This window comes from Sceloporus occidentalis, unplaced genomic scaffold (genome assembly GCF_023333645.1).
Source record: "Sceloporus occidentalis isolate IW3139 unplaced genomic scaffold, rSceOcc1.0.p SCAF_50, whole genome shotgun sequence".
Lineage (NCBI taxonomy): Eukaryota > Metazoa > Chordata > Lepidosauria > Squamata > Phrynosomatidae > Sceloporus > Sceloporus occidentalis.
Genome location: NW_028317030.1, coordinates 4,249,348 through 4,352,893, shown reverse-complemented (window position 1 = coordinate 4,352,893; position 103,546 = coordinate 4,249,348). Strand labels below are relative to the sequence as shown.

General features: G+C 41.4%; 2 protein-coding genes across 2 annotated transcripts; one reads left to right on the top strand and one right to left on the bottom strand.

Moving 5' to 3' along the window:
* The first annotated feature begins 4,487 nt into the window (after positions 1-4,487).
* On the top strand, positions 4,488-39,631 carry LOC149288673 (cytoplasmic polyadenylation element-binding protein 3-like). Its single transcript, XM_089491504.1, has 10 exons — positions 4,488-5,345; positions 18,691-18,781; positions 21,159-21,215; positions 30,275-30,298; positions 31,704-31,865; positions 32,328-32,417; positions 35,489-35,607; positions 36,107-36,221; positions 36,370-36,551; positions 39,404-39,631. Exons 1-10 carry the CDS (start codon positions 4,488-4,490, stop codon positions 39,629-39,631), a joined length of 1,926 nt encoding a protein of 641 aa, XP_089347630.1.
* A 7,884-nt stretch (positions 39,632-47,515) lies between these two features.
* On the bottom strand, positions 47,516-76,369 carry LOC149288672 (TATA-binding protein-associated factor 172-like). Its single transcript, XM_089491383.1, has 38 exons — positions 76,329-76,369; positions 66,232-66,355; positions 65,754-65,868; positions 64,830-64,976; positions 64,411-64,568; positions 63,860-63,996; positions 63,333-63,462; positions 62,845-62,913; positions 62,423-62,512; positions 62,089-62,184; positions 61,539-61,715; positions 61,164-61,304; positions 60,794-60,918; positions 60,152-60,272; positions 59,545-59,649; positions 59,301-59,450; positions 58,798-58,940; positions 58,132-58,306; positions 57,194-57,397; positions 56,505-56,931; positions 56,172-56,359; positions 54,884-55,037; positions 54,570-54,679; positions 53,504-53,705; positions 53,122-53,270; positions 52,580-52,732; positions 52,263-52,384; positions 52,005-52,172; positions 51,733-51,810; positions 51,527-51,656; positions 50,468-50,609; positions 50,224-50,354; positions 49,927-50,052; positions 49,626-49,778; positions 48,981-49,192; positions 48,599-48,758; positions 48,050-48,220; positions 47,516-47,662 (listed from the first exon to the last, which is right to left on the bottom strand). The coding sequence occupies exons 1-38, from the start codon at positions 76,367-76,369 to the stop codon at positions 47,516-47,518; spliced, it is 5,571 nt and encodes a 1,856-aa protein (XP_089347509.1).
* Between the last annotated feature and the right edge of the window lie 27,177 nt (positions 76,370-103,546).

Below are 103,546 nucleotides of genomic sequence, written 5' to 3'. Positions count from 1 at the left end.
AAAAGCTAGCGCCCCGTTCCTGCAAAAAGTCTAATCGCGTTCCATGTCCTCGCATATCCCTGCATATCGAGTAAATTCAATTACTCCTTCATTCCTGAAACCTGGAACCAATTAGCCACAATAATATTTATGCTACACCAAGCGGAGGGGCGAATCCGCTACGAACTCCGTGTTTGGAGGAGTGCGGGTTGCTTGCGCCAAGCCCACTGAGCCTGAGATCAATGGGAAAGCTTTCTGTGCATGCGCATGGGGGGTCGGAACCATAACTGGGAACACTCCGGGTTTCGCCAGGAGAACTACAGGGCAAGCGCTGCTTCTCCGGGTCGACCCCCAAATAGTCCAGGTCACAGGATCCTGCCACGCCCCACTCCCAGCCCACTTACCCCTTTGAGCGGGGGTGTTTCCCGTGATGTTGGCAGGAACGCCCATTGATGGCGGTGGCAACGCCCACAGTCTTGGCCGCATCCCAGGTGTGATCTGAACAGACACGTTTGGCCCAAGACTCCGGGTGAAATGTCACTTCTCCGGGTCACTAAGCGGATACTCTGGGTCGCCCCACTCCCCCTTCAACAATGACGTGTGTCCCGCGACGTCAGCGGGATCGCCCATTGATGTCAGCAGGACCTCCTACCCACATCCCCCAAGGGGGGCTCTAGTTAGCCAGAGCCAGAAACTTCCCAGGTATGCGCGTGAGGCTCACAAGACGACCACCAAGCGTTATACATGTCATATTATTTTGTATAGAAGAAAATCTGGATGCTATTTTGTTTTGGCATTTTTGGCCGTAAATAAATGGTTAGAAGTGAATATCACTCGCCCCTCCTAAATAACGAAGTTTCAAGTTTCAATTCAATTCAATTTGTTATAAACAACAAGGGACAGTTGTGTCGCCCGAGTCAGGATTTTGCCCAGGGGTACAACTACAAACCAATGTACCCTGGTGCGGAAATTGCCCCGGGGCCCTCAACTCCACCAAGCAACATGTCCCACAGTGCCACCTTGGCCCTAAATAGCTTGTGAGCACCAAGCTTGTGAACGCCACCTTTACCCCAAACAGCTTGCGAGTGCCTTAGCCCCAAGCAGCTTATCAGTACCATCCTAACCTCCAAAAAGCCTGTCAGTGCCCCAAACAGGTTATCTGTGCAATCTTGGCTCCCCCTTCCAACATGTCTGGCACCCATATGTAAACACACTTACACAAATTACACACACATTCACTCTAACACCACTTACAAATCCTTGCTTTTTACATGCATGCTCATTTATGCTCCCATACATACATATACACAAACAAACATGCATACATACATACATACATACATACCTCCACCCGCCCCCACTTACCTCTCACCGCTGCTGCTGCAAACCGTGAGAACTGCCTCTGTTTCACCCCAACGTGACCCTCATATGTTGCTGTCTACCGGTGCTGGTTCAAAATCGTTTAGAAAGGGATGATATCCCTGCTTGAATGCAGGTGACTCAATTAAGTGTATCTTTAAATAATGACAAGTCAAGGTTTCCATGAGGACCGCATTAGAGTCCCTGTGTAGAATTTTCACAATGGGCTATTAAAGGGTTACAATTGAAAGAGTCTCAGGGTCTCCTGGCTATGACAACGGCAGACAAAAGCGAACAGACGCACACAGAATCAGAGGCGTGACACAAAATCCTGGGCCCTCTCCCCATCGATGTCATCTTTTGGATGAAATGTCTTTGAACATGTCCTCCGTCACGCATAGATTCAGTACTCGGCTACCTAGAACACTAGAACAGTAGGACAGAGTCTACAAATCAGGACGGTCCCGCAAAACCCGGGATTGTTGGGACGTCTGCCGACAAATGCAAGGTGCAAAGAATTCACAAACGTGTGATATCGCAACACCTTGTGTGCGTTACTAAAAAATAATTAGCCTTTAGCAGCAGATGTCATTAGTGGCTTCAAAAGGCCCACTGGAGACCCCCCACATGCCATGCATCTAATTGAAAGCCCCCTTAGCTCAAAGCCCCCCATGGACAGTTATCGTAATGTGCAACATGATTCCACTGGCAATAATAAAATAAAAAAATGCGATGTCCTCGTATAGCATCGTATAGCAGTCTACCTTTCCAAGAGAAGAATGCAAGATTTTGGCTGGACATTAAAAAAAAAAACACCCATATTTTTAAATAACATTTGATCATTAACTAGAGTTTTTGGATATATCTACTTTCTTCATATTAAAGTAAATGTATCTTTATTGGGTATATGAATACACCGGGGAGAAAAAAACATTAACAAACCCAGATACTTATCTCATAGAACCGAGTTGCAGACAGTTAAACACAAAGCCTGTTTGATGGGTTTCTCTTGAGTAAATAGCGTAGAGCAGTGTTTTTCACACAGTGATATATTTACCCTTACGGCAGGGCTGTCCAGGTTTTTTCCGCAGTGGGCCGCTTCAACAGAAATGTATGTGTGCGAGGGCCACACTCACTGAGAAAATATACAGCTTGACTCCCATCATTATATCGTGATCCACACACAGACAGTGGTACAGTATAACTCCCTTCACTATATACTGAGCCAGACCTTGACGGTGGTACAGCATAACTCCCATCCCACATCATCATCATTTTTGTTTGCATTTTGTTTTTTCACTCTAACACACTCACTCCCTCACACATACTCACTCTTGCTCATGCTCTCTCACACTCTCTCTCAAAGTCTCCATACCATCTCAGCCAACCGCTTCCACGTCTGTCTCTTTTCCTGCAGCTCTGCCTCTTTTCTTGCCTCGTTCTTCTGTCTTCTTCTTCTCCCCATGTCCTTTTTCTTCCTCCACGAACGCCTCCCAGAGCACTTTTCGTCAAGAAAAGGGCAGAGCTTCTGGGCGCATCCACTTCCCCCATTTGGAGAAATGAGGGAGAGGCTGTCACTGTTGTTAAAGTACTCCAAGGGGCCAGAATACTGCAGACAGATATGAGGAGAAAGAGAACCCGGAACCTTGAGACTCTGGGTCAAACCGGAGAAGTCCCAGGATCTGTCTGGTTACGGAGTTTGCTTACTGTAAGCGGACCTGGATCCTTTTTTTTTTGTGTGTGACCAATATTCAGCATTATACGGTAAAAAAAACCTTAGATTTTGGGCATATTTTTAACTTTTGGATGTGCTACGTTATAAAATGTAATTATTAACCGCTATGATAATGCTTAATGCTATTCTACTAAGGGTTTTATCTCAGTTCCTCACAATTTGTATTCCTGCTGGCACCAAAGCGTGATCCATGTATTGGATTATAGAAGATAGAATGTGGGGTGACGTAGCTTAGGCTTTTGTGACGCGAGTGACCGCTATCCCGTGCCTAAACACGCTGTCACCCGGTGGAGGGTCTTTGACCCTGGGGTTTGGGACCCTATACTGGATCACAAGGAGCCTGTCACTGGGTTGTCACGAGGTGGCCCTGGGCTATAAGTCCAGCGTCTCCCCGATGATGTAAGCGCGTGCCGAAGGAGCGCTTTTATAGTTTTCCAAATATGTTTTAAGCCCCTCGTGGACGGACTTGCCTTGTGGGCCAGAACTTACTGTCCCTACCCCCTTAGCGCTGGCTTCATGTGTGACGATGAGGGTTACAGATTGCAGAACGCGGCGTGTGAGTGCAGGATGGAATGGAGAGCGTTAATGCACATGATGGAACGGAGAGGCTGGCACACGGCGTGTAGAAGGGGCGATGGAGAGAAGGTTGCAGCATGCGCGGCTGCATCGGATAGGCAGGATGGTGCTGCATGTGTGTTTTAGAGAAGGGTGTGTTTCTGCCCATCGTTGTGTAATTAGCAGTATATGTTTTATTAGAACATTATGCTGCCTGTGCGTTCGCAGTGACCACACCCTATAGCGCTAAAACACGAAAATGGGTTTCATGAATGTATGGGGTGCTGCATGCAGCGCAGTCTGGGGTGTTATGGGGTGCTGCATGCAGCGCAGTCTGGGGTGTTATGGGGTGCTGCATGCAGCGCAGTCTGGGGGGATGTAGGGGGTGCTGCATGCAGCGCAGTCTGGGGGGATGTAGGGGTTGCTGCATGCAGCGCAGTCCGGGTGTTATGGGGCGCTGCAGACCGCACACACACCGGGCAGCCGGGGCCGGTAACCTTGCTGAAGGACGCTGCAATCCTTATTGACGTATGCAAATTACACTGGGTGTGGGCGGGGCCTCCAAATAACAGGAACCAGAATCAGGCTCGGAGTGCAGCCTGGCAGCACACAGTTCCGGTACGGGAGCCGAGAGACGTGGCGGAATAGCAGTGTAATGAGCCCGGGGGCACGGGGAGGGCTCGGTGCCGGGGAAGTGGTGGCAGGGGGTGGGTTGCACCGGCTGACATGCTGCCTGAGGTGGGTGGGGGTTTTAGTGTTTGCATTGCATACAGTCAATGCCGGGGGGGGGGCATCAGCTGACAGGGAGAGTCCTAACCCACATCTGCCCCTTTTCTCTGCTCTTTCAGCTCTGCAAGCCATGCAGGATGATTTACTGATGGACAAAAGCAAAGCTCATCAGAAACAGCAGCAGCAGCCAGCCCTAACTGCACAGCCACAGCAGCAGCAAGAGCCCCCCAGCTCAGACACCCCCAGTGCTGCAAAGCCCCCCAGCCCAGAGAACAGCCCCAGCGACCCCACCCTCAAGGAGAAGATGCAGATGGAGTCCCCAATCCTCCCAGGTCTAAGCTTCCCCCAGCAGGAAGCTCCAGCTGCCCTGTCCCCATCCTTTGGCAGCACCTGGTCCACTGGAGGCAGTAGCAGTGCTGTGGATGACAGCTTTTTCCAAGGAATTACCCCAGTGAATGGAACCATGCTCTTCCAGAATTTTCCCCACCACCATCACCACCACCATGTCAGTCCAGTTTTTGGGGGTACCTTCTCCCCCCAGATGGGGCTCGCCCATCAGACTCCGCAACAGCAGCAGAGAAGGTCACCTGTCAGCCCCAATAACCAACCCCATTACCCTCCGAGAAATGCTTACAGCCACCAGGCTATCCTAACCAACAAGCCTTCTTCCTCCTCCTCCTCCTCCTCCTCGTCCTCGCCATCACCTTCTAGCTGGAATAACCAGCAGAATGCAGGCTGGAGTAACCCTTCCAACCCATGGGGGGGCTTGCAGCCTGGGAGGGACCCCCGCAGGGCTGTAGGAGTTGGTGTAGGGGTAGGCGTTGGGGTCCCCTCGCCACTCAACCCCATCTCTCCACTGAAGAAGCCTTTTTCCAGCAATGTGATTGCGCCCCCAAAATTCCCTCGAGCCTCTCCGTTGACACCCAGACCCTGGGTGGAAGACAACACGTTCAGGACAGACAATGGCAATACCCTCCTGCCTTTACAGGTAAGTCACTATTACTATTTACTATCGTATAGTTTGCATTCGTGCTGACGGAAAATGATGCCCAATCGACCTTTGTATTATTAAAGCCTCCCTTCTACCTGCTCTCTGCAGCAGGTAAGGGGTTAACAAGCTCACAGGCTTCAGTAGGACAATAGGATGGGGCAGAGCGGAGCGGAGCTCACCGCCGCATTGTTTACGGCTCATTGTCCTTGGATATCCGTGTGTCATTTGGTACACAACCCAGAACTTGCCATTCTGCTGCGTGGGCATATTGAGTGCTTAAAACACCTTCTCGCCAACAATCCCATGTCCAGAATCACTAATATAGTATGAAAAATCCCCCAAAATGCCCCAAAAATCCTAATTAACGCTAATATTCAGACTAAATTCCGTTATTTTTTATATATATAAACCATTTAAACATTCAATGACAAGCGGTAATGGGAGTTGTGAATGATGCCCCGTCTACCGATTTTTAGCACATATGGTACCGTTTTAAGGTACATGGTAGCCGCTAAATTGCCGCATCATACGTCCCCGTACCTTTTTGTTCTTTCTTTTTCTTTAACCACGATATGTTAATAAGACGCAAAGCTTCAAATGCCGCATGCCCTATCTGCTGTATAGTCAAAGGGTTAAATAGCATTTTATTTTACATTGGGGGGGAGGGGTGGTATCAATTCTAGGCTGATATTGAGCAATAGGGATATATTGATGAAACATGGATTTAGTCGACAGCCAATCAATATCCGGCATCCCTTTTTTTTTTTTTCTTCAATCTCTCCATTGGCGGCCCATTTTATTGTGTACATTTTAATATGTATTTAAATGGAGCGGGTATTTGCGACAAAAGACAATATTGCAATTTTATGTGAATTTTGTATATATTTTTTTTTTTATAATGTTTTTTTTATTTTATTTTTTACATTTTTTTTTTTCCCCCCCTTGGAAATTGTAAGAAAAATCTATTTATTCTAGTAGTGTATTTCCAGACAATATTTTTGCCTATTTATAACTACTGTGCATAACATCTTTTTATAAAAAAATAATGCATATTTAATAATTAACTTTATAATTATTGCCATAAGGTTAATTGCTAACACAGGTTGAATCCACATGCTGCTGATTCATTGTACTATTTAAGATCGCCGTTCTGTTTTGATCCGATTTCCATTCAAGCTTTTAGCAGAAGCAATCCTGGGTTTTTCCATACGGGGGAAAATTTGTTCTTGTTATCAGTCAAATAATGACTTTTTTCATATCTAGGTAAATAATGGAGTCGTTCCAAATTAAATCTGTTTATAACGAAAAACGAACGCGTTTCTCACAATACAGATTCTCACTGGATTATTTATATTTATTATTTTTGCAGTTTATTTATTTATTTTTGTTTCAAATCATACTTTATAGCCAAAGATAATAAATAAATAATCTATGGATTCCTATTGTTAGAATTTCTCGACGAGTTCCGTGTGTGAAATATTCACAAGTGATACAATGTGACATGTCATAAGCCTTTGTGATGTCGTTCTAGATTTGTGTGATCACAGGACCGGTAGGAAGGAACGCGTGTTCTGTAATGGTGTGTTCAGTACAGATAGGCGTATATGTCAAATTCTACAAACCTGTTTTGTTTTTTTTTTGATAAAAAAGCAAATATATTGTCTGCTAACAGCTGTTGGGAAACGCGCTCCTGGAAATTGACGTTCGCTGACAAACGATGCGACATTTACAGCAGATTCTGGATTTGGCTCGGAGAATCCTTTATATCAATTACTTTCCAGACGCTTGCTTGTTTTGTTGGGGGGGTAACTTGTTTAAGTACTGGAATGGCAGAGGGGCAACACCTTTGGGGCTCACTGTCGGCCATGGAGTAAACATTTTGCCCACTCGTTCCCAAGACGTTCAAGTAGTTTTGGGACCAGAGTTGTGATATACACACCACTGTTCAAAAGTTTGGGGTCACCTTGTTTTTGAAAGCCAGGAAAGCACATTTTGTCCATTTAATCCAGCTTAGACAGGGTTAATGTTATAAATGACTATTGTAGCTGTAGAATCTCTTCATAGGCGTACAGAGGCCCTTTATCACTCCCATCACTCCTGTATTCCAATGGCCCTTTATCACTCCCATCACTCCTGTGTTCTAATGGCCCTTTATCACTCCTGTGTTCTAATGGCCTTTTATCACTCCCATCACTCCTGTGTTCCAATGGCCCTTTATCGCTCCCATCACTCCTGTGTTCCAATGGCCCTTTATTGCTCTCATCACTCCTGTGCTCCAATGGCCCTTTATCACTCCCATCACTCCTGTGTTCCAATGGCACGTTGTGTTTGCTGATCCAAGGTTATGTTTAAAAGGCTGATTGATGGTTACAGCGAGAAATGTCCTTGTTTGCCAAAAGCTGAGTGACCCCAAACTTTTGTGTGTATGTGTATATAGCGCATATGGCTGTTTTAATACTAATATACAATATACGGCTGTGATTTTATTTTTTATTTTTTCTGTGCTCGTTTCTCTCCTGCTGTCGCCTTCATCGTACGGCGTAGACTTGCTTACGCAATAATAGAACAAAACATGACAGTAGCGCTATTTCAACCAGAAGCAAACGGCGCCGTCATTTCTATGCCGTGTTCTCTTAGCCGCTGCTTTATAGGGACAACGTAGCGGTTAAATCGCAGCCTCGCGTGGAAACCTTTTAGGTTAATTGCATGACACGCATGGGTTTAAGAGTAAGCCATTAACTCGTGTAACGGTTTCTCTTGCATTTAAAATGTCTAATTTCGAGAGAGTGCCAATAAATTCAATAAATCACTAAAAAAGTTCTAAAATGTAACCTTTTTGGATTTCTAGTACCCTTTATAGGGGCTGCGCATCAGATAGAGTCCTGCCTGCCGCTTCTTATCGAAATGGAGACTCCAAATGACCTCCACGTTGAAAATAATATTTTGTTTTGCACTTGAAAAAGCTGGATTTTGTTCTAAAAAAAAATGTAGATTTTATTAAACATCTGCATTATTTCTTGCTTTGCCTTTAGCTACAAAATAGCTGTATTTAAACATTTTACAACAAATTTATTTTTAATATTGACGTGCATCCCTTTTTTTTTTTTTTTTTTTTTTGCTAATGTCTTAAAATACCTCTTAAATATATAATGGCGTACTTCACTGTTTGGGCAAATTGTGGCAAAACAGACTAACAGAGAAAATAAAATGAAGGGTTACATATTCCTTTGGCTAACAAATAGAATTGCGGCATTTTCATCCGGTATCTTGGCACGTTATTGCTCGGATGTCAAAGACGGATGTATTCCAAAGAAAAATGTTTTATTAAAAAATAGTATTATGTTAAATGGGATTCACTTGATTTTCCATCACCTGCCGGATCCTAGTTTTTGTGAATTGTTCTATAAAATTAATTAAGACCTTGAATGGATTTAGAGGTGCAGGAATTTAGTAGCCTTTTTCCTTTTATTTAAGAATTGGCATAATCATTATTATTTATTATCTTTTATTTATATAGCGCCAACGGTTTACGCAGCGCTTAATACAATACATAAATTCAAGGGGTCTGACAAGACGAGAATTGACAGACTAAGACAAACCGATACGTTAGGTGAGGATTTTTGAAAAGTAAAGTACGTGATGATTGTGATGACATCATCAGGCAGTATGTTTTATCTACCTGTGATACCTAAACCTGTCTGAGCTGGTCCATACACCAGATCAGATACCCTCTAGGGTTAAACGTGCGCTCTCTGAACTTTATGAGCTGATAAATGCTCTGACCTCAGATGAACTTTTTATAATGGATCTGCTTTGTGGTGCCAAAACACATTCGATGTGCTTCCTGAAAGCTCAGATTACCCACGGAAAGGGCATCCCACCCGTCTTAATATCGGGACAGGAAACTATGATAATTCTAGGTCGTCGTAAAGGAGGGTGTGACGTAATAAGCGCAGGGCTTAAGTTTACTCTTTAGGGTTTTAGGCCTAAAAAAGATTCATAAAAATCATCTGATTCAAGAAAAAGTAATTTTTCTCCTTGAGCATTAAGTGCAATAAACGCCCTTTATCTGCAGAGCCGGAGGCAGCCATTGTTGTCGGTCATGTGGTATTGTGGGTGACTTTCCCTACTGAACCACCAAGCTGATGCTTTATGGCAGTGCTAAGGAAGTAAGGGTTGCGCGTTGAAGTGCGCCCAGAAAAATGCCATGGTCTAGTCTGGTAGAGTAAAAAATAGTCACCGTGTGGCACCAATTGGAGTACTTGGGTTTATGTTGCGGATCTTATTAAATGTTAAATATCTTTTAGATGGGATTCAAAGAGAAGGTGTAAAGTTTGAAGGCCAATATTGTGTCTGATGGTAGTGTCCTCCTCGTGGCTGAAGTGTGAGGATCTCCTTGTTGGTGGAAAGGCAGGGGTTGGCAATTAATACAGAAGCCGTTGTGATAGATATTATCTAAGGAGGCAAAAGTCCATATCTCTGTTCTGCCATGCCAGTCATTGTACATACGTGTTGACGTAGACTGTCCGTTTCATCACCTAATACAATGAGTGGAGCAAAGTGGGTTGTCGATGGCAGATGTATGGACCCATAATGAAGAACAAGCAGCTGGTTAAGGGTTATGCGTTCATGCAGGGATTTGGACCTTGCGGGCTCCTGTCCAGGTAATCGGCCTTCACATAGAAATATTCTGCAGAGAACGCGGAGGCTGAAGGCACATTTTTGCTATGTACGTCATATTTGCTGACATGTTACGTGGAAGAACATGGATACCTGGGGTTGTGTCCTGCAGCTTTGGTTGGGTTATGGCCTTCAAACCAAGGTGATGGGGAATGTCTTTAAAAATCTGAACGATCCAGAGTTTGGCCGCGGTTAGCGTAGAGACCAATGAAACGCGTTGCCGTTTAATTTTTATTCCTTCACGTTCCGTCCCCTGCTGCTTGACTTTTTACGTTCCGCTACTGTATTATTACAAATCCGAAATGTTTAGTCTACTTTGGCTGTTGCAGTGAACCAGCAAGTAGGTCATAAAACGCGCTTGCTTGAATATTTCATGCGAAGCCATGTTTCTGTAAAACTTGGCAGGAGATTTATAAATAAATGAGGTTAGAAGATATTTTTTTCTGGCAAATCAAGGCTAAATTTGTAAAATGTGTGCAAGTGTCGAAATGAAGAATTTGCCATTCAAATAGAGAGCTTCCTGGGCTTTGTCTCATTGAGCGGGGGAAGCTATTATCTGTGTTTGGAGTTACTGGCAGGTGGAAATTTTAAAGGAGTAGTCCCACAGAGAAAAAAATAAAATACTCCCCCCAGCACTGTATACACTAATAGCCCCCCAGTGCTCTGTCCAGTAATGTAGGTTGGTATCTACAAAAACCTGCTTTTATCCAGTTTTTCCCCCATAAACTCCCTTTATCTGCAGACCTGGATTCGGCCATTGTTGTCAGTCGTGTAATATTTTGGGTGACTTCCCCTGAACAAACACCACGCAGATCTGATGCTTTATGGCAATGCTAATGAAGTCCGTTCCTCCATAGACTTTCATTAGTCAGAAAGTCTTGACTGGGCAATTAAGACTGAGCCGTTCTATTGTTTACCACAGGCAGTATGATAAGGAGTCAAGGCGTTTGTCTAGTAGATTGGGCTCAAATAATGCCTTCATTGCTGTGGCCCAAAGACTAATTGATGTGCCAACAAAGTGCAGGCATATCCATGGGGTCACAGCATAAACCCTTGAAGGTGAGACGGGGCCTGCGGCAGATGGTGTCTCGGACTTCGTGACTCTAGAGGGCCGAGTGACACTATATTTAATTGTAGCTTAATGCTGACATTAATCATATCCTGAAATAGTCTTTAGGAAAGCTTAGCTTTAGGTCTGTTAGAATGGCAGGATATTAAGGGAGATCCTTTTAAATAATATTCCATAAAAATATTTTATGTAAAAAAATAAAAAATTAAAAAAATAAAATAAAATAAAAAAAATATATAAATATCTGAAATGTATGTTGAGAACTAATGAATTTGTTGCATTTGACGCAGAGCTGAGAAGATCGTTGTAGATTTACCTTTGAACTTGGCACGGTTGGCTGAGTCATTTAAAAGTCGTTTTATTGTTTATTAAATGCTCTTCCGTTGAAGGCTGTTAACCCGTGTGAATTTAGATCTAATGAATAGACCTTTAAAGTGAATTAGGGTCTAATGAATAGATCTCCGTCATCCGTGTAATATTTCCAAAGCTATTAGGCCTTCAATCGTTAATATTAGCGTGGGTCAACCCTGCCAAACCCTGGTCTAAGCGCCCCCCCCCCCAACATTAAATGGCTTGATGACCCCCGGGCTCTTTCTTTCCTTTCGAGTAAAATCATTTTTATTTCTCCTTTCCTTCCTCCGCTCACAAGAATGATTGATTGTATTCCTCATTCCAAGAGCGGTTATTTCACCGTTCTCATCGTGTCTGGGTGGGTAACCCCTTTCAGCCGAATCCCGTTAGTCAGCCGAGAAAGCTTTTAGCTTTTGTGTTTTTACGCGGTGGTTGGGAAGGTCATAGACGTCCGCTTGACGTTTTTCATCAAGTGTCGTGCATCTCCGCAATTAGAAAGTGCTTCTCCGTTTTATTTCTGATTGAAATCGCCTCTGAAACTTTCTGATCCGTTTTGGGTTCAATTTATAACTTTACAGAACATAAAAAACGTGGTCTTGGATGGAATTTCAAGCCATTGTATAACTTGAATCTCAGCTGGTCTGTGTTGGGAGGTGTTTGTTTGTTTGTTTTGTTTGTGGATTTGCGGCGGGCTTCTTGATTTTAAGTGTTTAAATGTTTTTTTTTTCTCTAGTGTCCGATTAGAAATAAGGTTTCTAATATACTGAGCTGTTTTTTTTGTTTTTGTTTTTTAATTCTAGTTTTTGCCCCATAATATATTTTCAGGCAGCTGCATATGAGTTCTGGCTCTGATAGACAACCACCCTGACTCTTTATCCTACTGCCTGTGGGAAATAATAGAACGGCACGGTCTTAGTCACACAGTCAGACTCTCTGACTAATGAAAGTCTATAGAGGAACAGACTTCATTAGCATTGCCATAAAGCATCAGATCTGTGTGGTGTTTGTGCAGGGAAAGTCACCCAAAATATCACATGACCGACAACAATGGCCGCCTCCAGTATATGCAGTATAGTCACTTTATAATATAAATAGTAGCATAAAATTCATGAAAAATCTCCCTTTTATTAAAATAAAGCACGCTATTTTGGCAGCTGTGGTCATAAACCAATTTCTCGCAATTTTTTTTTTTTTTTCCTTTTGTTTCAAGGAGAGAAAGTCCTTGAGAAAATAAAAGGCTTTGTTTTCTATTGTTTTTCCTCTTTGTGTCGCAATCCACATACATGATTTTCACTTCTTACCTTTTTTTTTTTGTCACAGCGAGCAGAGGACGCTTTGTTAGCGAGCAATAACAAGAGCGTGAAGTGGTTATTGTTACATCAATATAATTTGCTTCAGTATGATGTCCACAGAACAATGTTTATTAAAGTACTTAAGCTCCCTGCCTCCTATACGGTGCAGCAATTCTTCGCACCGATTGGTTGGTTGATGCATGCGCATCCAAGCTTCACTATTCTAGCGTAAAAAGCACAAAGTCTCTAGATTGTAAGCTTGCCAGTCGAGCCCTCTATACCTAACGTATCGGTTCGTCTTAGTCTATCAGTTCCGATCGGTGGATTGGTGGCACGGATCTGAGGTCTGAATATAAGATGGTCATTTTTTTTTTCTTTCTTGAATAAACCCGCCCCCCCCCGTTTTTATAATCGAACAAATTCGGTAATTCCCCCCCCCCCCCCCCAACAATATTTTATCTTCTTCAGGATGTTCTCTCTGGTTAATCCGCGGACTCAAGGGAAATCTCACAAAGTGTATTCTGAGGCTGACATTTAAATGAACGCCATCTCACGCTCCGTATTATTTATACAACTCTTCCATACTCAGCAGCATTGTGTCGTGTGTGTATTTATAACGCGAGTGTCCGGACATGGATACAGGCGTGGAATTCTCCTGTCTACTTTGTGAATGGATGAACCATATTTGATTTAGAAGGAACAGTCATGACTTTTTTTTTTATTTTATTGAAAAAAGTAGTTGCCCGGGCTCGCTGAAATTTGAAGTAGAGGGTTTCGCAAGGTGGGAACCGCTCAAAAGCTAGCAAAAAAGATCAAAAGCGAGTCATGGGAATCTGCAAACAATTTAGTGAGTTTAGCCCTCGCTTGGGGTTTGGTTATCAAGGCATGGGTTTCAGACTGAATCCGTGAGGACATGAGACGAATGTAAGCTCCGTGTCACGTACGTACCGGCACGCAGGGTTGGCGCCGGCTTTCTCCCGGATCCCTGGTGCCGGCGTCGTCTCGGCCGGCGGCTTCTTCACTCCCCACATCCACGTGGGGAGCTGGGGAAGATGGCATCGGGTGCCAAGAGAGGGGCGGCGCTTCTTCATGCCGCCCCGGTACCTCCCCCTTCTGCCGTCTGTGTGCAGGAGAGGGTGGGAGGTGAAGCCGAGGAGGCTGTTGCTAGAGGGGCGGCGCTTCCAGCGCCGTCTCCCTCTAGAGTTCACATAGAGGGCGGTAATAGGGCGGGATCTACAGGCGTGACGTCATACAGCACACCTGTGATCCCTATAAAAGCCCCAAGCACCCTCTCAGCAGTGCTCAGATATTCTGAGACGCTCTGTATGTTACATAGCGTCCCAAGTGCTGTGCTCCTTGCCCTATTTTGAACCTGTGCCTGAACCGGTGCCGGAACCGGTGCCTGGGCCTGAACCGGTATCGTTATCCATACCTGTACCTGCACCTGTATTGCTACCTGTGCCTATACCTGCACCTGTGCCTATACCTGCACCTGTGCCTGTGCCTTACCTGTGCCTATACCTGCACCTGTGCCTGCGCCTATACCTGTGCCTATACCTCCACCTGTGCCTGTGCCTGCACCTGTGCCTGTACCGTCACCTGCACCTGTGCCTGCGCCTGTACCGTCACCTGTACTGTCACCTGTACCTGTGCTTGATCCAGACCCCTGGACTTTACCTAGTAAAGTGAGTCTGAACTACACCTGTTTTTGCGTCCCTATTCCTTTGGTCGTCCTGCATATTGGGCTCCTTCTCTGAACTGCACACAGACACCTAGTGGTGTCTGACACTCCGACAGGTCACGGTTTGAGATCTTCTAGTTATTGAATTCATGTTGAAGAGAAGAAAATCTGATGATTGAGCCGGGTTCTGTTGGTTTCTGTGCAGCACCCTGCAGTTTAAAAATACAGCTCAATATGAAATCTTATTCCCTGACCTTCTCTGATGGCCCCATAATTAGGACAAGTCCCTCCGTCTACGACTGGTGCAGGCTGTTAAATCAAGAGAGACTGAGCCAACGATCAAATAACTGGGGTCACAGATGGATGGAAGAGGGGTCAGGAAAGGCAAAACATGAGCAGGATCCTGGGAGTAGAAAGATACTTTGTAACCAGTATACAGGCACCGAAACAACGGAGGGCGTTCCTCCGGAGGTCTTTGTTGGGCGTTCCTCCGGAGGTCTTTGTTGGGCGTTCCTCCGGAGGTCTTTGTTGGGCGTTCCTCCGGAGGTCTTTGTTGGGCGTTCCTCCGGAGGTCTTTGTTGGGCGTTCCTCCGGAGGTCTTTGTTGGGCGTTCCTCCGGAGGTCTTTGTTGGGCGTTCCTCCGGAGGTGTAGATGGTTGCTGCAAATGTGACACTTTGTGTCCATCCTATGACAGATGGTGGCCACTGAAAATGTCTCCACAGGTACCGGTGCAAACCAGCAAATCCTCTGAACACGGGAGTAGTTGTTGGCTTTTGTTGCGCACGACAGCAGGATGGGAATCTGAAGAACATTTTAACAATGACAAATCCTACAGTAGTAGGGACCTGGTATAGACCCTGGTATTAATTTACCAATTAATTTTCTTTCCCACTTCTGAATACAATTTACCCTTTTGTCTGTTCTTGAAGGACACGGCTGTCTTTTTTTAAACTGCTTACAATGAAGGCAGTTGCTTGGTCATGGATGCTCGTGTTGGAGATCATGTCTTTTCCTGCGCTGTTGTCACTCTGCATATGAAATCGTGTGTGATTTCTCTAAAATGAGCGACTTGCTGATCTACCGCGTGCTTTACCATGTTCTTAGTCCGTGCTTGGGGGGATAAAAATGGTGAGAGAAGCTCAGTTTTAAGCACTATCCCTCTTGATGACATGGTAATTAGCTGACTCTTTCCTACCCTCTGATATTTGTTTGAGTACATTTTAAAGCCTCCTTTGACGAGAGGAGTATGAGCTGCTCCTCACCCTTAGTATTTTGATGATAGATCCAGACGGCTCTTTCTGACATTCGCTATGTAGGTCTGGCTTCGCCCCAAACCCGATCGGATACGCGTCGGGTGCGTGCTGGCAGATGTCGTCACCTGCCGGCGTGCACCCGGCCATATCTTTCAGATCGGCTGATTGTTTCATATTCTTACTGTTGTAGATGACGTCTGATGTGTGTCGCCACAAGCTAAACAATAAATCCCGGCACGCTTTGTATTTAAGCACAGTGTACAAGGGAATCTTCCGACGTGCGTTTCAACCAAAATTTGGGTCTTCATCAGGGCGACAAAGAGAGCAGCTTTTTGGAGCTCAAGGCTTCCAAAGGACCTCAGTGCTAGCACTTTAAAAAAACATATAAAATAAAAAAATATAATAATTAAAAAAGCAACTTCGTATCCCTTTAGATGATGGACAATGTGATGCCCACCACATTTTTGTTTGGTTGCTTAAATCCTTTACGAGGCGCGACACGGACCCGTTCTTTGTACCTGCGCTCTGTCTCCGTGTCTAATTATATTGCAGAGAAGCCGCGCATGGTTTAATTTCTTGTTTGTTTTGCCGTATCTGATCGCTCTGCCCTGGCGTTGCCGGCTCAAGCCTCGGGGTTACTCTTCAAAATGGCTTTTCCTTCTGATTCTGCGGGGAGATAATAGTTTATTGACCCGGGCTGGATTCGGAGGTTGAAGATGGAATGTGTGACTCGAATGAGTAATTTCTGATTTCGCTGGGAAAGCTGGCAGTTATTCCGATGGCGATCGACGGGACAAAATGTTCCGTGAGGTTGATTGCTATTCTGAAGAAGGCGCTCGCTCGTCTGACCTGTTTGATGAGGAAACTTGAATCGCGTGATATTTTTACCATTCCTAACAACAACAACAACAACTATGATCTTAACATTAATCGCTAAATTTAATTTAATTAAAAAAAAGAGGTATTTATTTCGTTTTGTGGACATTTTTAATGTAAAAAAAAATATATATCCGACATTCTAATCTTTTATAAGGAGATCTTTATCAGTGTTATTCAGGGTAGTTTGGCTGTTCGATGTCCTTTTTTATGTTTCATATTCGCAAAAAATAATTTAAGTATTTTATTTATATTTATTATTATTATTTGTATTTGTTGGATAGACTGCGAAATCGGGACTGTCTTGTCCAAAGTGGGACAGTTGAGAGGCAAGTGATAGGGAGTTGCAGGTGAATTTTTATTTTTATTTTATTTTTTTGCCCGGCACTATAAAATTTAAGCCTTAGGGAGAAAAAGAATGGCACGATTACGGAACGGTGTTGAGAATAAATAGAATTTTTTGTTAGCCTGCGACCACCCATTGCTCCTCGATCACGTCCTGATCACGTTCACATCAAAGGCAAATGTTTGAATAGCGGCCCGTTTCCCCAGAGCCTTTTCATTAAAGCAGAATACACATCTGTGTCGCATTTAGCAAAGGTCGAGTCCTACGTCACCTGCTGTAAGAAGTAAACCGTGCCAGTCTCTTATCATTGCCCCATCGCTGCGTTAAGCGGATCGCGCACAGTCTGTGCCAGCGAGATCATTGAATGTTCCTTAGTTTTGACATCACTCGGCAAACAGCACACTTATTAAAGGTCCAAGAAACACCGGAGTCTGTTAAAGCGGAAGCTGCGCGGTCACCCGGAAGACGGTCCTCTTCTCAATCTGTACCGAGCATTTAGTTTGAGAACATTTTAGGACACATTGTGACACACAGTGCTATTGTTCTTTATTATTTGATAAGAGGTTCCCTCAGTGGACTTTGTGAGTGGTTTATCGTACATTATATAAAAAAAAAGAAAAAAATGCTAATAATAAAGCACTTACACTTAGTCAGTGTTCTGACTGTTCTTGTCTCTGATTGGCTCTTTGAAGTAGCCAATGGGTGGCCGATAAGCGATCCCCTTGAGGAGCATCGGGCAGATGCAAATTGGGGCCATTCCTTAGAATCCCTCCATGCGTTTGCAGGTATGGCGCCCTGGAGATTTAAAGGGGCCACGGAGATTTAAAGGGGCCACGTAGCCGTCCGACACATTGAAGTGCACGTGAGATTGTGACGCCGAACACATTTCGTGTTGGTAATTCGTTAGTTCAGTGATTGCGTCTCCTCAAATCCTGCAAGCGGCGGGGATAAATGTGGGGTTTTTTTTGATACACGATGCTTTGTCGAAAATTCTCGCTGGATTTTAGACCACAAACTGCTCAACACAATGAATCTGTACTCTTTGCAGTCAAATTGCAAGAGCTTGTGTGTGTGTGTGTGTGTGTGTGTGTGTGTGTATATATATATATATATATATATATATATATATATATACACATCACACACCGTATATAGTGTGGGGGGACACTCATACATTAGTATTGGCGTAATTATTAGTATTAATATATCCCCTGCATCTGAACGGCATATGAAGGTTCAGAGATTTCTAGCTGAAGAGGCTGTAGCTGGTAATCCTGCGGAATTGGCTCTTTGCATTATTGCGCTGGAACATATTCTGTATGTGGAAATCTGGCACTCCGGGGACCATTTAAATATTGGGGGGGGTTATTTATATATTTTTTTTGTACCCACGGGGGCCGTTGAGATGTTAAGCCGTCGGACAGGTTGCTGCCTCCGGGAACGTGAGAGCGCCGAGTGTGACGTATGAACAACGAGGCTTCCGCTTTTAAACAGGGATGTCGCTGATGAGCAATGAGGCTGTAGAATCTGGAAGCCAACTTTATTTATTAGCCCCCCCAAAAAAAGAGTTGTATCGGTGTAGTTTAAATAATAATAATAACGCCACACGACAGCATTAACGCTATAGGACGTATTCTGAAAATGTTGGTAACCCGGTAAGGAGATTAGTTTGAATACAGTTGCCGCGGTGCTTTAGGTTAACGGCTACCTGTGATTGTATTTTAATGATGTTATTTTTAACTGTAACTATACAATTTTATCTGTTTGTTTTATTTTTTGGCTTTCTCTTCTAGGATCGGAATAGGCCGTATGACTCTTTTAATTTGCACTCTTTGGAGAATTCCCTAATGGATATGATAAGGACGGATCATGAACCTCTGAAAGGTAACTTTTACTTTCCATGGGATTTGTTAGGATTGATTTTTATTCAGCAGACCCCGCAAAGGACAGTTGTTAACGGCTGCACATGTAATGAGGCTCCGGCTTCTCTGCCGCGCAGGGCTAAAGTGTATTGTGATAGCTACATTGTCCTTAAACGCTGGCTTTTCGTATAAAAAAAAAAGGCCATTTGGAGCTTATAGGGTGTTTTGGAGGGGAGTATGTGTGAAGATTTAAAGGGACCAAAAAGGGGTTATTTTAAACATTAACCTTCCTTTGAAACAGTGAATGGCTGCTGAACGACTTGTATCCAAATAAATCGATAACGCCTCCCCCGGCGGATCTCATACATTGTGTTCCAGAGCAAATATTCTCTTCAAGGGCAAGTTAAACATCTAGAGCTCGAGACACGGCATAAAAAATGAATCTCCAGATCACCCGAGGCTCGAGTCGATCTTCTAAAACCTGTTCTGCTTCATTCTAATTCATTATTACAACAGAGCCAGACAAAAAGGGGACAATAACTTTGCTTCTGCCTTAAAAAAAAAAAAAAAAGCCTTAATAGATGGCACTCGTTCTGCTTTGACCTTGGAAAACCTTCCAGTTTCTTCAAAGCTAATTTGCGGAACAGACTGGCCCTTGGCAGAGAGACGGCGTAACGGGACGCGTGGCTCCAAAGAGAATTTTCATAGATGACTAACAACCTTATAAACTTTGGGCTGTGGCTATAAAAAGGCAGCTCCGGGATAACGGTCTAAATGTGGTGCGGTTATGTCTTTGGTGTAAGCGTGTGTGTGTGTGCGCGCGAGTTTGTGTGTGTGTGTGTGTGGTTGGTTGTACTGTGTATCCTAGCATTATTGCTTTATTTCTTTGCATATTCAGTGGTTCGCTAGACAGCTGACGAGAACGATATTTAAAAATAGCAGACCAAGGGCAGGTGACAAAATGTCACAGAGACGGCACCTGGCACAGGGACCACACGGAAAATATAATTTCCAGATGTCACACCCCGTTTCTATTTCGGTAGCCGTCTGAACCGCGCTGTTCCTGCTTGCCTGATTTAAAGTGACGGTTGCCTAAACGTAGCGGAGTAACAGAACAGATCGCACGTGGAAGGCTAAGGAGGCATTAAAAATGTTTTATTGACACAGAAAAAAAATAGAAAATCTAAGCTCGGCTTTTAAAGAGACCGTTTAAAATCCTTGACGGTCCCATTAAAGAAGAATGTATATTAAATGGGGGAAAAAATTATATATACAGTATATATTTAATAAACACCTACATGAGCTAGAAGCTGCAGCTGCCCCCCATCCTCCGTGGTCTGACATTTCTTGCCACTGATTGGGTGTTTGAAATAGCCAATCAGTGGCAGGGAAGTGCTTCAGTATCCATTTAAGTTAATATTGTTTTAAGCTGTTATATTTAATGTGTTTACACTATATTTTAATGTTTCCGGGACAATAGCACATTTTTCATTCATTCATTCATTCTTCATTTTTTTTTTTCTTGTATTGATCTATTTTGAATGACGTATTGATGTCCACGTGATGAAATAAATATATATATGATCATGCATTGTGTACAAGCTCCCCTAAATTGTCTTCCTATTGAACATCCTTTTAAAACTCTATAACAGGAGGGTCTTATTTAAGCCATTTTTTTTTTTGCTTTACATTAAGAATGATCTAATTAATCCTACTGGAATCATTTTAATTGATGAATTAGAAATCAAACCTAATTGCAAATCTTGGTTTATCCCTCATATATCGTTACATTTACTTGCATAGCGCCAACAGATGGCCCGAAAAAATACCATGGCCAGTATTTATTATTATTATTATTATATATATGTTATGTTATTATATATATTATTATATGCGTACAGACAACTTAATGGAAACCTACAGTATTGGAACCGGCAGAAAACGGCAGGCTCCTATGTTTAAAAACAACAATGGCGGCAGGATTAGATGTAAAATGCTTTTCATTCCGCGGGTAATATTACACCGCTTGCCGTTCTTGACATCCGTCGGCAGGCAGAGCGTTTCAGTATGTCCGTCTTTGCCTCCCTGCCTGGGTTAATACTTAATACAATGGCCGGTATTAGAGACATTCCAGCACGAGCGACCAAATTAAATATTTACTAGTGAAGAAAACCCTCTGTAGTGTTAATATGTCTCCCGGATGACCGTCAGGCTTTGTTTCTAAGTAACAGAGTAACTCGGGGGGGGCTATGTATAATTTAAATGATTAATAATGGGACAATACCGGCGTTATATTACCCTGGACAGTACATTACTGGTATAAACTGAAAATAATGCAGGAACTGAGAAAATAATCCTTTCTACCGCAGAATCCTAAATCCTTATTTTTATCCTCACAGCTCGAATGGGAATGAATTTCCATCACCCCGGAACAGATAACATTATGGCGCTTAACAGTAAGTTGTGTATTTTTTTTTTGTTTGTTTTTTTTTGCACTCTGTTCTCTTGCATCTACGGATCTGTCTAAATAGATCTGCCATACGTCGGGCAAAATAAAAATCAATGCTAAAAGTATTTCCGCCCCCCCCCCATGAATAATGAATGTTTATTCTACATGCTTAGAATTCCCCGGTGTTGAGAAGCATGTAGAATATTTTATATGTTTTATAATAACCGTGCATTTAAAGTCATTTTTTTTATCTTATTTGCAATTATAGCTGCATCCCAGTACATGGTAAATGGGTAACTCTCCTGTTTGACAAAAATACCTTAAAACCTTAAGAGAAACCAGCACCTGAAACTGGTCACTAATCACTTTAAGAATTATTATTTTTTTTTTTTAATGTTCACTTTTAAAGTTAATGTGGTTTATATTTTCAAGCCGTTGCATTTCGCCGATGTCATAGGACATTTAATGCAATTTTTTTTTCATTTCCTATTATCCCTCATTAAAGACCGCGTTGGAATCTTGTTATTCCACAAAGGAATTTTGTAACATACACCCGGTCTCTCCGTGTATTCATCTCATTGCTAACTCCATGAGCCTCGAACACTAGATATCCATACGTATGTGTGTGTGTGTGTATGTATGTATGTATGTGTGTGTGTGGATATAGATATAGAGATATATAAAATATATAGATTGAGAGATATATAGATAGATGGATATATATAATACAGATAGATATATGATATAGATAGATATATAATGGCGATAGAGATAGATAAATGATAGAGATAGATGAGATTTTAAGATGGTGGTTCTTATATGCGTCGTTACCGGTAAATGCATGTGCGTCTTCGATTGGGCAGAAACCAGTCGTTCTGCCGGTGTGTATGTTATACGTTTTAATGCACCGATAGACTATATGCATATTTTAGAACTCTACGGTAGTGGCGCACAAAAAAAGTATTTAAAACAAAACCTTTTTCCATGTGTTTAGCTGCAATCGACCCGTTAATAGGGGAAGACTGAATATTGAATTCCGGGTAATGTTATTGTTGGGTTGGTACCGTTAACCTCAGGACTTTACTTTGGAAATCTGCCAACCCTTTGCCTCCTATTGTCCTCCTAGTAGATCAGACATTCAGAGTTCTTTAGGAGCGAATACTTCACAGTTGGAGGTAAATCCGCTGTCCTTTAAATCTGTTATGGCAAGTCTTGCGTACACATGAGTTTGGCCATATTTTCCTGTTTTGTTGTTTTGAATCCAGGCGTCTGGCCAGAAGTTCCATTAAAGTGCACTGAACAAAGGTCAATTGTGACCTGTTAAGCTTCTGTTTCATCTTGGTATTTAACCCCTTTAATGTACACCAGGACCTGACATCACCTGAGATAGCTGTATAATCTCACATCGGGAAGTAAAAATATTTGGTGTCGCACTCATACTTATCACAATTGGATGTATAAGTGTATGTGTAAGCATGAATGTATATGTGTTAGCGTGAATGTGTGCCTGATGTGTGCTTATGTGAGTTACAAAGAAGCCGATGGGATCACTTGGCTATACTTGCCCCTCCAGCCAGAAGGTGCCAGCCTGTATATATTCCTCCACCGACACCTCCGAACAGTCATGTGTAAAATAGATCTGCTAAAGAACCCCTGATTAAGGCCTACGACATACGCGGCTCCACCACGAATATGTGGGCGGCGGCGTGACATCACAAAATGTCTCCATCCATGGAATGCCAACATGGCACCTCTGCAGAGCATGGAGAGCTGACGGCAGTACCAAAGTTATAGTAGTTGGGGCAACGCGGGCATAACTCACACTTCAGGAGTGTTAAAGTAAATCCAAGACTGCTGACAGTTATTTATTTTTTTTTTTTTTTAACTACCTCGGCTCTCAGATTTTTATTTTCTGAGTTTCGCGAGTTCTGCCTTTCCTGTATGTGTTTATAATGCTTCAATATGCGGTTTCATAGAAAACGGATTACTGAATGCAGCCTTCTATATTTACACTCTTTGCATAAATCAAACATCTGCTTCTTTAATGAAATTTCTAGCAGCAATTAGTTTCCCTGAATTGAAAAAACAAACAAAAAAAAACAAACTACAAATTCCTTTACGATTATTTTGGCTTTTTTTTCTCGTTGGCAACATTATTTTCATGTTTTTTTTTTATTATTAATTATTTTATTTATTAATATTTTTTTGTTGCTGTTGTAATCTTCCCTTTTGTCCGTCCGTAAGCTACGCCTCCTGCTGTCAGGTTAGGCTACTGCGGGTTAGACCCAGAGCGGGAATCTGTATTTCTATATCTTTTTTTCAGCGTTTTGTAGGCTATTGAAATGTTTCCTCTGCCTCTCCAACCCCGTGCCGTTCTCGGCTGTACTTCCTCCCCGGTTATCGCAGTAAATTATTTAGGAGCGGAGCGCTGGTTATTTTCCTTTGTTGATGTTCTATATCTGGAAAGGATTATCTTGGTAACGCAGGAAAACGTTTTGATGAAGCCGACGGCTAATGAGTCCTCTGCTTTCCTGTCTCAGGTGCATACGTGACATAATCCGCAACTATACGTGGTCTGGAGATGCCAAAACTTGCTGTTCAGTACAGTAAACGTCTTGCATTATGAGACAAATCCACTACTGTTCAAAACTTTGGGGTCACTTAGACATTTCCTTGTTTTTGAAAGAAAAGCAAATGTTGTCCATTAAAACAACATGAAATGGATCAGAAGACCAGCGCAGACAGGGTTAATGTTGTAAATGACTATTGTAGCTGGAAATGGCTGATTTTCAATGGAATTTCTTCATAGGAGTACAAAGGCCCTTTATCACTCATATATACTGTACTGTGTGTGTGTGTATGTGTATGTGTATGTGTATATATATATATATATATATATATATATATATATATATACTCCCGAAAAATACTCCTAGTGTTATATTGGAGGTCGTCTTTTATAATCAGATCTCAAATTGAGGTCTGACTATAAGACTAAGATCCAGATCCCCCACAGCACTGCAGGGGACCTGGATCCTTCTCTCTGGCAGCCGGTGGGTGTCTGCACATGGCATATAGGGGGTTAAAAGTCATAGCAGGGAGGCAGAGTGGCTTATAGGAGTGTATAATGCGTATCTGGGGGGGCCGAGAGGCAAATAAGGGGTTAAAAGGCTTATCAGGGAGGCATAATGGCATATAGGGGGGTAGATGTGCATAACTGGGGGGACAGGTTGGCAAATAAAAGGAAATAAAAACAAAAAATGCCTTTTTCTCAATCATAGTTTTTATTAAATATGAAAAAATAGTTTACATGTGAATTAATCTTTTATTTTTTTTTTTTTATTTTTTATTTTTACTAAATATAAACATTTTGGGGGGTCGTCTTATAATCGATCAAATAGGGTGTGTATATATATGTATTGCCATTGCCATCTTTTTCCATTTAGACTGCATAAATATTGCCCAGGTTTGCAGACATTTTTCTTATAATATACGGGTCCGAACATTTTGATTTCTTCTTGCTCTGTGACTTAAGGAATCATTGTAACAATATCCTCTCTTTTTTCCGTACCTTTTAAACTTACAAATGAAATAATTATTAAGTATGCGGAGCAGCTACAATGTTGTATAGAGGGAAGCTTTTTCTTTTTTATTTCTGGATTGAGCCGCGTTCTCCTCGGCCTTTGAAGTGTTATCACGGTTATTCAGAATTCTGCACGTTTACGGTTTCTTCTCCCTCGGCTGCTTCTTTCTGATAAGCGCTCACTTTTTCGGTGTTACAAGCGTACAACAGTTTGGCGTCTTCTATATATCACCTCGCCACCATTCACTTTTTATTATTTTTTTAAAAGCTCCTACAGCTTTTTCTTAAAAAAAAAAAAAAAAAAAGAATGTTATTCCCTCTGTTTTAAAAGTGCATTTTGAGCCTACGTTGATGAAATGGTCACTTTTTAACTAAATGCAGCGTTACAACGATGATTGCTAGTGCTGTTGAATGCCCAAACCAGAAATAATTCATTTATTTTGCCTTAGTCACCATTTTTCAGGGAATGCTGATAAAACATAAAGTAAAGAATAAAGTGATAGATATGCTAAAACATTTCTCATCGCCATAATAAATATATATATATTTTTTTATTTTTTTTGACCGCATCAAAAAATAAAATAAAAAAAAATATATGAAATGCGAAGGATATTTTCTCTTGTAGTCAGTACAATTTACCTAAATATGAAAGTCTATTGGTGTTCCAAAGAAGAATTCTCCAACCTCCAAGCATTAATATACCGTGGAAGATGGGGGTTTGTTCCAGGCTTTTGTTCCAGCTCGATGAGTCTGGATGGAGTCCATTGCTGAGCAGCAAGAGCCTTTGGGACATTACATTATAAAGTCATCTTGCGTCGATGTTTCCACCATTTTTCCAGTATGACAGCAGATTGAGTTAGGGTTTTTTTTATTTTTTTTTTATTTTTTTTGGGTACAGCACTTTGATTACACTGGAGGTCACTGGTTTTATATGCTGTTGCTCCAAAAAAAAATTAAAATAATAAAATATATAGTGTATAATGGTTCCTAGGTAAAATCTGATTTTTTATTTTTTTTTTAAACCTGTTTCTTCTTATGTTAGTAATCAGGGGCGTAACACAAAAAAATTCCAGGGCCCTACGGTGAGGTTTACTGTGGGGGCCCAAAGCTCCTCCCCTAAATAGATACCATGTGACCCCACATATTCACGCAAATGTGCTGGGTCCCAGACTTTAGATGATCTGTTGGGCAATTTAAAAAAAAAATAAAAAAATAAAAAATGAATGAATAAAAAAGTATCCCCTCCCCCGTTATGCCAGTGCAATACGTTTTTTTTGTAATCCTATATTTTTGAAATGTAATACCTCTTACTAGTATACAACACTCCAAAACTTTTTCTGGAGAATTCTGGATTTACCTCTAATCTATTTTATTTTTTCTTCGCTCTTAAAAACCTGCTACAGATTTTTAAAAAAAAAATAAATTGTAAATAAAAAGCCAATTATGACAAGGTGTTCAGGTACGTTCTGGGATACACTTATTTTTCTCAGCACAAAAAGTAACTAATGAAAATGCTTATTTTAAATTAAAATTCCTTTTTAAACTATTAGATTTTCTTACATTTTTTTACACCACGTTTAAGTTGGATTTTATGGTCTGTTGATTCAATCCAGCGTTATTTCCACGGGACAGATGGGCTTTAACCAAATACACGCTGACTTTTTCCTCCCTGTACCTGGAGTAGTGAAGCCGACTGCACTCTAGGGCATACTAAAAAGCAAAAAGTCTACGGATTATGCCCCAAACACATCATGGATACAGTTCAAAGTTCAGTTCTGCTCTGTCCCCGATGACCTGGTTATTCATTAAATACATTCGGTAGGTTACATAATGAATGGATCGTTTTATTTTTTTATTTTTCTGCGACCCCTTGTGCAGTTCCAAGAAAGGATTACGTTGAATGTCTGACCTGTTTTAGTGTGCCGAAGGTAACGGAAAACAATATGATACGTAATCAACCAACTTAAATAAAAAGTAACCCATAACCAATACAAGAATATACAACTGGATACGTAGAGAAATAACTTACTTACGTTCCCAGCTCCTATCTGTGAGAGAAATTACTAGGAAAGAGTGGGAGGATATATATATATATTTAATATTAATATGTATATGTGTGCAAATGGACCAAAAGTGATTCGGACAAATTCTTCTGTTAAGTTTTGGCCCGTTTGCTTCGGCTAAGAATTCTGGGGCATTTTTAATTCGATAACAAAATTCAGTGCCCACATTCACTCTTTCACCCACTCTCATTCACTCTCACGCTCTCCATTTCCCTACCTTCTCTGCGGACCACTTCTGGATCTTCTTCCGCATCTTCTAGAGGACGTCACTGCGAGCGCCGCCATATTGCCCTCAGTTCACGAGCGGGCAAAATGACAGCGCTTGGGGTGATGTCCTCTTCTCTGATAGGATCGGAACAATTACCTCACCCTTAGAGCTTTCGGTGACGTCCTCTTCCCTGTATCGCTGCCATTTTGGCAGAAGTCTCAGGTTTACGTCCGCAGCGATACAGACGAAGAAAGAGGAGACCAGATTAAGGATTAGACATAACAGAAGAGAAGGGAGAAGATGAAGAAGATGTGGGAGTGGTCGGCAGAGAAGGAAACATTTAGAGAGTGTGAGTGAGTGAGCGTGTGAGTGAATGTAGACCCATGAATTTTGGATGAAAATTCTGATCTTTTTGCTTCATTTTCATCTGGTTCTTTGGGGGGTCCAGCCTAGTGTTTTGGGGGTTCATACGAATTGCCGGATTTACCAAATTCTGGAAAATTTTTAGTTCATACGCATCAGAATCCACAAGTCTAACTATGCATAACATAGGCATATGGCCATCCTGAAAGACAAGACCAAAAAAGGTTTGAGGTCTTCACGGTAGGGATGATGGGCACCAGGCCCAGATCGGCCATCTGGCACACCGGGCAATCGCTCATCCGATGGGGTGCAGCAGTGTGTGGCCAACGGCTTGATATGCCCGATACCACGCGAGCATGAAATAATATCACGCGGCTGCGCTTTATCCAGCTGCTGGCCGCACTTACGGTATCAGGCGGGCCGCCAGTCTTAAAGTGCCGCGAGGTGGCTCATCAACGCCAGAACGAGGGCTGAATGGTTCTCATCAGCCAACAAATTCTAGGTTTCCCTGTGAAACGAATACTTAAGCTATTTCCAAACGAGCAAAATCTTGTCTCTCGTCTGCCTGCCGCAGAACAATCTTAAAAGAAAAATAACATTTAATTTCACAAAAAAATATGTATTTTACATTCAGCTGCTTATTTTTCTGTTTTTAATTAAAAAGCAACAAAGCGTGAAAAGAAAAAGCAATAGAAACTCAACACCTGTCTGCGCGCTTTTGTTAACCAAATTCTACTGGAAATAAACTGACGTTCGGTTAAAGCATTTTTCATGCGGTTGCTAATTAAATCAACATCTGTCACAATTTGCTAAACTTCTGCACCCGGTGAAAGAAAACTTCCTTGGAAAGCTTGAAACTTTAAACATAAGTATTGTTTGTACTTTCAGCCATGCAGAAACGAATGCTTTTTGTGTAATTTGTTTTACTTTACACTTTAGCGTCTGCAGATTCCGTGGCATTATTTCCCAAAAAAAGAATTAGCAGTGACCGGTCTGACCGGATCCACTGCGGGTACTTAAACCGCTTTATAATATATATTATACTGTATGTGTTATTAAATAGAATATTAATACTGTATAATTATATATGACATATTTACCTTATTTAATGTGTGTGTATAATAAATATATATACCCCCATTGTACAGTGCTCTGGAATCTGATGGCGCTATATAAAACCATAAATAATAATATTTGTTCTAATTACCTAAATTGTGTCAGTTTTATCTCTGTGCCAGCCAAAACACAGATTTTTCTTAATTTTTACCCATGTATTTACTAGACAATTGGCCACCACACTGTATAGGTGAAAAGTTACCCTCTCCAAAGTATTTTAATGACGGGGGCACATTAACGTCCATTGAGACATATTGGTACAGATGGCTCTTGAGATATTGCAATCTTTTTTTTTTTTTTTTTTTTTTTTTTTTTTTTTTAGCCAGTTTAGGTGCTATTAAATAATATTAGGCGGAGAATATTCTGTCATTTTTGGCTATTCTGTAGAGGAAGTTTGTTATATATATACAGTATGTGTGTGTGTGTATGTATATGTGTATGTATGTATGTGTGTGTATGTATATATATTACACATTCTATGTATGTATGCTGTCTTCGAGTTTTTGCTTTTATTGTTTCTTTGGAGAGTAGTTTTTTTAATCATTGGTAAGACGTATTCCATATATTTAGCGGTTTTATTTTCATGTCGTTTTTCATTTCATTTTAAAGAATAATCGTAATATATAATTTTTTTTTATGGACAATATTATTTCCCCCTTTTTTTGTTCTTTTTTCTCTCTCTAATTTGTGCGCAAGGGATCACTCGCCAGAACATAATATTGGATTTCTTACCAGGTCTTGTAAAAATAACATTCTTTTTTTGGGGGGGGTTTGCCCATTCTCCCTAATTTACCTTTTTCTATCCTCGTTAATGTCTCAGCTATACGAGCTGAGCTGCCGCGGATGGCAAAGCATCATGGGAATGAGCTCAGCTGCCTGATCATTGGGCCGTCTTGGCACGGCACGCGCTTTGACAGATAACTTTACAAAAATTGCCTTTGGTGGAAAATAAAAATCCGCATAGAAAATTTGAAAGGAACGTCAAACAAACTATAACGTTCTATTTATATTTTCAGGGAAAACAAAAAAAACAAAAAAACAAAAAAAAAAAAAGTATTCTAAGAATAAAATAGAACTCTATCAGAATTTTCTTTTAAAAGCCTATATTTATGGACCGTGGTCATTTCTATGTTTATCTTTTATTGTAATGCTTTAGTGAAAATTGAAAAGTTGTTTGTTTGTTTTTTTTCTCCAAATTTAGTGAATTCCATTAAATTCCATTTATTTCTGTTTTTTATTCATTGTGAATAAGCTATTACTAAAAGCCCTTTTGTCTCTGATTACGCCGTATTTTATACATGGCTGTCACATCCATTATGTACTGAACTGGAGCTTAACCACGATAATTAAGGGACCATTAAAAAAAAAAAAAAAAAAAAAATTATAATAAAGCTCTAAAAATGAATTTTAGCTTATCGGTTTTTGTATTGAAAAAAATTTGTTTGTTTTTTCGTTCCTACCTATATGTTTTTTTTGTGTGAGACCAAGTTTCCTTAACCTACGTACACAAAATGCCGACCAATTCTGCCTTATTTGGACGTTCCTGCTTTTGCACAGGTGTTTTATGCATTATCCAAAATCCAGGGCATCCTGTAAAACCTCTCGGAATGCGCTTTGAGTCCTTGGGTTACAAAGTTGTTATAGCGATGGCCAGACTAGCGAAACAAAAATGTGTGATTGAGCAGCTTGATATTAATCGAACTTTCCTCCCGTTTTCCTCTATTCACATGCAGCCAGGAGCTATGGGAGGAGACGAGGTAAATACGCTGCTTTAGGAGATTTTTAGATTTTATTATTTATTTTTTGCTTGTCAAAATCTGAAAAATCTATGTTTAAAAAAAAATAAAAAAAAAAAATTTCCTTTTGGTGATTTTTGGGTTTTTTTTATTTCTTTTTTTATTTCTTTGGGTGCTGCAGCCATGATCGATTTTAATCGCTTTCTATTTTTTGATTTAATGCCAGTGTTGATCTTTTCACTTTTATCAATAACGCAAAGTGATAGCCAATTATCTTCTGTGTGAGTCTTGCTTTGGTTTCTGTCCGGGGTTCCAGAGGGAGGTTGAGCGCCCCGTAGAGAATGGATTTCACTTTCACGATTTAGCGTTCTTACCGGGTGGGAAGTGAAATGTAGGGGGCCGCAAAATTGTTTTACACTCAGACATTTACTCCCTGAAGTGTGAGTTTGTATCTGAATTGCGATTTAATTATTAACCCCCCCCTCTAGAGGGGCCAAGCGGACCCCGCATAGGGCTGCGCGGGAGCAGATGAGATTGGGTATCGATAGGCTTCTTTCACTGCCTATATACTGCCGATTCCTTGTATCCATCCCTATTAATGTACCCCCTGAATTTGCCCCTTTGGGGGGGTGACCTTTCCACTTACATGTAAGTGATCTGTAAGAGCTCTCCAAACAAAGCGTTCTTCAAACTCGATCCAGTGTATGCTATTTTATAAGGTTCCGGTTAAAAGTAGGCGATACGGCCGTATACTGCTTGGCCGCCACTGCCTCAAAGTACCCCGATTTCTACGAGTCCTGCTATATTTTACATGGCCTTGGGTTTTTAGGCTACCCGTCCCCTCAGGCCACACAGGAGCCTCACTAATGGTGTCCAGAGAGGGCTTTAAATGGCTTGCGAGTCTCAGCGGGTTAAGCTGCAGTCCCACTGATTCAGCTCCTTGGTAAGCAATATAGCCATGAACAGTTAGACGAACTCGCCGAAGTTGGGACGCTTTGATGTAGTGGCCGGCTAAGCGATATACAGCCGTATAGTGTGACGGGATCCCCGATATTTATCACTCCGGTGCTTGTAAATATTTGCGGGGGAAGGGTTATGATGATCTCTTGGTTTGTTGTTTTTTTTTTGTTGTTTGTTTGTTTTTTTAAATAAATAAAATACTGTGGTTCTCCTCGGCTTCCAACATCTTCACAGACTATTTCCCACAAAAATGGCAGCATTCTGCAAAGTCAATCATAACCCAATTTTATTGAATTATGCTCTAAATACCAAAAGTTTGATTCTTTTACCTCCTTAATCAGGCTGGAGACGTCCGTTGGGCATTTTATTTCAAATCTTTTGAAAACAATCATGTTGCGTTTTTTGTTTTTTTTCTGTTTTTGAAAACTTGCTCTTCATGTGACCGTAAAAATGATTTTGTTCCCAGGTCGATCCTCGCTGTTTCCGTTTGAAGACGGCTTCTTAAGTGACAGCCACGGTGACCAATCGCTATCGTCCGGCTTGAGTTCTCCAACGCAGAACGGCGAACGGGTAGAACGTTATTCGCGGAAGGTCTTTGTTGGAGGATTACCTCCTGACATCGATGAAGGTACTTTTCCTGGTCATAAGGACGTTTTTTTTTTTTTTATTATTGCACGCAATGCAATTAAATTAGTTTTACTACTAAACTAGCCTCTCGGCGTAAAAGATGGTGGACGACGATCAAAGAGAGACCAAAAGACCCATCGCGACGGACCCAACAATTTCCAACAGGGACATCGACTCCTTTGTTAGGCATCCATGTGATATTTAGGTGATTTTAGGTGACCTACACAAGTATCGCATCAAGCTTATAAGCTGGTTTCAAGCTAATGAAGTCCTTTTCTCCATAGATTTTCATTAGTCAGATGGTCCCTCTGGGTGATTTAGACTGAGTCATTCTTTTTACCATTATGAAAAGGGCTTGGTGTGTTAGTCTAGCCATCAGATGTTGTGGGATCCTGATTAGTGTTTTTGTTTGTTGTATTGGACAGGGAGGGATAAGTGATCTCTCTTCCATATTCTCTTCCAGACGAGATCACCGCCAGCTTCAGAAGATTTGGACCTTTAGTAGTGGACTGGCCTCATAAAGCAGAGAGCAAATCCTATTTCCCTCCCAAAGGTAACCCCTTCAAATACAAAAGCTCTAAAATATATATCTTATATAAACATTCATATTGTATGTGTAATGTTCCGCTCCTGTGTTTAAGGCTCTCTGCGTGGAGTCGGTCTGTAGCATCTCGCTGATGTTATTATACGAACCGTCCTCCAACTACAAACCTATGTTTTTCTTTTGTACAAAACACGCACTTTGCCCCTTATATTCCGAGTATACGCACCCCGTGTGTCCTTATCTATTAGCCGTAAGGAAGTGTTTGTATATTGCATCGGGTCGCGTGTGTTTGCGAAGCACGTGTTGTTGGCGCCCTGCGAATAGCATGATACAACAACCAGCAAGTGCGACTTTAGTGTAAGCGCATTGTGTGTTCATTCATACACCGCACATAATGCTTTTGTTTTAAATTGCCCGGTTCCCTGGCGCGCGGTGGGTTAATGAATTTTAATGGCGGATCGGAATTTTTATTTCCTGCTTGAACGTTCTGTCCTCTTGGAAAAAATACACAAATGAGGATTTTTGTATTAGTTTTGTATGCAATTTTTTTTTATTTTTTTAAATAGAAACTAAAGAATAACTGAATTGCTTAATATTCTCCTGAAATGTAAATAATCATCATAATAAAATGAATTCGACTGGTAACCCAAGGGAGGTGTACAACCCAAGCTCACCGGGGATTGTCGCATTGTTGTCGCTGGGGATTGTCGCGTTGTTGTCGCCGGGGATTGTCGCATTGTTGTCGCCGGGGATTGTCGGATTGTTACTCATTCCACTCCAACTCCTTGTTGGTTAAACGATGACGAGGAAACCAGCAGGCAGTGGCTTCAGTTAGCGATGAACACACTTTAGCAAACCCAACGGATGTGTAGGTGGTTGTGTGTGTAGAATGTTCATGGTGCAGTTGCCATAGCAACCAATGGTGCATCTTTTGCTGATTTTTTTTTTCCAATGCTTTGGCCCAGAACGTAGAAACATAGAACCTGACAGCGGATAGGAACCGTGCGGCCCATCTGGCCCTTGGTCCTTGTCTTAGACTTGACATAGCTTCATGACTATCCCATGCAGGTTTTGAATTCTGTCCCTGTATTAGTCGCTTCCAGTTCTACTGGGAGTTATTTTTCCTTGACCCCTTCTCTTCGTCGGCCCCGTACGTCGTGACCCTAAAGCCAAGAAGACGGATTAAAAACGGTCCCAAGTCTTTCCAACAAAACCATTTTGAAATACCAACGGGCAACTACAAGCAAAACGGATGTGGGGTTATCAGCCAACGATGTTTGGCGTCCATATTTATTTTTTGAGCTATACATTTCCTGGAAAGGTAATGCTCCGCAGCCCTGTATAGCGGGTTTAATTTACACTAAATGAGATGATCTAATCGGGAGTACACTGGTTTTATTTTTTTCTCTCTACTCTTTGAAATCCTCCTTCGATTTCCCTACAGAGCGATGCCAATGATTCTTCTGCAGCTTGTATATTATGATATATTATCTGAATATTTATCTGCTTGTAGCCCGGTATAGAAAACGTTCCGCAGAGCGACGCAAATAAATACAATTTATAAAAGTTCCAAACCCATTCGAGGAAATATTCTCTCCCCCGCATCTCGTCTTCTCTCCTTTTATCCCTCTTGTGCACAAGCATTGGGGTTTGTTATTTTCAGTAATAAAGTAGCATTAGATCTCTTTCTATGGAAACATTGCTCACCTCCCGGCCATCGTTTGCCGGATCTCCTGTCTCTTGTAGACCGTCCGTAGAACGCTCCTTTCTTCTACGTTGAGGCTTTATGGATCCGCATCGTTATCCTGGCTCGGGTTTTTCAGACGGTGTCATTGCTTGTCTTTGAAAGGCGCCACCTTGAACATAATGTTCTACTGAACGACGCTCGCTCGGTAATTTTATTCTGCTTGGCTTTTACCCGGTTCCCCAAGCAGAAACCAATTTCCGCGCTTTGCAATAATGTCCTCGGACGCAGAACGCGTCGTCAAATTAATACACGGTACATTTTCCTCCCTAAATGAGACACCTGGCTGTGCCGCGAAGGTAAACGACATTTTAATGGGATTCTCGGTCTCGTTAAGCCTCAGAATCCATAGATGTTAAATGTCTACAATGACTGAGAACGCCTCGTAGGGAGTGGGATCCGTCTTCTCGTTAGTGTTATTGTGAGCAAGGTGATTTATTGTATGATCATGCGCACAGTCTCCGTGCTTTCTTAATGGACCGTTTTCTTCTTGTCGTCCTCGGAAGGTTTCAAACTATCCTTGATGGTTTCCCCCTTACAATGACAACACCGTATCGAGCTATAAAGATCTGATCAAATATGGAGTTATATGTAAAGAATAGTTCTGGTGCAGTCACCATAGCAACCGATACAATGGCCAGCTTGCTAATTATACATACATATATGTACACTGTATAACTTCCTATTTTTGGTGTGAACATATCAAGAGGTATATGAATATTCCTTATAGTCTGATATATATCCAGAAGCAGCCAGGTCATAATGCATACATCCAGGCCGTATTGTCTGATGAATTTTCTTATTGTCGTTTGTGACATGTTTCTTACCTTATTCCCTTTGTTTTTATGGGGGTTTTTTTTTTCTTGGAATATGGGCTAGTAGGATATTTGGTTTTGTGGCTCTGAAATCAGGGCTAGACAAGAAGGTCACTAACCCTGTTTCCATTAGAATGTTGATGCCAGGGTCCTGGTGGGTGGGGTTAAGATCTGCATTCGTTAATGGAATTAGAATGTTGAAGTTGGGGTCCTCGTGGGTGGGTCTATTGTAAAACGGCAGCAATTATTCGCAGAATGAAAGTATATTTTTGGGTCACGGCTCAGATGAAACCCCAGCACCAAGAACCCCCATGTCTCTCATCAGTAGAGTCAGATCCCATACAGAGGGAGCTTGGGTTGAAGTCCCTCTTTTGGGTTTCTTGGGTAATTGAAATATATATATATATAAATGAGCACACTGCAGAGCAACGTGCAGGAGTTCCAGAAAAGTGGGACTAATTTGGTGGGTTTTTTTTATGGGATTTACTCACCAAATGCTTCTTCTTTCTTGTCTTTTAAAGGTTATGCCTTCCTGCTCTTTCAAGAGGAAAGCTCTGTGCAGGCTCTGATCGATGCCTGTCTGGAAGAAGATGGAAAGCTCTATCTCTGCGTGTCCAGCCCCACCATCAAGGATAAACCAGTAAGACCCCTCGTCGTACAGAGCCCGGCGTTCAGCATTTATACTGGCATATTGTAGACTTCCAATGTGTTTGGTTTTTATTGTGGTGACCTCTTTTTCTATCCTTCTTAAGGTGATACACCCTAAATTGCTAAATCTGTGGGTATTAATTGGCTCTCTGTTCTGCGTCCTCTTGCGAGAAACATGCAGACAATGTCACAGAGAGAAATAAACTCCATTATCTAAAAAGCCTACGGTTCTAGTGACTTTAGACCCAAATCACTCCATGTTTTTATAATAACGTGGTCTGTGTCGTGAATGGGGATCAAAGTCGTATGGAAGATCCTTTAGTCTGTACGCGACTTGAACAGCGTGCTATCCAACAACCTTCTTACCCCTTTGGATACAGTTACTGTTGTAGAATGTATTTGTCGCTGTAGGGCTGTATACATTGTTACTGAGAGGTTGTTGTAAAATGGAGGGAAAATAAAAAGTAATTTCGATGGCTCTGCTTGCGCAGGTACAGATCCGGCCCTGGAATCTGAGCGACAGCGACTTTGTGATGGACGGCTCCCAGCCTCTAGACCCAAGAAAGACAATTTTTGTTGGGGGAGTTCCACGGCCATTACGAGCTGGTACGTGAAACGTTTTAAACCTTGCGGCTTTTTTTTTTAATACTACAAAAAATATGAATTTTTGCTTTGTTGGCCTGGTTGACTTGGTGAATGCCCACCACACTAATGCGTCAAAATTGACCTTTTTTTTTTTTTTTTTGTCTTTCAGTGGAACTGGCAATGATCATGGATCGTTTATATGGAGGTGTGTGCTACGCTGGTATCGATACAGATCCAGAACTGAAATATCCAAAGGGTGCCGGCCGCGTGGCGTTCTCCAATCAGCAGAGCTACATCGCTGCCATCAGCGCTCGCTTCGTCCAACTCCAGCACAATGACATTGACAAACGCGTAAGTGAATGACGGAGGACCATACGTGTGGGCAGCGTCCGAGTTCTAGTTTAACGTTGCGTCCAAAAACGCACCCGGGAAAAAACATCGCTTTGGTGTTGAAAGGAACTGGAGGTGTGTGATCCCGGCTAGTGGCACAAACCCACCCTGGGCTGAGCCACGATCGGGTCTGGCTTTTTGAGCTGTTTGGCCTTGCCTGCAACATAAAGAATCCCATAAAAAGTCCTTTTGTGTGTAGAACCCAAATACTAAACAAAAGGAGGGGATTCTGTTATGGGGGGGGGATAGACCCTTCTCCTGGGTCGTGGGGTGCGTTGTGTCTATGGGTTGCCTATAACCAGCATAGCAGGGAGATGATGTTACAGTATTAGTAGATACCAGTCCTGTAACGGGGGTCGTGATCCAGGACCCCAAATGTGTTGGAAGGGCCACTCATAGACCTTTATGTGATTTACGCCGGTGCAAACATGGAGCCGGCACAGGGCTTAAGAGTGCATAGGGGATTCAGGTGCAAAGATTTAAGTGGAATTCTCACCATAGAAACCAATGGAATATTACAGGTGATTGGACCACTCATTGCTATGTTACTAAGTCCACTTTTCAAAGTTTCAAAGGCAGACCTTTAAATAAGTGCATTTGTTCCGTTCCCTTGGAAGCTTTTGCACCATATTAGGTATTTTTCCCCCCCAAAAAATATCTATTGTATATTTCCTTTTAACCGTTCAGCCCGACGCGGGCGCGATAATGAGAGACGCGCCGGTAACGTGTAATCTCCTGTCCCGTTCGTTCTTTAGTTCTGTCAATAATGCTTTGTAATTGTAATGTGGTTTTTTTGTGTTTTCTGTGATATGAAACACCTTCCGTACTCTGTAATTATTCTGTCGTACTTTTTAAGTGCACATCAAAGCCTTTTGTCCGGCGTGCGGCAGAATATTACGTACGAGAGAGAGAGAGAAATGTTCTCTAAAGAGCTCTACGTTGGTACAGTTCGGCTCCTCGCGATGAAACAAACATTACGGTCAACAGAGTATTTCAGGCTATATGTTCTCAGCTTCTCTTTGGGTTGGTTTAGAAGGTTTTAGGATATTTTAATAACGTTTACTTATTTCTCCCCGACCAGCTGCTCGTTTTATATCTTATATGGAAGGAAAGCTAGAGTTGGAAGGTTAGGTGCTTGTCCTCAGTGCTCCTAGTATTACTACCTCCATACAAGACAGGCTGACTTTTTTTTTTTTTTTTTTTTTTAAATAAGTTAGAAACCAACTATTTAGTAAGTCCGATTTCAAACGACATACCTGCCAAGTGTCCTCCTTTAGAAACAGCAGTCCCTCTCTGGGGGTTCAATCCCTCTGTCCCCTGTGAGACGTAAAAGGGGAAACGTGCTAAAAGAGAAGTTTTACAAATGAGCCCCTTGCTTTTTTTTTTTTTTAATTCATATTTTTATTTATTTAGTTTTCCTTTCGATTTATATTTCCATTACATTTTTGACTCCCGCTTTTTATTTCGGTTACTAAACTGCCTGAAATGTTGACCGCCCCACACCGGCCAGCCGTAAATCCATTCTGTTAAGCCACAAAATATTACTTCGGCTATGTTTGGAATACTCCGGACGTTTCTTATTACTGCGAGAAATGGTTGTTCCGTATGAAAGTGCGAGGCTGTTGGTTTAATTGGAGCCGCTCTCTCCTCCTCTTCCTCCTCGCCGCGGCGCGCTCAGCTTTTCAGGCAGAATAGTTGCTTTGACCTTGCTTTAATAGGAAGAAAATGCCGTTTCTGATGAACAGATGTTGAAATAGTATAAATCAATTACTGTTGAGTAGCAACAAAGCATTTGATAAAATATCAGTAGTGCAGAAGTACAAAAAGGACAACCAGACGGAGAATGGGCGGCCGATAAGCTTCAGAGACGCGGCTTTAGAGAATCTAAGCTTTTCGTCTTTGGCCCCCCGATTAGGAATATTTCATCACCATGGTTCCGAAGACCCCTTTGATGTTACCAAGTGATATCTGGATTTGGAGTCCAGCGGCTTTTTCCATTAGTTATTTTTATTGTTTGAATGTAATTTATTATATTATATTTTTTATGTAAAAATGTTTTAATGTATTTTTAATATTATTTCTCAAGCTCTGGTAGGGAATGTGGATTATTCTAATTTCTTATGCACTACCAATATTTAATAATATAAAAATATAATAATAATTATTTGTATGTGAGACACGAGAAACTCCCCCAAAAAATCTGCATTAAAGTATTAATAAACCCAGCCCCCCCCAACGTGAATTTTTTTTTTTTTTACGCAGAGCCAAACTTTGAGTTTCTCCCGCAGGACGAGCCAAGTTGGCATTAAAACTTTTTAGATCGCTCTTTTCATCCTGGAGCAAAATCCATCAGGAGGAACTCTGTGGGGTTGCTTTGGGGAATAAATCTTTGGTTTGAGCGCCTTCTACTCATCCCTGGCCATTTTTGCAATGCTGATTGAACTGTAAATATAATTCACTATTTCCATGGTAACTTCGAGCATGAATACCGATTGTGTCTAATTTATAGAAGAATTGTAATTTTCACTATTTATATTTGTTCATGAATAATAAGAGTCATGAAAGGCCAAGCTTGATCCATAACTCTTGATTTGCCGCTGGAAGTATCTGATCGTCGGGCTGCTTACGTTTTTTAGAATTCAATAAAAATATCCATCGCTTTGAGAATCCAACCGGTTAAAATGTTGCATCCAAGAAGCTCTCGCGTGACCCAGAAATTCCTGCTACAATTTCCATTCGCATTCCCTTTATAAAAGGATATTTTATGATCTTCTCGTTCCGTGTACTCTAATTATCCCTTCCTGCTGTTTCAGGTGGAAGTGAAACCATATGTGCTGGACGACCAGATGTGCGACGAGTGCCAGGGCACCCGCTGCGGAGGGAAGTTTGCTCCGTTCTTCTGTGCCAACGTCACCTGCCTGCAGTATTATTGCGAGTACTGCTGGGCGAGCATCCACTCCCGCGCCGGCAGGGAGTTCCACAAACCTCTGGTCAAAGAAGGGGGCGACCGGCCGCGCCACGTCCCCTTCCGGTGGAGTTGAGCACCTTGGTCGACCTCGGCAGCCGCCGGAGATCCGTGGGGGGCTTAGAAGACCTGAAGTGTTCTTCAAAACCCATACGCTCCCTCTGATCTACTGAAGAAATGGGTCTTTTTTAGGTTCTTTTGTGATGTCATTGTTATTATTTACAGTCACCTTACTGAACTTTAGTGTCCAGTATATAATGCAAAACTGCGGAGTGTAAACTGTCCTCGTTTTTTTTTATTGCACTTTGATTTATACGAACGTCTGCTTGGTACCTTTAATCCCCTTTTCCGGATCCCCCCCCCCGATCAGTAGAGACATCTCATTAGACTGGTGCAAGTTCATCTCCCCGCTGGTTTGTTGTGGATGTGGTGAAGAATTTCTGTCCTAAACTGGAGCATGCACTTAATTTCGTGATTCATAACTATACACTATCCCACCCCCCATCCCCACTCCACCCTTAGAAGACGACTTACCAAAGGTATCCTAACTCATTGGAAGATGTAGCAGAAATCATACAAACCGCTTGAAGCGAATTACTTATTCTGTACTATGAAGTGTAAAGCAGAATCCCTTTACTGCTACGTGAGCCTACATCTCCAGTATTGATAAGTATGATAGAATCATATTTTTTTATTATTTGTTATATTTTTTACTTAATAATTGTGTACCTTATAAGACGGACACATTTTTTTTTTTTTTTTTTAAAGATTATTTTTTTGGGGTGGGAGTAGACCTTTTTAGTGTTATGTACATTCATGCTGCAATAGCTTTTTTTCGCTGCTATTTATAATGGTGTTAATAATACCAGATTACTCTACTCAGGCTAGGGTATCTGTGTAAGAAGAAAAATAATAATAATAATAAAACTAATTAAAAAAAAAAAATGATATATGATTAAAATGAAGTTAAACAGCTGCTGGAAATCGTTGTAGAGAACTTCCGACGAAGGTCAACTTTTTTGGGGGGTGCTGCATGCTTAATGGATCAGGTTCTGCATGCAAAAAAAAAATAAAAATAATAATAATAAGAATAATCTATATACCACATCATAGAAAACCTGACCAGAGTGCACAAATACGTCATCTAGTGTAGGCAAACCTAATTCTAGTTAATTAACACAATTAGGACTGGAGGAAGGCATGGCTCATCTGTAATGCATCTAAGTACATAGGATCAGAACCCATTACAGACTTTTTTTTTCTATTTTAAAACTAATAATAAAAAAAACGAGATGTAGGATATTATTAAAACACAAGTGGATGGTAGATGAATAGTTTGCGGTGCTCTGTTATATTGTTTAATTTATGTAGTAAGTAGTCGATTATGTCAAGTACTGTGATCAGTAGTAACCTAAGGCCTCTGTATATCTCGACAGCCCTACGCTGGTAAATAGAAACAAGAAATTTCGTTGTTTTTTTTTAATATATATTTTTTAAAATTATTATTATTCAGGCCCTGGTAGGGAATGTGGATTATTCTAGTTTCTTATACACTACCAATATTTAGATTAATGTTTAAATATATTTAAAAAAACAAAAAGGTAAAATATCGTCTGTTGAATTGTGAGGCACAAGAAGCGCTAAAAAAAAAATCTGCATTAAAATATATATTTTTTTTCCCCCCAATGTGAATTTTTTTAGCCCAAACGTATCCTGTAAAGCTTGAATATTTAGTCCTGCTAAAGTGGGCATTTTTTTATTATTTTTTTTGGATTTTTTAGCACAGGCTGCAGGTTCTACGGATAGTATGTACACGCGTCAGCACGAAGCACCAAGGCGAAATGTTCTGGTTTAATACCAAATCAGTTTTTATTTTCTGACCGTAGAAGCTTTCTAGATTTCAAGCCTCTTCAGGCCACATCAAATATTTATTTCCTCCTGTGTGTTGCAATACTTTTTTTTTTTCTTTTTATATATATATATATATATATATATATATATATATATATATATTTAGTTGCAAAATGTATTTAGTTGCTCAAATAAGCATTTTATATATTTTTTTAAATGACTAATTCTAAGTAAAATATAAAGCGTTGGGGTTACGGTGCACCCATTCTGTTGCAGATTTTGCATATCCTTGTTTTTGTTCTTGTAAAAGAAATTTTTTATAAAGCCTAGTGTTTCTTTAAACTAGATTTATTTTTTATTTTTGTTATTCGTAAAAAAAAAAAAAAAAATGTATTTTGTTATGCACTACTTTGTATCTAGCCAGTTTCCCACGGTTGGCTTCTATGTTTTATTTTATTTTTTGTTAAGAAAAAAAAAAAAAAAGACTTTCGATAATGATCTTTTGCAATACCTCAAATTTTGAATATAGAAAAAAAAATATAGGATTTTCTAAGTAAGTTTATTCACAAATATATATATATATTAATTTAATTTTTTGCAAGAAGATGATTTAAAATTGCTATTTTGCATTTGTTTTTGTGCTTGTTTGCTTTGTTTTTGTTTTGGAGTATGGAAAAAAAATAGTGATTTGTAATTTTAATATGATAGAACATAGCTAACAAATCTACCTAAATATATGAGAGAATCAGAAATTTTGGAAAAACATGCCCTTTCATTGATCAAGGTTCAAATAGCTGATGCAAATAGCTCCAGCATACAGCATAAGGTTGAGATACATACAGCATAAGGTTGAGATACATGGAGTATGTGTGTATATATATATATATATATATATATATATATATATATATATATATATATATATATATAGTGTGTGTATATACAAACAAACATACATACATACATACATACATACATATACTTACACATACAGGTGAACATCATGATTGAAAAGTGGAATAAAGTGAATTTTCCCCATACAAAAAAATATCCCGGCAGATTATGCATGACTGACCAGAATTGTAAAAATTCTTCTGTTTTGTATTTTTATTTTTGTATTTTTTAAAATGACTTTTTTTTATTTTGTTTAAATTATGATTCTTTTTTTTTTCTTTTCTGAATCTTGTCAATCTATGTGCCCGGAAAGCCATCTGTACATCAGATTCAACTCATTCGCTGTTTCGTGGGTCAGCATATTATTTGTTAGATCCTCTTTTAGGCAAAAGGCATTGACAGGGTCCTTTAGATTAAAAAAATAAATAAAATAAAACAAATATATTATTTTTAAACTAATGTGTTTGAAATACAATTAATAAAAATATATATATAAAAAAAAAAAACTGTTGGATGTATTAGTTCAGTCAGTTGCCTTTTTTGTGACTTAAGTTAGTCGATATTTTGAAGGCAGATTTAATCTTGATTATTTGTTGTTCTGTGCAATACTGTTTGTACTGTTTATATAAAAAATGGAAAAAAAATAGAAAAAAAGGCATAAATCTTTATTGCAGATTTATTTTCATTGCCGACATTGTGGGTTCCGTAAAAACCATTTTCTACTGTCAAATATGTACCTTTTAAGTCATGCTGGTATTTTTTCAATAGTAATGTAGCCTTTGTACTGAGACAAAAATTTTCATTATTTTTAGAAAGATTTTTTGCTAAACCTTAAAACATATTTACATTTTTTTTTTTTTTTTAGTATTTTCTTTAGTGCTCATTCTCAGCCATTAATACGGTGTTCCTCAGAGGTACTTTCAGATCTGGTCAATGTCATTTAATATTATTTTCTATTTTATGATGCTAATTCTTTAAAAGTTTATTTTTTCATTTCAGTTATATTTTGAAGCTAAAACCTTTGTAATATTGTTACTAAAGTGTCTAGTTTTTGAAAAGCAAAAGCTTTATGTATTAACTTTACCAATGTGGTTTACAATGGTGTGACAGTGATATAAAAAAAAATGGTTGGTTGTGTAAAAGTGATTGAAACGATGTAACTAACAATTGGGCAATAAAAAAAATAATAATAATAATGAAGCCGAAACTCAAATGTCAATTCTGGCAGCATTTCCTTTTTTTTCTAATGTGGTTTTTGAATTACGAACACAAACATATTATACGTTTACTTTTTTTTTTTTTTTTAAACAGTGCTAATAATGTTCCTAACTACATATCTGGAAAAGGAATAAATATACACGATCTGCTCCAAGATTGTTGTGACAATAATATCGGTTAAAAATAATAAACATTGGTGGCAAAGATAATTCTGCTTTAATATGTTCTTTATTGTAGTAGAAAAGGAATGCCGATTAAAAACTTGTCCATTATGGCTTATCTATCGATGTATAAGTAAAATAAATAGTCTATAAGAAGATTAAATATGTATTCATTATTATAAAATTATATATCAATGGGGGCTACCGATTTTTTTTTTATTTTTTATTTAAGAGGTCTGTACTCTAAGCAAAACACATTACAGAACAGAAATTTAGAATCTTCCTGATTTTTCTTGCCTTTCACAATTTGTGTTCTCTGTGTTGTTGTGACATGTCCTAAGCGAGTATATTAAATGTGCAGTTCCGGTCCTTTTGTGGATTGCGCCGTGTTCTAGAATAGTAACGCTGTAAACTACATATAGAATGTATTTGTCTCCTTTCTTCCTGCCCCCCCTTTGTAAATTATTATTCATTACAATCGTGTGATGGGGTGTTCCTTGCGGACAGCCTGCTCTCCTATATAGAGGCAGGGAGTTGTTCCGGAAGCTGCAACAACGTCCTAATGGGCTTCTTGGCACAGAGTTTAAGGAAGCACCAGTATGTCCTAAGGGGACTGAATGGGTTATAAAAGCACCTACCTGCGACAAACACTGGGGGGATTCAGTCACATTAAATGGGCAAATATTGTTTGCCTGCCACTATGTCAAAGTACCCCAAGTTAATTTTTCATGGCTATATTGCTTATCAGCGGGACTTATAAGCTATATCAGTGGGACTGTGCTGCCCCTTAACCCACTGAGACTCCTACAACTCACAGCCCTTTCTGGACACTGTTAATAAGGCACTGGTGTTGGGGTAATAAGGGATGTTGCACCTACATCTCATGAAGAAAATAAATTACTTCCTGGAGTATAATGAGGTCTTCCTGGGCTACAATTGTATGTTGGTGTTGGAAATGGAAACTCATGGCAGCAGTGCCACCAACCTGTGTGGCACATCCTCTCTTCAGTGGCCCAGCAGCTGCTTCCATGCCCACCCACATGTGCGCAAAGCAAGCCCCCAGAGAACACTGATCTTTCCTCACCTGGTGGAGCAAAAGGCATTCTTAAAGTCAATCCGCCCCAATCCAGCACCAAATTTCATTTAAAACAAAAACCTTTGAATTCCAGCATAAAACAAAATGGGTTGTTTTTTTTTTACTTCACACAATTTACTGTTAATGGGTAAAAGTGTTTTTTTGTAACCAATACCATTAAATTATCTGGATAGACACCGGATGCCATCCTTGGCATTTGCGTCCCTGACTTGGAATACAGGATTTGAGTCGGGTGCCCACTTGGACGCCCCTCCTGCGACACAAGTGCTTGCAGAGACGGGCAGAATAGGATTGGCCTCCTCCTTCCAGTAAGACGCGCCTTCTGTAGTCACAGTGAGTCAAGTAAGAGTGGAAGCAGCAAATCTCTGAATTATCCAGAAGCGCCGCCCGCCCCCCCTCCCGTGGCAGATACTCTGCCGTCAAGACCCTCAGATCCATGTGTATTATGCACCCCCAGCATTCCAGGTGTCCCAAGTGGGTGGGACTGGAGGCAGGGCCATCCCACCCAACATGCAGAGCTGCAATGGAGGTCTGTTTCACACCACAGCGCAGTAAACACCGGTATATTGGTATTACAATGCGGTCCATACCTTTATTCCCATTTGCTTAGTCAAGATTAGGTTTGTTTTACCCAGACATGAATTAAATGTAGACATGTTTGGGTGAGAAGACTTCACTAGTTGCTCCCCAGCCAGGATCTCAGGTTCAAGGCTCCTTTTGGGGAACCATTAATTTGTGAAGTTTCTGGTCGGCGTCCAGCATAGAGATCCATCAGAGCAGCCGGCGTACCGCAAAAAGGTATCCCTCCTCTTTTAGATTGAGCCACAGAGACAGCCTAAACCTTTCAATATGCAATAAAGTGCTAAACACAGCGATGATCTCCTGTATTACACATTAAACATTTTTAAATTGCTGGTTGGCCAGGGAGACTTGGCTTTGCCATTCACAAGGAAGTGGGTCACATGAATGCAACTCTAGAGTATGAGGAAATATATATAAATAAAAAAAATATATATATTGGTTTAAAGGGCACAAACTGTCGCTTTAAACAGACCTTGACATGTATGGTTTTATCAAGCTCCCAAATCAGCAGAAACAGACTTGGAGGCACAGTCCCCACCACCAGGACTGGATCCCTGCATGAGCAGGACGGGACTTTATACAGACTCGAAACGGACCCAAAAAGAGAGGGGGGGGGGGGTTTAATAATAAAGCCACACAGTCTACACATTTTTTTGTAAAACCTCAGAATAGCTCTGACATAGGAGATCTTTATTCCTAAAGTTTCAAATGGAATGGTAATTTGTTACAACACACCAAAAGCCGGGACAGCTTCCGAAGTTTAGGATTTTATAACATCTTACATCAAGTGATACAAAACCAATTTTTTTTTTTTGTTTGTTTAGTCCACATCAGGCCATTCCTTTCCTCCCAATGCACTAAATAAGAATTTTAAGATATAAATGCAGTATTCGATGTATAACGACTGCAGCCGAGAACTATTCTGTACACATGCTAAGAACTTATTTGGCCGATTTGACACAGTAATTTCTTATGTGCAATAGAGTCGGATTTGAGTTAACCCCTGCAAGTACCAGAGAGGCGATGCACTCAAGGAGTTAAACCCACCAAAAGGTGGGACAGGTACATTAAACCGTGTCTCGTGTTCAGGTCGGGTCTATATACCTGCATTTAGGATTTCAGCATAATATATGCATGCATAGCTCTAGATTAACATTTCACCTTCAGAAAATTATCTCCTTCAATAAAAATGTATCAAGGAGATTATGAAGATTTTAGGAGACCCGGAAGTTAAATTCTCTAATAAAAAACAACCCAAACAGTCGATGAGCAGGGTTTCCCCTCCCCCTCAAGTTCATTTAAAAATGTAGAACATTCACAAAAACAACCAGAGAGACGGTAATGCTTTAACCTTCAGGTCAGATGAAATATCAAATTTATAATTACATATATATATGAAAAGTTATTTCATAAGAGGGGCTGCCGTTCTAATTGGCGGCAGCCAGTAAGGAGCCAATCAAAATATAGCTTTCATTACAGCCAATTTTTGTAAATGTATTTTTGTTTCTGTGCCACATTCCATAAAACGCAGCTTTTCTTGCAGCAATAAAAAGGCAGAATATTCACGGAGCGATACGAATATCCGAGGGCGCTATTTTACATAAAATCAAAGTCAAAGCATTACCAGCTCTTTAAGTCACAATACTTTTGCCAGCAAAGAACTGGACAATTAAAATGTGGCTTTTAATCAATGGCAAAAAGTCGACGAACTACAGAAATTCATTCTGGCCCCCCACCCCCGACCTTGAGTCCAGTGTGTAGGCCCCACAAATGCATTTCGCTGAATGACACCTTGTACAGCACTGGGTAGAGTACCAGACCCACAACTGCAAGTCTCACGTGTCAAAGAAAAAAAAACAAACAAAAAAAAACGAACAACTTTACATAAGCAGTTCTGCGATTAGAAAGAACTAATTAAAGGGGGAAAATAATTTAGACGTATTGCCGTCGATATCAGGCGTTAGGAGCTGCAGCCGACAATGCGTGAAATCCGCCTCTTTAAATGCCCCCACCTGTAGAACACCACCATACGGAAGAAACGTTCAATCCTCCGATGACAAACTGCTAGTTAAGACTGTAGAATATTGACATTTCCTCCCCATTCGCCTCGAACGTAGTCCGCCGAAGGCTCGTGGAACCGACGCAGCAGCCGTACTTATTACTTGAGACCTTGCATAAAATTGTCCAGGCTGTATTCAGAGTCGTACTGCTCCTGGTTCCAGAGCTCTCCGAGGTTGTCCAGAATCGATTTCATAGAGGTTTTTCCACCCGTTTCAGGCGCGTACGTTTTGTCATCTTTTCCATCCTGGAAGACATTAAGCAAACACATTAAAAACCGGTTAATGTTCTTCTCCGCAGTAGAGAACGTCAAACACAAAGTTGCAGCATTCCCTGCGCCCATGAAAACTCGAAGCCAAACTGGCCCCGCTGGAAAGTTATTATATTGTGTATTAGTATATATTTAAGGTCAGCTTGGCCTTACCTTTTACAAACAGCACCCTTTGGTATTATTTATATAGAACCAAGCAGTTTACAGGGGAAGTTTAAACCCTAGAGAGGACAGGGCAGGCCAAGTACACAGAGCCAGGTATAAGATACCATCGCTATCAATGCAATCACACATCATCGTTTGGAGTTAATGTTCCCGCGGTCGGCAGACCGTGGCCATTGTGGGGGACACAGCGAGTCTTACGTTATCCAGCGTGAAGAGGTCGAGCAGCTGGTCGGTGCCCATGCTCTGCAGGCTGGCGTTCTCCTGGCTGATGACCGTGTTCGCGATGCTCATCTTAAACTTCTGCAGGCCCATGATTTTCTCTTCCAGCGTCCCTCTTGTGATCAGCCGATACACGTTAACCACACGTTTCTGGAACCGAAATTAGCATTTTAGTCAGGGGCAAAAGCATAAAAGTGAACAGAGTGTATTCCTGGGAAATACAGTCCAACGCACACCGATAGTGCCAACTGTCATACTTTCAATCCACATTTCATGGATCAGAGGCTCCGACATGCTGATTTGGTTGCATTTAGAAATATGACTTGAGAACCAAAACGGTTACAGATACATGATTTGACAGACCTAGGCGTAAAGCCACTGACCCACAACTTAAGACATTGCATACACCAGTACATGTCGCCTTGCCGGCTGGCGCCCGAGTATTAGGTGGGGGTGAAGAACCAAGAGATCCAGTTAAGATTCATACACGCCATGCGCGTGTGGTTCACGTTCTGGAGACGGTCCTACCTGTCCAATGCGGTGAGCACGATCCATCGCCTGCAGGTCTCTCATTGGATTCCAGTCGTGCTCCACGAAGACCACCGTGTCTGCCCCCGTTAGATTGAGACCCAATCCTCCCACGTGGGTGGTGAGCAAAAGGACATCTATCGATGGGTCATTATTAAACCTATAAAGAAAGGCAGAAACTGAAGCACATAAAATCCCCAGAGGCTCCAACACTGAAGTCATTCCCTGTGGCCACTAAAAGGCTTGGTTGACTACAACATGCGAGGCAGATTGGTTTTCCTCCGCAGTAAACGGCCTGCATGCGCACACATTATAACAGGGAAAACAAACCAATTAATACAGAATATATGGGAAACAGAACTAAGACCAGAGACCACCTCACCTGGAGACTATGGAATGTCTTTGGCCGGGAGGAACGCTCCCATCCAGACGTAGATACGTGACGGAGGGTAAGTGGGGTTTCAGGAGATCTTGCTCCACAATGTCCAACATGCTTTTCAGCTGGCAGAAGATCAGGATTCTGTGCTGGGCCACCACCGCTTCAGGGCCACCGTCTGTTACCCCACCATTCCCTAACCCACAATCAAGCATCAGCTGCAATAAGAGCAGATCACAACATACAATGAGAAGCGCACCACCTTCCAGGCTGCTCCAGATCTAAACCTTATACAGACCTGAAGTTATAAAATCTACGTCTGGCCGACTGGTTCATTTACGTTTAAGATCAATATTTCAGGAGGATCCTAAAAAGGTTGTCATAGCTGCTGATGGACAAGTTACTTCTTAAATGATCGGCGTTCCATCTTGCGAGGTGAGGTTTTGTGAACAATTGTGTCCTCCACCGCCAGCCTATTCTACATAACCAGGGACAAGTCTACTAAACAGTGCTTACTGTCATGAAAAGGAGCTTGTAAAGATTTATGGCTTTTACTGTACCCTTTTAAATAAATTCCATAAATAGAGTGAATTAGTGAAACAAGATCCTGGGAGGAAACCCCCCCAATTCATTACCCTGAAGCACACATACCTGTTTCAGTGCCGACAATTTGGGCGCATGTTGAATATCCCGCAGGGAGGAATTCTGAACGGACAGCTGCTCTGATACCTTCTTATACTCCGGGTGCTGCGCAGTCAGAACCAGAGCAGGATGATTGCATAGTTTGCGCAAGTACTGCAAAGCCTAAAAAAAAAAAAAAAAAAAAAAAAAAGCCTCTTTAGGAAAAACCTACTTGTTCAAGAAGATACTGAACCCCCAGGGCTGCCGCATTAGAATCTGTGAGCCCGAGTGAAACAGAGCAGCGCGTTAATGCTGTGCTTTATTTCCATACCTGGAAGACATGGCCGGTGGCTTTCAGCTTCGGTTTCTCGCCGTCCTCCGCCATGGAAGTTGTGGACACCGTTTCATCCACATCAGTTTTTGCCCGCGACTTCGCAAAGTCTTCATAAAGCTGCACCTGTTCCATAGATCAAAGATCGGCGTTACAGAACAACGTAGACCACGCAGCAACTTGGCCCCAATCACCCAACCGACGGGAGAACTTCTCGGTTGTAAAAAGCTTTGTCCTAATCTATAGACAGATTGGTTTATAAAAGACAGATGACAAAAATCACATGCATCAACATACCTGCAAAGGACTCAGGGAACAGTAATAATCCTGTATTATTTTGGGTGGAAGGTCCTGCAATACATCTTCTTTCATTCTGCGCAACAAGAACGGCAGAACTTGGCGATGGAGGGCTTCCATGGCAAGAACACCTATAATGCGGTTAAAAGGTTAAACACAGAACACCCATTCGGTTCTTTATGTGGTAAAGGACTGGTTCAGTGGCGTGAACGAGTCTCACCCGCACCCCAATAAACCTTCTTACCTGCTTCTTGTTCACGTGAAGAGCTCCGAGCGTCCCGGCTCGCTAGAATAGGCTTCCCGTATCTGGCAGCAAACTGTCGCTCTGTGCCCAGAAACCCCGGCATGAGGAAATCAAACAGGGACCAGAGCTCCAGAACGTTATTCTAAAAAACAGAATATAGGATACACAGGATTAACGTTAAAACTGAAAGCCAACAAAAATTGCACATGCAGGACTCCCAAGCCTTCCCAGCTATTACAGAGGTTTACCAAAACAAGCAAAAATAGGACGGATCCCAATACAAGAGCCCAGTTCCTAGCAAGTAAAAGAGTCATTTCTTTTTACAAATCTACAAAACATTACATTTATTTATATGGCGCCAGCAGATTCCATAGCGCTGTTACAGCCAGTGGAATGATTTCAAGTCACTTAACAAAACTAGTACAAAAGAAGATGGACCTTGTGAGCTTACGATCCAGTCGGTCTCTCTAGTCAGACTCCCTTTTCTGCTTCCCCGCAGTTAAGTGTTAATGACTAAGAAGGCATTTAATAGATTTGTGGATTAAAAACTTGCATCAGTACGCAGCCCCGGTCTTATGCAGTAAGGGCAGAGCTGGCACACAGTACCAACTAAGCTCTTATAAAGAATTGAAACTGCAACTCCCACAAAACATTTTTAGAGTAGAAAAACCCTGTCTTCCCATAAAAGCACCATGAGATTTCTGAGGGAAAAGCAAGCCTTCTGGCTTGTCTGGTGTCTGTAGATGAGTGTTTAATAATACTTCTACTACCCATACAAAAGTTGATATTCATAAAAGTGAAACATTTTATATGCAAGGTGGAGAAGACGAGCTGTAATCTTGCTCAAAGCATAATATGCCAAAAGCCAAGCAAGAGTACATTACTGGCCTGGAGCAAGAGTCCTAAGCTTTGATCTCTCACAGAAACATCTGTGCTCCACTACTTCCCAGCATAAAAGACAACAAATCCTTAACACGTTGAACAAACAAGTGCAAACCGCAGCACTTTATAAACCTTTGTCGGATTCAATTACAAGATGTTCTAGAAAGACGTACCCACCTGAATTGGGGTTCCCGAGAGAATGATTCTGTAATTGGCAGTGAGCTGCTTTACAGCTTTAGATAATTTGGTTTTTCCGTTTTTGATCACATGACCTTCATCAAGAATACAGTAATTAAACTTTATATTCCTAAAATGAGGTAAAAAAAATTAAAAGATCAAGTAAATCCACCAAATGCAAGCTAGTTTAAAAGAAGTTTAAATACCTGAAGAAGTCTATGTCATTCCTCACAACATCATATGATGCGACGATTAGATTGTGCCTTTTGACTTGCAGTTGTAACCTTAAAGGAAAAGAAAGCCATCTTAATGTATTTTTGTATAGATTACTATGCCATCCCTGTCTACTGTGATGAACATAAAACAATATAGCTCTACACATGTACCTACTCCATAAAGCCATTTTTACAACCACAGGTGGTAGCAGGAAGTAGTCACGTATGGTTTGTCTAAAAAAGGGTTATAAAGCCTTACTTACCGTGCCCGTTCTGTGGGAGGGCCGGTGTAATGTAGAGGATTCAGATACTCTTTGGAGCAGAACTTTCCAACTTCGTCCACCCAATGGCCAGTCAGGGTTGGCGGACAAACCACTAGAGATGGAAGAGGCACGCAGTCTGCGGATTTGGTTTTTGTATACTCTTGAGATCTACAACACGTAAAAGAATGGACGGTTTAAGAACTTGTATTGCTTACAAAACGGACACAAATATAAGAAGAGACAAGGAAGTCCGTGTACCTGAGGCAGTGGTCTCCAGCGAGAATACATATAGACTGCAGGGTTTTGCCCAGGCCCATATCATCACAGAGGATGCCATGTAACTTATACTTGTTCAGGAAGGCCAGCCAATTTACACCATCCTTGAGGGGAGGGAAAAAAAAAACAAAAAAAAAAAAAAAAAACTAATGGTACTCGCTCTTTAACAGTAGCAATCTTAACGGTTAGGATAAGTTACTGAGACGATGTTCCAACATTAACGATTATATTTAGATTCTATAAACATAGCTTTTGACTCATCTGTTTGACATTTTGCCCCTTGGCTTCCAGGCTATTACCTGCTGATATTTCCTCAACTCTGCTTTTATTGGAACAGGAATTTTATAATTTTCCAATTTCTTCCCATCCAAGAGCTGTTCCAAGAAGCTACGTTCCTTCGCTTTTAGTTTTATTAACTGTTCTGACATATCGGGTGGATCCGGGATCCCAGCCTAAAAAAGCAAAAAGAAAATGCTATTAACATATCACAAATCATGGCTAAAAACAAGTCAATCTAGCCCACTATAATATATATATATTTATTTTACACACATCTACCTGACTGAATATGTTATATATCCATGGTGCCCTCACTAATCTGAAATGGAATCCCTTAGATGTAATGAAGTCCTATTTCAGAGAGCACCACACAGAGAGCCCGTCAGACGGCACAGCGGACTTCAGCCAAAGAAACCCCGTTAACCTCCCATTAATAACTTAAGTTAAGTCTTCTGTGGCAGTTATAACCTTGTCACCTGGACAAACCTACGCAAACGAGCAGAAGACACGGGCATCGAGAGCGAAGTACCTCAAACCAGTTAAGCACTGAGCAGCCACCTACCTCCAACGGCATCAGCCTGATCAATGTAGCGAAGCACTGAGTAGCCATAAAGCGCACGCTGTCCGTCTGGTCGCTCATCCTGCCCAAAACCGGCACCACCAACAGCACGATGTATGGGACTATGCCGACATCCAAGTGCTCCATAACACCTGCGTTTCTACGGATTAAGGAATTTTACCCCAAACGACTTACAGTAACCAACAGCATAACATGAAATCATACATTTCTGCTGAGCTTCTTACCCAGAGCCACGATATCCACATAACTAGAGGAGCTCATGCAAATGGTCACTTTACAAACGCTTTAAATAAAAAAAGGCAGGTATACCATATGTAAAATCACTTAAACACACTTTTTAATAGATTAGCAAGCTAAAGGATACAGGCTAGAGCTTCAATGGCTCCCTCCTGCTTTGTGTTGTCGTCGATCGCGCCGATCCACGGCAGGACTTTCTCCAAGAAGAGGTTCATGGTTTCCATGGTAGCGATTCGGCTCATAACCCCCACGCAACGAGACGCCATGTGTCTAACCGCAGTATACGGGTGCTGGAGACACATGAAGAGCTGAGGCAGGTGCTGTAATAGCTGGAAACGGGGAAAAAACATGGAAACCAAAGTCACGTTTTGTTGCAGAGGAACAAAAAAAAACATAATTCTCAGTCGCTCTCACGCAGGTTACTCAGCAGCCGAAACAACGCTAGCCGAGAAGAACCTCGGATGATAGTTTTTGTCTTAACTGAAAAACAGCTATAGCGTTAGCAAAGGAGAAAATAGTTTTAAAAGCCCCAAAAAGGTAGAATACTACATAATTATAAAGATATCGGGCGCAAGGTCACAGGAATAGTCACACTATAAATAGTTATGCTTTATACAGGGCTATGCAAGCTATTCCGGGAGCGTTTAACTCAGCGGGGTTGACCCTTCGTAATGTAAAGCGAAGTAAGGAAAATGAAACGCAACTCTCCTGCCAACTCCCTCTTTAGTGAATAAAACCCAGTGTGTTTTTAATCTTAGTGAGAAGGGAAAATAAGCGGAACACGGGATGCTTCCCGACCACCTCACTGCCCCGTGTGAAACGCGTAGGCATCACGCCGTCGGCAGACACGCCGTCTACCAACATCCGTCAATATCACGCGGTGGCAAATGGGCAACAAACCAAATCAACTGATCAAAGGAAAAATTGGGTGAAAAGCCCTGGCAGTACTCGCCCCATGGAACTGAAACGAATCAAATATTGTGGTCCTGAATATAGCTGGATATTCCGTTCTTACGACCAAATACTTTTCTGGCTGTTAGACCCAAAAAAAAAAAAAAAAAAAAAAAAAAGACAAGTCGCAAAATTTAAATTTACAATTATCTGTACGCGCAAGATAATTGCTGAATGGCTATATTAGCTACAGAAGAGACCCCATTGTCTCTAATGATATGAAACGCGAGAGCTACTCTTACCAAGGGGTGAAGCGCGGGATCCATGGCCGCTGCGGTGACCTCAAACACCTGGAGACTGTTCACCAACTCCTGAGCAGGATCGTCTCCTTTATCCACCAGCGCTTTTGCATCTGGAAGTTAAAAAAAAAAAAAACCAAAAAAAAAACAATTACATTCCTCCGCAACTCACACACATCTTAGTTCCTACTACAGAGGGGGGCTAAGACCCACCGCTTTGCGGCTAGCATCTTGTCTAATAACTGATGTAATGAGAAAGACCATAACTGGCCCTTAAATCAGCTTAAGATATTATAGACCACAGAAACCGATCATACCGAAATTGCTGGTGGCGACGTTGCTCCTCAGTGGCCCCACCGTTGCGTCCCAGAGATAGGGCAACCCAGTGACCAAGTCACCTCCAAAATGTCTCGCAATAGTGGACAATGTGAACTCCGCTCCCCTTCTCTGAATGAGGTGCAGCTTCTGGATCTGGGCAGAAAAGGAAAAGGGAAAGAAAAGGCTCAGTTTGATGGTGGCGCAGGTAGAGCTCATTATCACAGCACGGACGTAGGGACAGAAAAGCACCCTTTACGTTTCAGTCTCACGGCCCATTTACGGCCAGCAAGGGGCTAGCGCTATATCTTAACTCATGCAAAGTCTCCAAATTAGCAAGTTTTTGTTGTTGATTTTTCTAAATTAGCAGGTATGGGGGGGGGGGGGGGTTGATTTCTGTGGAATCCTCACTTCTATAACTGCCCCCCCACTCAGGCTGCCCAGGACAACAGAGTAGGTGTTTCATATAAAGCTACCCCAGTAAAAGGCTGAGACACGGAAATACGGAGTAGGAAACGCGTTGGCTGCTGCACCGGCTATATATTTTTATCAAGTAAATAAACCTTATCCTTGCTACATTTATTTAAAAATGAAAAAAAAAGCAGCACACTACTGCCATCATAAATTAAATCATTTGATACAAGTTTGACAGTTCTAATCACATTATAAAGGCCATACATATAATTACAGAAGTGCGTTTTAAATGGCCCAATTTTGATTTGCTGTATATGTTAAGCCATCTTGGGACTTACGAGTCTGAAGCGTCAACTTGCTTTAAAACACTCGGCATATAGGACGGCATTCTCATAAGTGTTTATAGTACGAGCTCAATAACTGATGCAAGAGACACCATAGGTTGCTTGAGGGCCGGTGCCCGTAGGGACTGCCAGCAGTTATGAAGCGCTGAAGGGGGTCGGCTTTAATCATCTTTTTACTAGGCGGCCGTCTGGTTTGCCATTTAATAGGTTGCATCATTTTAATGACATAGGTACAGTTGACAGGCAGCAGGTGGGAACAATCGTGCCGGGGGTAATGAGAAAGGGATTCCAGTATTTAAATAAATGGCGTTACATTTATTGTATAATCATTGGGAAATTTATTTGTAACCATTTATGTATCCACACAGGGAGCCAGCAAGAAAATGCTAAAGAAAATATAATTTCATAATATATACGTGAACACACACACTTACACCCCCCCTCGGAAAGGTATTTATATTGTAATTGTATGTAAGCGGTATTTACATCCCCTTCTAATGTAATCGTGCCCCTTGGCGGCAGTAGGCTTTACCTCTTCAGACTCCTGGGGCAGATGGCTCCCCACCGGCAGATCCGCCACTTGGGATTTCACAGCTTTAGGAGCCGGGCCCCTGCGGCTCGTAACGGCAAACGCAGCTTGTTGATGTCTATACAGCGTTATTATGCCTTTGAACTTGTTGACCGTGTGATACATGCCATCTTTGTCAGAGTTTGAACCAACTACAAGGGGAAGGAAAAATATATATTTTACTATTTCTGGAGTAAAGACAAAAAAAAAAAAAAAAAAAAAAAAAAAAAAAGGGGTCCTTATGTCAATAAGGACCACTGCCGTAATTTTCATGTCATGCCAAGCACCGAATATTACCTTTTGAATTCTCCATATTGTTGGCAGTAGGAGCCGGGCACTTCACAGAAGGGGTAATGTTTGGGTCGATACACAGAGAACTGCAGACATTTTTAACTATTTTCTGATTAGGACAAGGAGTCCTCGATGTAGACTGCTGGAGAAGCTTTGCTATGCACTGCGCTGCATAACTCTGCACCTTGCAGTTGTCTTCTTTCTTGATGGCCTCCATTAATGGTTTGATGACCGGGTTAAGTTTCTCTGGAAGTTGCATGAAGTTCACGACGGCACATGCCGCGAACATGTGAACTCTTAGCAGCAAGACCTGCCACTCCTGGTTGGTCTCCATTACCGTTACGTGAACCTGCTGCCTTTTCCCATCCAGCTGCTGGAAAGGCTTCGTATTTACACCAAGAGCAGCCGTTGCTTCGTTGAAAACTGTGGTAACCTTTGGAAAAAGGATGAGACAGATGTAAACACGGCATTCATAAAATGTTGGAAAAATAACTTGCTACAGCATCAGTCTATAGATTTGTAGCAAACGATATCTACGCAGTAACACTACATTCGATAGCTTTGCAATGTATAGAGATTCTCAGCTTGTATGATCTGTTGAGATCCACCGCTGAAGCTCCCACCCCAATATCTCCTGTGGCTCTGGCTACCCTACAGAAGAGAACTACATTAAAACGTACGGGGCGCACACTCACCAGGTCACTGGCTTGGTCGATGGTGAATACGCTGCAGTTAACTTTGTTCCTGATATCGATGTTCATGTCAGCCAGGGACGAAATGAGCTGTTTGCACTCATTCTGCATTCGGGTGAACGGTATGGCTATTTCGTCATAATACAAGTGCTCCGAGAGGACAGCCAGCAAGCGCGGCTGGACAGCTTGGACCAAGACTCCGCATTCCTAGAAAACACAAGGAAAAGCATTTTTAACCAAAAAAAATAAAAAAATAAATAAAAAAGCCAAAAAAAGTCGTGGAATGGACAGCCCGGTCTCCTTATGCATGGTAATGCATAGGAATGGCAAATCCAGTTACAATGGTGACAAGTTTTTTTTGTTTTTTTAAGGTTTAATGTATGTAGAAGTTAAAGTATTTATACATTTTTGGGAAACAGTTTGAGGTATTAGATGCCCCATTAAAGTTTAACAGGCCATCTCAGCTGGATCCCTGAGGACGGCAGGCACGGCCAAGGATCTTGCTGAAAGCTGCTGATCACATCAGACGAGCCCAGTGTTAACATTTTGGGGATAATACTGTTTGCATCCCCCCCTTCCCCCCCAGGGAACTAACATTTTATTGCCTTGAATTCTAAAGAATAAGCCCCTGTGAACCATCAGATCCGACTCGAGTCGTTATGATGCACGGTGGATGTATAAGCAAAGGATGATTGTGGTAGATATATTAACACATGTAAAGTATATACAATAAAAATAAAATTGTTTTTGCTGTGTTTGGCTAGTCTGAGTTATTTTTTTTTTTTTTAATTATTTATTATTATTATTTTTATTTTTTTTTGTAAGTACACGACTGTTCTTAAATGTTAAAATAAACGCGAAGTACTTTATCAAAACCTGCACTTGGTACTTCAGTAAAGACGGATTTGGTTAAAATCCAACATCACAAAAACAACCTTTACCTTTCTCAGGGCTGCCCATTCACAGATAACCAGGGCAACACTGATCCTCTGGAGGGCAGATTTGGAGTTCAAGTGGAACAGTAGGAGTTGTGCGAGTGACTCGGCAGGCTTCAGCTCCTGGGAAGGAGTATTCACGCTTGGGTCACAGATACAGCAACACAACGATCCCAGCAATCTAGAAATGGAAAACATGAAACAAAGGTTTTGACCCATGCACCCAGAGCACTATTCCACTAGATTAATGTCGAGAAAGAAAGAAGCATTTAACGACGTAACAGTCCAGGAGGGAAGGAGACACGTTAAAACAAGGACAGTCTAAAAACGAGAAGGTCGGAAGCTTAGGACGTAATGTAAGGAAATTTCACTTTACTGAGAGTGGTAGATAAGTGGTCAAATATATATATTTTTCCCACTAAGTTTATACAGACAAGAACTAAAAAAAAAAAAAATTCCGTTCCAGCTATACCGTTTCCAGCGTGGAGCGGTATTAATGCCTTAAACCTTGACCTTAACATTTAATTTCGTTGACTTTACTATGCATTGTGACACACCAAGCTGAAGAACCTCATGCATATCCAGTGTCCAAATTAAGTAAGCAGGGGCAGCCGGAATCTGCCCACCTCGGCCCTCTATCACACCAAGAAACGCACAGACTCGGAGACTCACTTTGCCGCTGCTATCCGTGCTCTTATCACAACATAATCCCGTGAGGCAGAATCGTCCGTAACACTGTCCGATCCAGCGATGTATTCCTGCGTCACTTCTTTAGATTGGCACTGGCCTTGGCGCTGCTTACATACAGATTTGTCCTATAAGCAAAAAATAAAATTCAACTTTAGGATCAGAATACGGCACGCAGTTGATCGTGGCGGAATTATGCGACTGGATACAGGCAAGCTTTTTTTTTTTTTTTTATCTTCTTAATTAGTGATTTACTTAGTAATTTTGCCTTATAGCCATGGGCTGGGTAACTGGGTTTCTGTGGTTAGTCTAGCTAAATGTTCTGTATCAGGGAGAGTTAGGAGATAAGTATTAACCTATCATTCAACAAAACACATTACGAAGTAGCGTTAACACCTCTGCTTTTGCATAACTTTAGAGGTCCTAGTGTATGCCATAGCAGCTAAAGAGATTCCAAAAGGCAGAGCTATGCAACACTTGAACCATACCTTGGTTTTCGCTTTAACCTCCAGAAGCATGTTTAGATCAATTGGTAAATGAGACGGCTGCATCATTAGGCAGAGCCAGGCGCCCATCCACGGGCAAGCAGCGGCCACCACAAACTGCACACACGCTTTATTTAGCAGCTCCTGCCACACCTGCGGAGAGAGAGCGCAAGAGTGAGCCCCGGATAGATTACCCCCAAAAAATAAAATTAAATAAAAATATATAAAACAAATCACGAGATGGTACCTTGTGAATTAGGTCCAGAATTTCTTGGTTGCTCTCCAAAATACAGATCTGAAATATATGCCGCAGCATATCTTGCAAGATTGGAATGAGCCAGCCTGAACTATTCTAGAAGAGACCAGAATATTAACATACAACATCCATCAGAAATTCAAAGTCTTCAATTTGATCTCAGCCAAAAGCTCTGGGATCAGCTGTAATACTGCTTTCTAAATTACGATATATTGGACATAAATGCAGCCAATTAATATTGTATTCAAGCGGAATTATAAACAAATTTGCTTTTCTAGTATAAAGCAAACTGTAAAATCATTCATAACACTTTGGCAAGAGATGCCATCACAAGCTCATCCCAACATTGCAACCCGACCTATTTATTCACAGGCGGCCGGCCCAAAAAAATCAGTGAACCGAACCAGAACAGCTACTTGTATTCCCCGATTAGTCTAATAAACTGATCAGAAGAGGAAGTCGTTAAATGCCCATGATTTCATTTAAAGCTTAAATGTTGCTAAACTCCCATGGGAGCTATCCATGTAACTTCCATAAAGAAGACAGACCGCCCGCAATTAATCGGCAGATATCCCAAAGACCCTTCAAACATACAAACCTGTTCATGTGTTGATAACAAAGTATACAAAGTTTCTAGCGCTGCCTTCCGTACAGAGGAGATGGTGTGACGCAGGAACAGCCATACTCGGGGGACTAATATAGTCAATGACTGCTGAAGACTAAGGGAAAGAGATTAGGTTTAAATAGGTTTCCCCATCAAAATACATGCGATATCTATCTGTTAGATAAGGCATTGACATGAATGAACCAGTGAAGGCCTTTTGCATAGGAAACGTGCTACTGTTTATACCGGGCATTACTGGCGGAATCCACACGAGATACTGGATCTATGAAAAGGAGCGTTTCGGTTAGAAATCCCCACTTTCACAGCCGCCACTCCCTGACTTGAGCCAAACAGGCTAATTAATGAGTGAATTCAACAAAAGCGGAAGAGACCGAGTGTTTCACGCAAACATTATGCCGGGGACACGGAAAGGCTTTTGGAGGGGCTTTTTTTCCCCCCAGATTTTTTCTATATAAAATAGATATATATATATATCTATCTATTTTTTTTTTTATTTTTTTTTTTAATATAAAAAGAGGAATGTATAAAACAAGCCAATCTGAATAACCCAAAATACATCTAACCTAGTTAGTACATCATAATAAACAAAAAAAAGCCCCTCCATTATATACTCACTCGCACTGTTGAACCTGAGTATACATCAAAAGTGACGAGAGTAAAGTCATGATACTATTGGTGGAAGCTGTAAGATCATCTAACTCCAGAAGTGCATCCCATAAAGTGCTTAGAATGAAGGGAACCTGTTGTATGAAACAAACATTTAAATGTTATTTGTTAAAAGGGAATTTTACTCCTGAAAAGGATTTTTTAATTGCCACCAACAGCTACAGACATCCAGGCCTCAGTGTGTTTTCATCAGCACTGGCTGCGTTAATGCAGAGAACAAATATAGCCGCTTAATTCTTACCGCGTGCCAGATATACAGAGTTTTTTAAGGCAGAGCACAGATTTAAGACAGCACCGAGAACACATTTAAAACGGTTACCTGCTTGAACTGCAGATCGACAAGACTGTCCACCACGGGGACCAAGGAGGCAGCTGCGACCGCACGCACGTCATCGTCCAGGTCCTGAAGACCTTCAATTATTGCTGGTAGCACTTTAGGTAATAAAACCTTAATTAAATCCTACAAGGCAGCCATAAAGAGGTCCAATTAAGTTATGATGCTAAATACAATGCCTCTATTAATTAATCACATTGATGACTACTTAAATGAAATGACTTTGTAGGTACAGCCATGTAAGCCAGCTACAGAATGGACTCACCTTGAAGCCACCCAGCAGGAAATTGTTTTTTTTTCTTCTTCTTAAAATAACTCAAATTTGAGGTTACAGTGCCGAGTAATCGCTACGCAGCTTACCTGACGAACTGCAAGTGAATACTTTATTCCCAGGAGACCCCCGTGCCGGACTTCCCACTGCTCTTGCATTAATAACCGCAGCAGGATTTTCACCGTGTTATGAACGCCGGCTTCATTCATATGCCTCAGGACCACCCCTAGGGTCTGAGCACACGTTTCCCGCACAGGAGCAACCACCTAGGGGGTCGGGAACAAGGGCCTAGTTAAAATCAACACACTCTTAAAGAATCTGAAAACATTAGGCATTCTGCATTACGTTTAACGCTGAACCAATCTTATTAGTGCCCGCTGGTTCGTAAACCAACCCCAAAACCTGTATAATCAATGCCATAAAGAAGTCATCAATGTTGCATTTTAAGGAGTCCTGCATTATAAACCCATTAGCACATCTCTACCCCAATAACTAAGACAAAATAAAATGTATATACTGATAAGTTGTGAGTTTTTAAAGTCCAAGCTAATTAATTCAGCTTAAAAACAACAAAAATACAAAACGCTAAGCGACTGGGGGACAGTTTACAAGCCGAGAAAGAATTAAACCAAAGCTTACTTCATCCGAAACAAAATCCCCAAATCGGTCTAAAGCAAACACACACAGGAGACGAATAGCCAAGTCCTCAAGCCATTCCTGATGTTGCTGCTCAATCTACAGAAATCAGAGAAAGAGTTTAATATCTCCATGTGAGCCGGGAGCATTCATTCACATATCCACGTGCAAACACATCACGTTAATGTTTAAAATAGGCTGTATTGTATTTTACGACCAGGATTACAAGCCGCATTGTAATGGAAATATTTCTTCATTGAGGGTCGGGGGAGATTAATAGGAAAGGATCAAGCATTAGAATATAAACAGACACAATGAACAGTATCGTCCTATTTACCTCTTCAGGGGTGCTGTCGGCCATTTTGCCTCCACTTCGGCCATGAACCTTAAGGATTTCCCTGAGGCCCGTCCCTGCACCGTGTCTCACCTGAAAGAACATTCATCATTATGCTATTCTGGAAAACAGGTTTTGTCTGATGTAAGGAAGGGCTTGATGCTTTACATAAACCCCCCAGGACTCGCGTTCAGACAAGGTACAGGGAACTTCAGGAGAGAAGCCACCAGGAGCAGCTCAAGGCTCCTTCTCAATGGCTTTGCCAAGATAATCAATTAGCTGGCTGGGTAGTCAAGACAATTTGAAACGAGTCAGTGATTTTAAGAAGGAGTACGCACATTACATTAAAAAGTCTATAAAGCGTAATTTTAGTATTTTATTACTACAGAAAATATGAAAGTCAATGCAATAAAGCTCAATCTCACCTCCCAAGAAGGGTTAAAGAGGTCATTACAAAGCTCTTCACAAAAGCTCTCCAGGGGCCATTCATTTGTCTAAATAAAGAAAGGGGGAAAAAAACCCCAAGAGACTTAATACCAGAGTCATAACACACACACACACGTCAACAAGGAAATGTATATTTTACTAGGATTGCGAGCCAGACCTTCTCGCCCAACATCACCGTCTGACCTCACAAATGCTCTACTGGATGAACGGGCAAAACTTCCCACAAACTCCCCAAAATCTTTAGGAAAACCTTCCCAGAAGAGTGGAAGCTGTTACAGCCACAAAGGGGGGGGGGCAGGGCAACTACATAGTAAGGTCTGTGTATTTAGAATGTGATGTCATCAAAGTCCCTGTTGGTGTAATGGCCAGCGTCCCAATACTTTTGTCCATATAGAGGGAGAGAATGTGTGTGTGTGTGTGTGTGTGCCCCCAAAGTGAATATGCACAAATCACTCACAAAACTTACCTCTTCAAACAGAGATGAATTATCAGGCACGTTGTCAATCAGCACCTTAGATTTTGCGGCAGGCTGGTCGATGACAACCTTTGCTACTTTCCTCCGCTTTTCCTCAGGTTCCCCATCAGTGCTATCACTGCTTTAAAGTAGCAAAGAAGGAGTCAGTTCTGTATTACAAAGGCAGAAAGCAAAGCAGCCTGGCCTATCAACAGCAATAGGGCATCACAGACCGGTGTGCGTGCGCGGACGGCTTCTGTAATGGTTTAGTTATTCCAGATGCATTCTCCCCTAGCAGCAGGGTTAAAAAGGCAGCTACAGACAGTGTGTGGGGGGGAGGGCACCAAAAATAGGTGCCAAGCGTTGCCAAAAAATGAAACTTTAACGTTTTATTAGCATACATTAACAGGAGCCTTAATGCTAGCTAGCTTAGCAGCACAAGAGCCTCCTTCCATTAACGAGGATGGGGTACGAACTATCCCAGTTTAGGCAGCTGGCATTCTGCTTTAAAGGATTTCGTAGCTTTATGTCAGATGTACCTCTTTTCATTAGCCTCGGTTGTGTCTCTTGATCTCTGCTTTGCAATCAGCTTCGCCATCCGCTTAGCTTTATTTTTTTGCCGGTTGCTCATTCCTGGTAGGAATTCTGAATCGATAAACTCGGCCGCCTGGAGGGTCTGCAAAAGATTTCATGCGGTGAGTTTGCCACTCCACCAAAAAAGGTTCATGATTTAAGATCAAACAGCCTATTGATGTATACATCTGGAGGCATTATGCTTTAGTTTGTTTTATGCATAAATACATATGGAAAGTGGCAATTTGACCCAGAAATAGAACTAGGCAAAATTAACATCCTGTAGAGTATTTGCTTTCGTTAAATTCGCTCTGATCACAGTATCTATTTACTTTTAGGACAGATGTCAACCTCTGGACGATAACGCCTCACCTGACAGCCCTTAAAAACCTACAGGAAATATAAATACAACGCGTTCGCGGAACACTTGCAAACGCCGCCAACGAAAGAGGAAAAGCTGGAAGTTTCATACGTCATTAAGACAAAATGCAAAGAGGAGGAAGGAACATTTCCTTACGGGTTTATTTGCGAGTGTAGACGTTGGCAAGTAATCGAGATCCTCGTCGTTAAATAAATCTTCTGTGCTCATGCCAATTGCTGCTCCCATGTCAAGCCCGAGTTTCCGCTGTAGCAGTTTCCTTTGCCGTGCTATTCTCTCTTTTTGGTCGATTTCCCCTAAAAAAAAAGGACAAAAATATAAAGTGAAAAAAATGGAATGTTTAATATGGCAAACCAGCTCATCCAGACTGCAAAAAAAAAAAAAAATAAATAAAAAAATAAAGTGTAACACGGGCTCCAGGTTTGTAAAAATACTAAGACAGCTTATTGCTTTATTGGGGAGGACAAACATGCTTAAGCAAAGCTATGTAATCACGTGTTACTGCAGGTACTCTGACTATTAAAAAAAAATAGCCAAAAAGTGACCAAGATGCATACCTGATTTGTCATCTTGAAGCTCAAATTCTGCACCAGCAGAACCCAGAAGGGATGCCCCGTGTTTTAACAGCCTGGATATATCAAATCTGTCAAAGCTAAGACGGTCGAAAGCACAAGAGTCCTCGTTAGAACTTTCTGATCCGAGTGCTACGAGAGAGAGAGAAAAAATGATATACTAATTATATATTATATACATACGCGTTAAGGAAAAAAATATTTAAATCAAGAAAATTATTTAAAGTAGCGCAGAGGAAGTAAATATTTCCTAGTAATTAAGCGGCACAATATCCTTGTGAAGGATGGTAAAGGCAATGTATTGTTATATTACGTCAGTAAACCATACACACAAAGCACAGGTTGGCAAGCTTCCAATCGACAACTCAAGAGCTAAAGATGTTAAGACCTGAAGTGTTCCGGGGAAACAAAAGTGCGTCTTGGAGAACGTACAGAAAAACGTGATCAGGCTGGTTGGGTAAAAAAAGATGAAGTAATCTGGAAAAGCGATCCCTTCCCTGTTTGCAGTACACTATCGTCTCCTACTGGCCCCATTTAATTGCAATCAGACCACATAATCACCCACGCAAACTGGAGCAAAGACGAGCACCACACATGGTGTTTACCCACTAAAGGGTAGACAGGAGGGTACCTTAGGGTTTTTCGGGGTTATTTCCAGTAGACAGGCTGCAGCATAATAAGCCCAACGGACCTAACATTTATGTGCATACACAATGTAGTTAATTAACCATAATCGTTCCAGCTATGCCTATTTAAATGGGAAGTCAGCTTAAGATAAGAGGAAGAAATAAAATGATTACGGGTGTGCATCCACACATCAAGAACCGCTCTCAAAATCGAAGAACCGCTCTCAAAATCGAAGAACCATTTGATGAACATTCTAGCCAAATAGCATTTATAAATACATACGCCGCTTTAGCCTGGTTGGTGGATTCCACTCCGGAACATGCTTTACGATCGCTTCTACAGCCTGTCCTGCGGCGATGCGGGTATCCCAGTTGGTGCTTCTCAGGTAAACTAATACCTTAAAAAGTAAAACAGATATGCGATAGTCCATAAAGACGAACCCATGAGGATAATGTAAACTACAGAAATAGTAATGGTTGTAATGGCGGAAGGGTTACATTCGGATGTTGCACACAGTTGCCCCACAACTTGAACAGTTGGCCATCGTTTTTGGCCCGGCACGTTATTTTAACACAACAATGCTTTAGATCCCAGAAGACGGACATTAAGACCCCATGGCTAAAAGGGTTAGTCGAAGTCTATATACTTTCTAGCACTTTTTTTCTACAATGTCCGCATCAATAACTGATAAATAAAACAAAAAAAAAAACCCCAAACCCCCCCCCCCCCCCCAAGAACAGCATTAAATTGGATTTCTTACTTTAGACAATAGATTGTTGAGTTCATGTGGATGGAGCTTGACCACATCACCAAGTTGCTGGGCCGCCGCTTTCCTCGTAACCGGGGTTGTTCCAGTGTCCAACAAAATGAAGAGCCGATCTAATCTGGAAGAAAAAGAAAATATAAAATAATATATAAATAAGAAAATAAGCACAACGCTACAAATTACGGCAGGGGGACATAAAACTGTACATTTTTTTTTGTCTCTACAAAAGTCGGAATAAGCAGAACACTTTACATAGTACTGCGACCAATAAGTACAGATGAGCAGCACCCCAAATCTACAGGAAGGGGGGCACTATGTATTACATAATGTTACAAGTAACCCAAATTTCAGAGTGCATGAAAAAGAAGTTTATTTCAGGCTTAATCACAAAGCAGCTCTTTAAATCCAAAGGTTTGAGGCTCCTGATGCAGAGGAAGAAATGTACAAGAAACACAAAGTGCCGAGACCCTTCCACGCAGGACGGCGCTTAAAGAGGCAAGAATGCCTAAACTCGAGAGCGGGTACCGTCACGGCTCCGGGCACGAGGCAATACAGCCAGCGGGACAACACGCAGCAGCGCAAGGTCAAATCGTTTAGAGTTATAACAAAACTGTTGGCAGGAGGACACGCTGCAGAACGCAGTGTTCACGGGCAATTATTAAACTGCGGGGAGAAGGAGAAAACCCAGACACACGGACGCCTGCAGACAAACGGCAGCCGGACGATTCTCAAAACAACGGAGAGAGAGAGCGAGCAGGTGAATCCGAGGCCGGCAAACAACCCTACAAAGCATATAATAAATTTATATTATATATCCATCTATAATATTATATATGTAGCCATATGATTCTAAGAGTCGTGGCCAACAGTACAGTACATTACAGATTCCCAAGGAGGAACAAAAAAACAGATCTGCTCGCCATCATAGATTCGGACCCAAGCCCGTTCGGCTAGCGCTACATCCTCGCAGGGCCTCGTACGGATCCTTCCTCTGAAGTTTTATTGGCCATCATCTTAAAAGAGTAAATCCCAACCCAAACAGATCTGAAGGGATTTGTCATATGCCAACAGCTAAAATATATCAGTAACCAAACACTAAAAAAAGCAAGAAGTCCCATGGATAATGTACTTCCAGGTTAACATATTCCAACAAACGCCAAGATGTCATTTCTTACGGAATCGCACGTTCATTGCGACTCCGGGAGGCAATAATATAATCCTCGCTGAAACAGGAACATGCAACGCCTCAGGGGTTTATTTTACACATACGTTTCTGTACAGGGCAAACAGCTTCCTAGCCCGCGGCCGTGCTCCCGGAGAAGTACTTATTCCTATTCATTCAGAGGCAAACGTCCGACTTCCATGCTGAAGGCCAGATTGAGGGGTCCCCATCTGTCAATTTCTTTATTTATATGGCCGATATTTTTCAAGGCCATATTTTAACCCAAAAAAAAAAAAAAGGGGTAAAAGCTACATAGATGACTCCGCTAGGACTTCTCGGTGTCCAGGTTTTTTCCACACGCGGAGAGAGTTTTCCTCTTGTGCCCGACACCGCACATTAACCCGATAAAACGGTGCAAGCCCACAACAGTCAATAAAGAATGAATAAACCACAGAGAAGGGGGGGGGGTCTTCATTCCATTTGTCTGATACGGAGTGCGACTAATATTTCTTGGAACCCAGACAGACAGTGGAGCCGGGGAACAGGTATAAGGGAAAAACCATTCAAAATAATGAAGGGGCAAGTAGGACAGTCTAGGTTTAATCCAGAATTAACATTGTGCCCTAATGCTCTGACGATGCAGACGGCCATCTGCTGCAGATGAGGGCAAATCTGTTGGCAATAAGGAGTCTAGTTGGATAGCTGTGACCCTGAGCCAAATATTAGGATATCATCCAATGTATACCCCAAGACTTGCCCACACGATCCGGGGGCAAGCCATTGTCAAGCCTTGCTGCTCAATTTTTAGTCTCAAGACGTTGGTCCATGTCATGCTCGGTGTTGGCCTCGCCAATACCTGTCCTGCTCCTGTTCTGGAGACATCAGGCTTTAATACTGGGATCAAGATTGCCGATTAGGGAATCTTGTAGGCCAACTTGCTTTATTGCGAGAATGGACGTCTTTCACAAACTGAGCCATTGGCTCAATTTTTGGTCACCCTGCTATATTCATCAACTTAAATGTTTTGCATGGTACCAACGAGAGGCCCTTTAACAGCAGCAGATGTAAAAACAGTAGAGCCAAAATCAATAAGTGATGAAAAACAGAGAAAAGTGAAATTCTTGTATCGAAAGCTAGCGTTGCACTTTAGGACACTTCTTGCACTCAAGTACTTCAAGCAACTCAGCAGCGTCTCGTTTTATTCTTGACAATGGGTAAAAATTAAAAATTCTGAGAAAAAAAAAAAGCGGTTTCTGTTTTTTTCCCCCAACAACCTATCAGCGCCTGACAATTAAACTATGAAAGAGCTCCTTGGAAGAGCTCATATGTTCATCAGGAACGATCCCTCTTGTGTCGCTTTTGGTCGCCTTTAAAAGTCATCAATTCTTACACCAAGACACTTAAGAGCATCTTTTCCAAAGCAGATTTTAGCTGCCCACCTGGACCAAGTAGAGCTCGAGTGGGCAGAAGATTACTCAATCTGTGCAGCCGGCAGCGATATACGGACCCGGGATCCTTCAACGAAGAGGTTTATGGAGGTTGTGTGTGACGTAGAAGGGAAGAAGCCAAAGAAATGACTAGAGAAACCAGATATTTAGGTATTACCGGGTTATTCTCAAACGGAAAGGCCTGAATGCCTCCAATGTTATTACATACTGGTCTTAACTAAATTTGTAATACTTTTCTATTATCCATTGTTTAATATAGCACCACCATATTCTGCAGCGCTGTACAAAGGGGTAAACAGGGCATAAGCAGTTTACAACAATTTATAGAAGAGGTGAGCAGGGCGCAGCTCAACAAGCTTACAATCAATACATTTCCCGCAGTGCCCACCTTCACCAGCATTATATGAACGGGGTTATTAGAACGGGGCCAGCGATGACTATTTAGTAACATATTAGCGTTAAAAGAGCAGCGTGACAAAAGTGCTGTGCAGTTAAAAAAATAAAATAAATAGATACATGTATATAGTATGCCTGAAGTTATAGCTACACTCGGATATATAAATAACCCTTCCGGAAGTACATTTCACAGACATCTCGCAGTGCGGCGCAAGCCATTAAGAGGACAGAACCGCTTCTTGTCGTCGCCGTCTTAAACGAGAGAAGGAAACATGTGGGAATACTTTTCTGTATATGCTCCTAGGATCCCATAGCTGCCAACACACAGCATCAGTCCCTCCACCTCCCATAATCTGTGGTCCCCCAGGAGCTTTTTATACAGATCTGGCCGCCAGGAACCAATATTCTTTTAAATTTACTGGGGGGGGCGCACGCAACATGATTTTCTTATTGAGATCATCTTTTTAAAGGCTACACAAGCTGGCAAATAAATAGATCAAATAAGATCATAAAATGCTTGGAGCCACTGTTTTAAACACAATGCTGGATCAAGGGCAGTGTGTAGAATATGTATATAAAATGATGTAATCGTTTACATCATCTTTACCTTCACGAATAAACACGAGCCATTGTCAAAACAAGTTTACCTTTTTAAAAACATTACAATGATAAAACTATTTTTGAAACACATAACTAGTATAATGACACATAACGCTATCATTAGAAGAGCTTCGCTGGAACAGAATTTCAGTTCAGTTATCTTTACAACCATATGTTAAAAAAAAAAAAACAAAAAAAACAAAAAAAAAAACATGCAGCAGAGCTGAAATATCCAAATTCTGCCAAAAAAACAAAAAAAAAAAAACGCGGTTGCTGGGGATTTCCGGAGTAATATTCCATCAGTCCGCACCGACGACGAGCTCTGTTAAATATTTTGCGGTATACGATTAAAGAGCCATCCATGATCTAATATTTACACAGCGAGCTGTATTCAGTCGGCAGTGTTCATACATCCCGCAATGACACGGGCGCCAAATACACGGAACACCAGGCCGCTCACCAAAATCCTCTTTGTTCTTGGGATGATTTCTTGCCGACACTCAAATCGGAAACCTAAATCCTGGGGTCACCATCAAACTAGACTTCGATGAAAGGGACAGTTTAGTATCCTGGACACCCCTACTATAGACCGAGTAACACACACTTACCCGATGCATACGATACAGCCATGCTGCAAAATGCTCCTCGTTTCTTACCACCGATTGGGTGCTTAAGCTGTCAATCAGTGGCACGAAAGCACTCATTGAAAATATTGTGAAGGCATTACACCGGCTTTTGGTCAAATGCCTCCTATGCAGGGCATTTAGCTGAGCGAGGTGGGGCAAAGGGGCAAATTCAGAAAGCCCCCATGGGTTTGAAAAATAGACCACATTAAAATGTAAAGGGGCCACAAACCGAGCACTTGCGTTAAAATACACTGCAGCGTCCCTTTAAACCGAGATCAGCGGCAGACGGACCGTAAGGAGGGAAGGAAAGACCTCCCAGCACAGAGAGCCATGTCACATATTAAATATGATATAAAGGTCCTCTGAAACAATTGCTTTGTATCAGAACGAGGGAATCAAGTTTCCTACGATGGCTTTGCAATCAATCGAATCGCCACCTCTCAGAAATAAAATACTCAAACCGGAAACAGAAATAAGAGCCACCGGCAGAGGGGTTCAGGAACGACAGATATCGCCAGGTATTTATGTGCGTCTCTACAACTGGCGAGGTTAAGTTCGATTGCGTAAAATGTAAAGGTGCCGTTCCACCCGCTATGCCAAGTTTTACTTCTGCAACTAAACACAGCGTTAGCCATATCATTGCTAGAACCGTTGAAAGCACAGACCATCATATAAAATGTGATATATCATGAACAGGTACTAATTGGTTGTTGCCATAGAAACTAAAGGTTACAAAAACATACTAACAGATGCATTCGAGAAGGGTAGCATTAATCCAAACACATTGAGAAGCCTCCATTTGGGTAACATGTATCAACTAAGCAATGTCATTTACGGAGTAGTTACAGTAACACAAAGTATCTAAAAAAAACAAACCGGTGATCAGAACAGCCATCCCACCGCTAAAAACATCCAGAGCCATAGACCTTCCAATATTCTTCCTAAAGAACCACAGATCTGACCATTTTCCAGCATTTCTAGACCGGCCAAAACATACACTGCAGACACAGCGCCGAGCGAACCGACAGAGAAGCACAGACTGCTGCCGAGATATGAATTCACGATGAAACGATGACACCATTCCTGGCAAGCAGCTTTCGTACTTAGATGTCCAAGCGCTCCCTCCGGGTAATGCGGGTATAAAAAAAAAAAAAAACCTCGTAAAAAGTACACAAAAGCCAGCAAATCTATACCGCCTACACGTATGATCCCATCTACACCCCACATACAAAAAAAGAAAGAGTGACATTTTTATTAGACTTTCAGGAACCGCTGATCACGCGCTTAACCAGGATCATCACTTTATCCTTAAAGAATAAAGCCAGGGGCAGATTAACAGCATTAAGACGCATGCCTGAGAGCACCGAGCGGCATCTAGAGCGAGATGCCCCACGTGGCCAGTTTATACCCCGGCCGGTGGCTCCTATAGAGGATCGCTTCCACATTTTTAAGCTGGCAGCACTAAAGGGATACAAATTAAGTCGCCAGAACGTGGTTTGGTTTTTTTTTTTTTTGTTTATTAGAGTGTGCGAGGGGACGGAGCAGAAAGCAATCATCCATACAACGGCACAAGACGTTAGATGCTACCAGAGGGACCGTCGGAAAATTGTCCACCCTGACACAGCTCCTAATATATCACAGACAAGCAATCTTTTTTCCTCCCACCTTGTACTCATTTCTATAAAGGCAACTTCTGACTCCCAACATCTTCTGCTAAAACTTGTTGGCAGCCATGCAGGCCACTTCTGTTATATCTGAAACACCTTTCTATCTCTGGCAGCTGGTTAAATGCTGTGAGTACCAGCCCATCATCTACTACTACTACTGGAAAAATAAAAATACTTATAATTTATGACATGTCAGCATGATGTCATACATTACATATACAACTGCATCTGATTTTTTTGTAATACAGAATATACCAAGCTGCATATAGCACCTCATTCCTTGGATTCTTCTTTAATATAACCAGGTGTGCTGCTCTAACCATTGGCTTTAGACCATGCCAGGGACAGATGCCCCATTGTACAGCACTACTGAATAGGATGGCGCTATGTCAAATCATAGTTGTCCACCCTTTACTGGGACAGAATATAAGTTTAGATGCAGATCTCACATAACATGCAGCACGCAGGGCAGCAGACTATTGCACTGGGGCATTATATCTTCCCTATAAGCCCCTGGCGAGCAGAGATTCGGTAAAATCTTATTTAAAGGTCCAGGTCATTTAATCAAACCCCAGGGGTAAGGCAGTCCCAGATGCCAGCAGACTTGGGTAACGAGGTTTAAACGTGGGGCAATGGGGGCAAGCTTTAAACTTAACCCTACTTGTCCCGGGACCTAACCGTTTCCCTAGCCCGGCTTCATACCAACCTGGTCACGGCCATGACGAGCCTCTGACAGGCTTCACCTCAGTAAGGACACACCGGCAGCCTCACAGCCCCCTATGGAAACGGATACCGTCGACTTGAGTAGCAGCCGAGGGCCGTGTGGGGAGCCGGGGCCTAGAGTCAGCCTCGAGCCCCGCCTCAGCCTCCAAGAGAGCGGATTTAGTTAGTGCATGGCCCCGGCCCCGTGAGTCCCCCCCGTCAGCCAGCCACCAGCAATCCTTTAACTCACTGCCTCAGAATCGCCGCTCACCCCTCAGGGCCGCGGTCAGAGCCGAGAAATCGCTTATAACAAATTAAACGTGATATTTCATCACGGCAGCGGAGAAGCCAGATGCCTGGCTTTATATGAGGAGCCATCTTGTATATATTCCTTCCACCATGGTAGCCGCGGTCTGATTGGCTACACGCGCTGACAGCAACCAATCACCAGCAGTCTTACAAAGTGACGCGGGGACGGCATTGACAGGGATTCAACGATTAGGCTGGCGAGCTGGGGTGGGCGGGGCGAGTCATGAGTTGGGAGGCAAGGAGGGGAGAAGAGGAGGAGGAAGAAGAAGGAGGGGAAGAGGAAGCTGAGCGTGTGAGAGGATGTTTGCTGGCTGAGCAGCACTGAGCAGTGGGCAGAAGTGTCCATAAAATAAAAGATGGCTGTAGTGTGAGAGGCAGTGTTGGCCCTGAAGGCAGGGTTGCCAGATGGCTTTGAAGAAATGTCATAGTTCCCAAGTGGAGTGATCTGCTCAGGGCAGTCATGTTAGTAGGACTTGTGTCCTATTGGTGGGCTGTCCTAACCAGGAATGACCTACAATAGGATTCATTCCGGCCATCTAGCATGTCCTTGGTGGGTCGATGGCCGGTAGAACCGCACCCTTCCGCTCGAGCGGCAGATCAGTGTGTGAAGGACCTGACGGAGTGCTACATCTTCACCTTAAACTTCCCCAAAGTTTACCATAGCAACACATCATCTGACGACAAGAACCATTCAGCCCGTCTAGTCTTAGAGATTGCCTCAGTAGGGTTGCTAGAAAAAAGTCCCTTTTTTTAGACATTATAAGCTTTGTAGCCAGCCCCATATTTACCTTTGATCCTGCCCTAAGGCTAACCCATATGTACATACAGTACAGCGCGAAGCAAGTGTGAAAAAATGCCATAGTTTATTTTCTTAATTTAACAAAATGTAAAGAGAAATATAAATAAAAGTAATGTTTGCTGCCACCACCATTAGCCTTCTAAACGGCCTCAATTCTTCTAGGTACACTTGCACAAAGTAACAGAGTTTGTAGGCATATAGTAGGAGAAACAGAAACAGATGTTCTATCCAAGCTCTTTTGAAGAAGCATAAAGAAATGTGCAATGTTGAAGACTATAGATGCAGTGGTTGGCCAAGGAAACATCCCTTCGTAATCGGAAGATGTCGAGCGGTGGTATCAGCATTAGAAGAAAATAGTGGGACCCTGCTACACCCATCCATTGTTTGGAGAAGTATGTTTGGTCTTCATGGAAGACTTGCAGCCAAAAAGCCAAATCCCTGACGTGGAAGCAAGGCCAAGTGACTCAACTATTCAGGAAAACACAGGAACTGGGGTGCAGAAAAATGGCAGAAGTGGCTCTGGACTAATGAGTCCAATGAAATATTTGGCTCTAGCAGAAGGCAGTTTATTCTCCAAAGTGCTGAAGAGCGGTACAATAATGAGTGTTTGCAGGCAACAGTGTTGCATGGCGGAGGTTCCTTGCAGGTTTGGGGCTGTGTATCTGCAAATGGAGTTGGGGATTTGGTCAGAATTAATGGTCTCTCCAATGCTGAGAATTACAGGCAGACATGGGCGTAGGAACCGGGGGGGACAGATCCCCCCCAGTAACTCATGCGGGGGGGACCGATTATTAAGAAATCCCCACCAGGGCCGTAGGAACCCCCCCAATAGAAACGCCGCAAGGCGCGGCCCGCGTAAGATCGGCAGCCAGGGCAACTGATCTTACGCGGTCTGCACCTCGAGCCCTGCTACTTACCTGTGGGAGGGTCTTCTGTACTGCAGAGAGGAACCGGAATCACGTGACATTACATCACACCCTGCTTCCTCTGTGCAGTACCAGAGAACACAGAGGGAGGCCGCGCCCTCTGCTGAAGCCTGTGATCGGCATCGAGGACCTGCAGTGCAGGTAAGGGGGTGGGGAGGGTGTTTGAATGAGTATGCGTGATTGAGGGAATGAATCTGAATTAATGAGTATATGAATGAGTGTGTGTGTGTGATAGCATGGATGTGTAAGTGCTGGAACCTAGGCATGATGGGACTGTGATTGATGTTAGTAGTCACACTCCTATCATGCAAAGTCAGCCAGTACATGCTGAAACCTGGCCAGCTGCCCCCCTTGTGTATTGATGCTGCCAGCAGTATGGGGTCTGCACATCACTTACAGCCACCCTGTACCAGCATGTACTGGCTGACTTGGCATGATAGGAGTGTGATTGCTAACAGCAATCACAGTCCCATCATGCCTAGGTTACAGCATTTACTGGTTGGATGTGTAAGTGCTGGAACCTAGGCATAATGGGACTGTGATTGCTGTTAGCAATCACACTCCTATCATGCCAAGTCAGCCAGTACATGCTGAAACATAGCTAGCTGCCCCCCTTGTGTATTGATGCTGCACATCACAGCCACTATTTTTAAAGGTGGGGGGTCATTTTCGGTTTTGGGTAAGTGAACCGTGAATGTTTTGGTCCAGAATTTTCATTTAGGTGTATCCCTAGGATAAATAGAACTATTTTATTTTTAATTATCCTGAGTCCTGAATTTGTAGTTACAAAACTTTCTAGGCCCAGAAATCAGTGAGAGGAAAAGTAAACGTTTTGTGTCATTTACTTTATTTTAATCTGCATATTTTATTAAAGGCCATATTTTCTCACAGTGAAAAATGAGTGCGGCCCGTGCACGTATACAATTCTGATGAAGTGGCCCACTGCAGAAAAAACTTGGACACCCGTGGGGTAGACAGTGAGAAGGGGGGGGTAGGGAGAGGGTAGCTAGTGAGAAGGGGGCGATAGGGAGAGGGTAGCTAGTGAGAAGGGAGGGTAGGGAGAGGGTAGCTAGTGAGAAGGGGGGGTAGGGAGAGGGTAGATAGTGTAAGTAGGGAGGGGGTAGATAGTAAGAAAGTGTGAGAGGGGGTAGATAGTGTGAGAAAGTGGGGATCTGATGGGGGGAAATGCTGTCCCCCCAGATTTTTAGGGGTTCCTACGCCCATGCAGGCAGATACTTATCCATCACGCAATATAGCATGACAACAACCCCAAACATACAGCCAAAGTCATTAAGAAGTATCTTCAGCAAAAAAAAGAACAAGGAGTCGTGGAAGTGAAGGTGTGGCCCCCACAGGGCCCTGATCTCAACATCATCAAGTCTATCTGGGATTATATGAAGCGAGAGAAGCGACTGAGGCACCTAAATCCACAGAAGAACTTCGTTCTCCAACCTACCTGCCAAGTTCCTTATAAAACTGTGTGCAGGTGTACGCCATTGTTCAAGGCACATTTTGAAAGTGCAAATTTAGTGTAATTTCTATGCGATCATTAATATCTATAATGGGTGTAAATGTCACAGTTAATGCATAATTTTGCATGACAATATTTCGAACTAATTGCTGTCTAGGAATACCGCAGTTCTGAGTTAGAGAGATAACTTGTAATGTAATTGTCAGCCTAAAAGCAAAGTCTAGGAAGTGATACATATAAATAACTGTTTCCCAGCGGTGTCTAACGACTCTGCTACACAAGGCGCGGCAACAAATCAGGATGAATAGGTTTAGATGATTCCTGTGGGATAAACTACAAAGCAGAACGACGCTGACACACTGTATCTTAGTTGCATCAGTCTACATAATCCTTGCAGCAGCTCCTCTGCATACAAGATATTGGCTCATTTTGTTCCCAGCGGGATAGCGTGGAGGAATCTTACACTAACAAACCAGTTCCAGCGATAAATTGCAGACATAAATAACATGGAATACATCGCTGAAGCTGCCAACTCAAAAAAAGAGTTAAAAAACTAGCTTTTCGGTCGTTTCTTGTTAAGGGGAACAAAGGCACAGATCATCTGCCACCAAGAGGGATGCATGTAGAGTGGCCAACCCTACTGGGCGCAGGGTGCAGGCCAGCTGTATAGTCCCGAAACCCAAGTAGTTATGTCACTGATGATAAAATACCTTGAAAAGCAGCTGTGTATTCTAAACTAAGCTCATGGCACCTTTTATTAAATGTATCACTGGTTATAGAAGTTTCTCCAGCAGGTATGACCGAGCTGGCCCTGCATAATGCACAATTTAATGGGTAAGAGAACTATGAAGGCATCTCATTTATATAAATATACATGATAAAGGGCGAACCAAGCTCTTTCTGTAGCAGAAGTTCTATTGGGTTGGCCCTTCGTAATTTATAGTGACCTCAAGGTGCTAAAACTCAACACTAGTGAGTAGACACCGAAGAGAACTCTAATGGCCACCACAGGGATATCATCTCCTTTCTATTACAAGACGAGTTGCAAGGCCAACAGTATCAGGATCATGGGTCAGAGAAAACAAAGAACAAAACCATTTGGAATTTTCTGAAAGCCTCGATGAGCACCGGAATTCTGTAGGCTTTATTACAATTTTTGATAATCGAAAGGAGAATGGACGATTTCCTTCTGAAGAGGATTCAACTGATCCTCTACCGTTAGTATTTACCATGATTTAAGCTGTGATTCTCAGTTATCGCTCAACATTCAACCAAAAAGAGCAGAGAAACCCAGAAGGTATCACTATTCGTATCTCATGAGAGACACGTAGTTCAAAAAGAAGCATTAGCTTGCGCTCTTACTGCTAAAAAGAGGTGGAAGGGATATATCTCCAAATGTAAAAAATATGAAATCTTGAAATCCCCTTGCCCACACTTTCCATTTCCAGGACACTAGTCTCAACTAGTCACGTTGTCAAGCTTTTGTAGGTAATCGTGATCATTGGCCAGGATTGGTGACATTACATGTATTATAAATCAACTTGTTGTAGGTTCTGTGAAGCCCATTTGTTACCATAAAGAATGGCCCATGTTTCAGGTGGTTATGGTATTTTGAAAACAGATCACACCATGCAGTAGGTTGGAATAGACCCTCGATGGCTGGACCAACTCTAAAGGAGTTTCTAGTTGTGATTTTGACATTGCGCAATATACTCTGTTCAAACGGTGTATGGAATGGCTTCAAACCGCTCTATTATTGAATGTTATATAGTTAATGAAAAACTAAATGGATCCCTAAATTATTTCTGAAGATGTAACTTTGTTGTATGTGATGGATCCAGCTGATGGACAACCTGACTGTATTTACAATGTGGAAGTTTAATTAGCGGGAGTCAACACAGGTCTTGTGTGAAATAAGGTGCGGATGGGTAAAGCATGCCTGAGATCAGATTAATGTTAAAGGAAGGTATCCGAGATTGATTTTGTGTTTAGGTGTTCGTGACCCAAAAGCACGGTCAAACAGAAATCCAAAACAGGCAAATTCCAAAGCAGAAATTCAACAGAGTAACAGGAATGTCCAGCATTTGGAGAATATTGTAAGCCCGTGAGCAGGATCCTCTATACATAATGTATGTACCTTCAAAACTATATATAACTGTATACATTTTTTTGTATTGCAGTGGATTTCTGCAAAAATATATGTGCGAACACATATACTTTAGTAGTAAGTATACTATATGAATTAGTATTCTTAGCATTCCCATTCACATGATGTAATGAGGTCTGAAATTGGAACATGTGCATCTCAGTTTTTGGGATTTTCGCACACGGATTTGCCGGGCCCGTATCTTATTTAGAAACATAGAATCTGACCCAAACCTTTATTCAGTCCTTGGTCTTGTCTTAGATTCAGGCTCCGTATGAATTTTTTAAATTCCCTCGCTGTATCAGCGTCTACTTCTGATGGGAGGCTGTTCTGTTTATCTAACACCATCTTAGGGGGTCCCATACGTCAATTTAACCCAAGAAAACTATACATTTTGGAAAGGAAGCATTGCCGTGGTCTATTGAAGGTTTCTATGCATGCGATTGGTTAAAAAAAACCCTGATCACATACACAGAAGGACCCGGATGCACTGAAGCTGGTCTGCTCAGCCTTAGCTGTCCCACCTACGATGGCCATGCTTGGCTGGAGGGCATTTTATCTAAGAGCATTACAATTAGACCTTGAGCCACCCTCAACGGTAGGGAACCGCAGGATAAAGTAGTATGTCCTGTGTCTTCACAGGCTTAAAAGGCACATTATTCCTTTATTAACCCTTTGTGGCTGAGGAAACCATTGTACAGTCACTGAAGAAGCCAAGTACAGTCAGAGCAAACCATGCACTAGCCACCAATCTTGGTCTTGCTTTATGTGTTTCAAATAGCCAAACAGGGACACTTGTTTAGGACTTTTTTGTGACTTTGCCCCATATTCATTTATGTATCCAGATAAGGCATTGAGATTAATCATTTTCTGTTGTCTGGCTGCATCTTTTGTATTTTAAGGCTGTATGATGATGCGAGGCACTTGGCTCCCAAAGCTTTTAAGCTTCTATAAAAAGAAGCGCCATTAATTCTGCAGAAGGAATCATTTTTCTTCCCCCCATCCGGGAAAAGGAAAACCACGGAACTTCGTAAAATCTTGTATACAGTAAAGGTATCAGAAATAAAACCCGGTTCAGTAACTAAACTTAGCACGACAGCCGTTTAATGGTGGGTACATAGTGGTGACCTGAAAACGCCAATTTACGGAAATAACTTTTCGCCGATTTTCTGCCGGAAATGTAAAACAATGCCCGGGAAAAAAAACTTCTATGGTTGTTTTAACGAAAAACAGTACAAACAGGTAACAATTATCGCTCTCACTTCCTATTTCACAAGTGAAACAGATTCTTACGTCTATCACAAGTTACAAAAATGAAAAAAAAAACTCAATTAAACATTTTTCTTGGAGGGTTCGCCTGCGGGCCACGGCCTCTCTCATTTTGTTTGCTTCCAGGGAAACCATAGTTATAGTCGAACGACGCAACGGACGATGAGCCGTTATCATGGAAGGGTGGTCTTCGATCGCAGCCTTGAAGGAACTCGTTGGACTGCATGCCTTTTGCATGTTGATGATATGGCATGAATCTGTTTGATCCTTTCATTAATTCTTCAGATGGAAACATTTTCCTCCCGTTATTTGGCCTGACAAAAAAAAATAAATCAGAAACGGGGGAAAACACAAGAAATTATTTTATGGTTCGACATAAAAGACCAGCTTTAAACTTTCATTGGCTCTCGGCAGTGCGGTGAAATAGTAATAGTGAACGTTTGTAGGCAAATCTCCGATTTCTTTCCCCCCCCCCACTTAAAATATTTATTAATTAAGGCTACGTGAAATTTGTTTTAATAAAATGATAACAGTTGAATCAGAAATATCTTGTTTGAAAATTAGGGATTTTTTTTGCTGCAAGGAAAGGGGGTTTATGACAAAGCTTGTATATCTAATGAATTACCGCCTCCCTTCTCGATCAAAGCCTATGGACATTTGATTTTGTTGGCCCAAATTATATACGTCTGCAAGCGATGAGCAAATGTACTGCAATGTCTAACTCTAGAGCTCATATTGTGTTCAACAACTCTACATCACGTCTAATACCTTTTATCGTGTTCGTTGAAGAAATCATTACGAGTTGGGCCCTGCGTAAAACCGGGCTTGTTCATCATAAGGTGGGCATCACCGGGTTGCTTCCGTTCATTCATGGGGCCCAAACGTTCATGCATAGGATCCATCCTGTTGTCTATGGGACCCATCTGTTTATCCATAGGGTACGTTCCCTCATCTGTGGAGCCCATCCATTCGTTCTTTAGGCGCATCCTTTCATTCCCGGGACCCATCTGATTGTCCGTAGGGTGCATCCTTTCACGCATGAGCCCCATGCGTTCATTCATTGGGTTCATTTTTTTGTTCATGGGGCCCATGCGCTCGTTCATGGGGCCCATGCGCTCGTTCATGGGGCCCATGCGCTCGTTCATGGGGCCCATGCGCTCGTTCATGGGGCCCATGCGCTCGTTCATGGGGCCCATGCGCTCGTTCATGGGGCCCATGCGCTCGTTCATGGGGCCCATGCGCTCGTTCATGGGGCCCATGCGCTCGTTCATGGGGCCCATGCGCTCGTTCATGGGGCCCATGCGCTCGTTCATGGGGCCCATGCGCTCGTTCATTGGGTTCATTTTTTGGCCCATGCGCTCGTTCATGGGGCCCATGCGCTCGTTCATGGGGCCCATGCGCTCGTTCATGGGGCCCATGCGCTCGTTCATGGGGCCCATGCGCTCGTTCATGGGGCCCATGCGCTCGTTCATGGGGCCCATGCGCTCGTTCATGGGGCCCATGCGCTCGTTCATGGGGCCCATGCGCTCGTTCATTGGGCCCATGCGCTCGTTCATTGGGCCCATGCGCTCGTTCATGGGGCCCATGCGCTCGTTCATGGGGCCCATGCGCTCGTTCATGGGGCCCATGCGCTCGTTCATGGGGCCCATGCGCTCGTTCATGGGGCCCATGCGCTGACCAACAGAGCCTCTTCTCTCATTTGCAAGGTGCATTCGTTCATTCGTAGGACCCATCCATTCATTCATTGGGTGCATTCGCTTGTTCGTGGGATGCATCTGTTCATCCATGGGGCCCATCTGTTCATCCATTGGGTGCATTCCTTTGCTCATTGGACCCATCCGTTCATCCATTGGGTGCATCCGTTTGTTCATCCTGGGGTGCATCTGCTCATCCCTCATACTAAAACGCTCATCCATGGTGTCTGTTCGTTCATCCATCAGGTGCATCCGCTCATTGTTTCTCTTTAACCCGCGGTCATCGTTAATATTGCGCTGCTCCATCTGCTGGCGACGCATTGGTGGAATATTTGCTGGCAAATCATCGTTTGTGGAGCCTAAACCCCAACTTCTTTCAAATCCAGGACGTGCATCGATGTCATCAAAATCATTTCTGTTCATGTTTGCTCCACTACCACGAAAAAATGGTGCCGAAAAAGGACGCGACGTTGGTCTACCAGGACCATCTTCAAACCACTCTTCTTCTGAACGCCTGTGTTGGTCACGAAGAGGACCATGCCTACCCATTTGTCTGCCTTCAAAATAATCCATGCTTTCTTGTGTCATTTCTCTAAATCCCATTTCATAATCATCATTTCTATCGTCGTTCGAGAAGGAACGGTTCATTCTCTGGTACATCATTTCTTTATCGAGCATATTGTCACGAAACTGCCTCTCTCGCTCTTCAAATGGCATTTCCATTCCTGGAAAAGGTCTCTCTCTTGAACCAGCCATAGCGTTAAGAAAATCTCTCTGTCCATCACGGAAATCGGGTGATCTGCCTCTCATCATCATCAATGGCAATGCTCTCGGGTCTTGTGTTTTATCACGTGCATCGAAATCCCCAAAATCCACATTTTCACGTAGGTCTCTATCAAGCATTCTTTCACGATCTCTTAGCATAAATGGATCAAGTCTGTAAACATGTTCGAGATAAAAAAAATAAAATATATATATATATAATTTAGACTTCTTAACAGTCTCACGTTTCCCACCCAGCACAGTAATAAAGACAAAAGACAAACAAATCTTGCACTCCATATCAAATACTTATCAAAATAAACACCATTCTAAACAATATGTATAACTTATAGAGGATCACTAAAAATGCTAACTACTTTACAATAAAAAAAACAAAAAACTGTGCTAATTGGTCAGCAGTTTTTAAACGAAACATTAACGTTTGGACCAAGAATTAAACCATCGTTATACACTTGAGGACTGTTTCTGCAATATCTCTACCTGTGCGACCAGGTTTTATAATTGATGAAAAAAACAAGAAATGTGTTTACCGATTGCCCCTTCATGTGACTTTTATAGCAGATAGATCAATAATAATAAATAATATTGATTATAATAATAAATAATTTACCTTGGATCATCCTGATGATGTATACTGTCTCCCCTGCTCATAGCGTTTGTTTCCTCTTCAGTTATAGGCTGATCTATGCCAAGATTGCTAGTAAGAACATTAAAAACAAGGTTTAGACAATCAATGCATACAAGCGCTACTAGTGAACTTACTCAATTACCTGCAGAAACGTGACAATCCAAAGGGTGATGTGCACTAGAATAACCACTAATGGTTTGGTGCCAAGTTCTTTCCTGCTGCACTGGAGCTTGGGGAATTCTTAACATTTTGTTTAAGTCCAAATTGTTATATTGTGCGCTTTTTTCTTATGCCCTATTTGCCTGTTGGAGCCCACTGGTGAATATCATGGCGCCATGTAAATAAATACTAATAATAATAATAATTTATATAATCCCATTTTATTATAGTGCATTAGCTGTGGGCGGACTGCCATCTGGAAACACGACAAAGAGAATGTGGGAGAAAGAGAAAAAAAATCCACAGCGTGGGTGGCGAGGGATACCAAACATCCAAAGAATGGGAGAGGTGTCCAACCATACCTCCCAACAGCACTTTTTTATTGTGGGACAGTCCCAATATTCTGGCACTGTGCTGCTCGGCTGTAGTGGCGATCAAGATCCAAATGGGAAGATCATTGATCACTTGGGTCTTATTGAACTGCAAACATTACTCAGGTCTGTACTTTTGCAGCACAGGTCTCCGTCACGAACCTTAAGTCAATGGTCCTATATAAATAGGGTATATCATAGCACAGGGTTCAGATACAATAGGTTGGTAGGTGGATGGGAACTGCCCTACCACCACCTCTTACCACGTCCAGCACCATACTCCGTCTGCCACCAATGTTGGGAGATATGTACAATATAAAAAGAGAAACAGACAGACATGCAGCAAGCCACACATCTCAAAGCCGCTGCCCGTCAGATGTCTGTCTGAGTGAGGATGCGTGAGTAAGGTCTCAGGTGGGTGAGTAAGGTCTCAGTGCCCACACACAATAAAGTAACCGTCCGCTCGCTATGGATGCTGCTGGTGAAAGAAACCATGCAGCTGAAAATTATTTTTGGTGAGAGGGATTGGTGAACCTTTTTTTTTTTTTTTTAATTTTTTACTTTGTTTCATTTTTGCTTGATCGTTTTCTCAAAAATTAAAGTTAATGGTTCCCAACAAACACATCTGCATACCTTCTTGTGGGTCCTGTAACAAGGTCATCAATGTATACACTTCCTTCGATTGGGTGACTACGGCACTGGGCAAAAACTAGAGAATGGAAAAGAAAAAGCAAACAGACATTATAAAAAACAGCCAGGGTATACAGAGCACAAACATACAATACATATCGAATGATTGGCACTTATTCACATAAGTACCATTTATAGACGTTTCTGGGTCCCATCCATCCACATCAATCAGGTACCTAAAAATATATAAAGATATTATTATTGTATAAAGCATAAACTACAGAAAATGTGTGATGTAAATCGTAAACTTAACAAATGTCGTTTACCTGCATATAAGGTACCCAGTCCTGTTAATTCCAGTTGTGCAGTGAACTCCAATAAGCTTATCTATAAATTGAGTTGAAAACAAAACATAGTGGACCCTGTTAAGGTGGCAGGCTTATAGATCTTATTCAAAAAATACTATAAGGTCTAATAAACCATGCTTGCGAGGGCACATTTCAGCCATCATACATACTTTAATGCATAGGATGGCTGAGAGGTCCCTTAAATTTTGTAGCGTCCATCAACCAGTCAATTGGTAGTTTAGGAAGTGAGGGGTTAGTGTATATATATATTTTTCATGTCCTGATGAAAGTCAGCAGTGACTGAAACGTCGACTTTGTTTGAATAAGAGAAGTTGTTAACTTAAAGACCTGGAGTCCTGACCATCCTTTGAGAGTGCTTATATATATATATATATATATATATATATATATATATATAAAGGTTAATGAATACAAGGTACTTTCACCTGCATTTATTGTTAATAGAGCTCCCTGGCACACTGTAGTGTCCCTTTAAGTTTTGCATGTAGTACTCTTTATCACCTGGAATGTCATGGGGGCGCTGTTTCGCCGCTGTTGTAATAGACATACTTTCATTACAGCTCAGTACTTTCTTGGTTGTTAACCTTCTACTTTTCAATATTAAATGAAACCTGACATTTCAAACCTTAAATATTTTGGCGTTAATATATAAAGTAGTATATATATATATATATATATATATATATATATATATACACATACACACACACACACACAGGTGCCCCCTGACTAGGCCATTTCAGTCTAAGGACTGCCTCAATTATTAGGAAGCCAAAGGAAATACAAAATAATTACCGTTATCCGAATTGCTCAAAATAAATCTTCTCACGACTCTCTTGAACTGATGAATTGTGCAGTCGTCCGGGATCTTGAGCCCGGCGGTGTGCAATTTCACATACTGCACGCTTTTAGGTAAATCCTTAAGCAACAAAGTGGCATTGGTTAGAATAACAAATAAAGCAGTGCAATATCTGCTTTCTTCCATAAAACACTTACAACATACAGCAGAATTTAATCGTCCTACCTTGATCGTATAGTAGCGTTCGGTGTTGGTCAAATCTATGATTAATCCAAGCTCTTCGTTTTGAGCTCGGACGCTATTCAGCAAGTCCTTCGGAGTAAATTTCTGGTTTTGTGTAACACGCTGATTTGTTGTCTAGAATAAGATTAAAAAAATATATATATAATATTTATACATTATAGTAATTTTATTACATAATGATCCATGACAGCTACCTGTAAATGAGCAAATAATTTAGAATAAGAAGAAAATATGTATACAATTTTAGCTACAAACCCATTGTCTGCTGTTTCTATACACACTTTGTAACTTTTGAAGCCGTGAAGCACTGCGATATACTCATACCCACCAAACATTGAGCTTCTAGAGAAGAAGGACATCAGGGTAGGAAGGAGAAACTTAAGGATTTCGAGCGATTGTACCTCTAAAAGGTTGACCCTTGGGAGGTGGGGAACACTGTAAGACTTTAAAGCCATCAAAGACTCCTAGGGTTTACAAATAAGGGTGAAGAAAGAGCGACAACATCAATCTGGCAGCCAAAAAAGGTCCAACTCCTTCTAGATCGGGACACTTGGGAAGTATGAGTATCCAATATAAAGAATGCACGTATACATATTCTTGAAGGTCCTTCTTCAGATGACCACTTGGCCATTTTGTTAAAGCTGCTCAGAACTTATCTGACAGTAAGATATATACATATATATATATCTCATTATTAAAAACAAAGGTAAGGCATAGGATGTAGGCCTATACAGGGAATATGTAGATTATTTTATTTAGCCGGTTATATACTGTATTTGAATATTCAAACTACTTGAAATCACATGGATTTGAATACCATTGCAGCAATGACATTATACCATATCACCACTAAAAAAAGTGTTATAAAATATGTATATATATCCATCTAATATATCATGCCAGGCTCCAGAACGACTCCTGTTGCAAACATACCCCTTTTAGTGGGACTTTAAAGGCAATAAACCTCGATCCTGGAATGCGTTGCCCAACAGATGTCAGAGTTCGCCACCTATAGTAAGAAGAAAAACAAAGTATTCCATTAGCACGGCGCGGGTGGCCCATCTGGTTGAAACGCTTATGTGACTCTATACTGCCCCAATAAAAATATATAGTACAACTAAAGACTCTGAAAGGGTTATAGAAATGTCATACGAAACATATCATACATGATTATTATTAAGTAAACATCACAACACTTAAAATGAAAAGACTCCGCCATCTTTTATTGAGTTTATATGGTGGTTCTTAACATTACTGGTATTTTGCATTTGAAGACCATCCATTGATAGTTTTATCTCCCACCTTCGTATTGTATCCTTACTACATTGTTCCAGTGCTATACAGTATTCTATGACTTAATTAATTATGTTGTGTGGAGACATCCCAGTTTGGACAATGGTCTTCCATCCCGGGTCTATTCACTAAAGGCCAAATAGGCTCAAAGGCTCCATCATCATAACTTGGTTGTAACCTGTTCTAGGGGTTTGCAATTTTAAACATATACAGCATGCGATGTCTTTGATGGCAATTTCATTAAGATGAGACAAAATATTAAGCTTCTGGAAGTTAAAGGATATGGTCGGCGACCACAAACATATGGGCTTTAATAAAATCTCATGAATTTCGGTTATAAAAGACAAGAGTCCAACATAAAAATGAAACGGCAAAAAAGTTAAACAAGTTTTAAACAAGAAGTGCTTTATGGTACATATGTTCTTTCCAGTATCTGCTAGACTACTTATTTTAGTAATAATAAAAATCCCCAAAAAACTATTTTGATGCAAAAACACTACCAATTATCGCAACCCAAATGTAAGGTATATTGTACCTTTCAGTCTAACATTATCACGATGGACAACTGCCCTTGTCTCACGCATCTTCTACTATTATATTGCCTGATAATATTTTTATTTAATAGTTGGCTATTAACTTGAGAACCACATGTTTGTTTAAGCCCCAACAGCATGGAAACAGTGTGGTTGTAGGTAACACCGAGGCACTTTGTAGATTAAAAGGATTAATAAGCATAGAAGAGCTGGAGGACATCCATGCTGGAGCTATCGAGAGAGGACAGCTATGCTTCCAGGGGCATTTCTGCAGTACAGCTCACTACGTAGATACCTAGATCCTACTTTCCTGATGTAAAGACTCAATCCTTAATCAGTGCTTGGTCTCATCTTAGAGCCAGGCCTTCCCCACGTACGGTTAAATGCTCTACCGATTCTTAAAGGCCGGTCCATTTCTCTACCACCCCCACTTTTGCACTATGCATTTTATGGTTTGTGTCTAATATTAACGGTGTAGAAAGCCACTTTTTGACACGTAGCCAAATGTAATTTGCACTGCCTACTTTCTACGCATCTCGTGCCATAAGATACTCAATTGAACATACGGAACATGGTGGTGGCGTTGATATGCAATGCCGTTTCATACGATCCGGAAGCAAGAATCGGGACCAAAACCATAGCACCTTATACATAGCAATGGTGTAAAAACTGGCATACAGTCTAAGGTTCTACTGTCCGGAGGTTGTATATTAAACATCAGTCAATTCTTTTGACATTATGTATATTTGTCAAATAGAATAAGATTAATATATATTCCATTTAATTTCATCAGTGCTTGGGGGGGGTATTTAAACTCATGTATATGATATACACATACTACATATTTGTCAGTTTAGCATTTTCTTGGTATATGGTGTTCTTTTGTAGAGTTTGGAGGATAATTTTACAACCTGTTTAATTTCAAACATTAAGTATTTTATAGAAAACGTTCCATTGGATGGTGCTTACTAACGAAGAGAACCAATTCGGGTTCTAGCTGTTGGAGAAATCATGAACCAGGAGTACTTGGATCAAGAACGATTATTCCGCATTAGTAAATAAGTTAACTAATTGCTTCCATCGACTAACATGAAGAGCTCTAAAACCAGTGAACCACTGCAAATCCATCCCATTGGTGGCATTTTTTATTTTGGACACCACAATGGTCGGTCCGAACAGAAGACAGAATAATGTTGTGGAAAGAGCTAAAGAAAATGGTAGGTCGCACCAGTTTTTTTTGTTTTTTTTAACTAAATTTCTCCATGCCCGTGGATGGTCTTTTAAATCATACTTAAAGCATGCACTGTTTGGACTTGAAGGCTCTTCTTAAGAAGGTCATGGGGGATCTCTGGGAGTAAGGCTGGTGTGGAAAGCCTCTGTCCCACAATTTATTCTACTACCATGCAGGGTCTACCAGTTTTAATATTTTGTTATTTTGATTACGTGTATTATTCCACATTTAAATTATTTCTTTCTGATGGATAATGGTGCTATACATGCTATTTATAGCTGTTATGGCCCTGATATTAGAGAAAATAAACAGCAGTGGCATTCTTGGTACCATATTATATCGAAAAGTAACATTTCAATCCACAGCTTCACCTCAAAGAACCTCACTGAATAAGCTATTAATTCAACATTACCAACCCATAGCCTCCTGCTGCCATGGGTGACAACGAACTACAATTCTAACTAAAACTATAATTCAGTAAAGAAGGTATCTAAGTACGTGAAATAGATTTTTTTAATAAATATCATACGGTTAAAAAAAAAAACCAAAAAACTAAAGTACTACAGTGGGAGAAGAAAAGCTAGGTTAAGACCACATAGAACAGAACAAGAGGCAGAACAAGAGGCTTGGAGGTGCAGATGTAAGAAAAGTGGTGGATACACAGAATAGCCTTCCAGCAGAGGGAATTGAAACGTATGGGATAGGCATAAAAAGGTACCAAGGACATGTGACAAACCCGAATGATGGACTTCTACCTGCACTGAAAGCGACCCGTTAGCATTGTTCTACAATCTACACTGCAAGGTAGCAAAGCCGTCCATGTCGAGCTTTATTATTAGAGGTGTTGTCGCACTCTATCCAAACCTAATTTGTCTCACATATGTTGCCAGACCTGATTAATATTTGTCACATTAGAAAAAGGAAAGAACGGATGTGAGAAAAGAAGCCTCTTACTCATTGTTGCTTTTTTATGCAGAAAGAAAGAATACCCACTCAATGGTCTTAACACATTTACATTTTTAACTTTTTAAATAGGCACCGTTTTTACTGTTACTAATATCGGATTAAAAATAAGCTTTCAAAAATATCGTACCACTTTTTATTTTATTTTAACACTTTTGGGTTTTTCTCTATAATATAACGCTTTCAGGCAGCTGCATTTTAGCCATTTGCGAGTTATCGGAGCCCCAATCTACTACATAAACACCCCAAACTCCTAACCAGCCTGCCTGTGGGAAACAATAGAATGGCTCTGTCTTAATCACACAGCCAGACACTTAGACTAATGAGGTCTATGAAGGAACGGACTTCATTAGCATTGCCATAAAGGGTCAGCTCTTTGCGGTGTTCGTGCCGGGAAAGTCACCAGGGGAGGTTAATGCTCAAGGAGAAATATTGGGAAATTTAAAGATAGGGAAACCTAACAAGCCTGTGATTTTAACCAATTCTACGAATGTTTCATAAATGCAATGCAAGCCAGAGGTTCGATAAAGTATTTTTATTAAATAAAAAGGCAGATTTTACAGACATAAGCTTGGTGTAACAAACTAGGGAAACAGGAGTATAACGTTTAAGAATTGTCAGGATTTACACACACATTATCTTTTATTAACCAGTAAATTTAAAGGTAAGCTTTTTTCCTACACTGAGGTCGTTACACCTAACACCCCGGGGGGAAACAATTGCTTATATCAGCATTTCTCAGCCCATGGTACATGTACATCAAAAACATCATTGAAATTTCACCAGTTAAAATGTATTACACAAGAAATAATGTACAGCGATGGTACATAGTGGGTGAAATGTATGCAAAGCAGTGTAGGCAGCAGAGAAAATGACTAATTAAACCCCGCCCCCAACTGATTCTACTGAAAGAGGAGCATACCTTAGTATGCTTCGTTTAAATGCATACATTTAGATGTCACTGGGTGGATTTCAGGCCTATGTACTCAGAAACCAGCGTTCAGTAAGGGAAACCAGATCACAATACAGACCAAACCACAGTAATAGTTTTGCTGCTTTTTGGTGGGCTACTAAAAACCTAAACACAATAAGGTAGGTAAAGCTACTTCTTCGCTCAGGCAAAATATTTTCTACATAGGTGGTGTATTAATAGCTTCCCAACAAGATTATTTGGTAAAACTTAGATTTTTGGGGAAAATCCTTACAGATGTGTCAATTGCAGATTGAGCGGGCTTATGCTGTACGGCTACAACAAGCATATATAAAATGCTGGATATTACGTAAAGTTACTCGATCCAACCTAAATTTTTTCTTCAATAAAAGTTCATTCTTTTCCAGGTTTCTCAGCTTGTCCGCATTAATAATCAAGTTTTTCCATTCACTATAAACCAGCTCATAAAACCGCAAACATTACGGCACAACCTGGGCGAATATTGGATGCTATATATTTTATATCTTCATATATTATTAACATTAAGTCTGATAAAGAATCATCCATTCAACAAAGTTAGATAGCCATAAAAGTCTTCGCGGAGGTCCACGCTTCTTCTGGGGATACTGTAGCAGTTGGCCGTCTCCATTCACGTTTAAAACGTCTGTTTTTTTTTATCAGTTAAAACCAAATGAGCCGGGGCGGGAGGAGCGGACACCTGGAAACGCAGTTCAATTGATGCATCTTTTCGTATTCCCTTCAACTAATCGCTATCGCAAAGACCTTGACATACCTACAATGTGATCATGTGTATCTAGCACCAAAAAGATATTAGCTTCACAGAAGAGAGTCTAAATGCACCCAGAACTCTACCCGTGACTGCCTTTGGAGGGTATTTTTTTTTTTTTCACATTAAAAAAAATTCTGTATGATTTTATGATTTAAAAGAGCTCTAATTTTTGTAATACAATCTTTTCAGACAGCTGCCTATTTGTCGTGTGAGTGTTCCAGCTATCTGCCCAGTGTACTAGACAAACATCCTGACTACTTATCATACTGCCTGCTGTAAACAATAGAATGGCTCAGTCTTAATCATCCCTCAAGACATGGATGACTGAAAGCCCAGGGGAAGTAAGCAGGACTTTGATAAAGTTGCCATAAGGAATTGGTTTGAGCAGAGAAAGTCACCCTTAATATCACATGACTGACAACAATGGCGGCCTCCAGGTCTGCAGATAAAGGAAGTTTATTGGAACAAAATAACTTCGAATCTACTCTACATTACATAATATTTATTGCTCAAAGAAGAATCTGGTTCCAAGGGATTTCCCACTTAAAGGAAATACACTGAAGGGTAGCAGTGTAGAAGTGGGAGGTTGCAGGAGAGTTGTAGTTTCAACTCAACAATCCCATCCCACTATACACTATGAAAAGCCAAAAGTAAGCATCTTCTGAAGAACGTGCCCGGCCCTTCAGAATGCAAAATAATGAGATTTTATCAGAAAATCATCTAACCTAGCAAACTATGTTTAATGCAGGGTCAGTGCAGAACTTCTTACAGGGTGTGTGTGTGTGGAGAGGGGGGGGTGAAAGCTTTAAAGTATCATACATTTTTTTTTTTTTTTTTTATACAACTTTTTCAGAGAGCTGCATATCGGCCATCTGTGTGTTTTAGATGTGTTGCTTGACTTTTTGTACACGGCACTCGCCCTTTAACTGGGACCTTCCAATAGTTTTCAAACTTATTGTACTATTCTCACTTCTATCGGGGTGGGAACGTCAAAATGGGGTTGCTTAAGGCGACATGATCTCTCCAATCAGGTAAAAGGACATCACCGAAAGCGCCATTTTCCCCCATTTTAAACTCAGGGCAACATGGCGGCATGTCCAGTGGAGAGGACGTCAGCAAGACACTTCCATTCTGCCTCAAGTTCAAGTTAGGGAAAAATGACAGCCCTTCCGGTGACATTCTCTTACCCGATTGTCAGGCGTTCCCGCCGGGTTATGTCAGACGAAGACAGAAGAGAAGACAAAAGCTAGAAGATGAAGTAGAAGCGGAAACGGTCGGCAGAGAAGGTAGGGAAACATCTAGAAAGCGTGAGAGAATGTGGGTTCCCGAATAAAAACGTAGCTGAATCTTTGGCCAAACTGGATAGGCAGGGAATGGAATTTGTTGCCTGAAAATGAATGGGCCAAAAACTGCACTTGAACGGCTTTCTTGCCGTGGAATTAAAAAACCTACTTGGTGCCGTGCGTAGACAAAACACTAAGTGTCTTTCTTACTTAAATAGGGTTTTGTTTCAATAGAACAAGATTGTCCCATCAGCTACTGATGAGGAGATGTCATTCCGTACATCTATTTATACTTTCCACATTCATTCATCCACATTTTATAAACCATGACGACCTTTGGTTTTGTATACTATGTTGCAATTCATCTTTAATTCATTGTGTATGTTTTTTGTTGTTTTTTTAATGCTCCACTCACTGCTATACAAATACAATGTAACCATGTACTCATAATGCATGAACCACAAAAAATACTGTATTTCTAACTCAGAAATGTGTTTCAGATCAAAAATTAAGAAAATAACTTTGCTGCCAATACTTACCCTATAAGCTTACAACAAAAATGGTTAAACCAACACATGCCAATAGTTTACAAAGTTTAAAAAAAATAGCAAAGATCCGCAAAATTATTAAGACGCAATTTTATTTAGGGGCAAGACCACCACGTAATCAGTCCGGCCTCTCTTATAAGGAATTATAGCTGAGTAAAACCAAAGTGACAGCAAAAGACTAATGTACAACATTTTTGGTAAAGCTCATGGGATTAAAACCAAAAGGAGAAGATCGCGAATTATACTTTTTTGCCGCATTTTTGTAGACCAAAACATATTTCCGCTCAACACATCAGCCGTGAAATAACGGGTCATACTTACCCTCGGGGGGGTACATTAAATACCTACCTTTCGGAGACAGCATCCGGTTGGCAAACACCTTGCATTAATATACCAACGGCACATTTGACATTACATGGACTAAGCTGAACGAGGGGGCAGAGGGTCACATAGCTTTTTATAGCAAAGGTCCAATACAAACCACAGGGACGCTTTTTCCATTGACAAGAGGGCACTTGGCTTACCCATTAACCCTTTGAGCACCGCGGGTAGGAGCAAAGCTCACACCTGGAGCTCAAGGGTTAAAGTAACACTTAGAACTCACATATCAGAGCAATGCTCCCAATCGTACTTGTCTTAAATGCTGACCCACATAAACCATTTAACAAATACTGTTTGACTTGTCAAATAAATATGAATCTCCTTTTATAGGAGAACGCTACAAATATACATTTTCCGCAGACAAGTATGACATTTTACATACACAGCAAACTATAGAAATCCATAGCCCGTGTGTATATAAAAAGTTATACTTACCTGGGCTTCAGAGGCCCCGTGGGGCATTTAGTCGGCGCGCATGGAGTGTAATACTTACTGGCACCTTTATCATCAATCTATTTGTTTACAGATGGAACCCGTTCTATTTATTACATAGAATGTTTTTGATGGGCTACTAAGACATTTAAGGGGTAGTTTGGGGATCAGACCCCCATATTATGTTCCGGTAACCGCCCCTGTCTTCCTCCAGCGTAACGCTGTGCAGTTACTTACCCACCAGCTGCCTCCGGGCCCCCGCACTTACCCGGTCAGAGGCACCATGCGCTTTTATTCACCCAGAGCTTTCTCCTGTCATCTGGGTTCAGCAATAAGCCCAAACAGTCCCCATTGTTGCCGCTGTCACGGCAGCTTGACAACCGGGCCGGGGCATTAGCTGCACTATTACAGCACGATCTGATTATTCCGGGGTATTAAAATATATTTACCCACTCAATTTAAAATGGGTATTTCACTTAAATGTATTGTTGATGGTTTAAGTGGGTCAACCTTTATTTCACAAGCACCTTAGCATTCAAAATAATGTATTTTGGCCTAATTTATTCCATAATTTATTCCACTCGCACAGTTAACGAAATTAACGAAAATTCCACGCCTACACGGTTTACAGTAATAAACTAGGCCAAAATTCTGCATTACCAGCAGTGACCACCCCTCCCCCACCCCAGAAACCCCCCATAATGTGCCCCAACCGGTGTGGCCTGGCTGTAGCCCAGGGATACTCACCTCTCCGGGATGCTATTCTTCTTCACCATGATAACGGACCGGGCGGAGCGGAGGAGGTTACAATCACCCCAAGCCGAGAATTTAAAGAGGATTAGAAACTCGACGGCGGTTAATCCCGACCGGAGGAAACGGAGCGGCGACGGAGGCTACAAGGTGGGCCTCCTTTATCCCTAGCACATATACGCAGTGCCCTGCAGGAGATACGGCTCTGGCCGGGCGGGATTAACGTTTCTCTCCCAGCGTCCAACAGACAGACCGAGCGCAGCGGAAACCAAATCCCCCGATGACGATGCTGCGCATGCCCAAACACCAGGCTGCGCCTACCGCGCATGCGCAAGGCAAACATATCGTTTGTGTGACGGGAGAAAAGAGGGTCGAGTGTCTCCGGGTGCGTCATAACCCTGCGCCCGTGCGACTAGAGTTCTAAACATAAGAGAGTGCATCCCTTTCACTCTGTGTAATCATGTGTCGAGGACTCGAGGTGTAGGGCTTGACTTGTGGTATCCAAAAGAGGCGCAATCTTTAGTAACTGAAATACAGGATTTTATTTTTTTTGTTGGTTTAATCAAGATTCTGCTGGTATCTAAAAAAACAAATAAGGGAAAAAAAAACATTTTTTTTTACTTGATTTCTTAAATAGGTGCTGAATAATGACCCAATTTATTGCAGTCATATCCCACATATGTATTTTTTATGTTCTTGAGGATCACCTCAATCCCTTTCATATTGTGTTATTTTTAATACTGGCGGTTTTGGGGGTAAGTAAAGGCAGAAAAATGCAGTTTTTTATTTATTTGTATTTTTTAGGGCTGTTCCTGTCTGCCATCTGGTAATATCTCTAATGTCACAGTGACATGACTGGGATTGCTATAAAGTTTATTTTCTTTTTTTTATTTTTTTTTATTTTTTTTTTATTTTCCCGGAAGAGTTTGTTTCTACCCCCTTCCTGTGATCTTCCCCGCACAGATCACACTGTGATCAGCAAGCATGGCCCCATAGCCCTGCATTGCTGAGCGCAGTGAGTGTGATCAGCCAGCAGGGGAGCAATCAAAGATCCTGACAGAGTCCCTGAAATTCCTTCCGGCTGGTGTCAGCATTGGAAGATTTAAAAGGACTAAAAAAGCATTAAGTACAGTAACTTACATGTTATAATACATTTTAATTAGATAAAGCATACCTTGATGCACATTTTTAATCGTTATCTTTAAGAGAAAATTAGGACTTAAATGTTTTAATTTAGGGATTAATGACGAAAACTTGGGCAGTTATTCATATTGTATATGATACAGAGTAATACTCTCACAATGCAGAGAGGCTTTTTAAATGGAAAGAATCATGAAGGTCAAAAAGGATAATAATGAAGGGTCTGAGTCAGCCATGAAATAGCTTGTGATCAGTTCTAAATGGAGGCATTATACACGGGAAAAATAAAGATTGTCATATATATATTTACACAATGCAATGTCATCATTATCATCATCCATCATTAGCATTGTAATTAAAGACAAATCATCTTTGCTGGGTGAGTTTGCCATCTTGTGGACACATGGTGTATGTGCACCTTGGAAAATATTTTTTTTTTTTCTGCACCTAAATGTTTTTCACAATAAAATGTAAAATTGTCCTGCAGACAAGAACCATCTGGCCGATCTGGTCTGACATTATTTAGTTTTTGGTCTTGTCTAATAACCTCTGCCAACTCTGCAGGGAGCCTATTCCAGTTATTTACCAATGGTTATTTACTAGTGGGTTCCAATTGCGCCGCAAAAACGGGAAAAAATAGGGGGCAGCTGCATTCTAGTATGCATTGTGGAAAAAAAAATATTTTAAGATAATAAAACATAAATTGTGTATATAATTGTGTAATTGTTCGTTTTTTCTGCAGTTATATTAAAAATAAGTTCTGCATTTTAAATAAATATATGAGAATCACTACAAATAAAAAATTAGAGAATTTATTCTCCCTAACAGTCTTACGATGTATATTCTTGGAAAGCATCCAAGCTGTGAGGCGGAACAAGAAAAAACATGTCCTGTAATCTCTTCTGAGTGGAAGGCTTTTAAATATTGTATATTTAACTCTGTTTCTTGACAGACATTTGTTTTGCTTCTATACATTGCTAATTTTAGAAATAAAAGAAATGTATTGAATACAGAAATGTGACATTTCCCTCACTCAGAAAATGCTGGTTTTCTCCAGGGCCATCATCGGAAATCTTGTGGTCCAGTCCATGCTCCTCTCACAGCCCTCCCTGTGCTCACAAAGGGACCACCAGAGCCAGATCCTCAGAAAGGGGTTACTAGACTTCAATCCACAGAAATAGGCCGTCTGGACCCCAAACCCTGAAAGGTCCCAGTCCTGGGCATGAGGGTCAAAGAAGGGGTCGGTGACAAATCAGGGAGGCCAGGCCCCTAGTACATAGGTACTGGCCATAGTCCCTCTGATGGTAGCCCTGGTTACCCAGAAACAAATGAAAGGACTAAAGGTTAATCGAGGGGTTACTAGCACACAATTGAAGTTTCAGAAGTAAGTTCCAGAGCTCTTCCCAATTTGGCTTTGCAATGGGACTGGGCTAGTGACATGTAGAAGCAAGGCTAGCTGTGTGTAGCAGTGGGGCTAGCTACTTTAGTGGATGGTGGGGAATGGCAGAGAAGGTGGGGGGAGTAAGCAGGGAGGGCATGTCCAAATTATGGGCACCATAAGAATGAAGGGTTTGTGGGAAAGAATGAAGGGTAGTCAACAGTGTCGAAGGCTGTGGAGAGGTCCGAGAGAATATGTTTCAGCAGTAAGGACGTCATTATTAATTTTGACAAGAGCTGTCTCAGTAGAGGGTTGTGAATAGAAACCAGATTGGCAAAGCATTGGTTCATCCGTAATGAATAATGAGTGTGTGCTTGAATTACTCCTCTTGATTCTTCGTGGAGCACAGATAAGCAAAAATGCTCAAAATAAATGGCTTTTTAATGCATTACATATATTTTTCCAGTGGTTTTAATTATACCTAATTAACATGACCCTAAGAAGTTAGCAATAAGTAACTTATTGCGAGGGATAGTAATTCTGACATGCGAAATGGGCAGCTTCTGTTTTTGTGAAATAACGTAATTAGTACAATAATGACGGCAGTGTTACAATTAAAGGAAAAGAGAAAAAAAAGCTTCCTCTTGATCTAGAAGCCATTAGGAGATCACTGAATAGTTTCCCTTAAAATATGTACTACTGCGCATGCTGATCTTCTCCAAGTGGAACAGAGGGGTGATTATCTAACCCGCTCAATTCAGACCAGCAGCCAACAATTATAATCGAACGCTGTACTTCTGGGTAGCTCCCAAAGGACAAGGAGCGAACTGTCCCAAGACTTTTCCCCAAACTGCAACAGCTGCAAGAAGAATTTGACTTTGTTACTGAAGAAGAGATAAAAGAATTAAAACATTTCCAGCTGCCCGTGCTAAGAAATTCAGGACAGCTAGAATGTAGTATCAAAAGGATACAATGGCAGTTCATGCTCCAGACGAGAAGATACATGCCCTTACACGTCATTGTGGAGATATGGGAGAGGCCAATATGGACAGCTAATGGCTCGACTCATAAATTGTTGTTAACCTTTTCTTCTTCGGGAATCGGCAACAAGAAGCAACAGAAGCAAAACAGTCAAGGCCATTTTGAGTTTTTTTGGGTAGACCTCTTAATAACGGAAGTGATCTCAAAGCCTCAACAACAAATATGATGATAAACTTAATCATTTTGGGATTCTACTAAAATATCTGAATACGGCTCTTGTCTAACTCCCTAGACTACCTCTGGTGCCCCCCTTTCTTCATGTATTGGATTGCTGACATGTCAAGGACCCCTACCTACTTACTCCGCTACCTAGATTGTCTATATGGTAGGGCAAGAGTCAGCTGAAGACTATGTGACCCCGAGATTCTGCCCATTCATCCTGAGATGGAGGTAAAACACCTGAGACACTGGGGCAAACCATGAGAGTTGGCTCTACTTATGGGAATATCAGTGTCTTACCGTTCCACAAGCTCCTTTTTGAAATGTAACGGCATAACGCCCCAACGCCTTTAAATCCATCTTGGAAATCCCCAATGAAAAGGCTCAGAAATATGTTTAATTCAGCAGTGGAAATACTAACTTTAGCGCAAACACTTAGCATGAGTTGTGAAGCGTGCTTGATATTTGTGTGATGGATGAGTGGAGTTATATAGCGCTGTGTGTATCTTGGGAGGTGCATTGACTACATACCTGGAAATTCCCAGCATGGCTCTCCCGGAACTCTCCCCCTTCTGGTTCCATATTGGATCTTGAGGGGGTAGCCTTGCACGAGTTGGCTAAGAGATATCTATATATGTAAAAAAAAAAAAATCCAATTATCACATTTTTGTTTTAAAAAAAAAATAGGGCAGTAATTATATTGGTAAAATATCCCTTAAAAATTGCAGTGAATAATTTTTTTTAATATATTTTTTTTAAGCGCTGCAGATTTTGAGAAGACCAAAGTCTGCGCAAATGTGGGGTCCGGTTTTATAGGTGAATAAAAAAAAAATGAATTTGGGGTAAGTGCTGATAGGAACAACTAGATAGCTGAAATATAAAAACAGTCAAATTAATAATCCATATTTAAATTTAATTCCATAAAAAGGCTAAACATTAAAAATGATTTGTTATTAGCTAAAAAGCTACCGGTGCTCCCCGGTGAGTAAATCTTCTGGGGATAACCGATATCTTACTATGATGGTATTGCACTTAAAATATGAGCCCCTTGTCACCTTTTGACACAAACTTCAGATTCATGGTGGCAAAATCCAAAATTTTACTGATTGGTAAATAAAAAGCATACATTGTGCCGACTGCTATACTTTTCTAAACGTCTTCGAACAAATAAAGTGAATTTAATAAATACATACTTAAATAAATAAATAAAAAGCACATACTGTTGGTATTTTCAGTAAAAGAACTTTGTTCTGATAAAACCTCTTCTACTTCGATTTTTTTTGGCATGGCACGTAAAGTAATCTGCGGATTCTAATAACTGCAGTAAATTATTAAATAATACCTCTTTAAGGTATATAAATATGTCAATGAATCCTAACTTTGTTTTTAGCAAATATCTTTAAAAATCAAACAGTGAGATTTCGAGTGACATTAAACCTTTCCACCAAATGTTTAAACAGCTGTTTCTGCCAAGGATTAGTCACGTTGCATCAAATAAAGGACAGGAAAATCTACTCATGTTCAACGCATTGTGTGTTCTTTGAATTATATCCGTAAGTAATGAGTATCTTGTGAGCGTCCCTGTAGCAAATGTTATTTTAAATATGCTTCGTACATCCGTCTACCCAACGCATGCCAACCCGCATGCAGAGCACATGATCTACTTAAAGAAAAACATTAATATTATTTATAATGGATTATGTGGCTTTATTACAAATGAGGTATGAGATACTCAACTGATGGAGACCAACTGATACATAATGTAACAAGAACCCCGCTCACAATCCTACAATTCTGCAACAACAGCAACAGTGTTGGACATGCTGGGTGCGTTGGCCAAAGTAGGACCCCGGGCTTCTCCTGGGGGAGTCGGCGAATGCAGTCTCTCTGGAATCTATTGACTTAAATGTTGAGTTGTCTGTCAAATTAAAAGTTAGCTCGACTGATGTGCCTTAGCTTAAGTCAACTGAAGTAAGAGTTGTCTCAATGGAAGTGTCTATGACATTAGATTTTGGAAACTGGACTACATGTGTGTTGACTAACAACTTGCATGTCCACAACTGCAACTCCCAACCTAAATCCCTACCCCTGCCCATTTTCTCTCCCATTCCCCACCCCTTTTCCACTCCCACACCCACCCATTTTACCTCCCACCACCCATACAAATTTAAGGAGTTTGGGGTTTTCTCAGTGACTTATTCTGGCCTAGGCCGAATAGACTGGGTGGCAGACAGTAAATGCATCTCTGGGTTATCTACACCCACGTACGTGCCATCACACACACACGCCATTGTTCTCTTCCAATCACAACACCAGTTATTATTATTATTATCTTTTATTTATATAGCGCCAACAGTTTACGCAGCGCTTAATACAATACATAAATTCAAGGGGTCTGACAAAACAAGAATTGACAGACTGAGACAGACCGATACTTTTTGGTGGAGAGAGCCCGGCTCGCAAGCTTACAATCTAAAGATGGAGGGCTCTGGGTTGCAGGAACCTGGAAGTTCCCAGGTATGGATGTATCATGGGAAACGTGAGACATCACCACTCCTTCTCTTCCCTTCCTGAACCCGCAGTGCAACTTAATGATACAAAAAGACTTTGGAAGGCTATTGGGGGCTACTTTGATGAAATTTTCATATTAATGAAGTTATTTTGGGTAACATTAAATAATGGAAAGAACCTATTGAATGAAAAGATGTCATGGACGAGGGATTTGAGAAACATAATTGTGATCTATCTTGAATTTGACCTCCTACCGTGTCCCAAAAAAATATTGCAGACGTTAATTAATATCATCTTATTATCATCATAATGCCCCCCCCCCACTAAATAGAACAAAACCAGTGAGCAGAGAAAAGGCTTAGCTCTGAAATAACATGAATTGCATTGAATCGCAATGGTTTTTAGCTTGCTGAATACCAGTTTTAGTCAATAGACCCCCCCCCCCCCCCCGGTAGTAGGATGATTTGACCTAGCAGCAATTCATATAAAAAAGGCACAGGACGGTTTGTCTCATAGTCAGAAGTCCTCTATATCTAAATAACCATCTACAGTTTCCACGGACTGTTCTTTCAGCTTCAGTGAACCATATTTATGATCTTTCCTGGCAATCAATGAAGTGGACTGTAGCAAGCAGAGATGAGCATACTGTTCTTTTGTGCAACTATATCTTGGGAAAGAAGCCTGGGTTATTTGGAGGACAATTTCAGTTGAAGAACATATTATGACACACTAAGCTCATTAACATTGGTTTGGTTCTTCCAATATTGTAATCTACTGTGTTAAAAATAGTAATGCTTCGTTATACCTTTAGCCAATCAGAAAGATCACTTTTAAAATAGTTCAAGTACGTATTTTTGGGAATTTCCACCTAATTCTAGCTGTTTTCCGGGTAGAGTGGAAACGCCGAGAAGTTTACAATTGTCAATGGAGAGTTTGCAGGAGGATTAAAGTATCAATCGACAACTTCACTCCGCACTTAGACCATAAGCTCCACGGGCCAAGGATTTCCGTCCCTGATGTGTCGATACCCGTTGTAACCCAATCAAATTCTGTCACGAACCGGGGGAGCAGGTCTGATAGGAGCCCAGGTGCAGGGGATACGAGGGGCTCTGTCTGTACCCCACGATGCATGATGGCCTGGGGTTGGTACAGACAGGCGCAGGAAATAAACCACAGACAGAAGATCAGGATTAAGAGTTGTATTGTATATGATGGTACAACAATATAAACAAGGAAAGTCACTTGGCATAAAGCCCTCTGGTTGGGGCACACACGGCAGGAAGCCCTCGGGTTGGGGCACACACGGCAGGAAGCCCTCTAGTTGGGGCACACACAGCAGGAAGCCCTCGGGTTGGGGCACACACGGCAGGAAGCCCTCTTGCAGGGCACACGGCAGGTTGCCCACTTGCAGGGCACTCGACTTGGGAGTCCACTTAGTGGGGCGCTGGCCGCAACTCAGGAACAAAATCAGGAACCAAAGCAGGAACAGATCAGGAACCAAAGCAGGAACAGATCAGGAACCAAAGCAGGAACAGATCAGGAACCAAAGCAGGTAGTCCTAAAATGTCAATGTCAATGTCAAGGCCCAGACTGCAGGGCTGGGCAGGTTTATATAGGCTGGCTTGATCAGGTAATATACAGCAGCTGGACCTGATAATGAGTTTGAGTGGTTCTGAGTGGCAAGGGCGGCCACTGGTGGCTGGAAATGGGAGTGAGCAACTCAAAGTTTAAACAAGTCCAGCCAGCGAAGGGTGAACGTTACAAATTTTCTGTAGATTCACGGTACTAATTGCACCCCCTTTATTAAACTGTGAACTGTAAAGGGTTAAATACATTTGCCTGCTCTTAATACATAAAAATCTATACATACGCATCGTGAAGAGCCAACGTCAGTGAGGTTCTCCTGCAAGGACTTGATTGGATCTATATAATGTATAGTTACATCTGTGAGATTATTTGCAAACCATCTCACCTATTGGCACACCTAGGGACTTTCTAAACAAGCTGACCCTAAGACTCTTTATGAAGATTTTATGTAGTTCCTTGTAAAACGCGTTACCCAAGTGGCTCTAAAACATTGACTTGTCATTGTTTAAAGGTAAACTTAGTTGAGTCACCTGCGTTCAAGCAGGGATATCAACCATAACATACTGGTAACAAAAGCAATTGGGATTCTTATATATGATCACAGGTGTGCAGACTAGGAAGGAGTCATTTCCAGGTGGAACCTCCAGGTGTCGTTATGGCCTGGGCCTGGCTTCTTTACTCTAAGTCCTGAAATACTAAGGGACAATGACAAAGTTGGAAAACAGGTCATATGGTCAGGAGGGTGACCTAAAAAGAAGAGCTAGGAAAGGTCAAACACAGAGAAGACAAGACAACTTAATAGCTCACCCGAAGAGTAATGCATGGAGGAGCTACAAGAGCGCACAAGGGAGAGATCCTCAGGGGCTGACCTTTGTGATTACGCAACAAGTCTGTTACTAGAGCGTCCTTCACAAGTACCAAAGCATAATGGGCAGGTGAGTACATGAGTGATAAATTACCATTTCTGGAGTATTTAGCAAAAGCTTTATAAAAAAAAATATAGGAAAAAATTGCAAGGGGATCCCCTTTAGTTTTTAAAGAAGTTTTCTTTATGCCAACAATTATATGCTGTAAGATTAAAATAGTAGCTTTGAAAATAATATTTTTAATCTGGTTTAAAAAAAGAAAATAAATGTCTCACTGTGAAAAGAACATTTTTTTA

Excerpts from the sequence above, each read along its gene's own strand:
- LOC149288673 (XM_089491504.1), top strand. The coding sequence starts at position 4,488 with ATGCAGGATGATTTACTGATGGACAAAAGCAAAGCTCATCAGAAACAG. Across the intron at positions 30,299-31,703 it reads GAGCTATGGGAGGAGACGAG|GTCGATCCTCGCTGTTTCCG; the intron begins GTAAATACGCTG and ends TTTTGTTCCCAG. Across the intron at positions 36,552-39,403 it reads ACAATGACATTGACAAACGC|GTGGAAGTGAAACCATATGT; the intron begins GTAAGTGAATGA and ends CTGCTGTTTCAG.
- LOC149288672 (XM_089491383.1), bottom strand. The coding sequence starts at position 76,369 with ATGGCGTACACCTGCACACAGTTTTATAAGGAACTTGGCAG. Across the intron at positions 52,173-52,262 it reads GCTGGAGACCACTGCCTCAG|ATCTCAAGAGTATACAAAAA; the intron begins GTACACGGACTT and ends TACGTGTTGTAG. Across the intron at positions 50,610-51,526 it reads TCTCGGGAACCCCAATTCAG|AATAACGTTCTGGAGCTCTG; the intron begins GTGGGTACGTCT and ends TCTGTTTTTTAG.